The sequence below is a fragment of the Stigmatopora nigra genome, chromosome 1, assembly GCF_051989575.1.
Source record: "Stigmatopora nigra isolate UIUO_SnigA chromosome 1, RoL_Snig_1.1, whole genome shotgun sequence".
NCBI classification, from domain to species: domain Eukaryota; kingdom Metazoa; phylum Chordata; class Actinopteri; order Syngnathiformes; family Syngnathidae; genus Stigmatopora; species Stigmatopora nigra.
This window is the reverse complement of record NC_135508.1, coordinates 14,689,662-14,816,496: the sequence shown is the minus strand read 5'-3', so window position 1 is coordinate 14,816,496 and position 126,835 is coordinate 14,689,662. Positions and strand designations below refer to the sequence as shown.

Here is a 126,835-nt window from a genome sequence, read left to right as displayed (position 1 = left end):
GTTTATAAGAAAACGTCACCGTCACACTTCCAAGGACGGATTCATACATATTTTGATTAAATGCCTTCTGATTTTTTATTTTTTTATTATTATATATTATATAATAATATTATTATTATTTTTATTTAACTTGTCCATTTATATGCCCTGTAAAATTTGCACCTAGTGTAATATATGCGTTTACATTTGGAGAAGAAATGTTATGCTGCAATCAAATTTTTTTGCTGCCATGACGCATCTCTGAATTCTGTTCAAGTAAAGCTTAACGCCAGTTGTCGTAATTAGACAGAAGCCATCATTTGAAGCAGGGTCCAATTTCCTTTTTATTAGCAGTGTTTTAAAAGTATGTCAGAAAGTCTGTTTCAAGGTTAAATTCCCCTTTGACCCATAATTTTGTCACTAAGTATTCCTCCGGTGGTCTTTGGAGAATGTAATTTCTTAGAAATCATTTTGGAGATGAACAAACATTTGCCTTAACTGTTAGAATACTATATATATATATATATATATATATATATATATATATATATATATATATATATATATATATATATATATATATATATATATATATATATATATATATATATATATATATATATATATATATATATATATATATATATATATATATATATATATATATATATATATATATATATATATATATATATATGAAATGACTGACTCTGTTGGCTAAAGTATCATGAGCTTAGCAGAGAAGGAAAAAATTATATGTTATTTTCATATTCGTGTTTTCTGATTAGTGAATAAAGATTTGGTCACAATATTTTGGTGCAAGATCCAGCATAATGAGTTTCACTAATTAGTAATTTATAGCTACTTGTACAAGACATTTTCCCAGTCAAACCAAGGAATTCCTCAATATCAAAGAAATAAATTGCTTTTTTCAGTTTGTACATGGCAATGATCCATTTTATTATATATATATATATATATATATATATATATATATATATATATATATATATATATATATATATATATATATATATATATATATATATATATATATATATATATATATATATATATATATATATATATATATATATATATATAAAACCAGTGTGTAGCTGTTGAACAAAATGTTAAGGGATTTACTGCACTGAATTTGTGTTTTAAGGTCTTTATTGTATAACTTTTATTGTACTTTACGTTGTACAAAAAGAGGACATTGATACCAAGATGGTGCGCATGCTGCCTTGTCAATGCAGCGTGAGCACTGCCTGTCAAATCCCTGTAGATATTGCGTAAAGCTATGTAAAGGTATTAACAAGGCTCCGACCATCATTTACCTCTGACCTCACATTCCTTACTGTTGAGTGTGTAGATTAAAAAAAAAAAAAAAAACCTTGCCGAGCAGGAAGGGACGTCTGCGCACCTGAATCCTCTCATCCGTTTACATTTTGCAGACCACATGAATGTTGAGCCACTAACTGTTGAAAAATCCAAATGTGAGATAAAGAACATATTCTTAATGTCGCTATTTTGTAATTACTATGAATATGTTGTGTTGCTTCTCAGTTTTCGCTGTGCAAGAGACAATGGTATATGTTTGTATCTTCGCGTGAATTCAAAACTGTTGTTGCGGTTCAACTCATTGGCTGCCATTGACTGTGATGAGTGTCCAATACATTCTGACTGGGAGGACGCCTGTCAATAGATATGGCCAGTCAATGGATTGGACACCATTGTCAGAGCCAGGCAATGAATGAGTCACAAACAATCCCTGAGTGAGACCACATTTAGTTCAATAGTGCTGGGCTAGCAATAGTCACATGGCCATGTGGTAGCAACGCGATATTAACTGACTAGCTGTTGAAACATGGAATATTTGTTTTTTGTTGAAGGTTACATGTAGGTAAACTGTATATATATATATTATCTGAACATGTCATTAATAAAGGCATTGATGTTGATGAATGTGTTTGGTAGAGAATGTATGTATAATGCATATGTGGACAAACAACACACCATCACATGCAGTACTTATGTACATCATATTGTCAATATCAGGTTGCATGTTTGAAAATACTACACAGAGAAATCAAAATTAACTCCATCCTGCTAGCAAGTTAATGTGTGAATCAAGAATAAATTATAATCATGAGAGATTTTTTAAAAATTAAGTAAGTATTGGAAGCAAAATACAATCTAAAAACGGTAAAACTCTGAAGGTCAACACAATCCGGGTACATGCACGTGTTTCATTCACAAATTCATGGTCTGTTCAAGTGAATATGTAAACTATAGATGCAAACATGGAACATTTTGGAAAATATTATTAGGTAGTGGATCGTTTACAGGTGCCACAAATGAAGGGATTGTAGCGGAGTCAAATCATTCAGTCATTCACGTATAGGTCAGAGCAAATGCATGTCCTCTGTCTTGACATCATAATACTTGTTGTCAATTACTACACTCAGTCATAGTTAGCTAGTTATTACCTGTAATCGTTTGGAAAAAGAAGCTTAATGAAGTGCTGGAAACTGAAGGTGGAAACTGAACGAAAGAGAGATAGAAGAAGCAGGCCAACAGTTTTGGACTTCTGGATACAGCTGAATGATATAATGGACAATACTTGGACAATTGCATGTTTGTGGCAACAGATTGGGGAATGCTCTTCTCTGATCTATTATTATTGTGCCACAGTGCACCAAAAAAAGAATAATTAAGTGGTAGTGTTTGCTTTGAAAGGACAGAATGATAAAAATGCTTTGGAATAAATTTGTAAAGCCAAGCCAACAGGTCCTCTATTGGAAGAAATTTAGCATGTATTTAAATGGGGATTAACAACATTTGTTTATATACAATCTTGGTTTTCAAAAGTTTTCTATAAACACTAGTGGAGTGTAAGTGATCATACACCAAACATGCTAAACTGCTTTGTTTGTGCAGGCGTGAGAAAATTATGATTAAAATTTACAATTTAGTCTGATTTAATTTTGTAACATCTAATGAAAACATTTAACATCCCCTGCTGATATCACTTTTTTTATCTCTATAATAATTGAAGGATTAGGGCAGCTTCAGCATCACCGCGAGAGGGTTCCCAGACGAGTGAAAGCTCTTATAACTGAAAAACAGGAGATACAACTTAGTAGTACTTTGTTTTTCCCGTAGGGTGTTCTGGTAGACAAATGTTCAACATGTACTTTTTTTGTTTCCAAGGTGGTTTAGTGCATGTTTTACAAGGGGAAGAAAATAGAGAAAAAATAGTGGCAGAGTATTTTTCCAAGAACTGCTATTCTTTTTTCCATGGAATGCTTTCACTGGTTGATTATATTCTAGGAGCATATTACAGTTCAACATCCTGCCATGTGTTTGTATATATTGACTCATTGTACATAACATGAGGTAAAAAAAAAAGATGACCAATAAAAGAGATGAAATGAATTAATCATTCAAAAAATAGGATAATAATCCTAAACATTTTGACAGACATATTCATGCAACACTATTTACCTTATTGGTTGCCTTTGACTGCAAAAGACCAAAATAATTTGCTTTAAAAATAGTGTTGCCTCGATAACATTTTTGGCTCCCGATACTGGTTCCAAAACCAGGTTGTGTGATATTTATTGGCTGATCCTAATACTGTACCGATATAGTGTATTTTGGCCAAAATCGTTTGATACTAAATTAACATATTCTCCATTGAAAGGGAAAAAAATGCTATTATGGCTTGGTCAAACACTGCTTCACATATTGTCTGCCAACGACTGCGCTAGATGTCCAATCAATTTCAAGTGGACGGCCATACACCCTTCCAATTCAAATGACTAGCTACTACTGGTTTAGATTCAGTTACTCATTTAAATTCAGAGCAGAAGGATCATTGGACGCCACACGAGTGCATGTCTATCATCAATTTATGAAGGGTGACAGGTGTATTGGTATCAATAATAGATTCAGTAGAACACTATTTAGAAATATTTAATTCTTACATGGACCAGACTATAACTTTTTCAAACTAGCAATAGAAACACTAATATCATGTAAACAGATCAAGAACATTCCTACTGTAAGATCAACTTCAACATTAAGTGTCATAAATTAACATTGGTTCCTTTGAGAGCACTAGAAATCCAATTGAGAAATTGGTCGATCTTTGCTAACCCTCCCAGTCCAATTGAATTGGACCCCTGTTACCATCACTAAAGAGTCTCATCTAAAGTTCAAATGAATATGATGTCTATCGCTGTCTATGATGGTGCTAGAATTAATATTGTGTTGTTAGAGGTTGCAGTCCAGTTAAATTTCACTACAAAATAGCCTTGCTATACTGACATGAAAAGATAAATAACAGTACTGAATGTTGTTACTGTTCCCCATTAAGTTGTCACACACAGGAAGGACATCAACAATCCCAATAGTGACAGGCTCTTCAAACAGTATTGATGCCTCCGCCCTCGACAAATCTCTTCAGCTGCACCGTGAACCCCAGTGACCTCCATTAACAGCAGAAGGGCATCCGCTGTGGATATCTTTTTAATGGCGAGACCATTATGTGCAATCACGACATTGAAAAAACACAAATACAAGCCTCTTATTCGGTAGAATGGATTACAGAAAGTGCAGTCTTGACAATGCAAGTGATTCAGGTACAATAATAACACATTACTTTTCGGTAACCCAAGACCCATATTTAACCAAAAATACAAAATTAAATGTCTGAACCTGGAAAAAAATGTAAAAGTCTCCTAATGAAGGCAACACAGAAACATTATTTTTTAACCAACCAAAACTGTAGTACCGGTACAGTATTGGCATTGGCGAATATCAAGTGTAACACTACAACTCACTTCAGTGGGGGTAAACCCAACAAAACTGCCATGCTTTGTACCTCTTTTATATTTTGCAAATGTCCATGAACTGCTATATAGGTAACTGACTCTTATTTTGAAAATGTACTGTACACGACAGGAGGGTCCTCTGTCAGTCTCATGCAGGACTATGTCAATGTGAGTCTTCATCTTTGGGTGAGTTTTACCAGTTCTTCTAGTTCCTATTGCTCTTAAACTACTTATTTTCACAAAGCAGACACATTCAGTTGTGCATACTGAGGATACAATGTCCCAACATAAACATTGTGTAAATGTAACAAGTTAAGACATATGACAAGTGTCTACCTTTTTTATGACCAAAGATAGATGAACCTGTTCTGCTTGTTGAAATCAATGCTGCCCTAGAAGGTCACCACTGTTTCCTGCAAACCCAATTTAGAAGCCATTTGTGTGCTGGGCATGTGAGAGGAGCCACATACCACGTGGGATGACTAACAACAATGCATTTATACAAAATGCTTTGGCTACGTTTATCCTCAGATGTTCAATGATGTTATCATTGAGGTTGTTCATTTGCATTCACAACAACAGACTGGTTCATTCTAATGAGGGGAGGATGGCAAGGATTTGATATGATGCACAGAAAAGAAAAAAAATCCAATATAATTTAGTGTCTTCAATTAATTTGACATGCATATATTGAAAAGATTGGGGTAGGAGATATATCCTTTAGTAGAAAATACACAATATTACTCCTATTTTTCTTTGTACTTATAAAATCAAACAGAATGCCATTGAAGCAAGGCTTAATGTTAATAAAGTCGTTTAAATTCAATTCAGAGTGGCTTCAGAGTGGAAGTTTGGGGATTTTCCAAAACAAAATATAACACAAAAAGACGCTTATTTGTCTAATAACATAGAAAGAAAAATAATTGGCTGTTCACATTTTGTGTACGTCATGATATGTGACGCCACAACGCATTCCATACTGACGTCATGACAACAACAAAGTGGGACGTGTCAACTAATTTAGTTGGGCTTATCCAATATTGCTGAAATCGGTGTGTCTATCTGACGATGTCAAATAAAAAAAGAGAAGAAAAAGGCGAGTTTAGAATTTTACTTTCGAACAAATTAAGACAGTGATTTCGTCATAGCGTCATGTTACTGAAAGATTCTTTCTTCAATGGGATGTTACCGCCATGAATTAAAAGCATCACAGCACATAAAGTATATGGACACGTTGCAGGTATGGTCTAACCATTTTTAAAAACGGAGAATTAGGTAGTTGAAGTGTTTTCTTTGCGCCACAAAATAGGGACGTATCGTGCGGATTGTGCAGATCCAATTCATTTGTATGGACCATTAATATGCTGCGTTCAATAAAAATAAGAAATATGCCACTTCAACCTGACGAGCTCGAAACGTGAGCTATTACACATTGGACTCTACTGCGGTCCACACAACAAGTTGTGTTCAAGGGATTTTTGATAATGAAAGGGTATGGGGGAAAAAGTCAAGAAATAAATTAATAGCTGCACAAGTCATACAGGACTGTTGAGAAATGTCCATCTCATTTCTATTAACAGGTAAATATTCGAATTTTATACAACTGAAAAATATGAGTTGAAATATTATGCACAATTTGCAGCTAAATTGTTTCAACAACAAGTAGTGCAGAGGTTGTGTCACTAATAATAATGTAGCTGGTTAATGTAGTTAAAATTGAGATAAAAAATCACACTGTAAGGTATGTTCTTTTCCAAAGAAGCCTCTGCCTGTACCTGTGCATGATTCCCCTCTTCATCTTCCTCCTCTTCACCGAGGCTTGGAGCCATGAGGCTCCCAGGGAAAAGGATAATGTTTTTTCAACAAAACCCTGCCCAGCTTTCCTAATTTTCTTCAACACAGCCTACCAAGCGGGAGCCACTGTGGAGTTGCCTTGCCGCTGCAAACCTGAAAAAGTGAGGCCTTTTCAACTGACCACACACCATTACCATTCATTATTATACCCTTCTCATGATAATGCTGCTAAAATCAATGTTGAATACCGTTTTGGATGTGAGGGATTCTTCTGGTTGTTGTGGGGTGCTGGAGCCTATCCCCACTATCTATGGGCATGAAGCAGGGGGCACAAGGAGATGTACAACCATTCCCAGCAGCTAAAAGTTTTAAAATAATGTCTTGTGTTCAGAAATGAAAATATGCTAGAGATAACTGTAGTTATCACTTTATTCCTGGAGGAAATCAAGAAATTACATCTCTCCAAATGTGCGGCCTGCTTTTTGGGGGGCTGGGGCCTTGTTGTTTATCGGTGCGTACAACTGTAGAGCTGACAATTACATACTGATGATTGTTGGCCTACAGACAGTCGCTTCTCCAATGGATTTTAAATTGACAGATTTATTTTTAGTGGAGCTTGGAATGCATTTTTTTTAAATATGTTTTCATTTTCCTTGGCTTCTACTCATTTTTTTTTTAAATATGTATTTTGTTGTCATTTTGGGGAACATAAAAATACATTCAACTTCTTGATTTTGGTCAATTATGTTTGATTCACCATAACACTTTGGAATTAAAAGAGCCTATTTCATGATCAAATATCTTCAGAAAACCTTTGATAATTATGTTTGCAATGGTTGATGTAATGTTCAACATAATTGTCATACAATTTCCCTATTGCTTGCATTTCAGATCCAGTCCGTGGTTTGGTTTTACAGGGAGCATACGTCTTTCTCCGAAGCCACCAGAGCCCTGACTGATGACAATGGAAACAAACTGCTGGACCCCAGCCAAATTCCCCATGGCGCTGACTTGCGCAGTCGTTTCTCAATTCGTCTCTTTAGCCTGATTATCTTTCAAACGTCTGTGGAGGACTCGGGTGTCTACATCTGTGGGTCGACTCAAGGCGACTACTTCTACGCCTATGATCTGGACATCCAGGAGGTGCAGGAGCTTAGCTTCACATCAAGGTTAAGGGTCATGCTAGAGATTGTCAATGTCGGGCTAGTGGTGGAGTCAGTTCTTTTGCTGTTATAGTCGCTGAAAATAGTCTTGTCTTGGTGACGCACCAAGCAAAAAACAATACTTTATAGACTGTGAGTGAAAAAACATAAATATAGTTTTGATAATGATGAAAATGTTCATCTCAGAACAATTTAACCATTAAGATGTCCATCATGTCCACATTGCCTTCACATTTGTAGCAATGTTTCCATACCTATTAATCCCAGTGAGTTTTCTGTTCCAAGAATGTCAGTATGTCAGCCTATGTGACACTTGTTTATTGTTTCTACCAGGCCTTCTCCTGAAATTCAGAACAAGACTATCAAAGATGTGAATGGACAAATATCTGGTCAGCTCTACCAAGTTTTCACTACATTCCGTCCATGGTCACGGTGTGATCGCTGCGGCATTCTGGGCGAGCAAATCCGAGTGGGGCTCTGCTACGTTCGCTCTCGCTACCTACATGTGCGCTACAAGTGGGTCCAGAAGAACGTGGTGTCCTGTGGCTCAGGGGCAGTGCCCGAGTCTTTCAGCCATGTGAAGCAAAAAGGAACTGGAGCTAGGCTGGAAATCAGAAACTGTAATGTAACTTGTCCAACGAAGGTGCTGTCTGCTTCAAAACCAGATAATAAACAGGGGTAAGCGCATTTGACTATTTGAACAAATCCTCATCGTAGCGTTTCTTGAGAGCATTTTGTGTTTTAAGCTTCTCAGAGATTCTACAGATATAATATGCCATAATGGCAGTCGTTAACTTATGACTGCAAAAGTCATGAAGTATGATTGAACAGAGTGCAGTGCGAGTGTTGCGTATGACAGATGTTTGCGCTGCCAACAGCACCAGCATCTTAAAAGGCCAATCAGGAGATGATGCAGCTTCACTTTCTTACTGCTTTCTAATGGCCCCGGTGGAGCGCTGCACTTCAGAGTTGCCAGATCACAAACCAATCACACCGGATATATAACTCAATCAGTTCGCGTTAGGTTCGCCCAATCTGTCAACACTGCTTCACCTAGTCAATTGCTTTTCATACAAAGAAAAAGTGTTGCACCTCAAAACAACAAAACTGTCTATTTTAAAGAAAATAATTATTTTATATTCATTATTTTACATATTTTTTCATTTATTTTACTTTCGCTGAGGCGTGCACAAAATCCAATTTTTGACAAAACTGCTCTTTTTCCTCTTATTTTTAAAAAACAACAACAAGAGGTTTGTTTCAGATCACTTAAGAGATCACAGTGTTGCAAACAATAACCTCATTTGCAATGCGAAAATACAAATGTAAAGTACCGTATATACAACATGGATCGACATATGATCCAGATCACTATGAAACCAATATGTCGATCCTGACTGTGGCCCTAAGTTGACGACTGCCTGGATTAAGTCTGGGTGAACTCTTTGTAGATGGTTCATGAATTAGCAGTTTTAATTTGTATTTGACTGCATTTTTCAATGCACAAAAAATCTTCCTCTTTCTGTGTTTTTCAGTTCTGAATCCATAATAATGCAAGACATGCAAGTTTCCTACGTGAACCACCCAGCCGGGCAAATCCTGACCCTCAACTGTCCAGAGGCTCGGCCATATGTAGCGGTGGCGTGGGACAGAGGATCCAAACCCATTTATCGATCGCAGATTTCTGTTGATCAAAATTCAACTTTCACATCTCCGAGGATTCATATTGATGTTGGGCATCATCTCGTCTTCACTCCTGCACAAATTCAGGACTCAGGTAGAGAATTTCTTTTATGTTTATTTTAATGTTTTACTTTTGTTTGGTCTATGGGTTGGCATAACTGCCTCAATATGTCTGGGATTCAGTTTGTGAATCTTGACCTCGGCTTCCATGTGTTGAGTTTACATTTATGCCCTATACTTGCGTGTGCTTACTTTGGGTATTCTCATGCAAAATTTACATGCAGGCAAGGTTGATTGAACATTCTAAATCAGGGGTGTCAAACTGGCCCTCAAAGTGGGTGCAGGATTGCAAGAGGACACTTTTGCAAGTGTAATCATTTGATTGCAGTCAAATGCCACTTACTTTAGAACACACCTCATTGGTTAAACTTTTGGCACTGGATCGGCTAGAACAGACATGGGCAAACTACGGCCCGGGTCGTTAGGCTTTTTAATCCGGCCCGCCGACGTTGTCCAAATAATGTATTTTTTATTGTTATTATTTTTTTTTCCCCAAAATGACAGGGAAGCCAGTGACAGCAGCTCTGTCCACTCTTATTTGTTTTTCGTGTTTTACAGCCCTCCTATCTTTTTTTAAATTACATTTTAATATTTCTTAATACATTAATTTTTATTTTATTTTGTACTTTATACTTTTTACTTTAATGATGCGTGATGAGTATGTTAATACTTTAGTCCTTTTTTTGTTTATGTTTCATATGTACTGTTAATGGATGCAGTTTTTTATATGTATCGTATCTTGTGCTGACCCGGCCCATCTGTCAAATTTTTAAAGTCAATGTAGCCCCCGGGCCGAATAGTCTGGGCTAGAACATAGACCAGAACCCACTGCGCCCCTTCAGTTTGACACCCCTGTTCTAAATGCTAAAGAGGTTTGAGTTTGTATGTTTGTAATGATTGGTTGTTTGTTTATAACATGTTCCCGAAGACTGGTTGACAACTAGAAGATTTTACTAATGTTTTTACTTTTCAGATGTGTACTATTGCTGGCTAAAGGGGAAACGTGTAACTGAGATACACCTGCTCGTCTACCCCCATTTTGGGCGTGGCATGCCCCCTACATCACATCCAGACTTTTCATTGGCCATACAGATAGTTTTTAAATCATATGCAGCCATGACGGGACTGTTCTGCGTATACATCTTCGTTCGAGTTTGCATTAGACACCGGAGGAGAGGTGCCCATTTGGACTGACCCTAATGAAGGTAAAAACCTTTTTGTTTGCATATTATTTGTACTAAATAAACGAGTCACTTTTTGTAAGTCATTATGTAATAGTCCTGGAAGTTCAAATGGAATGGACGTCTATATAATGGCAAAATGGTTCCACATTCACATCAGGTTGATAAAAAGAGTCATATGCTACTCTGGAACCTCAATTTATTGGCGTCTTCTATATGGGCATGCAAAGATTTTAATTCTATTTGTATAAATAATGAACTTTTTTTTCTCCTAAAAAAATACACTTGGCTTTTCTACCCATTCTGAACATCAAATATTTGAAGACCCCTGCTTTCAACATGGAGGTGATTAGTTCGACTGAAGAAGCAGGTGTGCAATATGGTGAGTGTTTGGGCTCCTGTCACAAGAAGTATCTTTTCAGCAACTCAATCTGACAGCCATTAGCACTCCTAAAGGACTCGTGTTGTCAATTTAGAGGCGGTGAGATGGAGAGCCTGGGGTGAAGAGAGGACCAGCTGTGGAGGAACAAGTATCGTACTCGTGCTTTTTCTCTGGGTGCTCTGACATCTTAATGAGGACACATAAGAAGCTTAAATGTTTTTTGGTCTCAAATTGAGTATTGATCTTTGCTGATGTTATTCCTCAATAGCACCTACATTTTCAAGCTTTTGTAAAACAGCAAAGCCCCCTTTTTTTTTAGATTTTCTTTATTTCACCTTTTTCTTCTTCATAACTACACTTTTACTAATAAAGGCAAGTGGTCATAGGACCAAAGCTTAATATTGAATAATATATTTTCAGGTGACAATTGGCATATTAGTAAGCATGACCAAAATCACACATCTCACCATGTGGGGCTTGATCTAAGAATAAAGAAAATAAACAAAGGAACAAATGTAAGCACAGTGACCAAATGGAACAACGGCCCTCCCAACTTGGCCTAAGAACTCAATTAAAGAAGTTTCCCTGTGGAGCCTTCAGACAGAATTAAGAAAATCTGCAGGTCATTTTTCTAAATGTGACCTTTTACATGCCTAATTTCACCAAGAATTCAATTCAGGTCACTGAGTTATTAATCACATTCATAAACTAAAGTGTTCTAGCACCCCAGAAGCAATAACATTTGAGGGCTAGTTAGCCAGCTGTGTTATAAGTTATTTTACATATGATGACGGAGGACATTTTTATTTCCATCCTGCCTGCGGATTATTGGCTTGTTTTTGTGCATGATTCAAAACTAACATTTTCTTTGAGAAAAACAAAGCAATTTCTGTTAACATCTTTCATCACTTGTGTTGCTGCCAGGGTAAAGTGGTATCTTGCATGACTGTTTATTTCTTTGTACTTTGTGACAATGTACTTGGAATTTCAGTCCTGCAATGAATAGTGGAGCGTGTTCATTAATAGAGGATGCCTCTGCTCTTTGAAGTAAATTTGAGTTCAATTGATCTTTCACAAAAGCTCCACTGCACTTCAATACTGTTGCGACTCCATCAAGCTCTGTGACTCTGACGACACAATCTATGGCAGGGGAAGAGTCTACTGGACTACTATGTTAGTGATTAGTTTTGTTAGTTTGGACCAATGCCAATACTAATAAAATATCCAATTTGAGGCAGAAGGGTATGCAGTAGTGTAGGGTTACATTCATAATATGAACACACAAGGCAAGTTACATTTGAGAAACCAGATGACCTCTATTTTAGATGTTATTACTAGCACACCAAAGGTTGCCAACTGTCTCTAGAAGACTGATCATCCTGTATTGAGAAACGTACTTACATGTCTCGTTTTGAACGAATCCCCTCGAAAAGCTTCAACAGAACAGATTTTACAGGTGCATCTTTGTTTGATACCTTTAAATACTTCCAAACTGCAAACAGCCAGTGAGGCAGGCATTTTTACAATACAGCATCAGCCTTGATGTATTTCTCACAGTGTTTTGAGTACATCCTCAAGAGGTTCTTCACACTATTCGTTTGGTCTTTTAACCGAAAACCGTTGATGTATTTTTAGCTAATTTCAGCTAAACGTTTCGGCGCCAAATTTTTGATCACATTTGTATTTTTTGTTTTTTTGCATTAGTATGGAGGAACACACAGGCTAGTGTGAATAACTTGTTCAACAAGTATAGTAGTAAGTGATTTGTTAATTCTGTGAGAATGCACTGTGGGTGATGAAATGTCTCCCTTTTATCTGGATTACCAAACGAATGAGTCAATTTAACAGAGTATTGATTGGACAAATGCTCTGAAACATTGTAGAACACCGTCAAGCCTCTTCAACGTGGACACACACAGAATCACAAGCAACGTGTGGGGCTTTTCAAAATAGATCCTGCCATTGTGATTTTCCAGGAATTGCTTAATGTTACTTAATATTAGTGCTACATTTTTTTAAGTGTTTCATATTGGCATTTGCTGTTTCCTATTTATTGAGAAGTTCCCAAGTAAGTTAGCTTATATTTTATATGAATATCAAACAGTTTCAATGCTGTTTCATCTACTTGCCAACCACTCATCACTGCTCTCCGACATGTTGAGCTAGTGAGTGATGAGTAATGAGTATATGCAAACACTCAAACATGTCTGACCAATGGGGACCTGCAATGTTAATGACATAAGGATTTAATCCAAATGAAAGGCTTTTTTTCCACTTCTAAACAATACATTTCCCAGTTTTAAAAAAATCCCCTCAAATGAAAAAAATATATATAATATAAGGCTTTTTCCCAAGGGATAGAGGGGTCAATATTATATTGTGTTTTGGTTTTTTTCTTTGATTGAAAAGTTACTTTTATTACTATCAATGCTGTAAGAATTTGATTCAAGCAACTTGTTCATTTATAATAATGGCAAGTCTACCGAAGTTGCTTGTGTTCCTATAATATTGCAAAGCTAAATGAAAAGATGTTTTATAGAAAGATCACAAATCTCTAGTTATAATTTTTCATATCCATCTGCACTTGCAAATTGAGTAGTGCCTCTACTTGCGCAGGGTAATAAGATAAACATGAATTATTCAGATTCTGAAATATTAGAGTAAAGCCTTGAGGAAGAAAAAATCCCAATTCCGAAACATAAAACGAAAACAAACATCCCAGGAAACCTTAACACAGTTCCTATATCTGGTGTTTTTATATTTAAATGGTTGTGGTACAATTGCTTTCCTATTTCTTATTCCTATCACCCAACACCTCTCCACTCTCCAATTGGCTCAAAGAAAACTGCATCTCCGTGATGCTGGAACTGAATTTATAGTGCAATGGGGATATTAGAGCTAGCTTGTGCAAGGTAGCAGCCATCAGGTCCAACTATTTACTATATAGTGCTGCGCTAAATAACTGCACAAGTGACCATTATTCATAGTAATGAAGAATTATAATTTCCCAATATACATTAAGCAACTGTCCTGTAGCACATTTGACAATATCTCTCACAATCATTGGAAATTACTGATTTGAAAAGACCTAAAACCAATAGCATACTATTTTCGAACATTAGAAGAAATGCAAAGTTTTTACTGTTGAATGTGTCAAAGCATTTTATAACATATCTTACTCTATCTTGGTTATTGACATGTGTCCACTATTTTCCTTTACTCATGTATAATACAGTGTTCCCTCGGTTATCGCGGTTAATGGGGACCGGTACCACCCGCGATAAGTGAATTTCTGCAAAGTAGGGATGTCCCTTCAAATATGCTTAATTTTATTTTTTATTTTTTTAAATACCCCCCTGTATACAGTACACCATATAGAATACGGGTAGAGAGAGTGAAATTCATGTTATAACAAAATAAACTGTAAAATATGTTGTCTCAATGTAATATTTGTATAGATTTTTTTCCTCCCAAAAAAACGCGAAGCTCTGAGTCTGCGGTGGCTGAACCGCGAAGTAGCGAGGGAACACTGTACTCAATTCTTTACTTTTTTTAAAATTCACATTTAATTTTGTTCATGATTTCCTGTACTGTTTATATTGCATATACTGACTGTTCTAAAATCATTGTACTTTTATCACAATGTTTTGAATGGGCTCGTTCTTTCCTGTCATCACGAACCTTAAATTCATCCACCATTGTGTCTGAATCTTGATGATCTTTTATCAGACAAAGTGCCCTGTTTATTATTCCCCAGAACGTACTAACTCACCTTACATAGGATATGCACACACTGACAGCGATTATGCATGTTTATGACTAAATCTTACAAAATTAATGAGAGGCGACTAATGTGTGTCTGGCGAGGCGAAGTCACATCCTTGTTGCTGTGGTTAAGCGTGTTGCGGTGGCAGCGTGCCAATGTCACGGTCATGTTTAAATTCAGCTCTCGTCATGCTGCAGCAAGGTCATTTGTGCTAAGGTAGCCAGACACCACGTCTCATTTTTAACAAAGAGCAAATAGGAATCTATAAATCTAAATGCTGCAACCCAGAGACCACTTCGTGAGGTATGCACTGCATTTATTGTAGTATTCGAATGTCATGTATGTATAATGATGCTCAGTTTGGACTATCACCAAGACATTAATAAATTAAAAATACATAATGTTGATATCTCAGTAAATGAAGTAAATGAGTAAATGTAAAAAAAATTAAGGAGAAAATGCTAAAAAAACTGAAACAATACATTGGAATCAAATCAGCTAATTGTGAAATTATTCTGCTCTTCTGAATATATCATAAGAAGAAAAAGGCCTGCTAATCACCCGAGAAGAAGACACATTGACATTCGGGACGCCATCAATGTCAAGATGAGTGCCATGCTAACACAGCCTGACTAGCCATGTGCTCAGCCGCCAACCTATGATATCCCCCACTTAGGCTCTGCAGGTGGTCACCAGCAATCTTGTGTCCCCACACGTGCTGGTTTGTCCATGTATGTCGGGTATCAGTAGGCACATGATTCCTCTTTGCGATCGGTGGTGGTGGCTTGCTGCAAAGAGATTTTTTTTAAAGACAAACAAAACTACATCACACTTTAGGAGTCAATCTTTTTTAATACAATGGGGGTCAAATGTTTCTAATTATTGTCCTTGTAAATGTAGTTATGGCGTCCCTGAGCAGGTCATTAGGACTGAAACTTGTTGAAAATGTCAAATCGCCTCATTGTTTATTACTTAGAGATACATTGAGTAATCAGGTTTAAAATTAGAAGTCAAGGAAAATATTACTATTAAATGAAAATGATTAGGAAAGCAGTAAAAGTTCCAATTTTTATAATATAATCACGTCAGTTTGCTGTAAGGCCTTTTTGCATCAGCTTGGAGCCCGCCACACTCCCTTCTCCGCATTACTGACCGGTAAATACGTGGCTTAAACTGCAGCCGTGTCATTTGGTGTCTTGGCATAACCTCCATTCAAAAAGGATTTGCGTCTGCAGGGGCCTTCTGGTCATTTCATTTCCCCAACCGTGAAGTTAATCCTTTCGGGATCAGTGATTTCTACTTTCAGCTCCTGCAAGACTCTTCAGCTCCAAATGCCTCCTGTGTGCGTATAAACCCAGGCTGTCGACGTGGAAAAGATGTCCAATCAAGAGAGAGGGAGAGAGATACAATGTTAGTTTTGTCAATAGGTTTTAAAGTGCTCAACCATATAGGATCCTGAATGGCAATGACCTTAGTGAGGATACGCAGGATAGAAAGTTTATGGATGGTTTTGAAAAAGCAATTTATAGCAAGTCTCTTTTGGTTGCAGGGTGTAGTAATCTTAGAAGTTATTTCAAGTATTAAAATTGACACAGCATGGTACTGACTGCTGAATGAATTGTTTGCACGCCAAATAATTGATGCCCAGGCAAGCCAGTCCATCTATGAAGTAAAAAATTGAAGCAAGACAATATTTTCCCCAATAGGTCTGCACAAAGACCCTAGTATTCACTCAATTGAGTGAGAATTGGCATTATTTGGGGATGATAACTATTTTAATGTTTTAACCCAGTGGTGGGCAAACTTTTGGGCCCGGGAGCCACATTGACTTTAAAATTTTGACAGATGGGCTGGGTAAGCACAAGATAAGATACATATAAAAAACTGCCTCCGTTAACAGTGCATATGAAACATAAACAGAAAAAAAGGACAAAAGTATTAACATACTCATTACTCATCATTAAAGTACAAAGAACAAAGTAAAGTAAAAAGGAATGTACTAAGAAATTTTAATATGTAATTTAAAAAAAAGACAGTGGCTTTAAAACACGAAAAACATAAGAGTGGACAGAGCTACTGCCACTGGATTTCGCGTGACTGCGCCATCTTTTGGACGTCGGCGGGCCGTATTAAACAGCCTAACGGGCTCAAAAATGTTCCTGACCCCTGATCTATAGCAAGGGGGTCAGACTCGGGTTGGTTTGCGGGCTGCTTTATAACCTAATAACTTGTTTGCAACCAGCCCGGTAGAGAACGGCAAGCTCATCAGCCCAACAGTTCTACAGCACTCAATGTGGTTCTGGTGAAGATGGTATGGAAACAAATGAATGAATGATTAATCTGTTTTGCATTCTTATTCTATGTAGCACAACTATTCTGCTCCCAAAATACAATATTGGACGTGCAAAGATACAATCAGGCCATCCTCATGATAAAACACACCTAATATAAATGACGCTTGCACGAGGAATGCAAATTGTTCATTTCTTAGATCTTTAATGATGGAGAAAACATCAAAACATAACAACGTTTACCAGTGCAGCCATTCTGTGATGACCTTGATGTCTGTCGAGCCATACACGCACAGCAAATGCTGAAAAAGTAGCCAAGAAAATAAGCACACATTCTTCACAGTGAATGTACCTGTTCAATCTGTTGCGGTCTTTCTCCATTCAATTTCCGAGCAAGATACAAAGCCCGCTCCACTTTTATTTAAGCTTGTTTCCTCCACAAATGCGAGGGCAGCCAATATGTAATGATCCGACATGACGATCTTCAATACGTGGTATGTACTGGCTAAAATAGTACATGTTTTTTTTCTAAAATGTCTATTTCACTATTGCTTTGAAATATTGTTTTTTATTTACGTTTTACCACAATCCCACATTTGGAAAGTATTTTTTTATAACTATAATAAACACATTTATTTTTGCTGGGATGCACATATTAGTGGTGATGTCTATTTGTTTGAATCACTTTATCCTCATTAGGGTCACGGTAGGTGCTGGAACTAATCACTGCTGTCTCTGTTTTCGGAAAGTGGGAGGAAATTGGAGTACCCAGAGGATACCCACACAGAACATGCAAACTCCACACAGGTGGACCGACCTGGACTTGAACCCAGGACCCCAGAGCTGCGAGGCCAACGTGCTATCCACTCAAGACCGCTGACCGCCCGTCTACAGGTATAACTGCAACAATTCCAAATCAGTACTCGTTATACCAGCATTTTTTTATTGCTCTATTATGGCACTCAAAAAGAAGCTCAGTGGTGAACCCATAATTCAGGAAAGATTTGAGCTATGATGATAATTGTATTCTTTTCTCTGGTGATGTGGCTAACATTCTTAACACAAACACATAAATGATATATCTACACGTTGATTTACATCTAAAAATTAAAGTCAACCAACCTTGCATAAAAATAGTGGATGTTTTGATTTAAAAAAACTCAAACCCTTTTCAAATGTAATGATTAATCTCCACTATGCACAGTGATTCATCAACCTTGTATGTCGCTTGTGCCCTCACGTGGCGACAAATAGAATTGCAAAGCCCATTCAACAGGTGCCTGCTTGTAGAAACAATAAAAGTGTGACGCATGTTCTTGCGCTTGTCTATGATTGACGTTTGTGATCGTTTCCCCAGCCTATCGGTGATAAAACATGCATCACCCAACATGCCCACGTCACAGGATATTATTCATTCAGAACAATCGTCCAGGCATAATTAGGTTTTTGCTGCCCTTCTTCAAATCTGGTTTTATTGCATTAATTCAAAAATCCTTTTCCCAAAACAGAACTAAAAACGTCAATTGTTTAAGTGTCTGAAATATGTAGGTTGTCAAAATGAGTCATTAAATGACGTATTGGCGCTTTCATCAGACTACGAATCCTTAATTCCTGCCTTTGACAAAATTTATATTTTAAAGGATTAATAGTTGCGTGTCAATTTATGTCCAGTGTAGTGACCACTATCCCTAAAATGCGCACCCAAACTTTTGATAAATTTACTTCACTCTTCACTTAAACCCACAAGAATATTTTTGGAATGTGGAATAGTCGCATTTAAAACACAGAAATCCCCAGAATCTAAAATCGCAGTACTGTGACGTGCTCAGCTTTTTGTTGCATAAGAGCTTCTTTGTCCAACAGGGGGTGCCAGAGTGTAATGCAGAAAGGAAACATGCGTTTGGGGGAAGTAATGTGATTAATAGGAAGTTTGCTTTCAACTATAACAGCCATGATAATAACGCGACAGTAGTATTTTAAATGAAAGACATCGTTTTAAGCATGGTACGTATAAGAAGTTGTGCAGACTAAATGTACTCTTGCGCATGCGCAAGAATATCTCTCCTCTCTCGCTCTTATTTCTCTCCCTCTCTCCCCCTCCGGTTGGGGAAAAACCCGAGCAGGAGGAGAACCGGTGGCGAGGAAGAGGAGGGCTTCTTTCTCTTCTCCCCCCCAAAAAAGGTACCAGAGACGTTTACGGAGAAATATCAAGGAAAGGGGAACGGAATTCAAGTCAACTCGTGTCGCGGAAGAGAAGATAAAGAAGGCGGATGTGCCTCCGAACGCGCCGCGGATGCCGCCCTCCGGACCTCCTCAATGCCAAGATTGTAAGTAGCCAATGTGGTCGGCTGAAAGGAGAGTGAGCTGGGGGTCTCCCATCCGGGGAGGTGGGCGGCGGTTTTGTATTGCCGAGGTGTGAGGCGCGTGGATGAAGAGAAAAGATCGCGTCCAAATGATTCCACGCCCACTTTGGCTTCCTTGTTTCCTTCCGAGGAGAAGGGGAACCTACCTGAACTCTTTGTGTCCAGGTGTTGTCGTGTTGCGTTCACGTTACCTGCATAGGCAGCGGAAACAATGACTGGCTCGTTAAAAGTTGTCTCGCGATAAAGTGACAGGTTGGGTCACGTTTAGGGAGATGTTCCGCTCAAACTCACGTGGAGGATTTTGCCTTGGGGCAAACTTTATTTGCAATCGCTGACGCTTTTGCTCGATCCGACAAGGAAGTGTACTGGGCAGGTATTGGCAGTATATAAGTGATGCAGTTCTCTAAGGTTTTCAACAACTTCAATGTTGCACCATTTTCAACAACGTTTAAAATATAGGAGTGTGGCAGGCCTAAATTTTAACTCACTGGATGGTATTGACATCCAATCCATTTTGTCTCTTCTAATGGACTGGACATCTGTCTCTGTCAATGACACCGAAACATGATCAATCACTAACAGCATCCCCACTTCAAATGGTTCTTCAGGTGTGTATCGCCTTAGATTCAAATTAATGAGAAATTTAAATTCATTCATTTTCTGAACAGTTCTATCCTCACTTGGGTCACGGGGGTGCTGGAGCCTATCTTAGTTGACTTTGGGCACGAGGCGGGGAATACCCTGAATTGGTGGCCAGCCAATCACAGGGCACGAGGAGACATACAACGATTCACACTCAAACCTACATAAGGGCCATTTAGAGTGTCCAATCAGCCTACCATACATGTCTTTGGAATATGGGAGGAAACTAGAGAGAACCCACACAGGCCCAGGGAGAACATGCACATTCCACAAAGATTCGAACCCAGGATCCCAGAACTGTGAGGCCAACGTGCTAACCACTCAACCACTAGGCCATCTAATTAAAATGTAGATTTAGTTTTCCTGTAAAAGAAACCTGTATTAAATATTGTTGTCAGCCAGTATGACAATGTTTACAGTTTGGACATTAAAGGTCCACCCACTTTGATGATTTTCTTTTAAATGCATGACATCAGTTTGAAAACAAGTGCCATCAGCTGAGAACAAGCAAAAGATAAATATCTTAGTTATTTTGCCAATTTTGTGTTTAAAACTCACATTGTTGTCATTAGCCAAAGCCCAGGGTCGTCACTGGTTTCTAGCCCACCCATACCGCCATATAAGTCAGTGGGTTTTCCCTTTTAGCAAAGACCAATACCACATTGTCTTGATCAAAAATCCACTAAACAACACGGTGACTTCATTTAAACTACCAAAAAATGAGGATATAAAAAACGACTTAATTAAAATGCCACCAAATGTTACCTATCTTATGCAAGAAAAAGAAAGTCAACAACATAGTATGAATCCCCAACTAAAGCCGTATCCAATTCATAAAGGATAATTTAGTAAGTTATTTCATCCACCTCGTATCCATCACCTCATCAGTGGGTGTAGGCTGACATTTGTTTCTTTATAAAAATGGGATATGCAGACAGACTAATGCATATTGATCATTTTAAATGAATACAATACTTTACCATTATGCTGAAGACTGAGAGAAACATCAACCCAACTGTCTTGGGCGAAAGGCAGACTACTCCCTAGACTGGTCGCCAGTCAGTCATTGGGCACACAGAGATAGACAACCACTCGCACTGCCACCGAGTGTGAATCTGGCTGCCCTCACCAAAGTCCGGTGAAAGAACCACTGCACCATCGGGTGACCATTAATTTTTTGAATTCACTTAAATTTATCAGGGATGTCAGTCTTTACTTTCGCCCAATCCAACAAACTCTTTTATGTTTAGGAGTTAAGTTTCAGACAGCTATACAAAGGTGGCCTTTAATCCTCTATAGGGAAAGTACCTGATTTTCTTCTATGAAGGAATAATTTTATGACCTATTCTTATTATAATAAGACACTGATTTTAATGGCTACTCCTCCCTAATTTCTGACCAGATTTGAATGAAATTTCAGTAAATCAAATTTGTCAGAAAATCAAATATTTAAGGCTGCTTATTATGTCTCTGGGATGATGAAACGTTTCGGAATGGTCATACGTAAACATGTTTAAAACATTAATTTATCTTCCATACCGCCTAACCACATAAGGGTTCCGCGGGGTGCTTGAGGCTATCCCAGCCAACAACGGTTACTAGGTGCACTCCAAATTTGTTGCCAGCCAATCGCAGAGCACAATGAAACAGACAACCACTCACGCCCGCAATCACAATGCCACCAATTGGTAATCAAACACAGAATTCCTGCCCCAAAGTCAGGTGGAAGAACCACTGCACCAAATGTGAAATGTTACCGCCCGTATTGTATTTGAGCTTCTGGTTACCAATGTATTGTTACTGATACGTTTTGAGATTACTTGAGTATTCCACTGAGATCATCAGTTGTTATGCTGCATTCATAGAAACTGTTACATTTTTGAAATACAAAAAACAATTGTATTGATTTATTTTCTTCAGCAATTGCTTAGTAATCTATGTAAAACAAATATCTGAAATATGATTGGAACAAACTTACCACATTACAACAAATTTCTGGTGACCCGTGGTCATGTAAAAACAAATAAATACCTGTGCATTGATACTTTTGCTGTCAAATATCCTATCTGTATACAACATTTCAGTATTGACACCTAGATGTTTTTTTTTTTTAATAAACTTGACAACCCTGCTCCTAATTCACCGTTAAATACATTTTTCCTAATGGCTTTAAAATCTTTGAACTGTATGACAGTCCAGTCTGGCGTACTTGACCTGTTGAAGCTATAAAAATTTAGCTGTAAAGTCACAGGACTGCATCTGGTTAGATGGGGACAGTAAGAACAAATATCAACTAGACAAGCAAAAGACAAGGCAAAAAAAATAACACATTTGGACTCCATCTGTTTTCAGACGGAGCGCTACACAAAAGAAAGAGGGATCAAAACAAACATTACAAAAGCCAACATTAGCAACACAAACGTCTCTTAGCCTTTGATTTAGAAGTAACAATAGAAAATTTGAATGTTGAGTAGCCACCGATTCTCCTAGCAACATATACACAGTAGTTTATCAGCATAAATATTAATTAAAAAAAACAAAGCCGAAAATGGTGAAGATTGTTGTATAACAATAATAAACGTGTTGACCTGCTTATTTATATCCATGAGTTGTTGATTTATATATTTATTGTTTACATTTGACTTTTTCCATTGTCTACACTGAAATTTGAGGATAATTCCTGTCTAAAAATAGCACGCCGGCCGTCTTACTTTAAAAAGAAAAACATCTTAACTAGTTAATCTGAGCTATTTTCGAAGGCTTTGAATTGGTACCTCGTGAGGCAGCCTGACCACCCTCGCATCAGCAATTTCCAAACAAGCAAGGCTTTCTCTTTTGGGTTTAGAAGTTGTGGCAGAGATCAGAATAAAGCACATTGTGAATCATCACAAATGAAGCTGACTAACCTTGTAATCGAGCTTCACATTCTCTTTAATCAGTAACACAATAATCATCTCTCATTGTATTACAGTACAAGTAGTTGGCTTAGCTAACTCAACTTCACATATAACGTGAACATACAAAGCAAATGAAATATGTACATCTTAGTCATATTTTCATAGTTGAAAACTTAAAAGAAATTGCTTCCCTTAGTTATGTCCTGAGTTAGTCCGGCTTCACCAACAATGGAAGGCTTGTTGTAAAAATGGTAGTGCCAATGTCTGAATTCGTTGTCTCCTAATTTTGGAAATCTCAGATGTGCAGACACCACAACTCAAAGTTTATATGACGGTACTTTTCATATATTTGTGTAATCGAAGCATTTCGCACAGACCAAATACTTCAATTTACAGTACCTATTTGAGCGTTTTATGACCTAAGTATAAATAAAAAGTAAATGTACAGGTCACATTGCTTTTTAAAGACAGATTTTTTTTATCACTGCTCTCTTTTGTGATAGAAAACTAACCAAAAAAAACAAGAACTAGCATAATTCTAGTATTTGACATTATAGTAACCTTGCTGTTGGTTGATGACATGTTTATGTATAAACTGACACTAAAGTTTACAGTTTTTACGTTTCCTTTTTGGAGTAAAAGCAACTGCACCATAGCCTTTGTTATGGTGCACATTAGAGCAAGATACCTAAGATATTTAAATCATAGTAAATTACAATATATTAGTTTTAAATTTGGTAATTAGAAAAGTTTAATGTCAATGTGTACACTTAAAGCAAAACAAACTGCCTGGCCTGCTTGCTAGATAATTCCATTAATCCCACCACATACTCAACTTTTAAAAATGTATTTATTTATTCGTTCATTTTCTGTAACGCAATGGCCGTGGGGGGTACTGGAGCCTATTCCACTTAACTATGGGCAGCAGACGGGCGTGACCCTGAATTGGTGGCCTGCCAATCACAGAGCACAAGGTGACGGACCATTCATGCTCACACTTTTACCTAAGCAGCAATTTAGAGTGTTCAACCAGCCTACCATACATGTTTTTGGGATATGAGAGGAAACTGCAGTACCCGTAGAAAACTCACACAAGCCCGGAAGAACATGCCAACGCTACGCAGGAAGGTCAAGACCAACTGGATATTAAACCCCGGACCTCAGAACTGTGAGGCGAACATGCTAACCATCTGGCTTCCTCTGTTTCTTTAGATTTTCAAAAAATCTCTGCTGATTTCACTTCCCCTGAGTCTGAGCAGATATTTCAATATTCAACGTTCATTGGCCCACTTTTAAAGGAAATCAGAGGCACAGCTGTGATTGGCTAGTTTCATGCCGAACTTGAAAATAGAGCTCCATGTGTGTTCTTCAGTCCACCAGTTTGTTTTGATTTCCTGCTTCCTGTTGGTACACACTTCCCCTTCCTGCATCTTTCTTCATTGTACCTGCCATTCACTGCTTCCTCTTTTTTTTCAAGTTGTCCCCATTCCTTCCTTCCCACTGTTGCTACATCTGTCTGTCTTTTTTCCACTTCACTTTTGTATTCCTTGTCTGTCCCTCCCATTCTTGTTGTGTGCTCATTTTTGCATGTGTTCGGCAGTTGTGGATAATATTTAGCAAGTTGTGAAAAATCCTTGGTGACATTTGTAAAATTATTTTGGGGCAAGATATCATTATTTGACTCATCAAAATGTCTCCTTTAGACTTAGTAAGACATTTGGAGTATAATTCTCTTTTTTGTCTTAAAATCAAAACAACGTGGTTTTGGTGATCACTACTTTTTCATGTTTTTTTTAAAAATCGTTTTGTGATCATTCAGGCTTGGAGACATTAAAGTCCTATGATTTCACTCCCCATTTTGTGGGACAGAATACAACGTTTTTATAAGACATTTTCTGACTGCAACATACGTAATACCGTCTGTGTGAATGAGTACTACAAATTCCCCATTGTCACAACCTTTCTGAAAAAAATGGATACATAGAAGAATGAATAGTTCTATGAAACACAAGTCACATAGTCACCATGAAAATTTAGCTGAAAAATTCAATTTTGCAGTCTTCTTAGATGCACACCCAGTGCATTAATAAGTCTAATTTCAGTGGCTGAATCTTTTTACCCAATACAGGAACAAAAAGTCCAAAAGACTACTTTTAACCAAAAACGGCCCAAACACACATTACGTGCTGACATAAGCAAAACCACAAACTCTGTTCAACCACTTTATTTCTTTTTTCTTAAACCTAAATGTTAACAAGATTTAAATTCATCAGAAGGATTGGGTTAAAAGGTTTTTTTTAGATTTCTTATTAGAGCATATCTGTAATCTATTGGGATACAAAGTATCACGATAAAACGCCATGTCAATATTTTGTCACACCACAACCCAAAATGGTGTTCCTGTTTCTACTCGACAGCTTTATAAAGGTGCCCTAGGAAGACGATACCATCTATGAGTGACATTTTCCTAGTGTTCCCAAATTTTATTATATAAGTATGTATGCATGTGTTTAAAAACAAATATGTATGATGTGCACATCCGTCATTTGTGCAGACAGTTGGCATTTATTCTGCATTCACTTGTTTCTATAGGTAAAGCAATTTGAGCTGAATTTGCTATGCATGAAATAGGCTATATGGTTAGGGTTAAAGAATGATTCAAGATATAGTGTCATGGCTCTCTTGAGTTTTCAGTTATTTCTACAACTTCGATTTTTCTCCGATAGAGTGATTAGAACAGATACTTCTTTGTCACAAAAAACATTCATGAAGTTTGGTTCTTTTATGACTTTATAAGGGGTGAACAGAAAATAAGTGATCAAATCTGCTGGGTCAAAAACATACATACTGCAACATGAATTAGACATTTTGGTGACTTAGAAAGTTGTGTCAGTGAAATGAACCTCATAGCATGGCCTTTTACCTTTTTGTGAGTGATTATGAGTGACTACAGCAAGATAGAGATTAATATACATTGTCTCTATGATACTGTAAGGAAAAGTGGAGTGAATTTGACAGTACTGCCCTTCCCTTATACAAGCTAAGAATATTTTTTTCAAGCTCCTTGACCCCATGACATATTTTTCCAACAAAGGATAGGAATCAAAGCATAAAGGTTATGAAGTGCGTAATCCGAAAAGGGCCATAGGCTGGGCTATGTGTGGAAACATCATAAAGGGGATGAATATTGAAAGCACTTTGAATTTACTTAACACATCTCAACAGACACAAATTGTTTAACTAATTTTGGTGGCAACCTGCCCACTAACGAATACACAAACAAACAAACAAACAAAAGCTTACCTGCTTGTTGGCTAATAATTGACAGTACAGTAATCCCTCGAACATCACGGTTAATGTAGACCAGACATGACCGAAATAATAGGAAATCGCAAAATAGGATCACCCCCATTATAACTACCTATTTTTTCTTTTCTTCTGTGCTGAGTCCTAGTAACAAGTGGAAGACAGAGGAGTGGCTTCCGCTTGCCAGTTTCAGTGTGGATTTTCACATTTTTCTGAAGTTAAATTTTTGTAATAGTTATTAGCAGAAAAAAAATCGCAAAAGAGTGAATTCACGATAAGTGAAGTCGCAAAACTCAAAACTGAGAACTGGCCATGAATGTTCAACTTCCAAAATCTAGTCAAAATTGAGTGGATGTCTAGTGCTTTCAATGTCAGCCAATGAGTTAAAAGAGTACTACCATGTAACGGTAGACATTCAATACAGTATGAATTATACAGCATATAGTGTACAGTTGGTGGATGATTATATTAACATTTGAATAACCCTTTTTTCTCTCTCTCTCCCTCTGTTTCTCTCTGTTTGTTGTGCATGTTTTGGGACATTTGTGAATGCTATGACCATCTTATATTCTAACTTTTTTTGTGTATAATTTCAAAATTCGATTTTTACTAATGCATACTTACACGTACTAACATTTTTTTTTTGTGTGTCTGTGCACATGGATTTGATTTCATAAAGAAGAGGTCCGAGCTCATAGGGGGGATGACATGCATGTGCCCCGGCTGTTAACACCGTTGACGTCTTGCACGCTGGCCTCCCTCTCGACATGACAGAAATGCTGGTAAACATTTCTCTCTTTTAAATTGTTTGATTTTAAATTCTTACCTTTTTTTCCTCTTCACTTTGATGTGTCTTCTGAGTGACTAGGTTGTGTTTTTAAATGCTTTTGGAGTTTCCAAGTCAAAATCCAGATTGAGATGTTGTGGCATTATGTTATAGCAATGTTGCTCATATAAAACATTTTTAAAGAAAAAAACACTTGATTTGTCTTGCAGTTGGTCTAAAAAAGTTCAAGGTTGTGTGGCCAAATAGTTAAAAAGAGATACATTTTAAGACACGAGCATTCAAGACAGCCTTGCTTATGATTTCAGCTTTCTTGTTGCATCTCCCTCTCTAGAGGGCAGAGCGTTGCATTTTTTCCATGTGTTTTGCGTTAATCAGTGCAGAATTAAGGGAAACACAAGGCTCCAACACCCCCACGACCCTAATGAGGATAAAGCGGTCCAGAAAATGAGATGAGAGAGAGACTGTTGGAATACAATTTAAGTTATAAATGATGTTCAGCTCTCCTGATTGGGTTAAGTTCAGAAGAGAACACTTGACACAAGGGGACGCCAGTGTTCTAAGACCAGAAAAAGAAAATTGCAAACGAGAGCCCAAACGAAGAAGAAATCACCCATTTTAGGTGAATGACTAGTTTGGCAACTGGCCTGGTGACCAAGTGCTTAGTACTTTAGCCTCACAGTCCTGGGATCTTGGGTTCGATTCCAGGTTGGTTCTCAATGTGTAGAGTTTGGATGTCCTACCGGCTTGTGTGGGTTTTCCCCGGGTACTCTGGTTTTCTCCCACATCCCAAAAACGTGTAGAGTAGGCTGGTTGAACACTCTAAATTTCTCCTAATTATGAGTCTAAGTGTTGACGGTTGTCTGTTGCCTTGTGCTCTGTTCTCTTATACGCGAGAAATATTAAAATTCAAGGATTTTAAGGCAATTTTAAAGGGAGGCTTATACATACGCACGTTCAGTTTTCTGAAATTAGAATACAAAAAAAAGAATGGCCGAAATGTAAACCCACTCACTCCTTGTCTCTGTTCAAGATGTCTGCTTATGACGGACAAGAATATTATTGATTGACATTTCCATAAAAACTGTTGGGTTGCACCAAATATTCATTTTTTGTTAGCATTTTACTTGGCGATCTACCAATAGATTGAAATTTACATAAAGGGTAACCCTGCTTTAGAGGGATCGTGGGGGGTACTTGAGAGGCAGATGTGCTAACCATCTCTTCAAATTGTACACTTTACCCCCTGAAGAAAAAAAAAACAATTTAACAATATTTTTTTTAAAGTGTAAGACTTTATCAATGAAATATAAGGTATCTACAACAAAATTTAAAAAATGAAAGTGGTTTCATATGAGATACCTCAAATGAGCTGAAAACAAGTCGAGACTTGCTTGACTTCTAGACTGAGAGTACCTCGGCTTTGGCTGTTAAGATGCAGATATCTGATTCATCAAGTTTCACAGCAAAGTGTCACAATCAACGCCATCTTCCGCACACCTCCCACCACCCAGAATCTGTTTCCTGTCTGGCAACTCTCTACGCCTTTGATTACATCCCTTCCTTTTTCACTCAATGAAGACATGTTGACTGTTGAAGTCTTGAAAGTTTGGCGACAACTGCGAGGAAGATATTTGTTTTTATGGTTCCATCAGCCAAGTTGACTTATCTTCTATTTGGTGAGCTCTTGTTCAGTGCTTGCATAGATTTTAGGCTATAAGTTTTGACTGGTCTGGAAGACATCCATTCCTACTCTGGTTTACTTTTTGTATTGGTACGCATAGTGGCATAGTTCCTCTGAAAACAGGTGCACCGTCAGAGATTTAAAGGATGTCACTTGCTTGAATATTTTAATACTATTTAATTAGCATATTTGATCATATTTTACCATGCTTTCTTTCAGAAGATGCCTTTTTGCACGTTTCTTTCTTTAACAGTTTAATTCATAATGAACAATAACGTAGCAGAAACATTTCTTGTGCTACTGCTTGACACACTAAGATTTTAGCTGCTATGCCTCACACTATTATGACATACATACATACGTATATAAAGACATTGTGGGTGCTTAAATACACATTTAAAAACTGGTTTCAAGAACACAAATACTGTATGCAAACTGTATGCAAACTATATGCGCGGTCACTTAGTTTTGTTTGCGTCGCTAATTGCTGGCATTACATATATACATTAAAAGAAAATGACCAATGCAACAATTGTGTGAAAGGGAATAGTTTGGATTCTTTTGGATTGGATTGGTTTGGATAACTTTATTCATCCCGTATTTGGGAATTTTTATTGTCACAGTAGCAAGAGGGTGAGAATGCAGATATAGGAAAGGCATTTTTGACACAAATAGATAGGTAATGATAGATAGGTAAAGTTAGTAAATAAATAAATAAATAAAATAAAATCAATCTTTTTTTTTACACAAACATACATATGTATAAATATATACATATTCATACATACACATGGATGTACATGTATACATTCGGTAGGTCTTCTTTTGACAAAGAAAACATTAATGACAGCCTCTTAAGTGAATGTACTATACGTCTACAATAATAATAGTGGTTTTAGTTTTGTTTATATTTGTGACCTAGAAAATAGAATTGGTAGTAGTAAATAGAATTATTGTATATTTGTATTGCGTAAAGAGCACTTGTTTCTTTTTAGCTTGCATGTATGTGTGTTCATAAGATTTTTAAAGTGAGTCAATTAGTTTTAACTGCCGATAATACAAATCTAAAACTGGGTGCAACTTGTTAGGGCATGTTTTTGCACAAGTTCTTCCATCACACCTGCAGCCTGGAGGTTTTGTATATGGGCCAGGAAAAAAAAAAACATAAAAATGTCCACAAATAACTCACCAGCAAATAATTATTTTAATCAAAGTTAAAAGTGTGAAACTGGTTGTAACAGTTTTAAACATTTGTGGGAAATTGGCCCAGTTTAAGTTTTGGCAGACTTTTCACCCCGAAACCACCCCCATTTGACAGTTTACTTACAAATAAATATTCTTTCACTGTACCTGCCAAAGCAGGTAATTCAGATGAAACAGATCACTAAAGAAGCCATCTGTGCATGTTTCTTTTCTTTGACTTTTTTTGTGTACAGTTTGGAGAAAAAAGCACATTATTTTGTTGTGAGCTTTGTTGTTAGCATCAGCTTTGCAAGACAAAAACTGTAAAATGGACTACTTCAAAGTCACGCCCTTTCTTGAGTGTTTACTAAACATTATATTGTACGAAGCACTGTTTACGTAGTACAATATAATGTAAGCACTTGTTACGATCGCTGTGGAAGTTTGAACAAGTGTTATTGAAACCCGTAATTCTAAAATTGTGTAATCAAACAGTATGTATTTCACCATCACCTATTGATTAACATGTTTTTTTACATTTTCAGTAGAAATTATTACCTACGTACAGATTGACCGATTCAATCACAATGCAATACAAGTTTTTCAACACAATTTCCTTCCTAATTTGTCTTGATTTGGTAACAAGACTTTCCATCCTCTTCACTGAAACTGACACAATTGTGCACAGAACCTTGTTAACAGTAAAGTGGCAACGTTATCCACTGCTAATATATTGTATTACTTAGTTGAGTTGTGAATAATTATTTAAGACCTCACTGGATTGTTTGTATATGTCTGTCTGTTTGAGTGAATGCGTGTGTACTGCCATACATTAAAAAACTGTGAGGATGATCTTATGAGAATTATAGGGAAAAATTGATAGACACAAACAAGCAATGAATGAAACCTAAATTGTGTGATGTTTGTGGAGCCTGACTCAGTTCTGTTCAGGGATATTGGTTCACTTCATGTTTTTTTATCTTTTAAATGAGAGCAAATAATAGAAATGTATCCATTAACCAGATTTCCAATTGAGTTGCGACATTTTGTAAAACTTAACAATATAATACAATGATTTCAAAAATATTTGAATGTACATGTTTTCAATCGAATGCACTACAAACATAAGATATTTTATGTTCAAACATATAAACTTAATTGTTTTTGACAAATGCTGATTCCGTATATATTGCAGTTTTCCCTTCTAACAACACTTACTAAAAAGGATTAAAGAAATGCTGAAACCTTGTAGGCGGAATTCTTTCCTAATCTTGCTTGATGATGATTAGTGTTGCATCCAGTGGCGTCATTAAACCTATTTTAGCGTAAAATATTCTCCATCAGCCCCCCTGATTTAAAAAAATATATTTTTCCAGTTATTGTTCCTTTTTTTTTTTTTTTTTTTTACAAAACATCCCCATAACATTTCATCTCATAAAGCATTATTATTGGTTAATAATACATATTCAAATTAACTAGTAACAACTTTTAATTGCTGTGATTGGTTGGCCACCAATTCAAAGCATCCCCGCTTAGTGCCCATAGTTGGCTGGGATGGGCTCCACTACCACCTGGATTAGGCGGTAAAGAAACATATCCTGAGATACATAAAATTCAAGGGCTACCCTCAAGTGCACAGAAGCGTATATTACAGCACAGCTAGTTCAAAAAGCACATCTGCTTGGAATATTCATTTAACCAAATGCAGCTTTCTGCATTCGGTGTAGGGTGAATGGCAACAATGTCAAACATGATAGTTTAAAATTCAAGTTGTGGTTGCTTGAATGGGACTTTATTTTTCTTTGCTAAACATGAAAATAATTGCCCACAAAATCTCGAATAGTACGGAGAACAGTCATTGTAAGCAATATCAACATAAACCTCATATAAAGTCAATGGAATTGCAACTACACCTGTGAAGTCACAATATTATGAAATTGTTGGGAAAATAGCTATAAGTCGTGATAATTCTTGCTGGAAAGGGCCCCCTTGTCTAAATAAAGCAGTCTGGTGACAATCAAATCATTTGTACTACTTAATAGAGACATAATTTGAGCAAATATCAATGTTGCCTTTTGTTCAAGATGCTGTTAGATGTGATAGGAACTTATGTCAACGTGTAATTAAATAGGCTACAACAGGTTCTGTCGGTTAGTGTGTTTAAGCAACACTGAAAATGATAGAGTTGTCTGCTTCAACTTTTGTGATTAGCAAATCTTTCTAATGTCCTCACGCTTACACATTCCGTTTCACCACAAAATGAGAACGCAGAATAAGAATCAGCGCTTTCTTCTTGGGGCAGTTGTCGTCATTTATAAAGTTGGGAATTCGATTGTATAAACTCCACTCTAATCAAACAGAGGGGGGAAAAAACTTGAACATTAGTGTGTCTGTGTGCGCGTGTTCGTTTAGTGTGATCACAGCTCAATCACATGATGCATCACACTGTCTTTCTCTCACTTCCTCTTCTCAACATGTCGCTCTCTTCCTCATAATTTCCTCTCGTCTTCTACAACGACTATAACTTTATATTTGGTCCTTCACGTTATTCATTTTTATTAGATAAAAGGCCACGATTTCAGGATTTACTTGTATGTATGTATGTTTAAATATTGTTTTCCTCCCAATATTAAGAACAGAGTTGAAAACTAATCTATCATTTTTAAATAGTTTGTTCCTCCATATTTTTTTGGGTGCAGCCCTACCAGTTCAAATAGATTGAATGTCGATGCATGACAAAATATTTTGATTTCACAGCAGAAGGCTAAAATGAGACACAAGATTGGACTTCTGTGTTTGTCAATGGTAATTACAGTGTTAAAAGTCAGTGCATGACAACGTCTCTGTTTCTACAGTACACAGGTCCAATCCCGGCCGAGCGAGAGGGTGAACTGGCCATGGGGGTGGGTCTCAGCGAAACCTCGCCGCTGGGTCAAGGCCATAACACAACCCAGAATTCCCAGCGGCCAAGTGCCTGCTGTTTCTGCTGGTGTTGCTGTTGCAGCTGCTCATGGTAAGCCCCCAATTTTTGTTACATAATTGATATACTTTTGGGGTTCTGAATGAAATCTTGACGCCTACATTAATGTAAGATTTTTTTTAAATTTCTTATTAAAAAAAATACAGTATTTTTATTTTAACTAATTGTGTATGTTTTCATTTAAAAATAGATTGAAAGTAGAAAATTAATATTTTCAACTTTTTTGAAATAAAAAATGAAAGCTAAATAGAAATTAAAACACTATTTGAACCCCCCCGACCCCTTGCTTTTTTTTTTTTTTACTAAAAAGTACACATTTAACTATTTGCTATTGGATTCTTAAAAAATATATTTGGACAATTTTGAGGTCAGCATTGTCATCCAAACAAATATATTGTATTTGCCATACATTCAATATATTTGCCTTTTATTATTTGAGACTTGATTTAAAAATAATGAAAAGTCAACTTTTATGTGCAATGCAAAGCGGCATTGTGTGGGAGTAGTTTGCTTGTCCGCTTAGCAGTTCTGCGATCGAGGGTTCAATTCCCGGTAGGTTCCGATAGTGTATGGCTTTCTGTCTCCTCATGCCCTGCAATTGGCTGGTTGGGAACCAGTCCCTAGCCTGTTGTCCATAAGGTTGGTTTTATCTAATTTAAATTATTTCAAGCATTTAAATGAGGCACCCTAATAAACCTTTTCTGGATGTGGAGTTGTAAGACATTTTAGAAGTACTTACTTTGACTTTTGGCAATTTGTTACTGCAAACCTTCTGTTAACACAATCTGTGCTCTCAGTGTGTCAGTTTATGGTGCGGTAACATCCGTGTGTGGGTCTGAAAGCCATCTTATAATGTCAGTCTTACCATCAGGAATGAAGATGAGAGGCGGAGGCGTCGAAGGAAGAGGATATCACAGGACAACACGATGAAACCAATCCCAAACTGTGAAGCTTGGTGAGTTCACATTCAACATGCTAATGTGTCATAGCAATATCAAAAGTCATTTTGTAATGGGTTAATCATGGATCAGAGTTTTTAATTTTACGGCTGAAGATGGATAAAACGATGCATAAAATAGCTCAATTTAACCATTTGACTCACTATTAATGAAAGCATCACACATTCTCTGAACTCTGGTGGTCTAGTCATGGAAAAAGTGTGTTGATTTAGAAAGGTTTTCCCTCAGAATAATTTCAAAGGCTGATGGTGGAAAAGCCCACCCATGGCCTACCATGTTTGTGAGGATAATACATTGATGAAGAAAAGTGTAAAGTTGACAACAATGTTGAAATTATGAGTTATGTGTTATTTGAATCCATTTATTAAATCTATATAAAAGGCACATATTTAAAAATATAGTTTTAAAAGATAAAATAGCTCAGGTTTATTGACATATCGACCATAGGTGTTGCCATTGCGCTTCACAACCATATCACTACACTTAGTTAAAATGTGGTTAAAATATGTATACTTTTTTTGTGGGACTGTTTTAGCCAAGATTATAAAGCCTTGGGAAAGCCTTGTATTAAATATCATGCTTCGTACTTAGCATACTGTTACGTCCATGGGAGACATAGCAGCAAAGTAGGAAGGATTAGGACCCAGTCGCGGGGAAGCAGGTGAGGATGAAGCAATTTGTACTCATAACAACAACTTTAATAACTTAAAAGGGACCTTAAAAAACAAAGGCATAGCTGCGTGAACACAAGGGCAGGGCAGGAGGGAAAAACGAGAGTGTGCAAAACTCCTAATACATACTGACAGTAAAGTTTGCCCCAATTTTGGAGGTTCCATATACAGATATTTGGAGATCTCTACAAAGCTGTTCAATAGGGCTTTTTTGCTAGTGTGGCTTTTTGAAAATGAGGGTCTTCGTCAATGCCCTAATCCAAATGCAACTCAGGGAAATGTCCATTGTAGAGTTGTCGGGGTACCAAAATTCTTGCTTCGATTGTCTTTGTTTGTATAAACCTGTGTCAGGGTACAGCAGCAAAAATCTAAACTAAAACGGTTTAAACATTTTAATGTAAAACACTGCACATTCTTAATGCTAATCAGTCATTTTCAATTGAGGGATGATTACCACTAAATCAGGAGAATGCTGTCTCTCTCTACAGGTATTTTTAAATTCTTCTACAGTAAAACAATACATTTATGTCGTCATTTTCAATCAAAGTCATTGGTTTAATTACTAATGACTCATCAAAACTGCAAAGCCCGGATCTCTGTCTTCAGATAAAAGTAGTCATTTTTAATTGTCTTGCCAAATAAAGCTACAGGAGAACGAGATTGACTTTAAAGGGTGTCTCATAAGACTCACTTGTTATTTTTTTTAATCTTACATTTGCCAAAATAAGTACATAACAAAGTCATGTTCTATGCTTTTTTTATGGCTAGTGCCAAACCATCTGTGGAGGAAATGCAGCTCTGGTCTCAGTCTTTTGACAAGCTGATGAGGAACCCGGCGGGACGCAATGTTTTTCGGGAGTTTTTGCGAACAGAGTACAGTGAAGAGAACATGCTGTTCTGGCTGGCCTGTGAAGATCTCAAACAACAAATTAGCAAGAACAACATTGAGGAGAAGGTGCGCTCCATCTATGAGGAATACGTTTCGATACTATCGCCAAAAGAGGTAGGCAGTAGTACCTACAAAAACATTTGCAAACTTCTAAATCTGTGTGTGTGCTTGTTTTTTTATGTGTGCATCTTTTACAGGACTGGAATCAGTTAATAATTGCTTTCATGGCCCTCTGGCACTATAGTCTTTTTATAAATACATTTATGCACAAGGCTTTTATACGTAAATGACTGCCTGTTTTGCTCTCTACACATCTGACCTTTCTGACACGGCTGTAACTATTTGTGTCGTGCCTAAAGGTGCAAAGAAAAAACTTACAAACAGCATTAGATTGTTCTATAAACATCTCCTGACTAGAAAAGGGGGATTTCTTGCAGTATGTTAATGGTAAATGAAAGCAATCAATCACATACAGTATTGGAAATTACATTGGCTGTAGTTGACGGTGATAGACTCCAATCTATTTGAACTGCTCAGATGTGTTTTCAATTATGACACTTGTTGATTTTCAATGCAATATGCTCAAAGTGAGCAAGTCGTGATGCGTCGTCTTCTCTGGAAATGCTAGAAATGCACAATGAATCATGAATCAAATTTATCTTTGCCGCAGGGTGCCATGATTAATCAACAACTACTGTATTTTCACACCTACAAGGCGCACTTAAAGGTCTAAAATTTTCTCTAAAATAGTTGATGCGCCTGATCGGTCAGTGCGTCTCGCCTGTGCACTAAATTTAAATGTATTCACTGGCAGAGGTTAAAATGGGAAAATTACTAAATATTCAACTTAAAGAAAACTATAATAAAAAGAGTAAACAATACATATTCTTTATCTTTTAAATGGAGCATTTTTTATTAATTGATTTACTTTGATTAAACAGTCAATTGGAATAGAGTATTTTTTTTCTTTTTATAGTTGTCAAATATATGGAACTTTAGTGATAAAATCTTTTCAATGAGTAGTGAAAAGTATTCTATCAAGACTAAAATGTATCCACAATTTCTAAAACTGACCAAAATAAGCATTTATGTAACATTGTGCATTGGCATGCTTAAAAACCAATGATGTAACAGGAGTACAGGATCCAGCAGAAAGTTTATGGCTCAATGGAAAATAAGTATACTCGTTTGGCTTATCATGTTGGAAAACAAAATTGACTGCCCGTAACAGCAAATCTATTTTTGGTGCATATTTTTTGGTTTATTTCACAAAGTAAAGGACTAAATTTTGTGGCTCAGTTAAGTCCACTCTATTGAATTGACTAAAGGACCCCCTAGCCTTGGTCTCAAACCGGTTAGGGCCGCAGTGGGTCCTGGTTTTTGTTCCAACCGATCCAGTGCCGACATTTTAACCAATCAGGTGTCAAAAAAATGAGTAGCACCTGAATCTAATTAACTGATTGCACTTGCAAAAGGTATCCTTGTTGAGTTGGAATGAAAACCTGCACCCACTGCGGCCCTTTGAGGACCGGTTTGAGACCATTCCCTAAGGTGACTTGAAAATGAATGTACATACTAGATGTGACTAATTTCTAGAATTGTTCTTCCTTAGCTCCGCAAATAAGATGTATTCTATTTCATTGCTGGTTTTCCTCCCAGGTGAGCCTGGACGCTCGCGTAAGGGAAGTGATCAATAGGAAAATGCAGGACCCGACGCCTCACACCTTTGAGGACGCCCAGTTGCAGATCTACACACTGATGCACAGGGACTCCTATCCACGATTCCTCTCCTCCAACATCTACAAGTCACTCCTTCATGGCAACTCATGCGGCTCCTTCGAGCCCTAGTCCAGCATTGCCCTTCATGTCTCTCTTCACACCATTTCAAATCCCCTACAGGTGATACCGCCTTCACCCGAAATCTCTGCCATGTACTGCCTAAACCCGGCAATGGCAACAATGTCTATTTTTCAGCATCCCAGCTTCCTTTCAAATCCAAATGAGACTTTTGGGCTGAAAGGTGGAGTGCACCCTGAACTCTTTCCCAACCTCAGAAAAAGTATTTATATGGAATATTATAAACAGTATATTTGAATTTTAAATGGTATTCTTCAATATGGGTAGAGCACGTCTACCTCATAGTTGTGATGTTTGGGGTTCCAATCTCCTATGTGGAGTTTATGTGTTCCTTCGCGCTTATATGGGTTCCCTACTGATACATTCGCTGGCCTGGTAGAGTCAGGAAATCTACAAATTCTAAATGATTTGCAATAGAAAGAACACAAGTGCAAATATCTGCAGCATCAACGCAAATAGCCTCAACATGACTTGATGCAAGTAGACTTACAAGTTACAACGATAAATACTTTTTGGTAGATATTGCTTTGTGATCATTTCTACCTAGGACTTTTCATAAGTAGTATTCCAGTTGAGAGAGTCGTAGGATGTTCGTCACTAACATTTTGTACCCAGTAGAGATTAATATATGGATTTAGCTGCTAACCAGTCAGACGTGTGTGCTTACCTGCGTCATTTATAATTGAGTGGTGATAGTTGCTTACGCACCTGCTTACTTAGCAGCAGAAATCATTCTCCGATCTCAACTGAATGATAATGTTAGCAACTAATATTACCATTTGACAACATAATAGGAGATATACTGAAATACTGCTAATGGAAAGCTTAAATTGGAAATAGTCACAATATGATTATATATATATATATATATATATATATATATATATATATATATATATATATATATATATATATATATATATATATATGTATATGTATATGTATATGTATATGTATATGTATATGTATATGTATATGTATATGTATATGTATATGTATATGTATATGTATATGTATATGTATATGTATATGTATATGTATATGTATATGTATATGTATATGTATATGTATATGTATATGTATATGTATATGTATATGTATATGTATATGTATATGTATATGTATATGTATATGTATATGTATATGTATATGTATATGTATATGTATAGATATAGATATAGATATAGATATAGATATAGATATAGATATAGATATAGATATAGATATAGATATAGATATAGATATAGATATAGATATAGATATAGATATAGATATAGATATAGATATATATAGATATAGATATAGATATAGATATAGATATAGATATAGATATAGATATAGGTATATATATATATATATATATATATATATATATATATATATATATATATATATATATATATATATATATATATATATATATATATATATATATATATATATATATATATATATATATATATATATATATATATATATATATATATCAATTTAATGGTCATTTTTCCTTGGTTTTGCATTTTTCGGCTTTTTTTATTGCAAAGCATTTGGATTTTGCCTGACAATTGTATCAATAAGCGGCCGTGTGCAATCATGGCCAAAGGTTTTAAGAATAACACAAATATTACAACTATAAGCATTGATTATGCAAGAATGGACGGCCATCAGTCAGAATTTGGTTCAGAAGTTGTTCGACAGCATGCCACGGAGAATTGCGGAGGTCTTGAAAACGTAGTGTATCATACCTGTCAACCTCGAACCATTTGTGATCTTACCAAATTTTGTTTTCGCCCTTACATATATGTATAAATACATGGAAAATCTTACCACTTTACATAAACAAGGGAACAGGAAACGGAAATCACATGGTGAAAGTGTTACAAAACGAAATGTTTATCATGATCTTTTTTTTTTAGCCAATCAGAGGCGCCGGTACATATATCACTTGGCAGACATGCGTTTCCGGGAAGAAACAATGGCGGATGGTGAAAAATGGCTAGAAAGTGCCTTAATTTATTTTTTTTTCTCAAAATCACCGTTTAGCGTACCATTTTCATGTGTACAGCGTACCAATATAAAAATGGGCTTTCAGTTGTACCAATTACGGCGAGAACGTACCAGTTGACAGGTATGGTGTATTCACTGTAAATATTGACCTGTTGCATGTAATTCTCACTACAAACTTTTGATACTTGAAAATGCTACTAATTATATGTAATTATACCATAGAAACATCTAGAAAGCACTAAAAAAAACTTTAAACGGAAAGCCTTTGTGAAAATGTAATATTTGTGTCACTCTAAAAACGTTTGGCCATGACTGTGGTTAGTGCATCGGCCTCACAGTTCTGGGCTCAAGGGTTTGATCCCATATCATTGCTCGCTGTGTGGAGTTTGCATGTTCGCCTTGCGTGGGTTTTTTCCAGGTGCTCTGGTTTCCTCCCACATCCCAAAAAGCTGCCTGGTAGGCTGGTTGAACACTTTAAATTGCCCATAGGTGCAAGTGTGAGTATGAATGGTTGTCTGTCTCCATGTGCCCTGTGATTGGCATGCCACCAACTCAGGGTGTCCCCTGCTTTCTGCTCATAGTTAGCTGGGATAGGCTCCAGCACCCTCGCCACCCTTGTGAGGATAAGCAGGTCGTAAATTGAATGAATGAATTGTATCAATATGGTTGTTTCGTCCAACATTCCAAAAAGTATAAGATCATTGAAGACTCGAAATTGTCCAAGGCTTGTATATGATTGTGAATGACTTTTTTCTATATGGGCCGTATGATTAATTGACTTTACCTTCTTAAAATGGCTCCAACACATCCAGGACCTGAAGAAAGATAAAAGTAACAAAAAATCTATTGAATGACCAGAATTTTATTTCAAGAAAGGAGCATGGAAATCATTATGACTGGCCCTTTTGGATATTTTTCCATTTCCCGTCACGGTTTTGTCCGTCTTCTTCCATGTCGCCGGTGTCCCCAGCCATCTCAATTTTCAGGCAGGCTTTCGAATGCAGAAGTTCAAATCTGTGAGCTAGTTGACCAGCCAATCACTTTTATGAGCCAATGAAAGGAGGGTATCCTTGACTCTGCCCACCTTCATGCCTTTTTTGCCTTCTTCGGGAGTTATCTTTCCTTCCCTTTTGCCAACTGGAAAGCACAGGACAGTTCGTTCATCTAACCTGTTTCTTCTCACTGCTGTGATGGACTACTGATTTACAAACTCAAACAAGAGATTTGTTTTGTTTTTTCCCTTAAAATTGATGGCTTTTGAACCATTGGACATTCACATTATTTTTTTTTTCCTGGTGTGTTACATTGTGCCTAGTCTTTTTTTTTTAATGCAAAAAGACAAATATTCTTTGTGGGCTGAACTTATCGAACACACTGCAATAAAATCTCTAGTTTATACACGAACAGTATTTATATCACCATACTTAGGAGGGTATACTGAAAGCTAAGCTGATTTTTCACACACGCAAAATGTTAACTGCTAATAATGTGTGTATATATATTTATATATATATATATATATATATATATATATATATATATATATATATATATATATATATATATATATATATATATATATATATATATATATATATTGTATTATTATTTTTTTCGGGGGGGGGGGGTGGAGTGATGTTGATAAATGTATGTACAGAGATGCCAAGTGGTCTATTGTGTCCCTATTAATTTTATGGATAAGTCAAACATTGTCTGGAAACAAATGACTGACAAGTAAGTATCGTAACTTGTAATTGGCTTACAACATTATCTTAAATGCTGTCAGGTTTGTTGATTTGATCATAGCTCACCTAATAACTAACTAACCCTCAAATATATCTGAGATGTGTGCTCACAGCTGGCTAATTAGCATGGCTTACAGTCCTCTTATTACCATGTATAAATCAAAAGTAATAGAAAAAGGGACAGTCCTGAAATACCTAATTAATTAGGGATAAATTGCTATGAGGTGGGACAACTTTGCTCACATCAACCATAAAATGTTGCCATTGTGTGTTTTATCAGACGAGGTTAAATTATGCATGTTTTTTTTTCGTTTTTTTAGCCAGGCAGACCACCAGGCTTATAAAGCACTGTGGGAAATCCTGAATATACTAACCTCAGATTTACTAAACCTGATACCTAACTTAAAAACTGTATTATTGTAAATAAGAGTACAAATATAATGGCAAGAGATTGCATTAAATTCAATTTTTTTTAAATTATTTTGGACTCGATATTCAAAATAAATATAACGTCTATTTACAGTATAAAGAACATAATTGTGTCTAGGGTAACATGTTAGTTTTGGCTCACATGCAAAACAAAAATTCATAATATTCCCGAGAGGTAAAGGTTGGCATCTCTGTGCATAGAATTTATATCACTAGGGGATTCCATTTATTTATTTGTAAAAACACTGGAACCTCTCAGGTCATAAACTTTCTGGTCAGGGAGGGCGGGAACCACTAATTTAACGTTCAAAACAATGGTTTCCTCACGAAACCTCAAATAACATGTGAACCCTTTCACTGATCATTTAACTGTTAGAATATTGTAAACACTGATAGAATTATGACAGATGAATGATGAAGACACCTGAAAGATTCACATTTTCTACATTCACCATCAGTGATGTCATTGGGGTGAAAAGTGATCAATAAATAAATGTAAAGTCATTTCATCTGCCTTAATATATGAAATCATGTTCGACTTGTTTTGATAATTTTTTTTTTATTTCAGACGTTTCAATGTTACAATTTGTATCTGAATTTTCATTAATGTTTCGCTATTACATATTGGGCAGCGTCTTAATACGCCGATGTTAATCATTATATAATGACCTTGACTAGGTGCTTTGATGCTTATTTTGTAGATATTTGACTTCAGAGGTTTTCATGTTACAATTTCTATATGAAGCTCATTAATGTCTCGATAATACATAAGGCAACATTGTTTGGCTTTATACATTTTAGGTATAGTGATTCAAATACATAAGTACACACCAGGGTGGAATATACCTTGGTGATGACGCTGCTTCTGAACCCCGCCTCTGTGGCCTCTCACCTTTGACCTTGCCACTGTTTGCCGTCCCCTGACTGGCTGCCTCTGAGTTAAAGTAAGATTGTTTGATTAAGGAAGGTGGGGGAAGGTGCAAAACTAAACATATCCAGTAAAGCTACAGTATTGTGAATATTTGCATATGTGATCACCATTGAAAAGGCTGTGTCAAATTTGAATTGATAATATTACACCATTGTCATATTACTGAGGCTAGCTTGGTGATACTTTGTGGAAAACCAAGTCTATGGAGGCAAAAAAAAGGAAAAGCTTTGTTTTCAAGAAAAAAAATGCCCACTAAACACATTTATCTTTGTATTTTTCATGTTATTTATTTCATATTTTTTTTTGGAAAAACTGATATTTTAAGTGTACATAAACTATCCCTGAATATCTAACAGCAACATGCCTTTGAGTGTGTGGATGTTATTTGATGAATCAGATTTTTTTCATCCATTGAAAAAAAAAATACCCTGTTTTTGAGACTATAAATCCCACTGGCCAAAAAAATAATCAATGAACGATGAAGGTATAAATTATAATAATTGCGTTTTCCCTGCAAAAGATCCAAATAATTGAGAATTTTAGACTTGTTGGCATTCTGCCGTATTGGATAAAACCTTATATTTTGTATACTGTGGCTCTTTGCCTTATTTCATGTTTCTCTAATTTTTATTTTCTCTTAAAGCACACTCCAATTCATCATGGCACATTAAAAACAAATAATACACTATATTTAGAAAATAATTTGGCAGATTGTATTTTTTATGCTGCTTCTGATGTAAGGTGTGGCTCTTTGACTCAAACAGTTTAAAGTCTTGGCTCGTTGTGTCTAAATTGGTCACCACCCTTGTCTTATAATTTTCGTTTGTTCACATAATTGCATACGTACTGCAGAGAATCACACAGATTTCCACGTTCTATCCACATACAAAAGAAGCTAGAATAAAAAGAAAAACATTACAATTGGATTGTTCTCATTAGATAAAAAATATATATACAATAAATTAGAATTGACCTCGAGGTAAACAAAGTCTATATTGTCCATATGTGTGAGATCAAATTCTACAGTTGAGCTATTGCATGATTGAATGTATTGTAAATATCCCCATTATGAAATGTATTTTCTTTTGCCAATCCACGTCAAACTCTCCTTGCAGTTTACGGCAAAAGTGAACATGACTTGAGGAAACGTTCACTTGTTGACAAAACAGCCACACACTAACTTACTAAACGCAAAGTGAAAGAGTCAATTGGTAGTTCAGCCACAAAGCCCCCCCCCCCCCCCCCCCCCCGTTCACTGTCACCTGATCTTTGTTTGGGAATCACCCTCCGTGTAACACAAGCACACAATAAACATGCACTTATGTGCAATCACATACAAATGTACGAGTTCACCTACAAGATTCTCTTCTAGATGAAAAAAAGGACTAAGAAAGAACTATCCACAGGTGACCAGGTTAATTGAAACAGTTTAATTTGTCAGTTAATTTGCTATAAAGCGACGATCCATAGAAGGCCCCCTTGTTCACAAACAAAAATAGTGCAAGGTTCACCATTTGTTCAATGTATAGTTTCAGGTAAGCTAGAGCAGGTAAGTATAGTCATTTTCATAATTTTCTTTTTGTATTTCCGAAAGCACATTTGAACTTTACATTTTAACACTTCATCATGACTTCAACCTCAAAGTGCCACCCCCTCCCCATTCCTCCCAACCAGCTGGCCCGGTTGTGTCAGAGGAAAGTGACCTCTTGGTTTTGCTTCTTCCTGACACCGTATAAGACTCCAGTACCCGCCTCTTCCCCACGCTCATGTATGGAAAGAAGGCTCAGCCATGTTTCCATAACAAACATGGACAAAGAAATGCCCCTCGGTCTCATCCTGTAGTCATCGACAAGACTTTCAATGTTTCTAGTCTGACACCAGGCCATTTTATTTCCATTAAATCAAACACCAGGCAGTTGCAAGAATCAAAGAGCAATTTTATTGCGCATTTGTCAACATTGCAAAAAAGACAAAACCACATCTTGCAAGTCCTCAAAGCATTAATATCTTGACAACTGGAGGAAAACTTACATGCAACAAACAAAATACAAAATAATGTTGAAAAAAAAACATTGCAGTTGTTTTTCCCCCCACATATCACAATGTTTTTCTTAAATATAATACAAATTTGTATACATTATTAGGAGAATGTTACACAGTAAGGCAACTTTTCAAATGAAAATTGGGCTGATTGTTTTTACATCATGGTGGCACAATTAAAGAAGACTTCAGCAGAACTAGAAGATAGAAAAAAAAACAATTTTGAAACATAGAAAACAATCGACTTTATGTTTTTAAAACATACGCAATGTCACCAATTTTCATTCATAGAAAGTCATTACGTATTGTATAGTTCTTGTTTATCTGACTGTCATTAATAACAAATATGATACCTATTCAGTTTAAATGTATACATATCTTCTTTGCCTAGAGTGAAAGAAAATATATATACAAGAAATAATTTGATCTCTGAATATATTAGTCACTGCCGCCACCTATTGGAGAAAATGCCGTTGCATTATCATTGATTTGGGGAAAAAATACATAAAAGAACATTGAAAATGAAAATTTTTGTATACTGAACATTTCGTACCTAGAGGCATTTGTAAGTAGAGGTACGAGTGTACGGAGTAAAATGCATACAAAAATAATAAGATGCATTTACCTTCCATCGTTTGCCACAGTCATTACACACCACATAGGTGGTCATAGGCTCGTCTGCACTGCGAGTTTGCACCTAATAACGAAAAAGCACTCAACAGTTCAACTGTCATATACAATGTGCCAATTTACAGTGTTTCTTTGTAATAGTACCTGCGTGTAAGTGCAGTTCTTCCCCCGACACTTTTTGCACACAAACATGTCCGTTTTGCTACCGCTCACTTTGGAAAGCTGATGCTCCCGGATGGACTCCTGTGTCAGAGTTTCTCTAATCTTCTTCAGTTCTTCACTGGCCATTTCCTGCTCGAGCAAAAAAAATTTAAAAAAAATGAGTGAAAAGAAAAAAATAACTGACCGCTGTGATTGAACAGCAGCTGCGAGGCAAGCAGACCTCAGAGGTCATAGAGGCAATGCGCTGAGTGGAAATGTTGCCACTCAGGACATTTCGCCGCAGATCTGGGTTTTTCTGGTCTTTTAGGTTGGAGATTCGACTGCGTAGACGCGCTTTATACTTGATGTCTGTTGACTTGAAATCCTCAAAAATCTGTGAGCAGGACCAACTGTCAAGGACATCAAATTCCTCATAAAAGGGTTTCTGTGCTTTTGATAACATGGAAATATTGGCAGTTGCAAAAAGCACATAAACTAATGTCCAGTAGTGAAATTATATAAGGGTACACTCTGCTACTGCATACTTTGCCTTTTATTTATTTTACCTTTGATAATAAAGCCACCAAAAAGACAAGGTTGAAATGCGGCTCGAAGTACTTTGCTCGTTAACTGATTAGCTATTATGTTAATTACCTTGTTCTAATTTATGTTGTCTGCGAGGGCCTGGAATATAGTAAATATGACCTGTTCCTTCTCAGGTAAAATGTATTATATGAGTTATTGTAAGTCATTGAACTGGTCAATTTTTAGATCAACATGTTATGTAGTGTGGCTTTTTCGCAGCTTCTATTTTTGTCATTTACTAACAAGTCATTGAGGCCAAATAACGCTAGTAAAAAATTACAGTTGCAGAAAATGAATAACATCATGGCTGTCAACGGCAGTTTGTTTTGTCGATAACCAAGTGGATGGATTTAAAAAGGATATGTTCCTCAATTTGTGCTGCTAGGAGACTGCAGTCCACTCCAAAGGTCTTGTAGTCATCTGGAACGTAGACCAGGAATAGATGCAAACTAGATGTCCATATTTGCTTGTATTTTGTGTTTTACCATTTTCATTTAATTATGGATCTAAAAAATATTTCTTTTATGCCTTTTTATTAGATTTTATTAGATATTAATACTTTTTAATAAGGGATTGTTCAGACTCCAACAATAAATAAAACAATATATTTCCTGTTTTACACTTGTTTTTTATGTAAATAAAAATTTAAATCGCTTTCCTAAAATATATTTTTATCTTTCCACTCAAAAACAATTTAAAAGACTAAAAAAGACATGAAATTGAATGTTTTACATTTAACAAGTTTAAATAAACATTTTTTTAAAAAATTAAACCACATAGGCTTACTCTTTATAATGCAAAAATATTCTTTCAAAATCTACAAGTTTGAAAAATATTCTAAACACAAATTTGCTCTTTTCTCTTTTGTGTTTTCAATTTAAATCTTTTTAAATGTATATTTACAAATATTAAGAAATATCAAATTTCCCCCACTTCTTCCTAGAATAAAATATATCATCTCATTTTTTGAATTGCTTTATCTTCACTAGAGTTGTGGGGGGTGCTGGAGCCTATCTCAGCTACCAGAGGCAAGGGACACCCTGAATTGCTGGCCAGCCAATTCCAGTACAAGAAAATATATCATAGAAAAAGGCCATATTTCCTATTAAGAGGCTCAGGGAGAATTTGGAAAAATCTTAGTCTATAAATTATCTATCGATTATCAAAAAAGCTGTCAGTTAATCAATCAATTAATTTTGGCAGCCTAGTTGACAGAAACAGCAGGCCCTGGAATAAAACCCTGAATACAATGAGGCCCACGACAAAAATGATTTTGACACCCCTGCAGTAGAATTGCATACCACATTTGACTTAGTCCTACAGTTTCCTAGCTAATTGTACCTTGATCAAAACCAAATAAAATTCCAGCAATATAATCTATAACAGACATATTTGCAATTTACATTAGTCCTCACCAGCGGTTTGCAGGGCCCCCACCAGCAACTCTCGACATTTATTCCTAACATGGTCTGTGGTGAGAGGAATGACCGGGAAGGATGGGACCAGAGAAGGCACGACGTCAAGGCACTTTGCTGTGGTTGAGCTGTTGTCGACGAATTTAGAAAAAAACGTCACAAGCAAGCAGCAAACGCTTTATCACACGTTTCCAGATGGTGTCGTAAAAAATGTCATCATCGTGACTTGATTTCCACTGTGTAACCAAGTTAATTTCTTCGCATAATAAGTTTGTGACACACCTTTCCTCACTACTGTCCTTGGAAGTCTTCCTAGGAGGGGAACTGTCTTTTTTCTCCGACTTCGACTTGCCGGCTCCATCTAACTCAACCACATAAAACATTACAATACATATAAAACTGGAAAATGCTGTTGATAGGCGCTAGACGTCTAAGCCAGGGGTATCCAAACTATTCCCCAAGGGCCACAATGGGTGCTGGATTCTGTTCCAACTGATCCAACCCAATAGTTTAACCATTGAGGTTTCTTTTGAAACCAGCAGCTCCTGACAGCAATCAATTGAGGGGGCTGGAGCCTATCCCAGCTGACTTCGGGCATCAGGTGGGGGAAAACCCTGAATTGGTGGCCAGTCAATTGCAAGGAAGAAGGAGAGGGGCATGCAAACTCCACACAGGAAGGTTCGGACATGGAATTGAGCCCTCACTCTATGAAATGTGAGGCCAACATGCTGTCCACTCGGTCACCTGGCCTGTTCACTTAAATGACTTCATTTTAAATTAACACAAATTCCTATTTAAATGTATTTATAGTAAAATACATTCATGACTAATAATTAAAAAATATATTGGACTAATTTCTAAAATTACATTTTTCTTCAGGGTTGACTGACTTTTGAAAAGCCATCCACTGTTGTGACAAGTTTCTATTTAATTGTTAATAAATGATGCACATTTATGGAAAAATAAATAGCTATAATAGTCAAAATAAAATTAAAATCTTTTGCATAAGTAATGTCATTATTTAAGGAGTAAAATAAAAAAAAAAGGTTTCATGATGATGTTTCAATTAGTGACCAATTTTTTTCTATGGGACATTTATGAAGAGTCACAGAAATAATTAATTTCTAGATGGATTAACTTAAAATACAAACCAATTAATTTTTTCCAGGACTTGATGAGCGTTTTGGCCAAACTCTGTACTTCCTGGTCGGAACTTAGTTTCCGCACAGCATTCACCGACATACCGACTCTGGTAGACTAGACAAAGGAGAATCCATAAATTCATAATTTCTCTTCACATTTTAGCTATTGATCCAAACAGAAAAAAAAAATGATTTTGACAAAAAGCTATTAATTTGGGAGAATTGTAAAATTTCCCTAAATACAGTTTTGCCCTCACATGCATTGTAGGTCAAAATTATGTCACACTAAATAATCTGCGAGAGTTAATGTAATTGATTATTTGTTTATATGTGGTTAGAAACTGGAAAAAAAATGAGCCAAGGCTCATTAGGAATCAACCTGAAGTGTTTCCAAAGACATTGCGATGGTCTTCAACTCCCTCAGCAAATCCAACGCTCCATCCTGCAACACAACATTTTGGACATTCAAACAAAGAAGACAATTACATGTATTGCATCTTGAAAATACAATGTCTGATGTGCAAGTATAGGCACAATAATTTGCAATTTAGTTCCCCACATCATACATTGGTACGTTCATTCACCTGTCCCAGTCACAATGAATTGGATGTCTATCAAATTCAGCCAATCCATTTGGACTGGGAGGGACCAATGAACTAATTTCCATTTATTCCTCCCAGTCCAAATGGATTGAACGTCCATCGCCGTAAATTGCAGCCAATACGTTAGCACGGAATTGACGTCATCATAAAACAAATACATGTGCACAGAAAACCAAAACACATGCATTTTGGGCATACACATGCCCCTTTTAACCACTTTTTTTACATAGTGTATATTAACTAAAAGCAAACATGACTTGATTTTCTTGTGGGTGTATTAATTGATCCAGGTGTAGGTGATTCACGTGTTAGGGATTCTGCCCAATCACAGCCTTGATTGGACTCCCTTTGTGACGAGTGTTTTTGCGTCCCTAAGCAGATGCTGATGTAAGCTTTGAATTTGAGTGGCAGGGAGGTTGGGGTGGGGGGCAGTGGTTTACTGACTCACCGTGTTGTTCTTTTGGACCATCTTGTCAAGTTTTCGACCGATACGTTCCACTTGTTGGTTCTCGGTCATGTTGAGAGGACTATGAACCCCAGAGGTGTCATGTGATCGATGTGAACATGTGTCCAGTGCGTCTCTTTTAGCTGAGCGAGTGCCTCCTTGCCTCCTGCTGCGATTTTGTCGTATAAGCACCAGTGGCATGCTGGGAGTTGTAGTTTACTTTCGGCAGTGTTTTCTTCTTGACGTCTTCTCGTTTTGAAGGTTAATTTACTACACTAACAAAACACCCTGTAGTAATTCTATTATTGTCACTATTTTTCTTCTAAGGCTGATTGATACGAGTTACATTTCTGTGACGTTGTTAATGTGTTGCGCACGTTTGGGATGCGCACTTACTCGCTTTATCCGCTGAGTGGAAGTGTTGCCATCTTTATGAGGTAAGGATCACTGACTTTATCAGTACAAAGTGTTGTTTTCTTTCTTGTGATCACAGATTTGAGATCAAGGATTCAAATAATGGTGCATTCCTGTGTGGAGTTTGCAAGTTCTCTCCGGGCTTGTGTGGGTTTTCTGCCGGTACTCCAATTTCCTCCTTCATCCCCAAAACATGCATGGTAGGCTGTGCACATCTCCTTGTGACCTGCGATTGGCTGGTCACCAATTCCCGGTGTCCCCCCCAAAGTTGACTGGGATAGGCTCCAGCACCCCCACCACCCTTGTGAGGATAAGCTGTAGAGCTAATGAAAAAATAAATGAAATGTATAAGAAAGTATATCAAAAATGAATAATTGAAATTACTACATTATTTGGAAGTCTTTCAGGGCCTTTGAGAGTAATAAATCCATTTTAACTGGGAGAGACTGCCCTCCCAGTCAAAAAAAATGGATTGGACAACTAGCGCAGTCAATGGGTTAGGTACTGATTAGCAGACTTTCCCCACATTTAATCAAAGTATATGTTCTTGAACATCTCTTTTATTTGAACTGGAACACCGGAGAACAATGTGTCAGCGATTTGGACCCACCTGCAACAGGAAGTGTTTGTTCTAGTTATCAGTGGCACAATTCAGGAAGCGGGCTTTCCTAGTGATCTATAGAGTGATTAAAAGTAACCTCTGACGCCAGGAAGTGCTTCTCTACTTCAACTAGATCTATGTAGAGTCTGCTATGGCAGGAAGTGTCTGCTGTCCTTCGTGTGCCGCCACCGGAGCAGAACCTGGGCACCAGGAATTGTCCCACACCCAAACCCCACCTCAGCGAGTCCATTCAGCGACTTGTGCATATGATGTCAGACAGGAAGTGTCCTCTCTGGAGAATGGATGGAGCCATTCTAATTATTGTGGCCTGCATTCTTCTTTTCGGATGGTAAATGAGTCTAGCAGAGGCAGTCTGGAAGTCATGTGACCCAATTTTTAATAAAACAATACAAAAATGCCTCCAAATCACATCCTGATTTGTCTAAATTGTTCTACTAAAGACGCCATTGAAATGCTTCATAATTAAATATTTGCTGACTTTTGCATACTATTGTGCATCAGTTAATGCTCCATAATACCAAATGGATAGTTTCGGCTTATAGTCAAGTGCGGCTTATGTCCAAACAAATATCATTTTTACATCACATTTTCCACGTGTTGCTCATAGTGTGGTAATTCCCATTCTTTTTTTCAAATATGGAATTAAGTTACAAGTCTGAGCTCTAAGTATGAAAAAAAAACAAGATTGACCAGTGTCCCCAAACGCTTCAACTATACATTGGGCATGCAGCAGAGCAGGCGATTCTTTGTCACTTTCAATCAGCTTCGTCTTCAAGAAACAGCCTTTGTCCATTTTCAGCATGCCTGCCCTCATTATTGTGCATGAGTGTGAGTTGGCAAGCAAAGTTTCATATAGGTCAAATGAGGGTGTGCGCTTTGTGGGACTAAGAGTGATGAAAAGCTGCTCCAAATTCGTGTATATGTAGTTGAAAAAAAAAACTGCACATAAACACATACCATCGACACTACTTGTGCTTTCACTGTACCAGCAGCACAATTCCCAGAAACTGCCTTTCATCCGCACAACGTGTGCACACACTCTATAGATTTGTATTAACTGTGGGTGAATACTGCTTGTTTTACATGTGTTGACTAGTAAGTGTATTTACACTGTACAAACAAAGTAGGGCAAAGACAATGGTGGGATGCAGAAAATGACTCCCGCTGTCACTCAAACATACGTTTGTTTGTGTGTGTGTGTGTGTGTGTGTGTGTCTGTGTGTGTTGGGGGGAGGTGGGGCAGGCAGTATTGAAGTCAGCTGGTTTCTTAAATTGTTTTTTTTTCATTATTAATATTGTTATTGTCACATCTATCTACCCAACCAAATCACATTTGTGAATAACACCTCAAAAGTAACATAAATAAAATGTAATTGCCTTGCCATAGATTGTTTTGAGTAGTTTACCTTATGCTTATAATTTTACCTTTGCTGTTTGTTTCTCTTCTGTTTTATCCTTTAAATCTTCATAGCAAAAGTTCCTTTTTTTAAAACTACTAGCAATTATAATCATTAGTAGTAGTAGTAGTAGTAGGATACTATTTTTTCAATCATGATTGTATTTTCTTAATTACTCAGTGATTTTGTGAACAAAAGTATATATTAATGCATGAGTAAGAACTAAATTAATAAATACACAGGTTGTAGGCCCAAGTAACACTAAAGGCGTGAGACGTCCAATCCATTCTAGCTGGGAAGGACGGATGAATGAAGCATCATTGGTAACCAATGAATTAACTGAGTCTTCTGCAAGGGTTAGAAGAAGAAAAAAATATATGATCTGTGCATTATGGTCTCTAAACATTATGATCTAAAGCAAAAAATAAAAAATAAAATTTAATATGAATATTTAGTTTCAATATATCATGAAGCAAGTATTATTTGGAATACACAAAAGGGATCGTTCAATAAGCCTCGTTCGCAAGTATTTTCATTTTGGAAAGGCCGACATTTAATGTGTATTTGTATGACCGTAACAAATGTCTTTAACTTACAATTCCCAAAATAAAATGAGTTCAAGGGTTGTTTTTTTTTCGTAGCGCTTATCCATGTGAGCAATATCCCAATTAGCACATTTTGTGGATGATTTCTATCTGAATTTACAACAGTCTTAATTGGTTTTCTAAAACAGAGGTTCCCATTACGTTGATCATGATCGATCAATCGATTTCCAAAGTAATATTGGTGAGTTGGTCCATTCTGTTAGTTTCCTTCCAGGCTAAACAATGCTCCAAGACATCACAATGTGCCCACCACAATACTTGTCTTAACATTCACATCTGACTAATTTAAGAATCATTAGGCTCTCATCAGGAACTAAAATGTGGTGCCGAAAGCCTCGGCTCTGGCATATGGCAGTGCAATCTCATTTTGGAAGTCTAGTCTGTCTCTTATTTAGTAGTATATAGTTATAGTCTATTATTGTATACCAATGAACATTTTTTCTACATGTTTAACTCACATAGACAGACATGTAGTAGATACAAAACCACCAACATCAACATGAACATTATAAACTCAGTGTGGGGTCACATAGTACATGGGCACTTGCATGCGAGCTTACCGACCTCACACACTCACTCACAGATATACACGCACACATACACACAATCATTGACATTGTCAGCATACTTGAAGCGACCACAAGAAAACGTGTGTGCCAAGTGTGTGGTGACTCAAGTGGAGCCTTTGAGTTCGCTGTCACTTGCTTCTTGTCCTCAGTCAACTCAGTTTTCAACAATGACTGGGAAGTCATGCTCAAATTTTCAGAAAATGTTTTGCCTGTTGGTTTTAATAATACAAGTTGAGTAAAAGCGACTGACTAACGTGTCTAGTCCGCAGTGTTCCTCACCACTTTCTTAGCAAACTGCAAGATAAACTTTCAGCTCTTTAGCTTGCTACCTATTCCTTTAACCATATAAATGGGTGAGCAAACCGATCCTCAAGAGCCACTGTAGGTGCAAGTTGTTGTTCCAACAGATCTAACACAGACACTTTAACCAATGTGGTTTCTATGGAAACAAGAAGCACCTGATTGCAATGCACTGATTGCACTTGTAAGACACCGGATTGGCGAAAGGTGTCCTCTTTATGGGTTGGAATGAAAACCAGCCCCCACTTCGGCCTTTTCTAGAAGAGTTTGCCCAGCCCTGTTGTAGATAGTCTAGTAGTACATCTGTTTGTGTGTGTTTTTTTTGCCATATATTCCCCGGGTGTGGGTTTCGACACAATTGTAGCCAGAAATGATCTTACTAGTGTAATTTTGTACAAACATTTGGATTTATTTGGCATTGCCATAGCCACTTGAATCCCAATTCATGCCTCATATCATTTTCTGAACTGCTTTATCGTCAGGGGGGTGCTGGAGCCTATCCCAGCTGACTCCGGCCCAGAGGCAGGGGACACCCTGAATCGGTGGCTATCCGATCGTAGGGCACAAGGAGTCAAAGCACAACCAGGCACACTCACACCCATACCAAGAGGCAATTCAGAGTGTCCAATCAGCCTACCATGCATGTTTTTTGAATGTGGGAGGAAGCCAGAGTACCCAGAGGAAACCCACACAGGCCTGGGGAGAACAGGCAAACTCCACACAGGTGGATGTGACCTGGATTTGAACCCAGGGCCCCAGAGTTGTGAGGCCGATGCACTAACCACTCTTGCCACCGGGCCCCAATTCATGTTTTTCCAATGAATGCACTGATCAGGCTGGTCAGCAATTAATACTTTATCACAGTTAATCCTACCATGGACAATCCTCACTTCAGTGGACATTTACTGAAAATTTACATCAGCCTAATTCATTCAGTCCTAGCTCAGGTCAAAGAATATGTCTTATGGTAGTTAGTAAAGGAAGGAAATTCACTTTGAAAACACCTCTTGATGATAATAGACATCCAATCCATTTCAACAAGGTGGCACAGGAAGGAATCTTTTTTGACTTATTCTGATGTAACCCTCTTATTTGCTTCCTTTGTGCTATCACCCATCGACTGAGGACTTTGTTCTACTCGTCGGGGGGCCAACCTCGAAATGCAAATGCTGCCTTTACTTCTTTTTGTCCGCCTCTATTAAGAGTTGAACATACATAGCTTTTGCAGCTTTTTGGCACTTACCTGCTGTATATTAGGGATCCACAATTATTATTGAATAAATAATTGTCAATCTCGTAAACTCATTGAACACTCATCATCACAAAGCCGAAGAGGCGGCGGAAATGCATTTGTCTGCATATTGTTTAAAAAGCACCCTACCAGTATTTGTTCTTTTTACATATCGGGCAATTCCTGATATTTGGAGAAAAAAGCACATCCACTGTAAGCTCAACACGGGACACGTATACATTTGTTTCTGAACTTGAGACAATTCCGTTTTTCAAAGCACGTTTGGCAACTGAAAGTGAATGTAGTGAGTGCTCTTCCTCTAAGCTTCTTTTTGCTAAAGCCAAAACAATTTTTCTTTTTTGGTACTGTAATTTTGGTGAAAAAAAGCCTTTAAGGCTGAATAAGACACCATGTTTTTAGTCACATTTCGGCCACTGAATTGTGGATAAGGTAGATAAGATACATAAGCTATCATTTTTTTTTTGCAACTCGACCAGCACGAGGAAATTATCTTTCACACAAAAAAAAAGTCTGTTAAGTACGATGTGCAGAGGAGGGGGCAAGCATATCATAAATGGATCATAACTAAACTTCAAATTTTACTTACAGTCCTTCTTCATTAAGTTTCATTTGATAAACCGATGTAATTTTTTGGAAGTCCTCATGCTCCTGTCGTTATGTTGAGATATGTTGACAATATCGGCAGTATTTGGGGAGCTGACACATTTTGCCTTTTAGCCTCTCTCGAGCAATTTGAATTTGGAGCAAAATCTTTGGTATGTTTTGATGAACATCAATCCATCTGGCATGTAAAAGCAATGTTATTTATTGCCTTAACAGAAATCATACAGTAAGTGTGACCAAAACATGGATTATTCTAAGCGAATGTTACCGCAGGATTCTTTTAAAGGAGGAAACTGAAAAAAAACAAGGTTTAGCTTTTGGGAAGTAGTGGGCCAAAAGTCCTAACACATATCATTCGTGTCGAATTAGCCACAACATGTAAAGAGCCCACAGGAACGTCTTGCGAGACCACCTAGCATGTTGCGACATGATGGAACGATTAAAGACAGATTCCCTGAATTCTTTTCGTCTCGCCTTTTTGCGATGAGAGACTCTATCAAAGCCACTAAAACACTAAATCTTGACACTCATGCTATGTCATCTGGTGCACAAGTTTAGGTTGTAGCGGGACGACAAATGAATTGCGGGTTGATTTAAGCTCTGAGTGCTGCATTTGTATAGAATTGTCTGCCTCTTTTACTCACAGTAGGGAGCTAGATCCGTCCAAGCGGTATGAATTGATTGAACGTTGGGTGCACAGACACAATAATCAAACGCAATATTAACAATGCATTGACAAAGACTGAACAAAAACTGGGTGCTTAAATACACGCACAGATATAACGCAACCAGTGTATAAGTAGTGTGAGTCACCACTAGCCAAATTATTTACTATAGTATATATATATATATATATATATATATATATATATATATATATATATATATATATATATATATATATATATATATATATATATATATATATATATATATATATATATATATATATATATATATATATATATATATATATATATATATATATATATATATATATATATATATATATATATATATATATATATATATATGAACTTTGAGCTTCTCTATTAAAGCATTGAAGTATGATTTGACGTTGGTTGTTGCTTATCATCCATTCAATTTTAACACTACAAATCCTCGTCATAGTGATGAAGTGATAGAGCGTATCCCAGCTGGCCTCAGGCAAACGGTGGTCTATACCATAAACTGGTCGCCAGTCAGTTGTACGGCACACTGAGTGACAATCATTCCAACTCGCAGTCACACCGTCTACGAGTAGAAATCGATTCCACACTGCCTGAACCTAAGTCAGACCAATAAACAACTACACCACCAGTTTCAGGTTGACATCAAGATTAATTTCCTTGGGCACAGTTCCTGGTGTCCACTACACACAACCACCACTGTTTAAGTGTGTCTCAGCCTGATGGCATTGACGTGAAGAATCACTCCATTTCATTCAGCAGTTCCCAGCGGCGGGCCAGAAAAGAAAAAAAATAGACTTGACTGGCACACCACAAAGAGAGAAAAAAAACATTTCACCTCCCAGCCTGCTTCTGTCATGGCACTGAACAATCCAAAGTCTCCCGCCCCCTCCTCCTCATTACTCCCATCCCACTTTCTCTTCTCTTTCGGAAACGCTTGCTCGATGGGCCACAGATATTTGCTTGGCGGCGGAAACCATGAGAAATGGAGGGAGTTTACAGAAAGTCGAGTCGAGAGCAGAAAGTTGGTGAAATAAACGATAAGTGGGCATGCACAGACTAAACAAGCAGCAGTTTTTCTGAGAAACAAAGAGCAAATACGTGAAATTTTACACGTCCGCCACCGCCATTTTGCTGTGTACGTGAGCAACTCGATATACATGACGTTTAACTGTGTTCAATACAAAAGAGTCAATACGCATTTCCTCACAGAAGTTTGACATAGATAAGACATTTATACAATGTGACATTTGCCAATACATAGAATTGCGATGTATTAAAAGACAATTTTAAAGCAGTAGTCTCCTAGCATCGGATTTTGGACTCACGAGGTGTCTGTTTCTTGTATTCAATGTGAATTAATATTACGGTTGACTTTGTGTTGCTTATTGCCTCAAATCTCTTGTTGACCAACCAGTGCAGAGCTCCAACTATTTACAAATACCGTCATGTAGGGGATTGACAAAATACCAATATATCACAATACTTTGTATCCCAAAATGCCAAGAATAGATTATTGCTTGAAGAAGATGTGCATATGAACCCATTGGCAGACATTGATGGTGAAAGACTTCAAATCCATTTGAAGTGAGAGAGGTGACAGCGAATAAACGTATATTCATTCGCAGCCACCCTCCATATTCAAATGTATTTGATGTCTTCAAGTAAGAAACTAGTGGTAGGCTTTTATAATTTGTGAATTTAGCTGAGTTTATTTTTATTTATATTAGTTCTATCGTAGAATATTGGAGATTGGTTTACTGATCAATGTATCAAGAATTTTTCCATAATGTGAGATGATCATTAACATAAGCTGTGCCCATCACAAATCATAACCTGTACCCAAAGGTTCACACCTGTAATTCCGTGTTTTTAGCGTGGAGTAATTGATCTGGCAAAGAGTAAAAATTTTCTTTTTTCATCCTATTGAAGTAAAAGGAAAGATGTGCATTAAAGCTTTTTATGCAGATGTTGACAATAATATAGTTTTGTGTTATAATTAACATAATATAATATATGTTATAATTATTTTGTCATACGCAGCTGGGTATGATGACAATTAAGCCTTTTTTTAGTCAATGATGATGACAAAGCCTATGTCCGATTATTATTATGTCCGATTATAAGAAAGAGTCAGGACTTAAAACTGAATGAATGAGCAAATACCATTTTTTTGTCTTTCTTTTTGTGACTATTGAAGCATGTTTTTTTTTCCTTTCATTCATTCATTCATTTTCGGGACCACTTACCCTCACAGGTATTGTGGGGGGTGCTGGAGCTTATCCTAGCAGACTATGGGCATCAGGCCAGGAACACCCTGAATTGGTGCCCAGCCAATCGCAGGACGGACAACCATACACGCTCACTCTCATACCTAGGTGCAATTTAGAGTGTTCAACGAACCTACCCTGCACGTTTTTGGGATATGGGAGGAATTCGGAGTGCCTGGAAAAACCCACAGAAGCCCAGGAGAACATGCAAACTCCATACAGTGAGGACCAAACTGGGATCAAAACCTCAAATGTGGTCACGGTAACCACTCCTCCACTGGGCCGCCCTGTTTTGTTTTATAATACACAAATCATTTTTTTTATGATTTGAATAAATCATTTTGGCTTTTACGGAATTAAATATAAAAACGATTTTATATTTTTTTATGTTATACCTTCAAATAGCAAAATCTTATAGCTCGCTAACTGTATATGTATTTACTTGCTAGTGCTCAGCACACAACAACTGTCAAATCATGATTATCGCTAAATATACTAGACAGATCATTATGGCTTGCTCACTATATATATTCTAGTGCTCACCAGAAATTCTGTAAATATTTCATTAGCACATCAACACGAAACATAAACGTTTTCCAAGCATGCAATGGAAATGTAAGAATAAAAAAAATGCCTGGGGAATGGATTCATTACAATATTAATGTCACATTGGACAAATGACCAATATTAAACATTCAAATCCCAAGGACTCATTTAGGTGTCATGTAATATGTGATACATTTTGGCAAACAATGATTTAAAGACAAATTCTTCTTAAAATAGACCCACTACATTTAGGCACAATACATTGACAATGCCTACCTTTTTTTGTATGACATGAGGAATAGAGATAATTGAAATTAAATTACATCAACAACAATAACATGTAAACAACATTGAGATTAAAAATTAAAGATAAATGACAAATTGGAAAAAAAACCAAAATCTAGGGTCTAAGTGAGTAACTGCTTTTTTATTTGGCAACAAAAATGATTGAATATCAGTTAGAAAATTGGAGGCGGCACCGTGAAAAAGAGATTAGCCCGATAACCTCACAGTTCTGAGACCAACGTTTCAATCCCTGCTTCCTGTGTGGAGTTTGCAAGTTTACCTGAGTAGATTTTCTCCGGGTTTTTTGGTTGCCTCCCATAAACATGCATGGTAGGCTGATTGGACATGTTAAAATTGCCCCTACCTATGGGTAAGAGTGTGCATGGTTTTCCATCTCCTTGTGCCCTGCGATTGGCTGGCCACCGATTCAGGGTGTCCTCTGTCCCGAATTCATCTGCGATAGGCTCCAGCACCCCCCGCAACGCCAATGATGATAAAGCGGTTCATAAAATGAGATGAGATAAACAGAACTGAACATAAATGAATGGAAGCATGTGCGTACAACAAACCACCTGTAAAACAGACAACAGACGCTCCAAAATGAAATGATGAAATTCAAATTTCGTTCAACTCCAGTTGCTTTTTTATATTTATTTTCATTATAGAACATTTAACTTGGTTTTTCACTTCTATGGCAAAGTAGGAGGTTCAACTGAAGAACAATGTGCATGTGTCCATGGATGATAGTGCTAGGGGATTCCCGTAGCGACCTGTGTGTGTATGAGTAGGGGTGTGTAGTATTTGTATGTGTGGGTCCATCCATCATCACACACACTTCCCTCTCTCAGTGCATTCAAAAATAGACGTGTGTGTGAACATGACCTCTCCCACACATAAACGCGTTCACACTCACACAAGTAAACACGCCTGTGCTTGGCAATGCCATTGTGTCCCTCCTGTGTGTGTGTGTGTGTGTTGTATTACCACATGTCGGCTTTTTGTTTCGTCCTCCCTCCTTGATTCTGTCTTCTCCCTCGCCAGCGAGTCTACAGTCCTTGCCAAATTTCCTCGATTTAAAGGTGTGGTTACATCTTACACCTACATGTACGCACATACACAAACATTTTTGTGTTGTTCCAAGAAGTGATAAAATGTGTTTTCTCCTAATATAAGAAACAGACAATGTTTTGATCACGGCATTTGTTGTGGGCAACATGGATGTATTTGTTATAATTATGTTTGAATGGCAACTTAAATAAATAAATGCCTTATCCTAATATAATTCTGAAAAAAACAATCATAGACAACTAATATTGACCATGTCTTCATCTATTTTTCATGAGTTTGATCAAAATTCTTACAAAATTTCAAAGTTGCCTAAACTAAAGCCAATTATAGTTTTGGGACAATAAACATGATGTTACATGATTCCATTTTTTGGACCACATAAAATTAATATTCATGCCAGATCATCTCACCTCTTGGCCTTGTGTTGGATTAAAAAAAAAAAAAAACTTTACTGTTTGTTGAAAAGTTCTGTTTATGTTTTCGGGATATGAGAGTGTGGATTTATAGGGAAAAGACTAAAAAATGGCTATGTGAAATATTAAGCAGGACAAAGATGTCTTTTCTTCACTCTGAAACTCACACAGGACACTGGCAGCAAGGAGGGGTACTTCCTGGTGGTCAAGGAGGAGGCTACTAGACGCCATCGCAGCACCCCCTGGAGCCGTGTGTGTGAGCGTGTGCGTGCGTACATGCCTGCTTGTGCCATTTCATTGTGGTGAAGGGTGGGGGAATGTCCATGACAAGTATACAAACATATCCTGTCATATTCAACTTGAGTGGTCCACCACGCGACAACAATCTACTTTACTTCTTGAGAGGCAAGTAGCAATAACTATGAGGAGCGGACACTGAACTAGTTGCCAGACAGTTATAGGCCACACAGACACAGACAACCATTCAGACTCCCAATCACATTGCCACCGAGTGGGATTCAAACCCAGGCAGCCTGCACCGAAGTCAGGCGAAACAACCACTACCATACCTGTCAACTTGTACGTTTTAAACGTATTTTATACTTTTTTTTATCATTTCAAATCATGTACGCCGTACACCGACTTTTGTACGGGAAAAAAATCGGCAATATTTATGAAAACCGATCTCAACCAGACCGTTTTTGGCTAAAATCCAGATAGTCTCGTAGGCTGGTAGCCAACAACGCTACTGTCATTGATCGTTACAATTGTCACGGTATACCAGCAAAAATTATCCTTAATCGTATGTATTTTTTAGTGGTGCGTACAGCAATATTGATAAGGGATGACATGCGCATGCGTAGATATACATAGAGTAAATATCGTGGAAGCAAGCATGTGGAGGAGCCACCTAGTAAGAAGCGAGTTACCACGATTGAACATGTGTCGTACGTTGTTTGTACATTTTTTTTGTTTGTACGGGAAATCATAATCATTTATAACGGCAGTTATCGGCAGAGGTTGACAGGTATGCACTACTTACTACGTATCCAACTACTGTGCCCAATAAATATTCATTTAGGTGTGCTTGTGCCCTCTGTTCTTGTTTTTATTTCTTTCATCCTCTAAACTCAGTTCTGTGGAAATAATGTATTATCATTACGCTTTGTACATCTCATCTTGTCTCATTTTCTGAACTGCTTTATCCTCATTGGGGATGTGACCTGACTCCAGGCCTTAGGCAGGGGACACCCTGAATCGTTGGCCAGCCAATCTCAGGGTACAAGGTGACAGACAACCATGCACACTCACACCCAATGTGGCAGGAAACTGGAGTACCCGGAGGAAATCCACGCAGAAATCCAGAACATACAAACTTCTCACAGGTGGACGTGACCTGGATTTGAACCCAGGACCCCAGAGCTGTGAGGCCAACACGCTAACCCCCAGAGAGATGAGAGATAAAATTACAGATGGCCCACTGGATGAGTGGTTAGGGTGTCGGTGTCAAAGTTCTGGGGTCGAGGGTTTGATCCCAGCTTCGGGAAATGAATGATTGAATGAATATAGCATTACATTTTCGGTATTTAAGGAATTTGTGTCCCACTGCCACTATCACTGTTCTGCGAATTATGTATGTGAGAGCAGTATCATGTGAAGGCCCAAAGGTAAGCAGGGTTGCAGCATTGGGTCATATTAACCCTAGTTTGCGATGGGGTGTATTTTTAGAGATTCTAATTTGGCTAAAATATGACACATCTGATCTTTCAAGTAATCTATGGTGGATTCATTTCATAAAATATCAAATTACATTTGAATAAATCGAAAGTTGACCCGCATCCTGGTTGGATTGTGTAAAACATTTGACGTATGTTGTACATTGAGGATGAAGGGACAAATGATGTCCAACTAACTAAAAGCAGCTGAGGGGAAGAAATAATGGAATAAATAGACCCAAAATATCATTTTTATTTTTTTAATAATGTTCATAAACATTTGCTAAAATTCCCTCTCAAAAGTGAAACCGACTCCTTTGTCCTGGCCCGGTTTAAAAATGTATATGTCCAAAATATTTGACACATCTGACAATTCATGTCCCGGTGACCTGAATCCGGGTGGCTTTAATTTAATCTATTTGGCCACGGAAGACTCACGTCTAAAATATCGTCTTGTTTATGGTTGCAGAACAGGTGGTTTGATACCTTCATCTCTTTGCATTTGTAACAGTGAAGCCTTTCTAGGCCTCCTCTGTTGGTCTGCCACACACTTGGCCCCCAATGAATTCTGAGGAACCTTTGTCACAGCGGGAGTGTCGCCAGGGACCCTGAAATGGAGACATTGTGCATTTTTACTTACTGCCATTGTAAATAGACTTATGAGAAGCTGTCATCATCATTGCATTACAACAAATGATAATGCCATCTACAGATGGCAACAAGCTATTCTTGTTATACTCAAGCTTTCGACACTAATCACTGTGTCAGAACACACACTGTGTCAGCTCGTGCAAGTATATATGCAGGATTGTCATACACAATCCATTACAGGGGCAAAGTCTGATTTGTTTGGAGGTAATAAAACAAGAAATTAAATCTGCTCTTGGCCCGAGTTACCATAAAATAATGTTGATTAGTGAGTGTGCTTTTACAGTATTGTTGGTTTAGGATTTAATCTGAGCTATGACCTTACTATGCTGTTTCCATTTCTCCCTATAAGTGTCTATATTTTCTGTAAGTAATGTAGCTTCCTTCCACATTTCAGAAGTAGGATACACTTAAGAATTTAAATCTGTGAATGTCTGTGTGCATTGTTGTCTGGCATGGGTCCACACAGCAGGGTATGATTTTTTTGTTGTTGTTTTTGATTCGTTCATGTGCACCCTAACGCGTCTCAGTGTTAGAGAAGTAAATATACAGCCTCTTTGAGCAGGTCTTTTTTCAGCTTTTGCGGCAATTTTTAGAATATATTTTGCTACCGGAGTAGATAGTAATAGAGATGTTATCTTTAAAAACAACCCACTTCTGTAGTCATACTCAGAGATGGGCCTTTTCGGTTGGTAAACGTCCCCCCACCAGCTCACCACCTGAATGAGGGACCATTCATTAAAAGTACCGACAAACATATATTTTTTTTAAATCAATAAAAGCCATGGGGGCAGAAATTGTATTAAGGACTTGGCTTTCCTAAAATCTTCATTAACTCATTCATTGCTAGTCCAAGCATCTGTACAGTATTCCCAAAAGTATTTGTTGTGCTACCTGAAGAAAATGTGTTAGCTTTGAGCGAACAACCTTTATTTATTCTACTCATTACCATCAATGGCAGCCAATGAGTTAATACAAGGGAAAATGTCGTAAATAGCATCTGTCCCATGTAGCTGCTTTCACACTTGGCAACGTTTGGCATAACGTGTACTCTTTGTGATGCTAAAATGAATACAAATATAAATTTACAGTTGGTAGAAGCAGAAAATAGTGAGCACTGATAAAAGTTTCACATTGGGAATGTTTGATGTTCTAGCTTTTATTTTTTACATACAATTTTTGAATGCCATAAGTATTGGTGGAACTCCCAAATTTTAACAGTTAAAATGGTATTGGACAAGTTGTAGAGCACATCCATGAGTTTGTGTGCATGTGTGTGGGTGCATTTACATGTCTCTTAAATGTGTGTATTGAAGTGCGTGAGAGAATTCTTGGTTGGGCAGAAACAATGGAACCTCTCTGATTATATCTCCATTCTACAACGGTCATGTGTGTGTGTGTGCGTGTGTAAGGGATGGAGAAAAGCAGGGCGTGGGGCAGTGGGGTGCATGGAAGAGAGGAGGTACTGGTGGTCCTAAAAACTTTGCCTCCCCCTCTTTCCTCCTCTGTGACCGCCGCCGTTTCCTCGCACACACACACACACACACACACACACACACACACACACACACACACACACACACACACACACACACACACACACACACACACACACATCTCCTCCCAAAACAGTTGTCTGGAATCTCATTGGTTAATTTCACATCTGTGAGTGCGTGTCATTGGACTTGGGAGTGCATGTGTGTGTCTGCGTATCTCTGTATATATATATAAATATGCGTGGGTCAGCGAACTCCAGCCACAAGTTCTTAAAGTTCCTAGCGGGAAGGACAAATGTAAGCCACTGAGTCAGACGGATGACGACCAGCGAACCAAAAGAAAGAAAGCAAAGAAAAGCAGAGACTTTGTGGAATATCTTCTGAGGAATATTTTGTTGTTTTTTTTCCCCATTGTCACGCCCCTATCGGATCTCCATGTTTGTACTCGGGATTTGTGGTCCAAATCCATCACAGTCTTGCCTTCATTTGAAAGTGCTTGTGTTCATCTTCGAAACCTTTCAATCCAACGAACTAAGAGAGACGTTTGCAGAATTCCACTTGGACTAAAATCAGGAGCCAAGACTAAGGCCAATTCTGGAATGAATTTATCTGAACCCAGTTTGTCCCAGGGGCCTCTACTGCATCCTGCCCAGGTGCCACTTGTGAGCACGCCGTGGGCCTCGAGGACCCCAAGTCCCGCTTCTGACCTTGAAATGGGTTTCGAGCAGAAGTTATCACGAGACTGCAGCTCTCCTAATGATAATGGCACCAGAAGAGCAATGTCTAGGTGCCTTCCCACAGAAGCTGGCCAGTGTCCTGATCAGGTGGGATGCCCTGGAAACGGAAAAGGTTTGGGGGGCGAGCAGAGGATCCGAAGGCCCATGAATGCCTTCATGGTGTGGGCAAAAGATGAGAGGAAACGACTCGCCTTGCAAAACCCAGACCTTCACAATGCCGTGCTCAGTAAGATGCTTGGTAAGAATACTCTCACCCCTGGAATGTTTCAATTAAATGAATGCTAGGTAGGAAGTCATTTTTATAATGAAATAATTCATTTTGAAGCAAAAGATTGCAGAAATATTATATTGGAATTGTTTTTTTCAAACAGTTCTTCAATAATTTAACAATTGGGAAAAAGAGGTGTAGCAGCTATTTTGGCATGGTAAAATTGCAAATCCAGGAATATCTTGGTCCTAGTATTTATATTAAATTTATTTTAGTAAAAAGTGCATTTAAGAATTATTATAAAAAAAACATCAGAGAGACAGTATACCTGCATGCATGAAAAATGCCATTACTGTAGCCACAGAGCACAAAAAGCAACACCAAAAACAAATCTTTAAAACTACACACACAGATTTACATATACATTTGTGTTCAAATTATTTAGTATAGTATTGTAATCTGATTGTTGACCTGAGTGTTCTAATTTATAATGAAATGAAATAGACACTTGTGAAACTGATGATAGAATTTGTCAATATTACAATTAAGTCCTTATTTGATGCGTTTAAGAGAGTTTCCACCAGCAAATTTGAACAAAACTGTATATTATATGTATTGTCCAGGTGGTGCCATATATATATATATATATATATATATATATATATATATATATATATATATATATATATATATATATATATATATATATATATATATATATATATATATATATATATATATATATATATATATATATATATATATATATATAAAATATAATGGATAATTCTGCTTTTACTACAGTCTATTTCCTGGACGGAGTTACAGAAAAAAATAATCTTCTAAAAACACTGTTTTATTAGGAATGTAATGTAATAATATTGTTAATCATGTGTATTACATTGTATCATAAAAACACATGCTGACAGCATGGAATATACAGTATATAGTACATATATGAAATGGGGGATGTGACAAAAATGTATCCACATAATCAATCATCTATCATTATATATATATATATATATATATATATATATATATATATATATATATATATATATATATATATATATATATATATATATATATATATATATATATATATATATATATATATATATATATATATATATATATATATATATATATATATATATATATATATATATATATATATATATATATATATTGGAAGGTTCTCCATATCGCAATACGTCTAACACGATGCAGTAGAGCCTCAATTAACTTTGTGCAGCGTCTATGTGCTCATTATGTCATAAATGTCAGAGTTTAGTTAAGGGTTTGATCTAAAGTGACCGCGGAACTGCCGCAAATTGGAACTCCCCTGGCATCAGGATGACTTATGAAATATGGTGCACTGTTGGGTCTCACTTTTGTGATATAATGCCATTTGTTTTGTTTTTTTAACCATTTATTAAAATTATTGCCATCCAATTGATTTTGACTGGTAGAGGCATGCAGGGATAACTTGTCGCTTGCTTCTAATTCTGATACAAAAATACTTTTATTACCTAAAAATTAGTTTTAAAACTTTAAAGTACAAGCAAATATCAGACGCATTTAGACATTTATTCAATGAATTCTTCTCACAAGGTGACTCAAAATTCTAAGATTTTTGTATTCATTCATTTTCTGAGACGCTTAGCCTCACTAAGGTCGCGGGGCTGCTGGAGACATCCTGAATTGGTGGCCAACAAATTGCAGGGCACAATAGGACGGACAAATATTGACACTCACACTCATACACATACCTAGAGGCAATTTAGAGTGTTCAACCAGCCTACCCTACATGATCTGCATGGAAGGAAACAGGAGTACCCGGTGAGAATTGACGAAAGCCCGAGAGAACATGCAAACTCCACACAGTACGGAACAACCTTGGATAAAGCCCACAACACCAGAACTGTGTTATATATTATATATTTGCTGTGGCGTCAATATAAATCCAATGTGTGTATGTGATGTCGGTGATCTCTATGGGTTTAAGTTTATATTTTTAATTTGCAAAAAAAATTTGCTTTTCAATAAGTTAACGTTAAATATCAATGAAGGATAATGCCAGTTAAAGTTTACAACACTGTATTTGTTGTGTTATTCGAAAAAAAAATTAACCAATTCTGGATATTTCTCATATTAGCACATGCGCAATCCATGCAACACTAAGGCATATTTAGAAAAAAAAATGGCTCAGTATGATCATCACTTTAATCGTACTCTATGATCAATTACCAACCACAAACTAAACAACCATGAGTGCATTTAATTAATTAAACATCAAATGCCCATTCTATGTTTCCCTGGCGGCTGAGTAGTTAGTGTGTCGGCCTCACGGTTCTGTGGTCTTGGGTTCAAATCCAGTTTGGATCTCCTGTGTGGAATTTGCATGTTCTCTTTGTGAGTTTTCTCTGGGTACTCCGTTTTCCTCCCACATTCCAAAAGCATGCATGGTTGTCTAATTGGACACACTAAATTTCCCCCGTTGTTTGTCTCTTCGTGCCCTCCAATTGGCTGTCTCTCTGTGTGCCCTATGGTTAAGGAGTAGTAGTATGCCTTTCGCTCAAAGTCCGCTGGGATAGGCTCCAGCAACCCCTGTAACCCCAGCGAAGATGTGAGGTTCAGATGATTAATGAATGAGTAAATGTTGATAAAGTATGCAGCCAAATCTGATTAGGTGTTTCATGAACACAACAAAGAATGACAATAAAAACATTTTGTTCTGCTGTAAAAATTTAAAATGAAATTTAAGAATAGGGAATCCAATAAACTTTATGGGATTAATGCTTCATCCTTATGAATATTTTTACTCTCCCTTTATGTAAAGGGAACATAAACATACAATATTTTTGTGAATACTGCAAAAAAAAAGTGTCACACAACCATATGCTTTATTGGAATTATTTGAAAAGATAAAACCAACCATAACAAAAAATCTAAAACATCACATGAATGACCCCAACAAGATAATTTAATGAAGTTTGAATTTTAGATATTTTTCCCACGTGGGGAGTGGTGCAACATGGCAGAATGTTCATGCAAAATGTAGCTATCTTAGGCGTAAAGATTGACAACTAAAATTGTGAACTAACTGGTTGCTGCACTGTGAGTCTGTGATGGTGTTAGAGTGGGTCTCTGAGCATTGCAAAGAGGAAATCACATGAAATATAGCTTGATGGCAAGAGGGCGGATGAGCAGGTCAACAAAAACAGCTGATTTTGCCAAAGGGATCGCAGTTCAATCAGCACTCCCTACTGAGATCCAGTTTTCTTCCCTGCTTCACATTTCTCTTTGCCAAAGTGCATTTTCCCAACAGCCAAACCACCATCTTTCCCAAAACCTTAAACAATGTTCTTTCATTTCAACTTAACCAAATGCTTGTCACTTTGCATATCAATCACATACCTGTCAACCTCGAACCATTTGTGATCTTACCAAATTTTGTTTTCGCCCTTACATATATGTATAAATACATGGAAAATCTTACCACTTTACTTTTTTGTAAAAAATCACGAACATGAAAGTAAACATAAACAAGGGAACAGGAAACGGAAATCACATGGTGAAAGTGTTACAAAACGAAATGTTTATCATGATCTTTTTTTTTTAGCCAATCAGAGGCGCCGGTACATATATCACTTGGCAGACATGCGTTTCCGGGAAGAAACAATGGCGGATGGTGAAAAATGGCTAGAAAGTGCCTTAATTTTTTTTTTTTTCTCAAAATCACCGTTTAGCGTACCATTTTCATGTGTACAGCGTACCAATATAAAAATGGGCTTTCAGTTGTACCAATTACGGCGAGAACGTACCAGTTGACAGGTATGCAATCACACCACCGCTTTTAACCCTGTTCTTTCCATATGCATTAGGTCAGGCGTGGAAGGCGTTAAATTCAACAGAAAAGCGTCCTTTTGTTGAGGAAGCAGAGCGCCTGCGCCTTCAGCACCTTCAAGATCACCCAAACTACAAATACCGCCCTCGCCGCAAAAAGACCACAAAGAAACTCAAGCGTGTGGAGCCTGGGCTTTTGCTTCACAGTCTAGCCCAAACCCATGGCCTGTGTCCTGCCATGGTCCCACTGAGTGGGGAAAACGGCCCTGTAAACGCTCCTTATGGACATGCACCACACCACCACCACTCCCACAACTTGCTGCCTTCTCTGGGCCACTTCAGAGACCTCCAGGCACCGGGACACCACGATCTGGAGAGCTACGGCCTGCCCACGCCTGAGATGTCTCCTCTGGATGTTCTGGAAAATGGCGCTGGAGAATCAGTTTTCTTTCCCCAGCATGCACAGGAAGATGCAGGAATAGGCGGCTGGAACTCCTATCACCACCCTCACCACCATAACCCACATTACAGCCATCCCTATGGAAACCACCACAACCCTATGCATAGTGTCCCTCAGAGCCAAAGTCCTGGAGTGAACATTTTGGGTGCTGGGCGGAATCCGAGAATGGCTCCGGTTGAATCGAACATTGTCTCGAGCAGTTCTCGGATGAATCCAGCACACACAGCAGGCCGCCATATTGCCTTGAGGAGTCCTATGAAATGCCCCCCAACGCCACATGACTCAGTGTCCTATCCACAGTCTTCAATCAGCCTCCATGAGACAGTCAAACCCCACCAAGGCTCCCTTCAGGTCAGCTACTATGGTCAAATGTACAGCAATGCAGCGCCCAACTTCACTACGACTCACCTGGGCCAACTTTCGCCTCCCCCTGAGACCTCGCCCAGTTCTTGCTCATCCTTCATCCCCCATGTACGTATAGCAGAACCATCCAATTCAGACTCAGTGGGTCATTTGGGGTCTTCTTCCGCTGAATTCTGGTCTGAGGTGGACAGGCATGAAATGGATCAGTATGTTAATAGCACAAGAAACCGAGACGAGGTCTATGGACAAGGTGGGGTCGGGTCCAAAGTCCTGGTCTGGCGTGGTAACGCTGATAGAGATGGAAGCAGTGAAGAAGGAGTCAGTCCTCTTATATCTGCGCTTTCTGATGCTAGCAGTGCTGTCTATTATAGTGCCTGTATCACTGGTTAACACCTGAATTTTTGGCTGGATCTGAGAATGATTTGTGTTCATTAGAACTGTTTTGGGTTTCATCTCAATTGTTGTTGAATTCACAGGTGGCTTCAAGTGCTGATTTGATCATGATTACACACTTGCGCACACTTAGCAATTTGAGGAGGAACAGAAAAGCAACTTGAAATCGTAACAATTTAATGAAAAATGTCTCAATCAAAATCAATCATTGCATTGAATTGTGGTTCAACAAAGGTATTTGAAATCATAAGAAATTGAGACTGGAATTTGATAAACTGCCTGTTGACAAGTCACAAAGTCTCTCTCAATGTTTTATTTGAAGAAAAAAGACCTGTCACTTTATTAAGCTTGGGGGTTTTGTTTATTTGAAGGTTTTATTAAACAAATATATTCAATGTGTTAGGAACCTTCTGTTAAATTCACAGTAGCCATAAATTGCACACTGTCCCAAACTCTTTCACATTTTTGGGGTGATTTGTTACAAAATCCAGTCACCGTCTTATATATTTCCAGAGTAAACTGAAATTGCGAGAGCATGAAGATAGATAAAATATTGCTATGTGTATGTAGTTGGGGGTGATGGAGCTTAACCCTTTCCAAGACAGTGTATAATGGATAGCTATTCAACAGTTGTATTGTATTCTATAGAGAGAGAAAAATCCAGATTTGTTTTTTTTTATTCTTTGTTTGTTTGTTTTTTTGTAAAAAGTTTAAAACAGGATAATACACAACTTCAAACACTATGAACTGATTAAGAGCATTGCATTATTGTAAAGTGGGTTTCTATGACACTCATATTGTTTTAAATACATATACATTTATTATTTAAGGTCTTGCAAATTCTTCCTGTGACTACTTTTACCAACACTTTAGTGTATGTGTATAATTTAAAGTAATGTTTTTAAAATGTGAATGTTAAAATAAATCTTTGTGATCTGTAAATAGCTAAAAATGGCAAAGCATTTCTTACCTAAAATTATCTTTTTAGTCAACAAAACCATGGCCTTGCAAAGTCCAATATCAGCACTTTGAGTCTAAAACGAAATGTAATTTTACTCTCTCAATAAGGGTTTACTAACAACAGCTAATTTTACCATGTAAAAAATAAATTGCAGGTCTTCGTTGCATGGTTCCTGAAAATCCTTCATGATCCTATTTTTTCATACATTTACAATCTATGCCAAAACCATGCAACATTGGCAAGTATTTTCTTTCTTTTTTAACTCAATTGTAGATAATGTTTGCATATTTGATAAGAAAAAACAAGCAACCCACCTTATGGTGTAATAGTTCACTCGCCTGACTTCGGTCTAATTGTGAATGGTTGTTTGTCTTTCTGTGTGCCCAGTGGCTGACTGGCGACCAGTCTAGGGTGTAGTCTGCCTTTTGCCCAAAGTCAACTGGGATAGGCTCCAGCAACCAACGCAAAACCTTACAAAGATGCGTGCTATGGAAGATGAATGAATAACTGGAAGAAAAAAAACAGATTTTTGTTTTCTTTCATCACTGATGTTCTCCCACTCTATGTGGGTTTACTAATCCAAATATATTTATCGGTGCTGGAACTCCAAAAGTGACAAAACTGCAATAAAGTGTTACTAATTAACTGGAAGACTTCAACTTAAAACTGGAGGACATTGAACAAGGTCAAAGTGAAATACCTTGTGGTTTAGATGAATTGAAGGCCCCTTATTTGATGGCCGCACGAAGGCCAAACTCAGGCGAAAAAGAGGCTAATGGGAGAACTCGATCCAACCTCCATGTGCGTGTTTCCGGGAAAGCCTCAGCCACAAAGCCGGGGCGGACCGCTGAGGTCTCCCACAAACTATTCAGATCTTTTACAAGACGGCTTTAGGTTTGCTCTTGAGCGTTATTGTGATATATTCTTTATTTCCTCTCTTGGCAAATGTGACCCTTGTGTGGATTAGGAAGTCTTTCCTTTTAATCAGTGGATGTTTCAAACATGTGTCTTGTTTATCTTTATGTAAAAAAAAAAGATAGAGCTTTAGGCTTGACTCTGTAGATCATGGAAACTGGAAATTCCAAGATCACAATCAGCTCTGGGATTTTTTTTTTTCTTCTTTTTTTTTAAGCCTGAATTGGCCACAATGTGAAAGTAGTAGAACAAAAACATGGAAGTACAGCTAATACAAGGCCAGTGATTATTACCACGTTTTCATGGTCTGTAAACCACACTGTTCACATTGGCCACTGGTGCTCATGCTAATACATAATGTAGGATCAGTAAGCAGTGTATGCAACATGATCTACCCAGCATGAGCCACATCCATTTTAATGTCTGGCTATACATCCCATAATACAAGAGAAAATGTGATGCTTAAATCATTCTTGGAAAATTGGCATATGGGCTATTTGAAACTGTAGATTTGATGATAATATCAGCTGTGTACAGTACGTATATAGTTTAGATTTCATGCGTAAGTCTGTGAAGGAGAAATTGAAGTATGAGATGTTCTCTTTGCACTGGGTTTAAAGTCTTTGCTGTATAGAATTTAAAAATGGGAATGTTCTAAGTTTTATATGGATGTACAAATAGGACAATGTTTTTATTCATTTCTGTTTTAAATAAAGAGTTGCAGATTTATTTGCCTTATTTGCCTTGGCCAAACTAAGCCTGTTAGCTGTGATGCTAGAAATTAAGATGTGTGTCAGCCTATCCTTAATGGATGACTATTCCCGAAAGTGCATTCTTAATAATTAGTTTGAAAAACATTACATTATTTGAAGCATGAATATATAAATTACTTACATTATTTAGTCCAAACATTGGGTGTAAAAAATGCTTGCTGCAGCCAGTAAGATAAACATTTGCCAACAGTTTTAGGAAAACCTGTATAATATTGCCAAGATGTAATTTAAGATGTAATAAATTCCACTGCCTATGGATTTACAGCATCTTTAGGAAAACCCCTTAAATTAGGCTTAGGTGAATGATCGAGAAATGCAAAATGAATAAATAACTTGCTGTAGAAAGGACCTGGTTGCCCTCGCATGTCTTGTAGCAAATTAATTTAATTTGACTCAGTCAATAGGCTAAGCTAATAAGATAGTGTTTATAATGAACATGATTCTAATTGAAGATGACCGCAGCAAATATGCAACAAGTTCTTCTTTACTCAATGCTATAAAAGCTTCCCTAGTCAGATTAGCCCTTTTACTGAGGGGCGTAACGGGAATTTGTTTTTTTCCGTCCTGGGAAAAATGACAAATCAACCTATTTTTTTTTGAAGATGTTTATATAATATGTAGTTTTGTTGCAAGCATGGTCTTGAATGTGATCGTTCCCTACATCTGTTGTGCATTATAGCTACACACAATACATTTTTCTCCATAACAGAGTCAAAGAATATCAAGTATGTTGTACAATATTTACCACACTGTTCCTTGTGGCCGAATTCATTTTCCCAACTCCTCGGAGGGTTCACTTGGAGAAGCAGCATTATGAAAAAGTTCTTATTCTTGTTCTTTTCCTCCTTTGCCAGCATTTTGTTCCCACTTTGATTAGCTGTGACACACAAAGAACATCAGAGGGGCATTTCTTTGGAATCATGCAATAACTCTGAGGCTTTTGGTTATAATCATGTGCAGTGGGGTTGGGATGGTGGGACCAAAAAGAGCCATTACATTTGTGGACTAATACAAAGGACATTTTCTCAAGCAGCATAAATAAATTATGATCTGTATTTTCTCCTCTGATTCACAATCTGTTTGGCAAGGACGTTTTGTAGATGTAGGTTTTTTTTTCTATTGTGTTTTCTTTCTAGGATATTTGGGTGGTCTGTATATGTTTTTGTCATATTTTATGGTGGGATTTAACAAAATAAACACTTAAAACACAACAGCCTTGTTTCTATCAAACAAAGGTTTCAAACTCAAGGCCCAGAGACCAGACCCGAGATACTCTACCAGTTTGTGTTGCCCCCGAAAGTAAATCATGTGCATTGAATTAGTGTATTTCGCAATAGCAATATGATAATATTTACCCGTAGTTATTTTCCCACCACCTTTTTAAAATTAAGAATAAATAAATAACCAAAATAAATAAATAATAACAGGACGAGTGGTTAGCATGTCGGCCTCACAGTTAAGAGATCGAGGGTGTGATCCCATTCCCGGCTGGGTCCTCACTGTGTGGAGTTTGCACGCTCTCCCCGGGCTTGCGTGGGGTTTTTCTCTGTGCACTCCAGTTTCTTCCCACATTCTGATAAAATGCGGGGTTGGCTGGGGAACTACTGTGTGAAAAATGAATTAATTCAGGACCTCTTTAAGAATGAAAATAGGATTTCTCTTTTTTTCTTTTTTGTTGTTTTTAATAAAAGACAATGAATGAATAATATTAGATTTTCTTTCTGTTAAAAAAGACATATATATTATAAAAAACGATAACTGACATTGAAAAAAGAATACCCATATGAGTTTTCTTGAATGAGATGCTCCATTTTTGTTCATTTTCCTGTTTGTTTAAACTTACATGGACCGACATCAGTGAGTCAACATTAGAATTTCTAAATCATTTTAATTCCTGTGGAACTTTTTCAATTGATACCAGATTTCAGCCACATATCCTAGCTCATATGACTCACAGATGCGTAAACAAATTAATTCTGTTATCAGACTTATAAAACTCTTGATGAAAACCAGGTTTGCAGGGTTTGCAGGAGTCCGGACTAGCCGACTAAACACTCGAGTGGTCAGCTGTAAGGCACACTGAGAGAGACAGATGTTGGAATCGAGCCCCCACCCGCTCGCACCAAAGTCAGGCAAGTGAACTTCAACACCATCAACATGGCACAAGGTTGGTATTATAATAGAAGAAATTGAATCAAAACACAGGTGGCCTGGCGGATTGAGTGGTTAGCCCGTTGGCCTCAAGAGTTCTGGGCTCCTGGTCGGTTCAATTGTGTGGAGTTTGCATGTTCTCCCTTGGCCTGTGTGGGTTTTCTCTGGGTACTTTGGTTTCCTTCCACATTCCAAAGAAATGCATGGTAGGTTGATTGGAAACTCTCAATTGCCCTTAGGTATGGGTGTGAGTGTGAATGTTTGTCTCCTTGTGCCATGCGATTGGCTGGCCACCAATCAGGGTTGTTTTGCAGAACACCATTTTAATATACCTGGCTCAAATACTTTTCGGAACTTTCCGTTATATCACCCCCAAATTACATATCAGCCGACGTCAAACAAACAAACACACAAACATTTTGCGTGAGCTTTCAAGATAATCTGCAGGTGCAGAGACTAAGATCACAGAGTATGAGCCACCCAAGCTTGTCAAGTGATAGTAAGAGCCACTTAACAGAGCTTTCACGTCCAATCCTGCGGTGTCAGATTATGAACAACCTCGAAGAAGCTGAGTTGCAAAACCACAGGTTCTTAGAGGAAACCACATCAAAACACCAAGTGTCAGGGGAACTGTGGTCCTGGAGAGAAAAGATCCAAATCCTGAATCCAAAAGATTTGAGGTTTTCCACAAATACACAAATGTCATTATTCCCTTGACGTTTCATTACAATTCCTTCAATAAACCGCATGGAATTTTCAAAGTACAAATTCACACCTTGTTCTGTTGGATGAACAACACAACCAAAGAAATCTTTCCAGTCATTGGTTCAGTTTGTTTGGCTAATACGTTCACCTGTTAAAATCCTTTCATGCATGATTCTATGATGATTAATCAGAATATACTTCTAAAAAGTTGAATTAATTTGGGGTGAAAGATTATCGTGAGTGTTACACTGAGGCATACTGAGACAAACAACCATTCACACTATCACCCATAATTCAGGACCGTTTCAACCAGCCTACCATGCATATTGTTTGGAATGTGGGAGGAAACCAGAGTACCTGGAGAAGACCCTCGCAGGCACGGGGAGAGAGAGAGTGACGCTAAAATATACCATCCAATTTGAACTGAGAAGTCAATTTAGTTTGTCCTCACTAAGAAGAAGAACAAATCAAGTGAGCTCTGGAACCGTCCTCCTAGGCGGTCTAAAAAAATTACATGTCTTTTTTTATACAGTCTGTAAACATCTGGTTTAAGCTGTATAAAAATGTCACTGCTTTGACTCCATTTGAAGGACTGAGAGATATTTTTTAAATCCCCCTTGGGAGTCACGTTTGAGCAGCGCTATTTGATTTTGCTTTTAAAATGATTTTTATCATTCACTGATGGTCTAGTGGTAAAATTGGCTAAATTAGGAGCAGGCAATGCGGCTTCAGTTCCCACTCAGCGTTGGAGTCGCAGTTGTCACAAAATGCTCCTTGCAACTTAGGGTGTACTTGAGGTCAGATGAAATTGGTTCCACCAACAAGTGGGTATAAGTATAGAAAAGATTGATTGATTGATTGATTGGTTGATTCATTGATTGATTGAGGAGATATTAATGAACATCTATATTCATGTTAATGAACATATATATTTAAATGTGCAAGATTGGAGCCATGGGCTAATTTCCATCTCTAGTCCCTTGTGTAGGTACAAGATAAACAATGACATACACTACACACATACATACACACATGTATCACAATTTTAGACAGCGTCGTGATCGCAATTTTGTTCGTCTAACAGGGAGGCTTTAAGATGATTGGCGAAGAGGCTCAGAAACGAGAGTTCACGTATGTTAATTGGTATTGAGTTCCAGTATGCGCGGAGATAGAAGGTGCTTCTGCTGAATGCACTCTTTTTAAAGGGAACTACACAGTCACCTCTAGAGCCAGCCCTTCTTTATGTGTTGGACTTTTTTAGTACAAAATCTTGCAGTGGAGGAGGGGCTATGGGTTTCAAGATTTTGTAGACGAAGGTGGAATCTGCACATTTAACAGTATTGTTCCAGTTTAGGTGTTTTTAAATTTGTATTTTTTTTCTGATAGTGGTGGTGCGTGTTTGGCTTTCTGTCCAATACTTTCAAAGCTTGCTTATAAATTATAAAATAAATAAATGAATGGACGCTCCTGCTTTTCACTTACAGCTTGTCAACCATAATTATTGTAAGCAGATGCTCTACAATGTTGTGTGTTTGTTTAAAAAGCAAAGCATTTCATTAATACATTCAACGGGTGTGACATCCATTTGAAAACTGCAAGGGTCAAATGGCAAGCAATAAATTTCAGAATTTTGGGGGGAAAGGCTGGATGGTGTTTGGATGCCAATGTGGTTGAAAGAGGGGTTGGGTGGCTTATGAGCAAAGGACAATAGAAGAGAGTTGGAGGGATTTTCCCATGTTTTCTATTTGTACAAATGGTCATATGCTGCACATGTGTGTGGTGTGGCAGCTGATGCTGTCAAGGAGGTGGGTGTTTGCAAAGTACATGATCTAATGACTTGGGATTTCCTACTTTAGTGGTCAGTAACTTTGGTGCATAGCTTGGATGAATCTCATCCTGTGCTCATGTGACATTGCTAATTGGCACATTTCCAATATGTAAAAATTATATATATATATATATATATATATATATATATATATATATATATATATATATATATATATATATATATATATATATATATATACATATATATACATACATATATATACATACATATATATACATACATATATATATATATATATATATATATATATATATATATATATATATATATATATATATATATATATATATATATATATATATATATATATATATATATATATATATATATATATATATATATATATATATATATATATATATATATATTGAAACAGATATGGAATTTCCAAAAGAACTCAATTTCTTTAAGGTTACTGGTTTTAAATATGTTGGGTCTGCCTTATTCTTATTGCTTCAGCCACAAATGTGAACTCTGCCTAGACTAGATGTTGTCACGAGGGTGTTCCACTCAGGTTTTCGCTTATCCCAACCCTCACCGCTTCCTCTTTCCTGTCCCAGCAGGAAGTAACCCTGCACTCAGTTCCTGTCCGTAGAAGGTGTTTACAGGACCATGTGAGTAAATTTGAGAATGATGAAGTCATTGCAAACAATAAAAAATCACAATTATCTCAGACACAAAAGGAAATCTTAGCCAAGATCTGAGCCAAGTATCTATGAGCATGGTGATATATGTGTGTGTGTGTGTGTGTGTGTGTGTTTATGTGCGTGTGTCTGTGTGTGTGTGTCTGTGTGTGTGTGTCTGTGTGTGTGTGTGTGTGTGTGTGTGTGTGTGTGTGTGTGTGTGTGTGTGTGTGTGTGTGTGTGTGTGTGTGTCATCACTTACCTACAAACTGCACGAGGAACTAAAGATTGGAATTAGCCCTCGGCTACAATCTTACATATTTATTTATATGATCATTACCATGAATATGTATATGTTCATTAATATGTGCTGTGCCTTTAAATAACTCAACGCAAACTCAAACTGATTCCCAAGTCTCTACTTCCCTTCCTCCTCTTTCATTGCCTGCTCCCATTTTACATTGTGAGCCAAGGTGTGGGTGTCAAACCTCTGAGCTTGCCTGGTTTGGTGGCCTTGGCTCCCAAGGTTTTGTGGGCTGCGGGTTGAGACCTTGGGCCCAAAGAAGCCACTGACTAGTGGAGACCATCTATCACCATGGAAACAGCCAGCCAAGCAGCCGGCCAAAATCTCAGTCAGCATAAAGTTTATTTCTGGTCTTGTAGAACAAGTAGAGTCAAGGGTGCATTTTATTCCTTCAACGGATGCTTGGCAAAATACATTAGATTGTATATCATTTTAGAACTTTTGAATATAAACTATTTTGAGCTCTTGACTTTGCATTTCTTGCTTTTCCTTTTATTTTCACTTTGTTTTACTTCACTCTGAAACTGTTAGACTGAATTGAGGAGTTTTTTTCTTTTATGAAGTTTCCATATTTAGATCAATTAAATAGTCATCTCTAATCTCAAAAGCACCAGGTTCTACAACAATAGAAACTCAAAGGGAGGGTAATTTTTTCAGCCTGGGATTCACAGTGATACGTTTTCAAATAGAAAGTCTCATATCATCTTATCTTCTTTTCTGAAACACTTTATCCTCATTAAGGTTGGGGGGTGCTGGATCCTATCCTCAAAAAGTGCTCAAAAAGTGTTACTAACCAGACAGACAATATCATGGGAATTAGAACTTCCTGAAACATAGCAATTTGTTTTTGAGAAAAACGAGGATTAAAATGGATTGAGTAATTTCTGTACAGACAAAAACATACACTCAACTATCTGTGCAATGTATTTGAATTACAACAATTTGGAATTGTTATAATTATATATATTATATTTCTACTAATTTATATTGAAATTTCCAAAGATGGGGCAAAAGGAAAAGTGAGAAATGACCGACCGTGGTGCATCTCTAGGAATAAAGGCACATTGTAATAACCAAAATCTATTTGTAAACCCTTAACTTAAATCTCATTGCTATTTGCGTGTCCAAACTTTCTGTTATAGGTTAGAATATTTAGCTTTCTGGCTGGCTTGGTTTCCCTGAACCGACTTGCGTGGGTTTCTAAACACTGGCTTTGCGAGGACAGCAACGATGTGGAAATCTGACTAAAATTAAATGGAATTTCAGCCCGATGTTCTATATTTGTGCCTGGTTGGTTTTGTCACTATAAGAGGCCTCGACGCCACGTGGGAGGGTGAGCAGCGTGGCGACCCAGCATGACGCCGCGGTGAGTATGCACGCCTGCCAGCAGACGCAAAGAGAAAGTGTGGGAAACTGAAAAAGGAACAGAAGAGGAAAAATATCTCAAAGAGGAGTCATGCTAAAAATAAGCTTGTCATTTTATGTGTTTGTACTTATTTATATACTTCATGTCTGGAAACGTTGGAAAAATGAACCACATGAAAAACTACTTGTTGCAAGTTTTAGAGATCAAAATATAGAGAACAGGTTAACCACTGATAATGGTAAATCAGATATAAAATGATCAAATGAAACAGAAAAGCGATATTTTTCTAGCTTCTGACAAAATCGTACTGATTAAATTATGACTTATATACATTTCGTTAGTTTTAATAGACTTTTTTTCCTACTATTTCCTTTCTTAAGAGTCCTTATTGGTAAAAAAAATATGAAAATTAATATTGAATATTATCTTTAAAAATAATTATTATATATATTTATTTTATTTATATTTATTATGATTGGTTATTGTAATTTCATATTAATGTTCTCATAGTAAAGCATGTATAATTGAATGAAAAAAACATATTTATTTTCATGATCATCATCCTTTGTACGGTGCGACCTCGCAAGGATTTCTGGAGCCAATTCAAGGTGACTTCAGGTGAAAGGCAGAATATGTTGGTCGACAGTTAGCCGTAGGGCACACAGAGAGACAGAAAACCATCCAGACTCACATCCACACCGCCACCGAGTGGGAATCGATCCCAAGCATTTTCCCACCAAAGTCAGTAAACCACTGCACATAGTGGCTGTTAATAACAATTAAACCAATGAAATACATCATGCTTTTGGCTCCATGTAACATTATTAAGTTGTTTTTCTTCACAGTATTTAACTCATTGCACATCAATGACAACAAAAGACATCCAATACGTTTAGATTGGAAGGACTGGCTGTAAATTATCTTGTTTCTGTGCCATTGTGATAAGTTCATTAATAATTACCCTTCTTTGAAATTATCAATAAGTGCAGGCAGACATCTTATTCAATTATTGACATTTAATTAAATAGATTGGATCACAGATAAGAACCTTAAGGGAGGATGTCTTCAAAAGTATCCTCCCGAACAGTATTTCGCGTAGGGCTTTAAGGCATTTGGATAAAAACAATCACGCCTTCATTTGACCTAACACAATCATATAACAATTACATAAAGAAGCCCGAAGTGTGTCACGACTGTTATGGAAGTGGCAGATATCCCGAGTCCTTGCCCGATACTGGGTGAGATGTAGCACAAACAACCCTTGGATAAGAAGTCCACGTGAGAGTGGACCAGGTGTCTCTCTCTGACCTCGAGCCAAACAATAGAAAGAATGATTTAATGATTTAACAAAGAAATGAATTACTACAAATATATGTATAATAGTAATATAGAATAAACCCAACACATTGATGGCACTAAATGCCCAATCCACTTTAACTGGAAGGATCGAGCTCCTCCCAGTCAAAACGGACGTCTAGTGCCATCTGTTAATGGCAGCCAATGAGTTAAATCAGTGTGCAGTGAGTTTTTTTTATCACATTGTGCATGAAAGGGTTAATAAAGTAATGTTCACATTTAAAATGTTTCATTTGCAGAATCAAAATGTATTTGTCTGTTCATAGTTTAAACCCTTCCAATGCAAATGTTTTGGTTGTTTTTGTTTGTCTCCTGTCTTTCTTTTCCATTCTGAGGTTTCCCCCCCACGAGTTATTCCCAACATATCGCTAGTGGCAATGTGTGTAATAAGTGTGTATTTGTATGTGTGTCTGGAGCCATGGGATGGAGTGTGTGGTTAGCCACTGGTTTGTTCAGGGACTGAGGGGCACCTCTCTTTCTCTCCCTCTTAGTTTGCCGTTGGCTCGCCCTCTCTGTCATTTGGCAGCATGAGAAGGTCATGTGACCACCATGTGTAAAGGATTTAGTCTACCACAATTCCTACACGGACACTTCATATCTAACCTGATTATTCCCATCACGTACTAATATACGTGCTGAAATGTATAAATTAGTATATTTCGAGCTTAAGCAACATTTTTCTTGAAAAATTCAGAGAAAAAATTGAACTGCTGTCAAGTAAAATTGATATTCTATAAGACCCTGGGTGACCTCATAGTTGCCTATGGCAGGTCTAAATGCCAATATCATAGAATGACTGGCAAGGTTTCTCATGTTTCTGTCAACATGTTAAGCTTCTATTTCAAGCGAAGTGTAAAAAGAATGCTGGGATACGTAAGACTGAAGAAGGTGTAGGGATGATGGGAGAGTGAGAGAAGGAAGAGTCACAGGAAATGGAGGAAATCCCAACAGTAAACATCCTGTTCGAGAAAACCCCTCTGATACCACGGCAGGTGTTTTGTTCCCTTTGTTTTTCACAATAAAGACAATGAAGGAAACACATAAACGCCACAACTTAACTTCAAGTGAATCACATAGCAAGGAGGAAACAGCAGCTGGGAAGCATGTCACCGCTGTTGTGCATTTGGGCGGACAACATGTAATAGAAAATATCATTAACAATCATTCATTATTGTCATCATTCTTTAAGATCTTAACAAATGTTGGGCATGTAAAAAAAGAGAAAAAAAAGAAAATGACATTTACACTCAAATCTTATAGTTTGATAGTTATTCCATCCAAAATAATGCATCAGGGAACCTCTACTTTTTATTCAGCAATTCCGGTTGTGATATCACAACAGGAATTGGTGCTCATGCCTGACTTTCTAGTACTCTGCTATCTAGTAAATGTTGACAGAATTACAGACCAGATTTGTTTTGTACATGGTGCAAAGGTAGTTGAAAACCAAAGAGTACTTAGGATCTACCATCATTGCTAAGTTATTTTCCAAATGGAGCTGTGTCAAAAAATGGACTGTTTTCAATATAAAGTCACTTGATGTTGTATTTCATAGCACGTCTAATATTACATTAGCTGAATTGAAAATTAGTTTTTTTTTGCTTAATACGCAGGACAACACCTAAGTATTAATTATACATTCTTATCAGTGTTGCTAATTGAAAAATGTAAACAGCGTATGGAGAGGTAGTAAGTGATAATACAAACAAGAATACTGATCAATGAATAGGTTAATGCACATGAGTTCATGAAAGAACACAGACGTTTGTGATGTTAGATGTGTGCAGACACTTACACCCTGAAAGCTTCGAGCAGTATTGCATATGATCATTGGGTTGGATTGGACTAACTTTATTCATCCCGTGTTCGGAAAATTTTGTCGTCACAGTAGCAAGAGGGTGAGGATGCAGAAATAGGAAAGGCAAGATGTACATGCATGCGTAGGTCTTAACACTCAACCATTTGTTTTGTTAAAGAGCCTGACAGCTGATGGGAGGAAGGATCTGCAGAAGCCCTCCTTCCTGCAATGAAGGTGCAGCAGTCTATTGCTGAAAGAGCTTTGGAGGGACTCCAGAGACATGGGAATTAATGACAAAACAAGGAAGGCAGGGAAATTTAGGATACTCATTAAATTCATTTTCAACACAGCTGAGTTTTGGTCAAAAGGCAGACTACACCGAAGACTGGTCGCCCAGCAAACATAGAGACTGAAAACCATCCGCACTCACAATCACGCCACCAACAAGTGGGAATCTACCCCACGCTTGCCCTTTGCGAAATCAGAGTTTACCAGGACACCTTAAAATAATACTCGCATAGATCAAATGTCTGCAGTCATGTCAGCCACCCATTTTATAATAAAAAAAGGTTTTATCACTATTTTAGTCCACTATTACACACCAGAAAAGTGAATTTCTGTGCTTTTTTGAGAACAATATAATTTCCAAGGATATGATAAAGGTTTCGTCTTTCCCTATAAAGCAAACTTCACTCAAACTGAATAAAAAAACAAAACAAGTGGTTTTACTTGATGAAAAAATGTATTTGACGTAACCATATGATGTCATACCGAGTTGATACTGGATCATTTTCAGTTGTAATGTCTTTTTTTAATATTAAATATTGTTAGTAACTGGTAAGATGGACTTTACAGATTGATTGACTCTAGGAGGCCAACATTAAGCAAGGGCAGAAGACGAGGACGATGGATTAAAAAAAATTAAGAAGAAAAAAAATAAGCGGCAGGTGAAAAGGAAAAAAATATCTGGTAAGGAATGTTTGTCTTTTAACAGGACGGCACTGTTTGTTCATTCTGGATGGGGGTTTCCTCCATCTGTGTTCCCTTCTTGGGCTTTCTCTTTTGTTTTCTTTTTTTTTTCATTTTAGTTTGTTTATACCCAAGCAATCATTGCCATATAAATCACCAGGAAATACTGTAATTGTGCCAGATTTTATTTCAGCAATAAAACTTCAAATCATTGTTCTGCAAAAGGACAAAAAAAATGTGCTGACCCATTTAGCGTATTAGCTCCTAGTTGGCTACAAATGAGCATGACACATAATAAAAGATTATTTTGGACCATACTTTGTTTTGAAGACCTTTTGACTCGGCTTGGGAAAATTCATAAATGTTGGATTGTCCTCCGAATTATAGTTTTCCATTATTCCATTCCATTATTATATAAGCCTGGTAAGAACATGCAAATTCTACACAATCTTGATCCACATGGGATCAAACTCCCAACCCCAGAATTTTGAGGCCGTCCCGCTATCCACTTGTTCACTGGGCAATTTTATATTAAGGAATTTATAATAGAGATTGGCTCCAGCACCCCACGCGTGCCTAATGAGGATAAAGTGTTTCAGAAAATGCGTTGAGATGAGAAGTAGCAGTGGAAAATTACATCTGTAATTCTTGTGGAAACTAATAAATCATTTTAAAACGACTGAGATTTCATTTCAATGAGTAATCTGCTAAGAAGTTACGCACATACAAGATTTGAGCGACAGATGGCAGCATCTTACAGTAGAGTGCCACTTTATAATCCAGTTATATTTTCCATTTTAAATCAGGTTGTTGAAATCCTGGTCTGGGTCAACATTATAGTTGACAACGGTTTTCTGGGTTTATTTGTAGATTTTATTGACCGATTGAAAGTAATCGTTTGGATTAATCTGGCAAAGTTACATCAAGTCATTCACTTGAGGAAAACACATTTAACACAACTCATTTGTTAATTTTAATTTATATAAAAGCAAATGTATTTTTATTCAGATAGTTGTAATTTTCAGTGTTTATAATGAAAAAAAATGGAATGGATGAAAATCTCCATTTAATTAAAAAAAAAGGTCATTAAAACTGAATACTTTAGTATGTGAGTGAGAGAATAGCCCACCTTAGTCATCCATCTTCTCCCACTCTCGTTGGGGGTTCATTAATATCATAATTAGACGGGTACCATTTTTGGACAAGAGTAATGCATCTTCACTACAGTACTAAATAATTAAAACCATGGTGACATTTCGGAATAAAGTCCAGAGGAGATGTTTGGACAGCATAACGTATGTTTCGAAAACAGACCTGACTGTCAATAACAGAACTATACATTAAATCATTGTTGTCAAAGTACAAATCCAATTTAGGATGGATTTTAATATTTCAATCTGGTGTACCCTGCTGAGCTGTTTATATTTTAGCGCCATAGCATCCACAACAACAAAAGTATAACGGAGAGATACTTATTTTTTTCCCACGAGGTTCACAGTGAGGGAAGATTCATCACTTCTGGCAATAAATCAGTTTTAAAGCAGTGGTGTATTTTATGAAGTATGATACTTTGTTGTAAAATCATTTTTATTCCTCCTTTGAAAACTTTGAAATGCTATATTTACAAATGTCATATGTCATTGATTATTTTGCACTGATTGTTAGAACACTCTGCCTGTATGAGATGTCTTTTATACTTGTTATACTCTGACTCATATTTTCTGTTTCTGGGTCAACCCACAATTTGGAGGACATTCGGTATCCAGATTGTGGAAAAATTAATCTTTAATCTGATGTTTTTTCTATTCAACAATAATAGGTAATATCTCATCTTACAAATCAATGGTTAAAATTTCATCACATTATTTGTTTGAACTTTAAAATACCTGGCCTAATCAGAGTATCAAGGGTGTGTGTGTGTGTGTGTGTGTCTGTTTGTGTGTGTGTGTCTGTGTGTGTGTGACTGTCTTTGTGTGTGTGTATCTGTGTGTGTGTGACTGTCTTTGTGTGTGTGTATCTGTGTGTGTATGTTGGTGTGTGTGTGTGTGTGTATCTGTGTCTGTATGTTGGTGTGTGTGTGTGTGTGTGTGTCTGTGTGTGTATCTGTGTGTGTGACTGTCTTTGTGTGTGTCTGTGTGTGTTAGTGTGTGTTTTTGTGTATGTGTGTGTGTGTGTGTGTTTTTGTGTATGTGTGTGTGTTTGTGTGTGTGTGGTGTGTGTGTGTGTGTGTGTGTGTGTGTGTGTGTGTGTGTGTGTGTGTGTGTGTGTGTGTGTGTGTGTGTGTGTGTGTGTGTGTGTGTGTGTGTGTGTGTGTGTGTGTGTGTGTGTGTGTGTGTGTGCGTGTGTGTGCGTGTGTGTGTGTGTGTGTCTAGTATCTGTCATCGTTGATTTTCACCTTACATAAGGGACTAAATATAGACGTTAGCCCTCGGCCACAATCTTACATATTTACACATATAATATGTTCATTAACATGAATACGTATAAATAGGTTTATTAATATGTGCTGTACCTTATTAAATAAATCCAACTCAAATCAACTCAAACTCAATTGTTTAGCTACCTTTTAATACTGATCAAAATGTCAAACCTACTGAGGTAATTAAGTTAAAAAGAATGATTCTTTAATTGTGGGTAATACGTGGGTTGAGCGCGTTACAGTGATAAATTCAATAGAGGAAGATTATGTTATAAAATACAAAAACAAGAAGCAAGGATGGTCAGCCTATTCCCAAGTGATGATGTCGTTTCCAGCTAATCATATGTTTCACAGTTTGTACTCTGATAAAAAAAAGGTTATGGTAAGGGATTAGTATTTTTTTCTGGATGCCGCAAATAATATTTGAATTACTGTGATTACTAAAATAAGAATGCAATCAAAACATGACATTTGGATTTTAGGAGTGTCATGGTGCATGAGCCTGTCCCCCCTCACAGTTCTTAGATAAAGGGTTCAAATCCAGGCTCTTCCTGTGTGGAGTTTCCATGTTCTCCTCGAGCCTACGTGGGGGTTTCACCGGGAACGTCAACTTCCTCCCATTGTTATGTACGCGGATTGCGGAGCATTCTAGGACCCAAAAGCAGGCGGACACGGGGAGTGACGGTGCACTAACATTACTTTAATAACTTCGGAAAGTTCTTCAAATAACAAGAACTTAACAAACAAAGAAAAAAGACAAACCTGACGGGGAAAACTTAGGGATACGAGGAGAACCCAACATAGGTAGAACATACGTGAACAATAGTTTACACAAGACGATCAATGAACGAGAAGTAGAAAACACGTGGCTCTCGAGCCCCACCCGGCTTCTGGCCAAAATGAATGCAGCTCTTTGCTTCCTATCCTATTTTATATATACTTTGACCCCTTGCCTCATGTCATGTTTCCCTTATTTTTATTCTCTTCTTTATTAAAACATACTCAAATTCAGCAGGGCCCATTAAAAACTGCCTACTTATTGATGGGACTAGCACATATTTATGTGGACTACTTATGTTGACTACCCATTTATGTTGACTAATTATTATTTGCACATATTATGGTACATGTTTGTGAAGTGTTAAATTTAATTGTACTTGTATGTAATGACAATAAAGGCATTTATTTCAATTCAATGAAAAAAAATCACCCCTTAGTCTTCACTATTAGATATAAATTGACTAAAAAACTGCAATAAGTTTGAAGGGTAGGACGTAGACTGTCCTCAAATGCTGGAGTGGACCAAATATTAAAATATAAGTGAATTGAAAATGATTGTAGGGGTTTTGATTTTTTTAATAAAATGTGTGGAAAGTCACCCCTGGAGGACCGCATAGCAAATAATGGAGATTGCATGAAGTTACTACTGCCTTTAATTTCACACTTCATGTGGGGCACTGGAAAAACAGATCAACTACCTTTAAATGACATGTACACATGTCCAAAATCAAAGACATTGTTGTCCCCAGACAACTACTGCCACTACAACCATGTGGAATTTAGATTTCCATCAATTTCAAAAGACTCTTTTGCAGAACATTTGCAGCCATCTCATTTCCACATGAAGCTGTTAATAAATAACAAGAAGTATTTTTTTTTACAGTGCGCAGTAAGGTAAAGAATAAGTGTCTACTTTATTATGGGATCAGTGCCATCAGTCTGCAGTGGCTCTCAATCAACAGTACCCCCGGAGGCAACATCAATCAGACCTTAGACTCTGAGTGATGGATTTACTTGACACTTGAGGTAGTGTGTAGTTGCAAGAATTGAATATATTGAGAGCTGCAATGGTAGAACCAAATAAAAAGAACAAAAGTAACAACATCAACATAGCTGAATCCAGGTAAATAAAATAGAGGCAAACTAACAACCACCTGGGAATGCACACAACAGATGTTCTTTAGTCTAATGAGTCAGTGATCTTTTTACTTTTACTTTGGTCCTCAAGAGGAAAAATACCAACATTTACAATGTTCTCTTAACACGGTGGTGTCAACAATCCTGAAAAAAATAACATTTTTATCATAACTATTAATTCACAATTAGCGTGGTTGATACTATACAGCTACAATCAAAGATGTTAATACCTGGTGTGTATAAAAATAAGTTATTTACAGGTTTGCTTGTTCTCCTCGGGCTTACGTGGGTTTTCTGTAGGTACAGTGTTCCCTCGGTCATCGCGGTTAATGGGGACCGGGACCAGCCGCGATAAGTGAATTTCCGCGAAGTAGGGATTCTCCTTCAAAAGTGCTTAATTTGAATTTAATTCCAATATTTTTTTACCCCCTGTATACAGTACACCATATAGAATACAGGTAAAGAGAGTAAAATTCATGTTGTAACAAAAAAAACTGTAAAATATGTTGTCTCAATGTAATATTTGTATTTTTTTTTTTTTTTAATCCAAAAAAATCCACGAAGCTCAGAGTCCGCGATGGTTGAACCGCGATGGCTGAACCGCGAACTAGTGAGGGAACACTGTACTCCGGTTTCCTCCCACATCCCCAAATTATGCGTGATAGTCTGGTTGAACACTCTAAATTGTCCAAAATAAGCCTCCACATTTCCGAACGTTAACTCGCAGTAAAAGGGCTTAAGATTCAGCTTGTGAAATGGGGTAGTGGTTGTTTACTCAGCTGCTACTCGCAATTTCATCCAGTGGAAAATGTCTTTGAATTTATTATTCATTTTAATGGCTTAAAAATATATATTTCTCATCTGTTTTTTTGCCCTTTGTTTGCCTCCTTATTTACATTTGCATACATATTTTGTATAAAATTGCTATACAATTGTCATTTTGGGGGGTTTAAGTGGAGTAGAATTAAAGATTGTGAAACAAATTATACAAATTCATTGTAAAATGTGCCTCAATTTATAAACATCCATGCTAGGAAACCATTTCTGCAACAACTTAATTTGGCAAGTTGTGGTACTACTGTAGCTCAAAGGATAATCAGCCTTTCTGCATTGGTCTAGCAACTAGGATGTTTCTTTTTACACCAGGATGGATTAAATAATTAAACAACGGATGCAGGGAAGGCTACGCTTTCTGTTGATACCAGAATGTGATTTTGCGTTTAGCAAGATTGCTTCCATTGATTTTTGTTGTTGTTGTTGTTGTTTGACGACTTTTATCCGAGGGATTTATCTGCACCTGTCTTAATGAAAACATTTTCCAAAGCCATTTAGGTAGGAGAATACACATCAATTCCAAATGGGAAGGGGTCTTTATATAATTACACTGTTGGAATCTAAAAATCAATAATTTTCACATAGTCAGTAGTACTTCATGGGGTTTAGTTAAAAACACGACTGTTAACTTTATTAGCGATTTTGTGACAAAGGTTATATGTGGTACTGCAATTTGACACAGGATGATAATCATGTCTACATACATGAAGGAAAAACAACTCAAAATGTATCGATGATTTTAACTCACTTAATTGCTAAGTGGCTGCAGTGAGTTGTCAACTCAGCCACATTAGCCTAGGCTGCATTTCAACCTCATAAATCCATGTTCTTTATCGTCTTGATTTTACGTAGCTTTTACCGAATTAGTTGGCTCAAACAATTTAGCATATAATCTATGATACCTGGATAAAACCTAAGGGGCAGAAGCAAATTGAACATATTTTAGGGTTGCTTTTAAGGCATTATGCATTTGATTGCCTTTATGAAACTGTGATTGAAGGAAGAACTCATCAAAGTTTGCAAATATATAAGGTGTGTTTTTGAATGCGTTTTATGCTATTATTTGGATTCTAGTAGTGTCTACTCTTCACTTTCTGCCATGAGAAAATGAATCTATTGACATATTAGAGAACAGTTACTTGTTTAAAGTTTAAAATGAATAGATTGATACAACATAAAAAATCACCCATAGAAGATGAACAGTGCTGAAAATGGATAGATGGTTTGATTGACGGACAGATGTAAAATACTTCTTTTCCCTTTAAATGTCACAGCGCTAACATTGAAGTTTAATGATAGTGTTGTTTCATTTAGCCAAAAAAAATAAATTGAAGACGTGTCAGCAAGATTGTTTGATGTGACGAAACTAATCACAATTTTTGAAAAAATTAAAAATAAAAAAAAAATGAAAGGTGCAAACTGTAACACAAATTCTATCAAAATGATAGTTAGCCCAAACAAGAGGAACAAAAAAAAGTGCCTTTAGTTTAATATGGATTCTGGACTCCCTTCAAAATGTTTTCTTCTGACAAACTCACAGATTCCATGTGAATTAAGTCAATGATATCTTTTCAAAGTACAAACAAAACACAAAGTCAAAACACAGAAGAAACTGGGAGTGTAAATCTTTCTTTAAGAAAAAAATGAATAGATTCTGTCTTTGTTATAAGGCCAGTTTACCAATACATAGCAGCTGTGCAGATGCTTACCAGCTGTACTCTGATCCTAATGAGCTGGATTCTCTGCGGGAGACAATATGCAATAATCCATAACACCCAAAACAGTGTGTCAACATTGTAGTGAAGCAAAATATGTACAATTTGTACACAGTTTTTCAAAGTTTCAGGCTTTCTTGTCCTTATTTTACCATTTAACTTTTTTTCCCAGAATAAAGTAGTACGCATCTGCAGACATAAAATCCATATTTAAAGTAGTGATGGAGCAGTATTTGTGCATTTCAAATTCCTGGGAAGTGTGTTGCTGTGTATTCATACACATATATGATTGTGCACTGATCTGAGACCTCTTAATTGGCTTCCTGCACTCCAGTCTCATTTATTAACAAGCGTGCAGCTTGGAGGTAAAGAACTGTGAGTCCTGTGATGAAAAAAAGAGGAAGAACTTGAGTAGTAATAGAATGATTTCACTCACTCGAAAAACTAACGTGCTACTAAAGGCGGAGGCTGTGATGAAGACCGTGCATAGTCAAACATCCTGAGAATATAGCTTTTTTTATTTAGCTTTCTTGTAAATGTATTATTTATATTTTTCAAACAAATAACCATCATTATTATTAACATTTAGTTATTATGAATAATAAAAATAAATAAGTATTCACTGTTGTTTATTCATCATTGCATAAAGCTTTCATTGTAATCTGTACAAGAAAAAATGGAGGAATACATTTTTTAAAAATGTTTACACATCCCACATTCCATGGGAAGAAAACAAAAAGCTTGTTTGAGTGAACTAGTTGGACAAGGACATTTTCTATGTTAACTTGTTAAATTCATTATTAAGTATTTGGAGAGAAAAAAATCTTCCCAATTTGTTTCTGTGAACTCTGTCACTTTGCAATTTGTCTTAAATATATGATTTTCTGACTTGATGGCCTAAAGAAACACAAAACCTTTCAAATTTTAAAAGTTGTAAGTCATTAAGAATTTTAACCTAAAAGTAGGCGTGAGTGTTTAAAGGAATGTTTGTTGTTGGATTAAAATTACTTTAAAAAATGCAGCTTTTACATCAAGTTTATAAATGTGTTTCATGGTAGTATATATTTGTTACAATAAGGCATGTGAGAAGAACAACAGTTAGAGTAAATAAAAGAGATCAGCTCTTGCATATTGCAGCTACATATTTAAAAAAAAAAGTCTCACAAGCACAACATATGCACTAATTGCCACAATGACCAGCGTTAATGAAGGACCATTCTAAAGTGAAAGTTTGGAGACAGTTTCCACTTACTGCAACTGGGGAGAATATGGGGGGTTGTCTATGTTAATTGGGTTTGGTGAGCTGAATATAAATGAATTGTCTGTCTTTCACACAATCTAGTGGTCACTTTTTCTTTTAAATATCATTGTTTGACACATTGGTTTCAAAACAGCACACAAGAGAATATTTAGATGAGTCTCTTGTGAGAAATTGTGAAACATTTAGTGAAATGAAACTGTTAATTTTAAAATTTAGGACAGTGTTTCAAACTGTGAAAGTGTTTTTCCATTTTTTTATCCCTGCAGAAACATGCAACTTTAAAATGGGATATGGAAAAATCAGTGGCTGCAGTCACCTATTTAAATAGGTCATGTTAGACACATGATTATTATATTCATAGGCTGAGTCAATATTGACTGGAAACATATGACTGGCCTAAAAAGTATGTAAGGCATTTTGTTTAAATGCTCTAGTGTAATTTATGTGCTAGCCTATCTAGTGATCTATCTTGTCAAGCAAGCAGATATTTTTGTTGTTTGATTTATGGTTTCCTTATGAAAAACCCTTTATAGAGCACTCACTTAACTCATTGCCTGGCTTTGGCAGCTTCAGACGTTTAATCCATTTTAGATGGATACCAATGATTGCTGCCAGACCTCCCAGTCAAAATGGATTGGGCATTGATCGCTGTTGGTGGCAGCGAAAAATTATCATTTACAGATTAGTAATATTAATAATGGCCGTGTTTGCTTGTATTGCAAATAATTTATTTGTCATTGTCACACTTTTCTTTCATTATACGTACCACGTTTCCTAGCAAGGGTGAAGGGGCAGAATACACTCTACACTGGTCAGCCGTAGGGCATTCATGGTAACACATACAACTAAATTAAAATGTAAACTGTGTGAAAATGTTGCCTAACTGGTTACTGCTGACTAGTTTTCGGCCAAGTGGCCATGGTCTAAAACAGAAGTAATATTACAGTTTGAAAATAATCTGAGAGATGGATCTTTTAAGCATTTATAAGATACAGACTGCAAAGGCCTCAATATTTATTGATGTGTACTATTTTATATTAATTATTCATTCAATTTTTGAACCGCATTATCCTCATTGGGGTCACGGGAGGTGCTGGAGCTTATCCCAACTAACTTCGGGCCAGAGGCAGGGGACAACCTGAATCGGTGGCCATCCGATCGCAGGGAACGAGGAGACAGACAACCACTCACACATTCATACCTATGGGCAATTTAGAGTGTTAGGGTGTAATCAGCCGACTATGCCTGTTTTTGGAATGTGGAAGGAAACCAGAGCACCTGGAAAAAAAACCTCACACAGGCCCAGGCAGAACATGCAAACTCCACACAGGTGGACCGACCTGGATTTGAACCCAGGACCCCAGAACTGTGAGGCCAACACACTAAACAGTCATCTGCTGGGCCACCGCACCTTCTTTTTATTAATTTAAAAACAAATTTAAAAAGACACTTGCCCTGTAAAAGGTTGAGATGCACACCGCTTGCCAGAGTTTCCTGCAGTATTCTTCACAATGGTTAAAAAAATAATCTGTTTCACTATGCATGTGCATTGGAGTGCATTTTTTGGGGAGGCAAAAATCAAGCATCAGCGGCTAATGCTGTGATGCGAGCTTTTGCGATGCTCCTTGGCCCTTAATTGGCTGATGATGAGGCTACTTATGACGTCACCCTTTCTCTCTCTCTCCTCCTCCTCCTCCTCCTCATCCTCCTCATCCTCCCCCTCCTCCCCACCTCCATCACCTCCTCTGTATTTTTCTCCTACCCCAACCAACATGGCCGCTAAGTCTGATGGAGCAGCGGTGGCTGTGGAAGATGACAACCCGCCCAGGATCCTCTCGGAGCCAGGCCAAGCCACCCCCGCTACCGCCACCGACACCGACGCCGACGCCGCCTCCACCACGGCGGTCTCCGGCGCCGCCGTCTCCCGGCCACGGCGCGGCCCGTCGGGCGGAAAGGCTTACACGCTGCTGGACTGCTGCTGGGTCTTGTGCGCCCTTCTCGTCTTCTTTTCCGACGGCGCCACCGACCTGTGGCTGGCCGCCGATTACTACCTGCGAGATGACTACTGGTGGTTCGGCCTGACGCTAGTCTTCGTGGTGGTGCCGTCCGCCGTCGTGCAGGTTCTCAGTTTCAGGTGGTTCGTGTACGACTACACGGAGTTGAGCGCCGCGGACGGGGCCACGCGAGCGGTGGGCGAAGAGACGGGCGACGCCGCTCTAGGTACCAAGGACAGCGACCCGAGAGGTGCGGTCGCGGTCGCGGCAGCGGCGAATGCGGTCAACTCGACCGCCGTTTCCGCGTCCTCTTGCCCGTCCGTGGCGGCCCAAAGAGGCGAGAGTCCTCGGAAATGCTGCACCGTGTGTATGTGGGTCTTTCAGACGGCTCTCCATGCCTTACAGCTGGGTCAAGTGTGGAGGTAGGACACGTTGGCTTGAAATGGTCTTTTTGTTGTGTACTCGCAATGTTGGTCGTCTCACAAACACGTGTCTGCGGTCTGACACCGTGTGAGTTTATGTCATGACTTTGGCTGTTTCTTCTTCAAACGTGTCAATGAATGCATTTCTAATCAATATTGCAATTAAGGCAAGGCGCGTGTATTTGTATAGCAGAATTTTACACAAGGTAATACCAAGTGCTTTAACATCACGTAAAAATGAGCAAGATGAACACTGGAAATAAAAAACAGAAGTAAAATGACTGATAAAAAGTCACCCTTAATCAGTTAAGAGAGTTATAAACAATTAAAAGTAAAACAATTAGAAGTAAAAACAAATACATTTTCTATTTCAACAAAATCAGCTGTTGTGAGCACGGCAAGGGAAGGAGTGGTAAGCATGTCTGCCTCACAGTCCTGAGAGTGAGGGTTCAATCCCCACTGGCTTCCTTCTGTAAGTTATCTGTGTGTCTGCGTGGGTTTCCTACCATATCCCAAAATCATGCATGATTATGCGAATGTTAAAAATTAAGACGGTATAATCCTTTGTTGGTTAAAAATATGTTTTAAATCAAGAAACATAAAACAAACAACAAGTATTAATGCATAACTGTTGCAGTCCTTGCTGTATGTGATGGCTCACAGCTCTGGGGCCCTGGATTCGAATCCAGGTCGGTCCACCTGTGTGGAGTTTGCATATTCTCCCTGGGTCTGTGTGGGTTTCTTCCGGGTACTCCGGTTTCCTCCCGCATTCCAAAAACATGCTTGGTAGGCTGATTGGACACTCTAAATTGCCCCTCAGTATTCTTGTGAGTGTGCATGGTTTTCCTCCCTCCAATAATCTGTCCAACAATCCAGGGTGTCCCCCGCCTCTGGCTCTGAGACAGCTGGGATTGGCTCCAGCACCCCTGTAACCCTAATGAAGATAAATCGGTTCAGAAAATGAGAAGAGATTAACCTATTTGTGCCAAATGTATGTTAAATCTTACAGTAAGAAAAAATACAAAAAAAAACAATTCATAACCATATTGAATTTAATATATTATTTTTATACTGTGCCTGATACCATTCTCACCAAAGATTTTTTTGTCCTACCACATGAGTGATGAGTGTCCACATCACAGTATTAAACATTGCAATTCACCATACGCCAGCTAATTTCAAAAGGGAGCAAGTGGGATTTTCCATAATTACATGCAGAGGCTGTAATAAAGTGCATTAATAATCAACAATAACATGCTGAGAGATGCATGTTAAGAACAAACTGGCTAATGAGAATATTGTGATTAAATGACATGTTATACCTGACAAAATATGAAAAAGCTTGCTGCTAATATAGCTTTGGCTACGCTCAAAATTGAGTGTAAAATAAGATACCTTACAACTATATTACCTGTGGTTAATTGCATGAATCCATGGATGAGCGATGACATGCATGTTGAACCCGGGCTTGCGAGGGTTTTCTCCGGGTACTGCGGTTTCCTCCCACATCACCAAAATGCGCATGGCAGGCTTGTTGAACACTATAAATTGCCCTTAGGTATGAGTTTGAGCATGCAGGGTTGTCTGTCTATGGCTAGCCAACAATTGAGGGTGTCCCCCACCTGGTGTCCATGATTGGCTGGAAAAGGTTCTAGCACCCTCCGCTACTCTTGTGAGGATAAGTGCTCCGGAAAATGAAATGAAATGCAAAACAATTAGCAAAGTTTAATGATTATGTGAATGTTTAATGATTATGTGAATTTGAAAACATTTATTTCTTCCAATTTTCATGCAGGATGCCGTGGTTTTATTATCGTGCTTCCACATTTGTATACATTGAACTGCATAAATATGGTCCTTTGAATTACTCTGCCGTTATTGCTTCCAATGTGGCAGTATAAAATTAAGATTTTCACTTGCCATTGTTCAATTGTGGGTTATCTCCGATAATATGATGGTTGTTGCTCATGATTGTGGCATTTTCTCTTTGTCCTATAGTTTCATTTTTGTTTGCATGTTAAATGTAGATGCCCTGGCAGCCATTTACTTAACTTTTGTGTCATTCGTCAACTGGGCTTTATTATGGCAATAATATCCTGGTGTATTAAGCTGTCATTCATTGTTTGGTTGCCAGTGATTATAATAATTTCCATTAAGTATCACCAATTGTATTATGGTAGGGTGCCTTGGCTTATCAATGCTGAACAGAATAGCTTCTTTCCTGTATATTTGTTTTTCAATATCTCTATTTGCGATTTAGCTGCTAAATTTTAAAGTTTACACTCAGATTTGGATCATACTCAGTATGAAAAGCCACCAGGAAAGAACCTTCTGTCGAACTAACAAGTAAGTACACCTATAGTCTAATTCAAATTTTGTGGCACGTCCCCTTGCAGTTCAATCTGGAATTTTTTGCAGTTCAAGGACCTTTAAGGTAAAATTATCTTGAATTAATTGTTTGGCGAAAGTAAAGGTTGTTGTTCGCAACCCTGACATATTTGAATGAATTTAAAAATAATGAGTACACAAACTAAAGCTTTTGAAAAACAACTTGTCCTGTCGTTGCTAGCATTCTAAAGGCATGTCCCTGTCCTGTCTGTCAATCACACTCCCGCTTATGAGCATCGAAGCTAATGCGTTTAGCATGATTTGTCTGTCAACCCAATCATGCATGCTAGAATTCTGGGGCAGAATACAAATCTGATAGAGAAGAAGGTGTGTTTCTGAGTGTTTCCAGGAGTCTGCACCCAAATGGTACAGCGTTTTATCCTTTTAAAATGTTAATACTACAATATTGTCCGCATATCCTGTGTCACGTCTTTTAAACTGCAAATTCCCTTCATTAGTATAAGAAATAGCCCTGCGATTGGCTGGCCGCCGATTCAGTTCATCCCCTGCCTGGTGTCCGAAGTCAGCTGGAATCGGATCAAGCACCTATTTTCATTTTCTATAGCACTGCCGCAACAAGTAGAAAATCGCCTCTCTATTGCAGGACCAAGCACCAACTATGAGTATTTTTCTTTACAACGCAATGTTTAAAACAGTAACTTTGTTATTTACCACTATACCTTTCGCCTCAGAGTGTTCTAATTCATAGCCAATCATGGACAAGCTATGGTGCAAAGTCAGATCATGGGACGTGTGGTTGTTCCTTGCCTTGCAGTCACGTCACCCCCATGTGTTGGATTTCAGCTCAATGGAAATGACTTTTGCATTTTGCCATCGCACATTGATTCTTGTATGTTTTGCTCATTAGAATGAAAACTTTCCGCCACACTGGCCCTTTGTGGTATAGTTTGTAGAAGATTGTTTTGCATTTCCGTCTTGTTGTCCTCAGTCTCATGGTCGCACTGGTATGAGTTTTTTATTACTAGTGTCAAATATGAAACAGCCAACATTATAATGGTTTTAAAAGTCAACCCCAAATAAGGCCTATTGGAATGCAAAAAAATATGTGATGAATAGTTACTAGGCTTTATGCTATAGTCATCGATGTAGAGTAGTTAGGTTGCCTGGTTTACTATTATCTTCAACCGCTTGGTCCAACTGCAGTTCTCTGACATCTCTTGTACCAACTTGGCCTTCTGGAATTTGTTGTTAGCCTTTTCAATGTTGATATGTTCCTGCAATGGATCCTCAGGAGCTCCTCTAACTGAAAGAGTAGTGAATTGCCACTCGTCCCCCATTAGAGTTGATACTTGTCTCCCTAGCAATGGCATCGTGTGAAGCAAGATTGTATCTTTAAAAGGTGTTTCTGTTTAAGTATGTAACGGCCATGGCGTGCAAATGGAGAGGCTCATGTAAAATTCAATAGAGTTATTGATTATGAATAAAAATATGCCCGCGGGAAAAGTGTTGATGATCCACAGCCACCTGCCTGTCTTATCCGTCGACTGATGTTTGTCTGTCAGCCTCTTCTGAATAATTCACCACAGCCCTCTGGGGAGATGTCAATCAAATGTCCGCTTGTGTTTGTGTGCGTATATCTGATTTAAACATTCTCAGGGAGGTCTCACTGCTTTTGGGTTTCTTAGTCGAAAGGTGTGTGTGGGCCAGCTTGGTTAATCTTTCAGGAGGAGTTGTCAGGCATTTTTCACACTTAAAATGTTATCATACCTTCATAACATTGAAAAAAATAAGATTGAGAGTTATAGAACACTTTATACGCTGTTTATTGTCTTGTAATCAGGCTGTTTGTCTCTAGTGCCAACCGTCATCCCTTGCATCTGTCAGGTGTAACGATGATCTGAATATTACTGGTGAGCCTCCTAAGCCTGGGTGCTTGACTCTACTTTTGGAGCATAAGCCCAGAGTATGTCTAAAAAACCATGTCAAATTCATCATTGTCATGTAGTTATAGTTTCTTTTGGATCCATTGTCTGCCAACTAGGGCTACGATAACAAATCTCCTAATCAATAACTTTATTTATTCATCTACTCGGTTTAAAACATATTTTAAAGAGTTTCTTCCATTTTCAACACCACTTATCCTACTCAGGTTCACAGGTTGCTGAAACATGTCTCAGTTCACTTTAGGTGAAAGGCAGAAGACACCCTAAACTGGTTGCCAGTCAGGCAAAGGGCACACACAAAGACACACACACACACACATTTGCACTCCTAATAACATTGGCATTGAACGGTAATTGACCGTTCAATTACATCCTACACCTTAAGAGTAACTTTCTATTTTTTATTTTTATGTTTTGTTGTTCATTGATTCATGCATCTTCTGTACCGCACATCCTCGGAAGTTTGCGGGGACTGGTGGAGCCTCCCCCAGCTGACCTTGGGCGAAAGACAGACTACACCATAGATTGGTCGCCATTCAGCTACAGGGCACACAGAGAGACAGACAACCATTCGCACTCACAATCATACGACGACCAGCGGAATCGATCCCGCGCCTTCCTGCACCAAAGTCAGGCGAGTGAATCCCTACACCATGAGGGGGGCTTCGTTTAGGGAAAAAACAGTCAATACATTCATTTTTTTTTTCATTTTCAATTTCTAAAATGCAAGAATCATCAAAAGAAATCAAAGACCATGATTGACATTTGCAGGTCACAAAAAAATGATATGTTGGTCCGTTCCGAGCCCCCAGGCTTTGAACTTGAGACCTGTGTACTACACTGTGTATATAGGGCCCATGCATAAACCACCAACCAAGGGCTGGGATTAAAAGATCAACTATCTATAACAATTGTTCCCTAAAATCAAAGCACTAGCAGTGCAGCATTGCAAAAAGCAGAAGCGAGGAATCCATCTAGGCTAACGTAAATGCTGCCAGGAAGTGAAGAGCATGGGGACTTCAGCAAGCCTCTTCATTTTTTCGTCCACTAATGTTCCACAGAAGCACGCATCAAGATATTATTGTGCTTAGCAAGGAGAGGTGTGGGAGGCATTTGTGTCTCAGAGCTCGTATAACTGGTTGATGGACATTTGTTAAGGTTTCCTTGGCCATGACTTGTATGTTTCCGTCTGCCAAAACAGCCTGCTAGCAAGCATTTCAGTACAGCTGCCCCTTTGCTAATGGATGGTTTGTTCACATCAACGCAACAATGCTGTGAAAATACAAATATCCATTTTCGTCATTTGAGACTTGCGGCGCCATCCAAAATGGCCACTAATGCTCATTTTTCTGAAAAAGCCCTCTCGTACATACCCAACGCATGAGTTGCCATGCACTCTTTAACACTGGGATGCAGCTAGTGTGTTTGTGTTTCTCCAAAATCCACTACACTTTCGAGTCACAGTGAGTTTTTATGAGCTCGCCCCTAGAAAGCGCATTGTTAGCCTTGTTGGAAGCTTTTTCGCGCTCATATTGTTCATTCTATTTACTTATTTTCTTTTTTCCCGGTAAAGATCGTGACGAGTAACATCTTCATGAGTGCCGCAATGAGTTGCCAGCCACGGCTCAGGGAGCAGCAAAGTTTGTCCCGTTTTATGGCCTTTTGCTCTAAATGAAGCACTCTGTTAGAATTGCTCCATGTTAGCATTCAAATTAAATCTGAAGCAGCTGATGTATCTGAATGGCAAACCGTGCTTATACAAGTTTTCCGTTGAATAGGTTCTAATGGTTTTTGAAGCCCATTAAATGCAGACTAAAGGAAAATCAGTCGTAATTCTCTGCAGCTTTTAGGAGATAAAGCGCTCATGGCTTACACAGGCCTAAATGCTTCTTGATTCCTCCTCCGTCACATTCCAAACTTTAAAACTCTATTGACATATAAAAAAAGGGGGAATGCAACTAAACTGTAAAGTTTAACATGGTATTGGTCGATCAAATAAAGATGCAGTGGGAAAAACAAAATGAATATGAATACTGAATGGCCTAAACAGACTGAACTATTGCAGTTTATGCAAGTTCTGCTTCTAGTTTGTGTTCAATAACAAATTTGAGGAAAATGAAAATTAAACAAATTGCAAGCTATTTAGTGTTGGTCCTTCAGGAAAATAAACATTAACATTTTAGAACCCACTCACACGAGGCAACATGGACGCTCAAGCATTGAGACCATGAGCTTCACCTGCGAGTTTTCAGATCACAAAGACTCTAAACCAGGGGTAGGCAAGTCCGGTCCTCTAGAGCCCTTATTCGGTATGTTTTCCATATCTTCCTCCACCAACATACCGGAATCAAAGGCCTTCTCTGCTGGCCTAAGAAATATCTGAATCATATATTATATTTTGTCCATCAATACGTATTAAATAATTCCAAATTGTCTGTTAGCTTCCTTTCATTGCTTTTCCCCCTGGTTGCACTGCTTCCAGATGTGTGTTTTCATATTGAAGCATTTAACCAAACACATCTCAGCCATTATTTGCTGCCAGGGTCAGAAATCTGCCTCAAGGCCTTCACAATCTGTTCTGCAGGCTCTACTGCATCAAACAAGCATCGATAAAACTGTTGCTTCAACCAATCAGAATTCGATTTGGTGACACCAAGGCTTTCTTTCAGGCGTATGGCTTTCACCAACTATGATTGGCTAGTGATAGAGTAGGCGGACCAAACAAAGTAAGCCAGCCAGAGATCGCAACCAATACTGAAGGCCTAAGTGTGAAATGCACGGTCCGCCACTGATACCAACAATTAAATTTGGTGGTATAGTAGATAGTCATACACATATTAAAACTAATATACCCACTGTTCAGACTTAAACCAATAAACAATACAGTAAAGTAGGTTAAATCTTTGAAATGTGCAGCTTTATACTTTTCCAAAAAAATCAGAATTTCACCTTCACAATAGTGTTTAACGTTAACAATTTTATTCTATTAATCTAAATAAGTGCACACTTCCCATTGATTTTAACAGCCTCCTATAGGGACAGAGATTTCTTTTGTTACCCCCATGTAACCTTGATCTAGCTTGTGCAAAAAGAGCAAATATGCTGAGAACGGTGCAATTGTAACGCAAAGGGCACACAGCTGTAAACGTGCACTACATTTCAGCAGTATGAACCCATGCTTTCAAATTCTGGCTGTGCAAATGCACTTATTAAAAATGTAGTGGTTTCAGTGGAATATTCACTCATACTGGTGTTAATGCATACACTTACTGTATATATTAACATTGTAAATAACAATGTAAAACATTAAATATACAGCAGCAATGTTAACCGCAAATGGTACATGGAATGTAAATGTTGTTTATATAATTATTCATGTAACATAATTCAAACTTTGAACATACATGCAGTAATAATTTCGAAGAAGTAGCATTTCACCTATCCTGCAGTTACACAAAAACAATAGTAATTAGCAATGCTAAATTTTGACTGGCATATTATGTCTATTAATATAGATTGTATTCAAAAATGTACAACAGCTTCTTACTAAACTGTGTTACGAAATGTCAGATTTTTTTTATGTTTCAATGTTTCAATAAGGAAAGAGCAAAAGTGAAAAACTGTTATGTGGTAAAACCTGGTTGAAAGGCAGACCAAATGCTGGCTGTAATAGGTTTACATTAGGAAAGTGAAATACAATAAACGTGATGCAAATTAACATATAGGTAACACAGCTATTGTGTTAAGCCATTGGTTAAGGAGAGAGCAAAAAATGAAATACCTTCCTTAACCTCTACTACATTTTGCTAATTAGTTTAGCACAACATTGAGTGATTCATTTAGTCAGAAATGATTTTAAATTTGATTATTATTCCTCTGGTATGTAACTAACAAGACAAGCATCACTTGCGCCTCATTTTTTTGTTGCTCAAATTACTGGAATTGGCATATTATTTTAAGGATGAAATATAGGTTATGACTTGCCTGTAAGATCATAGGTAGCCAGTTTAAGGCATTTGTGCACACAGCCTTTATGCTCTTAGTATGTTGAACAGGTTACCTTCTTGTCCTATTTCTTTGGCTGGTGAATGCCTAAGAATGAGCCATATTTGATTAAATTGGTGGGACTATACTATTTTCAATTAGGATTGGCCTAGTAAAGAGTGAGACAGGGTGGAATTTGGTGAATCTTGAATTCGATGACATTGACCAAATACACATTTTTGGTTCATCAGTAATAAGTTATTTGTTTTGAGAAAAACACCCTATATTTGGTCTGTTGAGTGTATTGACCGTATTAAATGTAATTGGCCTAATAATGCTACCAAAACCAGACTGCACAAGTTACCAATTCAAGCACTGAAGATGTTGTTTATGTATATATTTATTTCATTCATTTTATCGGTTTTATTTGACAAATGTTGCATTTGGATTGGGCCCGCCCGCAACCCAGTGATAGATGAAATTCTCCGACAGTACCAGCCCTGAACAATCAATCACCAATCTGTTTGAGTTTCTGCTCTCACTCAGCTATTTGCCTCAAGATAAACTTTTAAAGGGCAGAGATGGAGCACTTTTTATACATCACTGAATCATTGAATTTTTATGTTTTCACAAGATATGGCTCACTCTTAGACATTCATCAACAAATTATTTTCAGTGGCTCAACAGTAAAGTAGCCTTTCCCCAATTTAGAGGCTGAGGGTTGGATTACAGAACTTGGCTCCCACTTGGCACATTGTGGTTGTGCCTTTGGCTACAACACTTCACACCGGTTGCTCTTTGTAGGTCTTATCGTAACCAGGGTTCCAATGTGACTCATATGGACGATATTTAGAGTAGATACATTATTTTGAAAGTTTGAATAAAAGTGGTCACTCTCGCATTGAGTAGTGTAATATTACACCAATGTAATACAACAACGTATTTTGTATTTGTGATTCAAAATTGTATAGAGGAAAGTGTACGGTGTTTTTAGTGAACGCTTTCACATATGAACACCACCCGTAAAACAATCATGTATGGCACCGCGAGACAAATAAGGATGTTAACACCGCTATTACATTGTACAGTGCGGCCCAATGGAACGAGTGGTTAGTGCATTAGCCTCACAGCTCTGGGGTCCTGGGTTCAAATCCAGGTCAGGTCCATCTCTGTGGAGTTTGCATGTTCTCCCTGGGCCTACATGGTTTTCCTCTGGGTACTCCAATTTTCTCCACGTGCCTGATAGGCCGATTGGACACACTAAATTGTCCCTAGGTATGGGTGGGAGAGTTTATGGTTGTCTGTCTCCTTGTGCCCTGCGATCGGCTGGCCACTGATTCAGTGTGTACCCTGCCTTTGGCCCAGAGTCAGCCGGGATAACCTCCAGCACCCCCCACAACCCTAATGAGGACAAAGCAGCTGAGAAAATGAAATGAGATGAGATGAGATACATTATACATGACAACAGTTTAAACAGTTTGAAAACTACTTTTACGACCAGACATTATGAATATGGTGTATTGGGCCAAGAAATAATTATGTTATTATGTTGTCTGCTATTGATAGACAAACTATTCTTTTAAATTTGGAGGAAACATTATGAATGCTCATATTTTAGTACTTTTGCTGGACATCCAATACATTTTGAATAGGAGGTCGTTCCCAGTCAAAACGGATTGGATGACCAGCAGCAGCAATGGCAGCCAATGGGTTGTTCTCTCATCTCATCTCATTTTCTGAACCGCTTTATCCTCACTAGGGCTGTGGGGGGTCCGGAGACTATCCCACCTGACTTCGGACCAGAGGCGGTGGACACCCTAATCTGGTGGCCAGCCAATCGGAGAGCACAAGGAGACAAACAACCATTAATGCTCACACTCATACCTAGGGGCAATTTAGAGTGTGAAATCAGCCTACCGTGCATGTCTTTGGAATATGGGAGGAAACCAGAGTACCTGGAGAAAACCCACCCAGGTCTGGGGAGAATATGCCATACAATGACTAACCATACTGGAGCAATATCTTAAGAGTTTCGCAAATTTTGTCATAAAGTGTTAGCATTTAGCTTGACAGGCTTTGTTTTAAAACTTCATAAGGCCTTGTCTATCATCATCAAGCAACGTGAATGTGTTTTCGCGTATATGAAAGCAATGGGAGTCTCTTAGCAATGTTTCTTTTACATTATTTCAGCAAACGCTCAAACGTCAATCAAAGAGAAACAAAGGACTGTCTTGGTGTCTTTTCTGCTCGTCACAATGAGAACGAGTGGTGACGATAGTTGCAGCAGGCGGCTCAGGCCACGCCATTTTCTACAACACTCAGCGCAATTAAGATAGCAAGGCGACGACAGACTGAGTGAGGGGGAGGATAAGGTGTGGGAGCTGGTTGAATCCAGGAGAACAAGAGAGTCAAAGTAGAAATGAGAACAAATTAAGATGAGTCATTTCAAATTCAGCATGAAGAAGGGATGCCAAAGAAAAGAGGGATGGAGGGACAATGAAGAATTAAGGGTGAGAAAGTTGGACTGATAAGGTGACTGAAGCAGACATATCGAATTTCCCATAAACCAGCATAAAAAGCACAAAAAGCAAGACAGTGAGTCTCAAAGAGTGTTGTATCAGAAGAGTCCGCCACCTGCATTTGACAGCATTTGCAATTTATAGGTTAAACTCACCAGTTGCACTGGACGATTGAGAAGAAAATAGTTCTGCTGTAATGACAAAGTAATTTTAAATGTTTTTAGATGAATAATTTCAAATATTATAAAATTTTTGCCCCTTAGGCCAGGTAGCGCGAGTGGTTAGCAACACCGTCCTCACAGCTCTGGGGTCCTGGGTTCAAGTCCAGGGTGGTTCATCTGTGTGGAGTTTGCATTTTCTCCCCGGGGTAGCGTGTATTTCCTCCAAATACACTGGTTTCCTCCCACATTCCGAAAAAAAGGCATGGTAGGTTGATTGGATACTCTAAATTGCACTTAGGTATGGGTGTGAGTGTGCATGGTTATCTGTCTTCTTGTGCCCTCTAATGGGCTGGCCACCGATTCAAGTTGTCCCCTGCCAGCTGGGAATGGCTCCAGCAACCCCCGCGACCTTAATGAGGATAAATTGGTTAAGAAAATGACATGAGATGAGAACATATTTCCCACTCACTTTACTTTGCCTTTAGAATAAACAAACCTAGCAGAAATGTGAAATGTTTAAAGTAGGAGTGTAACGGTTCCCGTGAATGTATTAAACCATTTCCGTTTTGCACGATTTATGCATTGTTTCCTCATAACATTATTTTATAGTATTTCACACTGTAAATATCTCTGGAGTATAAATCCAACAACCCTAAGAAAAAAGACCTAATAAAAGAGGAAACATGGGGAACATGTATTAAATACATTACGAACTGATCATCCTGGAAGGCAATTTTAAATAAGAGAAGATTTTAAAATAATATGGCAATTGACATAGGGTTTGTTCATATGGTTGTTTTTTTATCTTTTATTTTTTACCCAGAAATATTTGTCCAAACTATGCCTATTAAGCGCTCCACAGCCAAACTGAAATGAAGATTTGAGATACTTTTTTGTCAATAGAATGTCAAATTCTAAGACAGGTTATACCAATAGGTATGAATTTACGGCACATGTTCCATACACATTTTGGCTGAATATGTATGATCTTTTGGAATGAACAAGCCAAGAGAGTCGCCAAGGGAAAGTCTTTTGATCTAGATCTGAGGCTTTGTGTTGCCCCAATTGTTCACTGTACAGACCGTGTCTCCCCTGCAGGAAGACTAGCTGACATTTATATCATCTAACCACCGTGATTGGTATTTGTGGCCGAGTGGTAGATTTCCTCCACACTCATGACGATAGAGCAGGGGTGGCGAATAAGTGGCTCTCGAGCCGCATCCGGCTCCAGGCCAAAAATGAATGTGGCTATTTGCTTCTTATTGTATTTTGTATATACTGTTGCTCTTTGCCTAATTTCATTCTCTATTAAAATATGTTAAAATTCAGCAGTGCCCTTTAAATACAAATACCTAATACATTATATTCAAAAAATACTTTGGCAGATTGGATTATTTTATGCTGCTTCTGATGTAAGGGATCGGCAATCCTCCTCCTCGTTTTCGGCAAGTCAATGCATGGTTTGGCTATTTGACTCTCACAGTTTAATTTTTTTTAATCTTTGTTTCTAACTGGTTTGCCACCCCTGCCATAGAGAATTTGTATCCGGGTTTCACATATTTGGGGAATTCTCTTGGAAAACATTTAAGAAATCCATTAGGTGTGTGTTATGTTGCAGCATTGTAATCCATTTATGTGATTGCATTCCCTGTATATATGTCAAACCTTAAACCCCCACATTTTTGACTTGCTATGATTTGACCACATAAAGTGAGGGCGGGAAATCTGTGCCTCTTCCCCATGGGATTGTGGGCCTACCTGCCAAGCTGAAGCCTCCTCTGCATCATTTTTTTCTACTCTTTCCTGTCTTTGCATCATACACTGAAATCAGAGTGTGCGGCCTGTTTCTGGAATGTCGTCATCCAGGTGCAAGTTTTTCCCCAATGTGGCTATAGATGTACGATTATTTTGAATGTTATGGCATACAGTGTAATAATTAATTAAAAAATAGATTGCTGTAATGATTGATAATTTTAATTAGCATTATTTTTTAATAAATCAGATGAGAATAATTTTGCTCCCCATAATTAAACAAATAATACAAAAAAAAAAAAAAAAATATATATATATATATATCTATATATATATCTATATATATATATATATCTATATATATCTATCTATATATATATATATATATATATATATATATATATATATATATATATATATATATATATATATATATATATATATATATATATATATATATATATATATATATATATATATATATATATATATATATATATATATATATATATATATATATATATATATATATCTATGTATATATATCTATATATCTATATCTATATCTATATATCTATATCTATATATATATATCTATATATATATATATATATATATATATATATATATATATATATATATATATATATATATATATATATATATATATATATATATATATATATATATATATATATATATATATATATATATATATATATATATATATATATATATATATATATATATATATATATATATATATATATATATATATATATATATATATATATATATCTATCTATATATGTATATATATCTATATATGTATATATATATATATATATATATATATATATATATATATATATATATATATATATATATATATATATATATATATATCTCTATATATGTATATATATATATATATATATATATATATATATATATATATATATATATATATATATATATATATATATATATATATATATATATATATATATATATATATATATATATATATATATATATATATATATATATATATATATATATATATATATATATATATATATATATATATATATATATATATATATATATATATATATATATATATATATATATATATATATATATATATATATATATATATATATATATATATATATATATATATAATAATATATATATTATATATATTATATATAATTATATATATATATATATATATATATATATATATATATATATATATATATATATATATACAAGTAGTTCAGAAATTGAGATGAGATGACTTGACTGTTTGTACTGTACAGATCTTTATTATAATATGGTCAACATACATTTGAAATATAAATAGGACATGCAGGTCAACTGACTGGTGCAAAAATGGCGTCTTTAAGTGTGTATATAATATGTTGTTAAGTAAAATGGATGGAAGAATAAAATAGTTTTTTGGATGATAGGAATGAATTACCAAATGAAATAAAACATTGTCACTGTGCTGATGTGTTTTTGAGATAAGCATAGTCATGTGGAGGTCATAGTGTGCCTTTATTTATTTATTTATTTTTTATTTTGCATTGGCATGTTAACGGACTATGATTCTCCAATGCAAATCTGGCAACCCAAACGGGAGAGTATGTTGTGCGCTTCCTGGTTGCTGGAGCATCTTTGCCGCCAGTACATATTGCCAAGATCCTTAGCACTGTACCTTAATATCTGCTGACGTTATGTTAATTGTGTGTATTAGGTGGAGTAGGAATGAGCGAACCAATGCACTTTATTGAAATTCTATTTAATGGACCAGCTTGGATTGTAAAACTTAAGATAAACTTTAATGGTTAATGAATGATCAAGACCTTTTTATCAGTAATTAATTGGAAGATTATTTCCCAAATGTATAATGAGCTCTCTATACAGTTAATTGCAACACATTATGGTCTCTCATTCCGTTTCCATCTACTTGAGTCAACATTGAGTAATATACTCTGTAATTTGCAAAAACTCGTACATACTGGTTTTTTCATTCTTCCGTACATCCATCCCAACTTATTTCACGCAAAATTGAGTTATGTACCTTAAACTATGCTATAGAAATCTACTAGAAGTTTTTATCTTCAGAAAGTCAATTGCTCATTAGAGTCATTCACATTTGCCATGAATAGTGCTCCAGCTGTAGGCTGGAGTGGAAAAGAAAGAAAACGCATGTATTCTGGCTTATAGTTTTTATAGCCATCTTTTTTTGTGACACATCATAACATGTGTTCATTTCTTACCTGTTTCTTCTACATGATCCTCTGCTGCTTACTTCACCTCCCAAATTAGAAATAGCACCTCCTCCGCTATCTTCTTTCCTCCTGTCTGCAGTTTTCTTTTTACGTGAGGGAGAAAATCTCTCTCTGTATTTTAGTAGGGCGACTGTTTAGTTCCTGCTGTGATTTTGCCACCTTTCTGTAGCAGCACAGATGATACGAGTAGTGTGAAGATTCATGGGAACAGTGGAACATTGGATTCAAAGAAACCAAAGGATTTGTTTGTTTTTCATTGAAAATTCATGTTCTTCAAATTTAAAATGTACATCAGCGACGCTTAAAATTTTGGGTGGTAGGATAATTGTACAGTTTGTCTTTGGGTTAATTCTTAGTCCTTTTTACTCACACATAACCCTCTCGTATTCACGTATCACGTAAAATGGTTAATAATCTATAGAGGTTAAAAGTGTGTCCAATCACTGAGAAATCCTGTAACGTTGATATCGATTGGCTATGGGGTGTTAAAACGACCTCACAGTCCTGGTAATTATATTATGTCAGTGTCAACATGTCATTATATAAATGTGATGTGGCTATTTATTCATTCATTCATTCATTCATTTTCTGAACAGCTTATTCTCATAAGAGTCGCGGTGAGTGCTGGAGTCTGTCCCAGCCAACTACGGGCAACTGACATGTGAAACCCTTAATTGGAGGCCAGTCAATCACAGCAATGTGACTGTATTTCAGGAATGTTCTTGTTTTTATCTAAAACCTACTCATTTTACTTTGATTTCCTGATCCTAAAATTATTAATTCGGGACTTATTGTACTCTATGGTTTATTTAAAACCTTCGTCAGAACAGCCAGATTAAAATTCAGATACATGTATTTAAAAATGAAACTGAGAAGAATTCACAAAAAAAAATATTCAGAACATGAGCATACCCCTGGCTGGACGTTTGGTCGCTGAATGTTTGGTCACCAGACGTTTGGTCGCCCGGACGTTTTGTCTCATATTTTCTTGAACATTGAGTTGGATGCCTCACAGTCTCTTGCTCACTGGGTTATTATTTTAATTGAATGATCGATAGCCTCAATTATCACTCTACAACTGGACTGTATTTGTGTGTGCACACCTGTTCAACACTCATGATCTTGTACCTGTAATGGAAACTGTTCCTCGCTCACTCAGTCACAAGCAGAAGGCTCATTCATTCATTTTCCGTACCGCATATGCTCACAAGGGTCGATGGGATCCCAGCTAACTACTCAGTTGATTCAATCAAATACAAGCAGTTTGGCTTCACCACTATCTTAACCAGACTACAGGCTACCACCCCGATCATTTTTATTTTATTCATCAATTCATTCATTTTCTGAACAGCTTATCCTTACAAGGGTCAAGAGGGTGTTGTATCCTGTCCCAGCAAATTACGGACACGCACGATGACCAGCCCAATCTCAGGGCACAAGGAGACGGACAACCATTCATGATCAGATCATACCTAACGCCAATTTAGAGTGTTCAACAAGCCTACCTTGTCTGATTTTGGGATCTGGGAGGAAACCTGAGTACCCAGAGAAAACCCACACAAGTCCGGGAAGAACCACTTGGCCTCCACTTTTATTTTAATCCATATCAAACTTGTCAATAGAAGCTTTGTTCAATGGCGAGCCAAGGGGGGCAGTGTGTTTGTTTCCCTTCCACTGAGTGGCCTGAGGGGGGCCTGCATCACTAGCTAGGGACACCGTGTTTATTCTGCAAAAACAAGAGTACACACAGAACAACATAACACACTTTGAATAACGCACTTCCTTCACCCTGGATTTCAAACACATGGCTCAAAATAGCACTCACTTGCAAACAGACATACACACAACTCACTTGAGTGGTTATGTGGGACACCAGCTTGGGGATAGACAACTGATTCACTTTGAGTGGCACATGGATATTTATAGAGTGTGTATGTGTGCAGTGTGAATGTTCGTATCACTGTTTTGGCGATGGTTCATGTGGCTGTGTAACCATGGTACCAATGTGTTGGAAAAAGTTATATTTTGGTGGACAGTGAATCAACCAGCATAACTGCACATACAGAGAGACACACTATGGACTTAATAGATTTATATTTTCCATCAGAAAACAAAAATGACTTAACCTTGTCTAATGTGACTGTGTTGTACTTACATGAAGTCTGTGCATATTAGTCATTTACTGCTTTTAACACCTTAAAATAATGGTTTAAGTTATTTTTACTTCTAGGTATTTCAGGAAGTAAAAACCTGAATGAATGAATATATAAAATCTATCATTTTAAGAGGATGAAAAATTAAACACTTAACTGAAATGACTGGCCATTGACGGCGATAGGCGTCAAATCCATTTTGTTTAGGTGGACTATTTCTCCTAATTCTATTTTTGTACTTTAACTACTTGTACTTCTACTTCTTGTACCAATTTTACTCCCAGTTGTACTTTTTCTATATCCAACTATACACTACTAATATTATGGTAATTGTTACGAGTATATTGGTATTGGTACAGTTCTATTTAAATTATTTTTTAATTATCCCATAATATAATCTTAATTGAATTGAATTATTTAATAACCATATTTGCTACTTATTATACCACAATATCAGGCTCAACTAAAAGATTCCTTATGTATGGATCAATATTGGTTAATTATCTTATGAAATTCCCTTTAGCACAGCTCTATCTAGTTGAAGTACTGTACTACTCCAACTACCACCATCTATCACCACCACTACTATTACTGTGTCTTACGATCCGGTGCGCCGTATATATGAAACAAATTTTAAGATAGGCCATTCATTGGCGGTGCAACTTATTATCCGCTGCGTCTTATAGTGCGGAAAATGCTTTAATTTGGAATCGAATAGAGCCCAAGGGCAACATTAATATGATATCTTAATTGAATTTATCATTTGACAGGTGGCCCAAAATATTGTACCATGGGACGAACGTTTGCGACCCTTATTGTATGATAATTTAATTTAAAAAAAAAACATTTTCTTTTATAAATAGTGCTGCATTCAAATGGTTGAAATTGTTAAAATGCTCGGAAATTTGTTGATCTGTCTTCTCGGTTATATTTTTTTGTTGTGGTGACATGCCAAAGTTAAGGTGTGGTCAATGTAAAAACAGTTCATTTTTAGAGCAATTCTGGCTTTGACGATTGTCAATAGAAATATAAAGGAATTATTACCTCGTCAGCTCAAGAACATGCTTCTTGAAAATCTTCTGCTGGTGTCTTTTTATATCCCTTTAAAATTGGGCCACATTTGTAGGCAACATGTAGTTGTGGGACAAGCAACTGGGATGAAAATGTGTTACACCAATAAAGAAATTCCCAACTCTTCTGTAGCAATGCCAAAGAGTCTATTTAAGTACTTGACTCTTCTTTGGTGGGATTGATGATTGAAGTATGAAGAAACCCTCGGTAGCATTTTTTCTTGTTATCAATCAGGAGCCTCACTGGTGCATAAAAGAACAGCAAAGGAGGGATTTGTTTGCACTGATCAGTGTGTGATTTTTCTAGCACATGGATGAATCGTGGCAAGGAGATTGTTGAATATTGCAAAGAGAAAAAGGATCTGACTCCCCGTATTCATCACTTTTATAAGCCCATTATCAATACTTTCTCTCTGTCTTCCATGCATCCATTCATCTTCAACTGGCTTTTTCACCAGATATCCTCCATAAACTGTGATGGATCAGCACAGGTGGCAGTTCAGCCATTTTACCCTTTCTACTCTTATTCGTCCGGCCTTTTGTTCAGCATAAATCTCATCAAATCCTTCCAAACACAGCAAGTTTCCTCTTGTTTATCTGTTTTGTTCCAACTCTTTATTTCTTCTGTACAACGAAAGGAGGTAAAGACGGCTATCCACACACCCACTGTTGTCATGGTAGCAAATTCATTACATGCTGAACCAATGTCAGATGAGCTGTTGCATAGGATTTACTGGATGAGGGGGAGAACAACATCTCCTCTGCATTTTTTGGACTCTTTGCCAACCTGAAACTCAAACCTGCCATTTCCCTGTGAGATCGACACACAGTTCATTCCTCCAGTTTTTTTTCTCTTCCTAACATCCAATCTTGTGTGTCATGTCCTCATTCACTAATTTTTTTCATAGATTTTTTCAGCCTCATCATCAGCACCCATTTCTCTCGCTCCCTTGCAACATTCTTTAATTCCTCATCTTCATCCTAGTTTCCTTTGTTGCTGTTTTCATCTCCTTTTGCTGCTGTCTACATCAATTTCCGCTTTCATTTTCATTCATTTTTCTGACTTCCTCTTCTCATTATCTTTTCTTTCTTCCAATCTTTGTCTCTAACTGTCTTTCCCTCCTTTGAAATATCTCTTCTCACTTGATTTTTGTCCTCATTTTCGCCGTCAAGTCCTAACTCCGCCTACTTACGGCTTCTCTCTCTTTTCTCTCTCCATCTTTCGCTGTCTCTGACTCTGACAAAAAGACACACAATTCTCAATAAGTTTACACTATACTGGTCATTTTTAATTTACAGCAGGCTGGCAGACTGCTGTTCTAATGGCTAATCAATCCTCAATTAATTGATCAGCCCTGATTAAAAAATAAAAGCAACACAGTTAAAAACATTCAGTAAACTGTGAGGTTTCAAAGCAACCAAAATTATAATATAACACTATGTAAACACTTCATCACACTCTTAATACAACTCAAGTCTTTTTAGACATAAATAACTAAAATGTAAATAGAAGGGAAAAAACGGGGTTACTGAAATATATAAAAAAAATAATGACTTGAGCGGTTATTTTAACAAGGCATCTATTTGGAAATGTAGCCACTGTCTTATTCATCTGTTGAAATTGTTTTCAGTTTACAACAAACATAAAGAAGCTGTCTTAATTGTTCTATGGTTTTTCATCAAAATATATACCATATCATGATTTAGCTACTTCCTCTACTTCAGGTACATCCACGCCCTCTACTTGGGCGCCCAGAGTCGTTGGCACAGCCAACGTTCTCACCAGCGCTTCTACTGGCGGCTAATGTTCGAGAGCGCCGACATCACCATGCTCCGCCTCCTGGAGGCCTTCCTCAAATCGGCACCGCAGCTTGTCCTTCAGCTAAGCATCATGATCCACGGAAACACAGTCCTCCCACTGCAAGGTGAGACACTGATACATGATTGAGATTTTTTTCAAATCTATTGGTTCTTGTCATGGCACGTTCTTCCCTTGATTGTCAAAACTCTATTCTGAATACAGGACTTTCCGCTTCGGCCTCTCTTGTGTCACTGGCCTGGATGATCGCATCCTACCAGAAGGTTCTGAGAGACTCGCGTGATGACAAGCTCCCAATGTCCTACAAAGCTGTCATCGCTCAGATTCTCTGGCACCTGTTCACCATTGGGGCCAGGACGGTGGCCTTTGCCCTCTTTGCCTCCGTCTTTCAGCTCTATTTTGGAATTTTCATCGTTAGTCATTGGTGAGTCACGACATTATACACTATTGTAAAACCAAAAATGTCAAATGTCATTTTTAGATGAGAGTTTTTAGATTCTTACATTTAAACCTCAGTGGTTCTCGTAAGTGCCACGAGTGGTAAATGGCATACAAAAGACTGACTTAATTAAACATTCAAACCACCTCTTTCAATCCACAACTGTGCATTTAATACACAATACTCATTAATTTTCCATACCGCTTATCCACACAAGGGTGCTAGGGCCTATCCCAAACAACTATGGGCACTAGGCAGGGGGAAACCAAGGAGACGAACAACCATCAACGCTCACACTTACAAATAAGCCTATCGTGCATGTTTTTGGTATGTGGGAGAAAACCGGAATACTCAGAAAAACCCATGCAAACCCAGAGAGAACAAGCAGACTAAACACAGGGATTAAACCTTTGATTTCACCTGGGATTGAACCCTTGATTTCAGATCTGTTAGGCTGACGTGCTAACCACACCATCACCGGGCTGCCACCACATCATTCAGTTAATTCAAATTAAACTGCAACAGATGATCATTTATTGTTATACAGCTGTTTTGTTTTCAAATATTTGGCCTTTTACCAAAACGTCATTAAGATGCAGGAATCAGCTCATACTTAGAAGTAATGAGCTGATACTGTACAGTATGTATAAAAGTTGACAAATTGTCATAGATATACAGCTTTTGAATGCTAATGTTTTAATAGACACCCAATTCATTTTGACTAGGATCAGCGCTAGCATCTTCCAGGTTAAATAGATTGGACGTTTAGCACCATCAATGGCATTCAATTGACTAATGTTGGACCTGCTGGTGGTAGTCAACTTGCCACGTATTTTTTCATAGTTTTTGGGAACAACTGCTCTCTTTGAATATGTGACCTGTTTTTGACTGTCTACTGTGTGGTTTCCCAGGTGTATAATGACCTTCTGGATCATCCAAGGAGAGACTGACTTTTGCATGTCCAAGTGGGAGGAGATCATCTACAATATGGTGGTGGGCATCATCTACATCTTCTGCTGGTTCAACGTTAAGGAAGGGCCCAGCCGACTCCGAATGACCGTCTACTACACCGTGACGCTGGCTGAGAACGTAGCGCTGACAGCCGCCTGGTACACGTATCGCAGTCCTCACACCTCGGACTCCTATGCCCTGATTGTGGTGTGCCTGGTGGCCTGCAGCTTCGCCTTGGGGACATTTTTTATGTTGGTCTACTACTGTTGGCTTCATCCTGACGGGCCAGTTCTTGGCACAAATTGGGGAGGGTGTGTGGATGAAGGGATAGCTAGTGCGAGTGGTGTTGTGGGCGTGATTGACGCCTGTCTCACCCCTTCCCAAGGTTCACAAACAGACATGGTTATTACCAGTCCACCCAGGACTCTCCCCAGGACTAAAGACACGAGTGACATGGTTCCCGGAGAACAGGAGAGGGACAAGGAAAGGGATCGAGATAGTTGCCTCCCAGTATTCCAGGTGCGTCCATCCCCTTCTTCCTCCCCGGCACTCCTCCACAGGACCTCATCCTCCCAAGAAGGTCCTGTGATCCGGATCGACCTTCCAAGGAAGAGGTATCCGGCCTGGGATGCCCACTTTATCGACCGCCGCCTCCGTAAGACCATTTTACTTCTGGAGACCACTTCAGCAGTCAGCCCCAGGATACAATATCGAAGTAGCATGATGGGCAGTAAAGAAGTGCTCGAGTATGAGACCACTGTTTAGGCCAACCGGTGCTATTCAGATAAGAAATGCAGTCTGGGATGAAGACCCAGTCAGAGACTAATTCTAATACCAGGACACCGTCCACCAGGAGACACTGTTTTACAGAACAGATGGCTGTTAAAACTGATTGTAAAATGTGAAGTGCAATCTCTTGCCAAGGCATTCTCTTCGCTTGATCTGGTCCAGGTGAAGGCTCCGTCGGCCAGCTGTCAAGGGAGTAGGAATCATATCGTCTTTGTCTAAGTAGAACGTTTGCAGGTAAGATATTGAATCTTACATGGCGGGACAGACTAGTAAAACGCTAGATTTCATTCCTTATGGTCAGAATGAGATTAATGTGATGATGCACAAACATAAGCTTCAGACTCAAGGGGACCCTTCACCCCTCATAAGTGGTAAAACGAACAAGGGTGAGAGTTCAATGACTGTTCTTGCAAGGGATTAGAATGAAATCAAATGCTGACATGAGAACAACATCTCATTCCTAATTTGAAGGCTAAACTGAATGAAATTAGACTGAGAAGGGTAAACACAAAAACTAGGCTCCAGTGTTCAAACGTCAACCAATTGAGCCTAGTTTTAAGATTACATTAAGAGTATAATTCATGTTGACTCATATCTCATCCCACCACAAAAAGATCTACAGTAGTCACAATGTTCCGCTTTTTGGCTGCATATCCGTCTCTGACCTCCAAGAGCATCACACACGGATCCATCTAGTTCCAATCATGGGATTAAGTGTTTACATCACATTACCAAGGACTGATGTGACTTGAGAGCCACCTCACACTGTTGTACAGTCAATTAAATACTAATGTCAGTTATAAGCTAGTAGAACACGTAGTTACTGTAGGAGACGAGTGGCTTGGCCGAGTTTAAATGTTAATTCAAGTCGACTTTTAGCAAAATAGTGGAAGTCATGTAGTTTGACAACATATTTCACTTTTTTATTGGGAATGTATGATTTCCTTGAGTGCAGCGTTATAGAAAATGGATGAAGGGACAGTTAAATTATGTGAAAATTTCCCTAAATGTTGCTAGATGTTATCAGGGTATAACAATTTAGCTTGATTGGCCAAATGATGGATGAAGAAAACTTTTTAAACTATGTCACATTTATTCATAGAGCCCTAAATCACCCCAAAAAAACAAAAAGGGCTTCACAAACATTCAACATTATTCATTTTCTGTTTAAATATATCACATGTCTTGTTTAAGGGAACAGCAGTAAATGGTAATGTTAGCAAAAGCACTTGTGACCAAGTTCAATTGAAATGCTTAATGTAGCAATTAACGTTCCACTAATTAATTACACTTCTCAAAATATGATAAATAACCCTGTGAAACAACAGTAAAACAACAACAAAGTAGGTAGGGAAAGTTTTGTACAATACTGAATGTAGCTCTACACGCAATACTACATTTAAGGCATATTCATATATGAGGAAAGTCTATAGTTCACTTACTTTGTGCCGGACCCAAATACATTTAACCTGAACATTTTTGGTGCTGTTCCTTTTCACTCTGCAATTTTTTTTCAAGCGGCCCAGGCTGCGACAACAAACCTACACGCGCAAACATGGTTCAATCATTGAACAAAGCCATCTGGGCAGGGTAACGCAACAAAACATGGGAGTAAACAATCACAGATTCCAGCTTTCAGAATTAATTCATTCATTCATCCATTTGTCTTCCGTATCCATCATCCCCGTAAAGGTTGCAGGGGTGGCCCGAGCTTATCCCAGTCGACTTCAGACGATAGGTAGACTATTCCCCTAGACTGATCGCCAGTCAGCCATAGGGCAAACAGAGAGAAAGACGACCATCAGCATTCACAATCATTCCGCCATCTGCCTCAGTCTCACAGTTCTGGGGTCAAGGGTTCATTGTGTGTAGTTTGCATGTTTTCCACACGCTTGCGTGGGTTATTTCTGAGTACTCTAGTTTCCTCTCACATTCCAAAAACATGCATGTTAGGTTGAATCCTCTAAATTGCCCTTAGTTATGAGTTGAGTGTGGGCGCAAATGGTTGTCCCTCTCCTTGTGTCCTGTGACTGACTAGTCAGGGTGTCCCCTGACTGGTGCCCAGAGTTGGATGGGTGAGGCTCAAGCACCCCCTACAGTACCCTTGGGAGGATAAGGGGTTAGGAAAATGAATGAATACTATAGAATTATTGGAATCGACGTATATGTGCGTCATTGGATTTGATTGAATCGACTGATATGTCCGTCTTTTCAAATGAGAGGTATACCTTTCATTGCAATTGACAAATATGGCCATCTTTGGAATTGTCCTGGCCCAAAGACCAGACACAGGTTCTTGAGGCCAGGTCAAAGAACCTATCTGGCTTTCACGTCAAGGTCCTGCAGTCTTTGGCCTTGAGTCCACGTCCAAGGACAAACCTGAAGTTCAGATCCTTGAGTCCAGTTCCAATGACCGGTGTAATGAAAATGAATGAATGTAGCATATCTTATTGTTATTTCTAATACTTGCATTCCACTTATAATGTGAATACTTGAATGATGACAATTTCTAATTAGGTTATTTTTAATTATGTTCCATAACTAATTAGCATATAATTTACATGATTTGGACACATTAGAATGTACCTGGATAAAAGTAATAAAGGGTAAGTTAATATTGTGAAAGCATTTGGGTATATCATAAGATAGTAGTAGCAGTATACACATATGGAGATCTTTTCTACATTACAAATGCTAAAAATGATTGATTGTACTGATCCTTGATGACCAAAACATCCCAAGGGGGACTGTTAAAGTTTAGTGCTTGGGATTTTGAACAAAGGAAAAAGGCAAAACTCACTTTTTATTTTTAGACTCAACATACACAGCCTCAAACGTTTCAAAAAGTTTGTTTCTTTTTAAATCCCCTGCTGGTCGAAATCCAGCACTTCCCATGTTTCTCTTGGCTTCTGAGATTGTACAGTACATAATTACAGCACAATAAGGTCAGATGGTATGACGCGCTTGTCTCCGACAAGAGATGAGTGTGTAAAGATCAAATCAGTGCTGTCTCCATGGTAACACAACTCGTGGATGTTGATGACTACATTAATGGTGCTGCATATGACTATAAAATTGGCTTCCCTTTACCCCCCCTTGCCTCCTCCCTCCCTCAAGCCCCTGTCATGTCAAACATGATAAGCTAATGTACATAACTTGTGAGTTGTCGAGGGAGGGACTTCACTCTAACGAACCAATCCTGTTTTTACATAGTAATAATTTATTGAATTGAGATTAATTATGTCAATCATATTCTGTTAATTGATGCAGGTATTTATGTTTATTTTTGTATTTGTTTTCTATCTATTTGATATTGTTTAATCACTCAGTGGCCATATCTTTGTTATAACTTACATTAAGATGTAAAAAAAAAAAAGGAGATTTTTTTACTCATTCCGTCTATATGTACATAATAGACTAGGATGTGCGTGTGAGTGTGTTGTACACAGTGTGTTTGGAGACAGGTTGTTCTTACTACATCATTATCTTCAGACTGAAACTTGTTGATGGTGTTAAAAAAATTAAAAGAAAAAAAAGAGCTCAACAAGATGTGTGGATGATTGTAGATGGGAACTATTACTCAAGTAAACATGGCTGCACATTAAAACGAATGGTTCTGTATCATATTTATTTTTTTAAAGGATCTGTATGCTAATTGTGATTACTATTTTATTTTTAATATACCTGAAATGCAGTGGCGGTCCGTGAATTTTCTAGCGATGCCTTCAGCTATCTCTGAATCCATCCAACCCTCAAAAACCATTTTATGGCTATAAAACCTCTATTCCAACTACAGCTGTGACACTTAAAAAATCATCAATAATAACCTCATACACTTGAAATATTATTTAGGAATATAGCCATATTTTACTCACCAATAATCCTTTTTACCTGTACACAATAACTATCCTCCTTTCTTTCCTCCTTCTCCTTCCTTGTTGCCATTGAAGCTAATGCTGAAAGTCGAGCCTATCCTGTCGTATTCCTGGCAAACATTTTTATTCGATTCAGGCCTGCGAGAAGGCAATGACGTATCCCTACGCCTGCGAGAAGGCAATGACGTATCCTTACGCCTGCAAGAAGGCATTGTGGTTTTGCCAACTCAAAATCTGATTGGTTAAAGCAACAGTCTTATCGATGCTTGTTTAATGCAGCAGAGCCTGCCTGCGGAACTGATTGTGAAGGCCTTGAGGCAGATTTCTGACTGTGGCAACAAATAATGGCTAAAATGTGATCGGTTAAATGCTTTAATATGAAAACACTCATCTGGAAGCAATGCAACCAGGGGAAAAGCAATGAAAGGAAGCTAAGAGACAATTTGGAATTATTCAATAAGTACTCATGGACAAAATATAATTAACATCAGTCTGTAATTCAGATATTTCTTAGGCCAGCAGAGAAGGCCTTGAAGGCCCTGACGACACACCTCTGATGAAATGTTTGAAAATGAGTGCTATAAACATGGGCGCAAGCTGAGAACAAGTGCTGAATCTTTGCGTTGTACAAACTAAGTCTTCTGTCAAAATGTCCGATCCAAACGTCCTACTGGAGGTAAATTTGACACCTAAATTAGTATGGTGCACTTTCCGCTTCTTTTGTTTAGATGCATAAAAGAATAAACAAATGGAATCTAAAAGGAAAATAATCCTTAAGGAAATATTTACATGCAGTAATATTAAACAAGTGTGGTACAAACACATTATGTAACGTATGTGGTCAATAGATTAACACTCAGCTATAAAGCTACCACAAGAAAACACAGTATGACAGAGAAACACGTCAAAAGGCAATAGCATGTTTAAAACAGGACTCGATACAAATGATGATAGTCCTCACGGATTTTAACAGATGGGTGAATGCATTGGAAGTCTCGATGAGTAGGTGGAAGGAACCCTGTGAGCTAAAATTTGGAAACCGCTGATGAGAGAGCTGAGTCCCAAAAGCACCAATAAGAGCGTCACGTCTGCACTGTGGACTGACATTACCTCTATAAACGCTGAAATCTGTTTTTTTTTTCATTAGAGACTACTAGATGCATACTCTGATGGATTGTTGTGAAAATAATTCTGAGACTTTTTGTACTTTCAGTGTTAAAATTACTAAAAAAGCATACATTTTCATGTATTTGTACTTTTAAGTTATGAGTTGGTCTCTTAAGCAATGATATTTAAAAATAGGAATGGTTTATGGTTCTGTCTGTCAAAAGGGTTCACAAACCCTGATCTGGAATCTGAATTAAAATAATCAAAAAATGTTTAATTACAAACAAATAAATATAAACATTGTCAGGATTCGCCTTCGGCTATGCAGCAAAGTCAAACCCATTTTCGGGAAGCAGAAAAACGACAGGGAAGAGTTTGTGCACAAATTAGGATGTTGATTTAAAAAAAATAACCATGCAAGCAATTAAAACTAGGCTAAAGTTAACTAAATTAAAACTAAACAGGGAAGACGCACACCAACAAAGAGGAAAACATCACTTACTCAAACAGGAAACAATACTCCAACAAAGACAAGTGAAACACGGGGTTTAAATACACAGACAAGGGTAGATGACAGATCACAAACACCTGGGTCACACAAGGGAAGGTAAGCCAAGAGGGACACATCAGGCAAAATGTATACAAATTATACAGACAGGACACACAAGGAAAGCACACCCATCCACCAACCCCAATAACGTGACAAACATAAATCACACTGAAGCATAAAGTTTTAAAAAATGGCAGGAGAGGCTGTATGTGTGCTGGAGTCATTTGTCACCAATTAGCTGGAATCTTCTTTTTCTAACTTATCCCAAAGGTGTTCTTTTGGGTTGGGGTCAGGACTTTGTAAAGACCAGTCAGGCTAAAAACAACAGGCATGACTTTACTCAATTTGGACAATAGTAAAGTCAGTTTTGGAACACGCTATTTCCAAAACAGCAACAAAGATGGGCGTTTGAAATCTCATGCAAAAACACATGTTATAATTTAGTGCAGAATCTAGGCTTCCTCTTTTGGACGCTCATTCAATCAAGATTGGCCCGGAACCATAGTTCCTGCACATCGATGGGTTCATGCCCAGAAAATTCTGCCACATCTACTCTACTGTGACTAAAACTGGAGCTCCTAAAATTCTTGTCTTTCTTTTTCACCAGCATTTTCTCCAGAGACAGCAAAAGAAGAAGGAAAAAAAATCTTCCTCAAGGCCACGTTGTTTGATCTCAGCACATCATCCTCCATCTTGAAGATGATATGTTTATTCAGTGGGTGTCTGAGAGCTCTCCTTCTAGGTCCTCAGATTCCTTTGTTGGTGTACTTCGTTCCGTCATCCTATTCAGAGCATACATATATTTGTCAGAATTTCATATTGAGAACCATTTAATAAGAATAATTCATACTGTAGGTTGATTCAGTCTCTTTTTCCATTTCAAGGAAGATCAGCCATTTAATCTACTAATGATGAAGTTTGTATTATTGGTAATCTTTTAATATTAGAAATGGGAAGTACCACAGTACAGAAGCCAAGGTGAGGCTTAACAGAGTTAATAATGTGATCAGATACCACAATCTTAGGATAACTGTTCTGTGTGAGACCTGGTTGCAGGCTAAGGACATTTTTCCACTAATTTTAGTGTCTGCTTCAGACTTTGTTCATTCAAATTGCACGGCCTAATAGTAATGTTGTTTGCCATCATCGCCCAATATGCTCTCCATTGAAATAACATGCCACAGTCCCAAATTAGGATTTGTACACCCCTCAAACTGACATTATGTGATTTGTTACGTTATTACCGCTCTACATTACTATTTTCCAGTTCTGCATTCTTTCTACGGTGGATTAAAAAAAAATACTGAACATAGTTTTAGTTGTAATGATATAATATTTTGCTCACTGTTCCGAAAATGCATCTGTATAAAGGCCTCCTGTCAAATCTGCAATTGATTTAATTGCCCTGAGATTACACAGGAAATATTGAATACAGGTTTGGAGGATACATTTGTGCAAATTTACTGCAGCTCAATTACAATATGAATGTTTTTATACCCACATATAAGGGAAAATCCCTCTACCTCAATTTGATACGTATCATCTGAAACACTGCTGCCTCCTTGCGACCAAACTAGGCAACTGCAACACAAACCAAGGATGTTTAAACTTAAAGTCAACTTCATGAGATCAAGCCTCCTTTCTAGGCTCTAACAACGCTCAGAAGTTATGTATGTTGATATAGTTCACAACAGACTTTATTGCAAGGTCTATCAATATAGGAATATCAATATATATATATATATATATATATATATATATATATATATATATATATATATATATATATATATATATATATATATATATATATATATATATATATATATATATATATATATATATATATATATATATATATATATATATATATATATATATATATATATATATATATATATATATATATATATATATATATATATATATATATATATATATATATATATATATATATATATATATATATATCCACTCCCGATTCGTGTACATTGTACTGAAGATATGCCGAATGCCGTTGCTAAGGGAAACAACACATGGAATCAAATCTTATTGTCGTGCAATCTACCAGTAACACTTTAGCAATATACTGGAAGCTCAAAATCTATGTATTGAGCACCCAGTTCTAAACCTTTTTACTGCGCGTATAAATGAAGTGGAAAATGAAAAAAATATGTAACACTCTAAATTGCCCTTAGGTATGGGTGTGAGTGTACATAGTTGTCCATGGGATAGGCTCCAGCACCCGGATGAAGTTGTTCAGAAAATGAGATGAGATGAGAAGTCTGCTGACTTCTGAGATTTCAATTGCTAGAACGCTGAAGTCAAAGCGGCGGCCCGGGGGACAAATCTGGTACGCCGCATAATTTTATGCGGCCCAAGAAAGTTAATCACGAGTGCCAACTTTCTGTTTTAGGATCAAGTTAAAATGTAGAGAATAGATGTATATTACATTTCCTGATTTCCCCTTTTTGAAAACAATAATTGTAATTTTTTAATATTTTTTTCTGTGTTTTTAGTGCAAAAATAATTTTGTAAAATTTAAAACTATATCTAAAAAAGCTAAAGTAATCCGTGTTTTAGATCTATGAACGGAATATTCAGGTCCATTAATACAGTTCTTTTAATCCATTTATTTAAAAAAATGACGTTAACGTGGCCCGCGAACCAACCCTTGGGCTAGAACCTAAAATGTAGAAAAGTATGTTCATGTTTTGCTAATGCAGGACAAAAATCTGAATATTGTCATATTTGCTAAACAAATGCAATAATAAACAATAAAATCAATAGGCATAGACATTTATTGTAATTTTTTTAATACTACATGCACTGCAGCGCCAGTCTTAGCATTACGACAATTGTCAACGTATACATTTATTTTTAAAGGCACACAGCAAATCTACCTTGGCACCATTACAGCAGCACATATTACTACGGCAAATATTAACTACAACACACACAAAAATAGTTAAACAATACATTGTATTAACATTGAACTTGCTTGTCATAAAATATTTATTTTACCATGAATGAGTTGACACAAAAAGGCGGCCCATGCTCATGCAAGGGAAGTAATCAGGTACAGATTCGATGAATGATTACCTGAGTAAAGCAACACTGTGACCCATCGGGCACAAACTCAATATTTAAAGACACCAGAGGAATCAAGAAAAAAGAAAAAAATAGAATAAAATAATAATATATGCAATCACGTTACACTTTATAGGCACTTGTGGAAAAACTGCATTTTAATGAATAAATGTCGTCTATCTAAGTGGGTCCCATGTCAAGTCATACATTTGGGGGCCCTATATTTTGGTTCAAGGTCGATACAGACCTGTAAAATGCTAAATTTATGCATCGTCAATTTAAGGTGTCCCATAGTTGGCTCAGATGGGCTCCAGCACCCCCGTTACCCTTGTGAAGATAAGCGATTCATAAAAATGAATGAATAAATACTGTAAAACACAATCTGCGTTACAGCATTCCCTGCCATTGACAAAGGGTAGATGTCCAATTTATTTCAATTAGGAGACTGGCTTTGAATGTTGATTTTACAGTACCATTGATTGGACTCGGCGTCCAATCCATGTGGTCTTGCAGGGGCTAATGAAATACTCCAATGGATTAGACGCCCATTGCCGTCAATAGCAGCTGATGAGTTTTTTCAAATACATACCAAATTGTATTTTTTTAAGAAACATTATCCCTTCAAAATTCGAAGCTTTAATAATGTTGGTGGGATTTCTAGTGATTTTTCTTCAAAGTTGGGAATTTGTACAATTTCAGGGCCTCTAAAAAGGGTATTGTTTTGGACTACAGTGTTCCCTCGGTCATCGCGGTTAATGGGGACCGGGACCACCCGTGAATCTCCGCGAAGTAGGGATTCCCCTTCAAAAATGCTTAATTTGAATTTAATTATTATTAATTTTTTTTACCCCCCTGTATACAGTACACCATATAGAATACGGGTAGAGAGAGTGAAATTCATGTTATAACAAAAAAAAACAGTAAAATACGTTGTCTCAATGTAATATTTGTATTTTTATTTTTTTCCCCAAAAAATCCGCAAAGCTCTGAGTCCGCGGTGGCTGAGCCGCAAAGTAGCGAGGGAACACTGTATTTTCTAAAAGCTTTAAAATGTTGATATTATAAATGTATGCATATTTAGTTAGTAGGTCTGTCCATATTTCTATTTGTGTGGAATACAGAAAAAATAATAATATAGGTTAAAGATAATAATGGCAAGTTGTTGTTGGTGTCAGAAAAATAAGTGATTTTTTTTAACATCATCAATGTGATTCATTTTTGTTGCAATAAATAACAGTCTCCTACTTGGCTTGCCTTGCTACATACAAACAACCT

General features: G+C 37.3%; 6 protein-coding genes and 1 long non-coding RNA gene across 23 annotated transcripts; 5 read left to right on the top strand and 2 right to left on the bottom strand.

The window, feature by feature from the left end:
* The first annotated feature begins 5,828 nt into the window (after positions 1–5,828).
* On the top strand, positions 5,829–12,316 carry LOC144206709 (Ig-like V-type domain-containing protein FAM187A). Of its 3 annotated transcripts, none has more exons than XM_077731840.1 (8): positions 5,829–6,060; positions 6,583–6,775; positions 7,506–7,783; positions 8,111–8,455; positions 9,313–9,554; positions 10,494–10,725; positions 11,026–11,083; positions 11,178–12,316. In XM_077731840.1, the coding sequence occupies exons 2-6, from the start codon at positions 6,602–6,604 to the stop codon at positions 10,712–10,714; spliced, it is 1,260 nt and encodes a 419-aa protein (XP_077587966.1). In that variant the 5' UTR covers positions 5,829–6,060; positions 6,583–6,601; the 3' UTR covers positions 10,715–10,725; positions 11,026–11,083; positions 11,178–12,316. The 3 variants fall into 3 exon arrangements, with proteins under 3 accessions (XP_077587966.1, XP_077587957.1, XP_077587975.1); XM_077731831.1 differs by having other exon boundaries at positions 6,580–6,775; XM_077731849.1 differs by lacking the exon at positions 6,583–6,775.
* Positions 7,178–12,622, bottom strand: LOC144206728 (uncharacterized). 3 transcript variants are annotated; one of them, XR_013328421.1, is made up of 3 exons: positions 12,485–12,622; positions 9,353–9,533; positions 7,178–8,427 (listed from the first exon to the last, which is right to left on the bottom strand). It is a non-coding gene; the product is annotated as an uncharacterized LOC144206728 (long non-coding RNA). The 3 variants fall into 3 exon arrangements; XR_013328419.1 differs by lacking the exons at positions 7,178–8,427; positions 9,353–9,533 and adding exons at positions 10,969–11,269; positions 11,551–11,565 and having other exon boundaries at positions 12,485–12,616; XR_013328420.1 differs by having other exon boundaries at positions 7,178–9,533.
* A 6,404-nt stretch (positions 12,623–19,026) lies between these two features.
* On the top strand, positions 19,027–38,220 carry rgs19 (regulator of G protein signaling 19). 7 transcript variants are annotated; one of them, XM_077730856.1, is made up of 6 exons: positions 19,027–19,144; positions 19,264–19,467; positions 32,854–33,011; positions 33,838–33,933; positions 35,377–35,611; positions 37,157–38,220. In XM_077730856.1, the coding sequence occupies exons 2-6, from the start codon at positions 19,411–19,413 to the stop codon at positions 37,343–37,345; spliced, it is 735 nt and encodes a 244-aa protein (XP_077586982.1). In that variant the 5' UTR covers positions 19,027–19,144; positions 19,264–19,410; the 3' UTR covers positions 37,346–38,220. The 7 variants fall into 7 exon arrangements, with proteins under 7 accessions (XP_077586982.1, XP_077587011.1, XP_077587021.1 ...); XM_077730885.1 differs by lacking the exon at positions 19,027–19,144 and adding an exon at positions 27,031–27,130 and having other exon boundaries at positions 19,229–19,467; XM_077730895.1 differs by lacking the exon at positions 19,027–19,144 and adding an exon at positions 27,028–27,130 and having other exon boundaries at positions 19,229–19,467; positions 33,850–33,933.
* Positions 38,221–44,382: 6,162 nt separating this feature from the next.
* On the bottom strand, positions 44,383–49,837 carry LOC144205750 (transcription elongation factor A protein 2-like). Of its 6 annotated transcripts, none has more exons than XM_077730328.1 (10): positions 49,470–49,830; positions 48,799–48,861; positions 48,429–48,534; positions 47,560–47,638; positions 47,278–47,405; positions 46,228–46,282; positions 45,519–45,675; positions 45,281–45,427; positions 45,132–45,203; positions 44,383–44,703 (listed from the first exon to the last, which is right to left on the bottom strand). In XM_077730328.1, exons 1-10 carry the CDS (start codon positions 49,665–49,667, stop codon positions 44,695–44,697), a joined length of 1,014 nt encoding a protein of 337 aa, XP_077586454.1. In that variant the 5' UTR covers positions 49,668–49,830; the 3' UTR covers positions 44,383–44,694. The 6 variants fall into 6 exon arrangements, with proteins under 6 accessions (XP_077586454.1, XP_077586462.1, XP_077586471.1 ...); XM_077730345.1 differs by lacking the exons at positions 44,383–44,703; positions 49,470–49,830 and adding exons at positions 44,723–44,961; positions 49,004–49,180; XM_077730351.1 differs by lacking the exons at positions 44,383–44,703; positions 49,470–49,830 and adding exons at positions 44,723–44,961; positions 48,986–49,058.
* LOC144205782 (uncharacterized) lies at positions 49,441–51,721 on the top strand. 2 transcript variants are annotated; one of them, XM_077730364.1, is made up of 3 exons: positions 49,441–49,903; positions 49,960–50,080; positions 50,615–51,721. In XM_077730364.1, exons 1-3 carry the CDS (start codon positions 49,851–49,853, stop codon positions 50,867–50,869), a joined length of 429 nt encoding a protein of 142 aa, XP_077586490.1. In that variant the 5' UTR covers positions 49,441–49,850; the 3' UTR covers positions 50,870–51,721. The 2 variants fall into 2 exon arrangements, 1 of the variants encoding a protein (XP_077586490.1); XR_013328228.1 differs by lacking the exon at positions 50,615–51,721 and having other exon boundaries at positions 49,441–49,727; positions 49,960–50,268.
* Positions 51,722–64,633: 12,912 nt separating this feature from the next.
* Positions 64,634–72,975, top strand: sox18 (SRY-box transcription factor 18). Its single transcript, XM_077731754.1, has 2 exons — positions 64,634–65,333; positions 69,194–72,975. Exons 1-2 carry the CDS (start codon positions 64,958–64,960, stop codon positions 70,366–70,368), a joined length of 1,551 nt encoding a protein of 516 aa, XP_077587880.1. The 5' UTR covers positions 64,634–64,957; the 3' UTR covers positions 70,369–72,975.
* A 21,009-nt stretch (positions 72,976–93,984) lies between these two features.
* On the top strand, positions 93,985–119,081 carry LOC144203905 (XK-related protein 7-like). The gene is made up of 4 exons (XM_077727510.1): positions 93,985–94,706; positions 114,666–114,865; positions 114,964–115,183; positions 116,110–119,081. Exons 1-4 carry the CDS (start codon positions 94,063–94,065, stop codon positions 116,912–116,914), a joined length of 1,869 nt encoding a protein of 622 aa, XP_077583636.1. The 5' UTR covers positions 93,985–94,062; the 3' UTR covers positions 116,915–119,081.
* Positions 119,082–126,835: the final 7,754 nt, after the last annotated feature.

What these genes read in the sequence shown, in the direction of transcription:
- LOC144203905 (XM_077727510.1), top strand. Translation starts at nt 94,063, where the DNA reads ATGGCCGCTAAGTCTGATGGAGCAGCGGTGGCTGTGGAAGATGACAAC. An exon ending in CAGCTGGGTCAAGTGTGGAG is followed by an intron (nt 94,707 to 114,665) that starts GTAGGACACGTT and finishes CCTCTACTTCAG; the next exon opens with GTACATCCACGCCCTCTACT. An exon ending in CACAGTCCTCCCACTGCAAG is followed by an intron (nt 114,866 to 114,963) that starts GTGAGACACTGA and finishes TTCTGAATACAG; the next exon opens with GACTTTCCGCTTCGGCCTCT.
- rgs19 (XM_077730856.1), top strand. Translation starts at nt 19,411, where the DNA reads ATGTGCCTCCGAACGCGCCGCGGATGCCGCCCTCCGGACCTCCTCAAT. An exon ending in ATCCCAAACTGTGAAGCTTG is followed by an intron (nt 33,934 to 35,376) that starts GTGAGTTCACAT and finishes TTTTATGGCTAG; the next exon opens with TGCCAAACCATCTGTGGAGG. An exon ending in CGATACTATCGCCAAAAGAG is followed by an intron (nt 35,612 to 37,156) that starts GTAGGCAGTAGT and finishes TTTTCCTCCCAG; the next exon opens with GTGAGCCTGGACGCTCGCGT.
- sox18 (XM_077731754.1), top strand. Translation starts at nt 64,958, where the DNA reads ATGAATTTATCTGAACCCAGTTTGTCCCAGGGGCCTCTACTGCATCCT. An exon ending in CGTGCTCAGTAAGATGCTTG is followed by an intron (nt 65,334 to 69,193) that starts GTAAGAATACTC and finishes CATATGCATTAG; the next exon opens with GTCAGGCGTGGAAGGCGTTA.
- LOC144205750 (XM_077730321.1), bottom strand. Translation starts at nt 49,667, where the DNA reads ATGCCACTGGTGCTTATACGACAAAATCGCAGCAGGAGGCAAGGAGGC. An exon ending in TGTCTTTGGAAACACTTCAG is followed by an intron (nt 48,535 to 48,798) that starts GTTGATTCCTAA and finishes TCCTTTGTCTAG; the next exon opens with TCTACCAGAGTCGGTATGTC. An exon ending in AAGGACAGTAGTGAGGAAAG is followed by an intron (nt 47,406 to 47,559) that starts GTGTGTCACAAA and finishes CGTCGACAACAG; the next exon opens with CTCAACCACAGCAAAGTGCC.
- LOC144206709 (XM_077731840.1), top strand. Translation starts at nt 6,602, where the DNA reads ATGATTCCCCTCTTCATCTTCCTCCTCTTCACCGAGGCTTGGAGCCAT. An exon ending in GAGCTTAGCTTCACATCAAG is followed by an intron (nt 7,784 to 8,110) that starts GTTAAGGGTCAT and finishes TGTTTCTACCAG; the next exon opens with GCCTTCTCCTGAAATTCAGA. An exon ending in AAACCAGATAATAAACAGGG is followed by an intron (nt 8,456 to 9,312) that starts GTAAGCGCATTT and finishes TGTGTTTTTCAG; the next exon opens with TTCTGAATCCATAATAATGC.
- LOC144205782 (XM_077730364.1), top strand. Translation starts at nt 49,851, where the DNA reads ATGCGCACTTACTCGCTTTATCCGCTGAGTGGAAGTGTTGCCATCTTT. An exon ending in AGTGTTGCCATCTTTATGAG is followed by an intron (nt 49,904 to 49,959) that starts GTAAGGATCACT and finishes TTGTGATCACAG; the next exon opens with ATTTGAGATCAAGGATTCAA. An exon ending in TCATCCCCAAAACATGCATG is followed by an intron (nt 50,081 to 50,614) that starts GTAGGCTGTGCA and finishes TACTTCAACTAG; the next exon opens with ATCTATGTAGAGTCTGCTAT.